At 41.2% G+C, this 103,775-nt stretch overlaps 2 protein-coding genes across 7 annotated transcripts; one reads left to right on the top strand and one right to left on the bottom strand.

Moving 5' to 3' along the window:
• Nucleotides 1-18,395: 18,395 nt before the first annotated feature.
• On the bottom strand, nt 18,396-84,858 carry INO80D (INO80 complex subunit D). Of its 6 annotated transcripts, none has more exons than XM_026492119.4 (11): nt 84,479-84,858; nt 67,097-67,189; nt 66,745-66,991; nt 61,280-62,034; nt 54,708-54,816; nt 45,585-45,809; nt 39,584-39,693; nt 37,900-38,033; nt 33,163-33,380; nt 32,295-32,452; nt 18,396-30,382 (listed from the first exon to the last, which is right to left on the bottom strand). In XM_026492119.4, the coding sequence occupies exons 3-11, from the start codon at nt 66,960-66,962 to the stop codon at nt 29,217-29,219; spliced, it is 3,093 nt and encodes a 1,030-aa protein (XP_026347904.2). In that variant the 5' UTR covers nt 66,963-66,991; nt 67,097-67,189; nt 84,479-84,858; the 3' UTR covers nt 18,396-29,216. The 6 variants fall into 6 exon arrangements, with proteins under 6 accessions (XP_026347904.2, XP_026347905.2, XP_048070433.1 ...); XM_026492120.4 differs by lacking the exon at nt 84,479-84,858 and adding an exon at nt 84,329-84,459; XM_048214476.2 differs by lacking the exon at nt 84,479-84,858 and adding an exon at nt 83,625-84,125.
• LOC125281342 (serine/arginine repetitive matrix protein 1-like) lies at nt 79,728-101,399 on the top strand. The gene is made up of 5 exons (XM_057316069.1): nt 79,728-79,828; nt 83,964-84,267; nt 84,536-84,637; nt 84,725-85,092; nt 99,751-101,399. Exons 1-5 carry the CDS (start codon nt 79,728-79,730, stop codon nt 99,938-99,940), a joined length of 1,065 nt encoding a protein of 354 aa, XP_057172052.1. The 3' UTR covers nt 99,941-101,399.
• Nucleotides 101,400-103,775: the final 2,376 nt, after the last annotated feature.

A 103,775-nucleotide genomic window follows, 5' to 3' on the forward strand; every position in this document is an offset into this window, starting at 1 on the left:
GGAATCCCACACAGTTCGAGAAGCAATATAGCTCAGGGCTCCAGCTCTGGGGTCAAACAAACTTGGGTTCTTGTCATGGTTTCATCACTTCCTACCCACATGAACTTGGGTGCATCAATGGACCTCTCCAAGCCTCTGTTTTCTCACCTGTAAAATGGGACGACCTAATAGTTTGTGTCTGGAAAGAGAAAATGGGGAGGTAGTGAGGTCTGCTCTTTTCTCCTAACAGGACTTATTGAAATACCTGAAATTCTAAACCAAGTCATTTATAATTTTAGTTAAAAGGTAAAAATGATTTTAAAATATTAAAATACTTCAGGAAATAAAAAGAGAAAGAAAAAAAAAAAACCCTGAAGGCTGGAATAAGACATTTCTTTCTAACCAAGACAAGAATATCCAAATGAAATGGGTATTTGTATCCCTCAAACATGTATTTCTCAATTATGTTATGAAGAAAGTGAGAGTAGAAGATAAAATAGGGTGTTAATATTCACATTTCACTTTCAGCCAGAGGAGCTCATCGGGTGTGAGCCAGCCTGGGTCTGCTACTTATTGTGTGCTGGTTAGTCATTTTTCTGTTACATTTCTGCTTTTTATTGCATGTATATTTATTTTCTTTATGAAAATCATAATTTCTACACAGCAAAATATCCATTTTAGTTCTCCCTCAGGTCTCTTAATTCTTTTTTCTGAATATTAAAAAAAATCTTTATCAGAAAAAGTTGATTAGATTTGCTTATTGGATAAAAAAAGTCAATTTTCCAAGTGTAGAATGAATTATAGAATGAAAAGAGTTATTTGTAAAAAACAGAAATATCAAATCTATATTTGGGTAAAATAGCTTCTACTGAAATTTACTGTGAAGAGAGATTTAAAATATGGAATAACATCACAGTAACCGAAAATTTCTCTGGGAAAATATTCTGTTCTGAAAGAATTTTGACAAACAGCATTTCAGAGGTAAGTTTGAATCACATTGTAGGTCAGAAACAGTTAAACATCCGCAATTTTGTATGATCGAATGTAATGAAGGAGGACCCAGGAAAGTGTCATTACTTTTCTTCTTAGTTATAATAAAAATTCTACTCAGATTATACATTCAAAATGGGTGAATTTTACGGCATGTAAGGTATGTCTTAATGTTATGGACTGAATGTTGGTGTTTGCCCAAAATTCTCATGTTGAGCCCCTACCCCTGAATGTGGGCTTTGGGAGGTGATAAGGGTTAGATGAGCCCATGAGGGCAACATGTTCATGAATGGGGTGAGTGCGCTAAGGAGAGGGAAGAGAGACCTTGCTTCCCTCCACTCTCTGCCAGGGGAGGGTTCGAGAGGGTGGGCATCTGCAAGAGAGCCTTCCCCGGCACTCTGACCCTGCGGCCCCCTCATCTGGGCTTCCAGCCTCCAGAACTGTGAGAAATAAATTTCTGTTGTTTGTAAGCCACCCCATCTGTGGTATTCTGTGATAGGATCCCAAACCAACCGAGACATTCAATAAAGCTGTTAAAAAAATCGACTTGAGTCATTCATTCATTACTGTTTTCAAAACCCTAATCCATCATTTATTGGTGGGAGATCTCACAGAGGTTCCACGAAGCTAAATGACTTGCCTGACTCACTCAGAGACAGAGAAAACCAGGCCACAATGAAAAGCCCAGACCTTGTCCTTCTTGGCTCAATCCCCTCGTTTGTGAGACGTGGATATAAAGGGGCCCAGCCTATTGCCAGTGTTTGCAGTACTCCAAGACGGGAGGATAATTAAACCAAGGCCACGGAAGTTTGTAGAAAAAGAACCAGAAACTAAAGTCCACGGTCTCAATTGCTTCTTCCTCCATGGTTAGTTAACCATTACCTCGAGGCCAAACAAGGATCTCTGATGCCTCCCTCCTCAACTGCAACACACCTGCTTTTCCCCAGCCCACCTCCCAGCCCACTGCGCTCGGTCTTAGCAGAGGACAGACAGCCTCAATGTGGAAGTCCAACGCAACCCAAACAGTCCACCCTGGGGGGGCTAAAAAAAGAAAAGAAAGAAAAAGAAAACAAGATTTGGGTAGCAACATTCGGAAAGCCTTTTTCCGTGTTCAGAGCCACAGCGCAGGACTCAAATGCGAGGCTCGAATGCTCGAATACATTCCTGGTAACAGAGAGGGCCATTCAGCCTCCAGGAAACCCACGGGAGGGGCTTCTCAGACTTGAATGTGCACCTGAATCATCCGTGGACCTGAATAAAACGCAGGGTCTTACTTATGGGGTCTGGCGTGAGGTCTGAGATTCTGTACTTCTAAGAAGCTCTCAGGAAATGCTGATGCTGCTCGGACTGGAACCAGGCTTCAAGCAGCAAAGTTCTAGAGCGGCTCCCTTCAGTAGCAATGCCGGCTGCTGCAAAAATGCGAGCCACCTACCTAATTTTAAATTTTCTGGTAGCTACATTTAAAAAGTAAAAAGAAGTAAATAAAATTAATTTTAACAATACGTTTTTATTTAACCCAATAATTCAAAATACTGTTTTGATATGTAACTAAGAGGAAAACGTATTTATGAGATGTTCAACATTCTTTTGTTCGTACTACGCATTCAAATTTGGTATGTACTTTAGACTCCCAGCACATCTCAATTCCAACTGGGCGTGTTTCAAGGGCCCGGTCGCCCTGTGTGACCAGGGGCTGCTGTGTAGGACAACACAGCTCTACCGCCCCCCGCAAGTGGCTCTGGAATGTCTGGGCAGGCACACTACAAGCAGCCCACACCGAGGAAAATTATTCTCATTCTACTCTATTCTCTTCTAGTGAGAGGTCCACCAAGGGGTCTTGCAGACTCAGAAATGGAGACAAGAAATGTCTAGTCTTTTGAGGTCTACTTATCAAAAACAGGATGGGGCAAGGGAGGAAGAAGGGCATTTGCAATGAGGAGCCTTCCAGCAGGGAGCGTAGCCAGCACAGTGGGAAGCTGGGGGAGGCCGATTCTGATGGGTGAGAGGCAGGGCCAGGGAGAGGCCCCAGGGCTCCTTGGCTGCTTGCTCATCCCTGACCCCTCACCATCCATCCTGGACCCCAGACCCTTCGGCCACAGCCGAACTCACCAACCCTGTGGCTTGCATAAATGAAGTCAAAGAGGGAAAGGAAAAAAATATTTGAAGAATAAAGTAAAGATTAAAAAGGAAAAGTGGAAAGTGAGGTGGGGCGCCTGGGGGGCTCAGTCAGTCAAGCGGCCAACTCTTGGTTTTGGCTCAGGTCATGATCTCAGGGTTGTGAGAAGGAGCCCTGTGTCGGGCTCTAAGCTCAGTGGGGAGTCTGCTTGAGATTCTCTCTCCCTCTCCCTCTGCCTCTACCCACCCCCAGTCTCTAGAAGAAATGGATAAATCTTTAAATGGAAAGTGAGGTTAGCAAGACGTAACAGAATTTCAAGAAAAAGAAAAACTCTTCTAAACACTTAACCCCTATTGGCTTTCTCACTCTTAGCTCTCAGGCTACACAGAGAAAGATAAATTTTGGAACTTGGTTTTCCTGCCTTCACCTAGAGACAGGAGGAAGCCTGAAGCCACAGTGTTTAGCCCCATAAAACCAGCACGAGAGGCTCACTCTTGACTCTTCTACAGATTCTGCATATGGAAGTCGCAGAACTGGAGGACCGTTGACTCCCAACTCCCTTCAAAGCAGGAATTATTTCAGAAACAAGGACAGACAGCCTGTCCTTGAAACTTCCACAAAGGGTTTACTGCCTCAACAAGACTTTCTTTTCCATTTTTAAAAAGTCTCACAGCGTCATTTCTAACAAGATGAAATTTACCTTCATTTAAAGTTCATCCACTGATCCAAGTCCTAGTTCCGGAACTACACTAACTACTTGTCATCCTTATTCTTTAAATAATTGAAGACAGCTGTTCTGGCACGCTTGTCCTAGATCTCTTGCTGTTCAAATCTGCCAACACCTTTATGTCAATTCAAGACCGATGCGTATAGAATAATTGTCCAGAAAGAGGATTAGTTAAATAAACTGCGGTGCATCCACACAATGAATTATCATGCAGCCATTCAAAAATGGTAATGGGAGGGGCGCCTGGGTGGCACAGCGGTTAAGTGTCTGCCTTCGGCTCAGGGCGTGATCCCGGCGTTATGGGATCGAGCCCCACATCAGGCTCCTCCGCTATGAGCCTGCTTCTTCCTCTCCCACTCCCCCTGCTTGTGTTCCCTCTCTCGCTGGCTGTCTCTATCTCTGTCAAATAAATAAATAAAATCTTTAAAAAAAAAAAAAAAAACAAAAATGGTAATGGGGATGCAGATTTATCGACGCTGGAAGACTTTCACCATAGGTTAAATAATTGAAAGGCAGGCTAGAAAACCATATGTATAGTAGAATCCTATTTTTTTTAATCTATAAGTATAGTTTTACAGAGAGAAAAATCTAGAAGAATACACACGAAAATGTCACAGAGGTTATTTACGAATGAGGCATTACAGATGTTTTTGTCTTTTTGCTTAACCACATTTTCCAATTCTTCTATGCGAGCATGTGGTACTTGTATTATACTGTTAGGTAATGCTTTATATAAATACATATAAATTATAACCAGTCTTCATAGCAGGTAGGGAGCAATGACAAATCGTTCACTTGTTCCCTCAGTGAACAAACACTTACTATGTGCCAGACACTGTGTTAGGTGCAGTTGTAGGCACAAGACAGAGAAAAATCCCCGCTCTCTGGAACTTACATTCCAATGACGGAGACAGACGTTAAAAAATAAATTAGTGGGGCGCCTGGGTGGCACAGTGGTTAGGCGTCTGCCTTCGGCTCGGGGCGTGATCCTGGTGTTCTGGGATCGAGCCCCACGTCAGGCTCTTCCGCTATGAGCCTGCTTCTTCCTCTCCCACTCCCCCTGCTTGTGTTCCCTCTCTCGCTGGCTGTCTCTATCGCTGTCAAATAAATAAATAAAATCTTAAAAAATAAATAAATAAATAAATAAATAAAAATAAAATAAATAAATAAAAAATAAATTAGTAAAATACATAGCATATTAGTAGTGACAAGTGGTAAGGAGAAAAAATCTAGGCAAGGAGAAAGTAGCAAGTGTTGGGGGAGATGGAGATTTTAGGTAAGATTGTCTGGGAAAGCCTCACAAGAAGGAGCATTTGAGTAAAGACCTGAAGCAGGTCCGGGGATGATGAGCTCTATCCAGGTATCTGCAGAAAAAGTGTTCTGCGTCAAAAGAGATTTGTTACAAAGACCCTAAGGCAGGAGCATGGCCCACATTCCAGAAGTACCAGAGAACCCAACACGGCCAGGGTGGAGGGGGTTGAGGGAGGTTAGGGTGTTGGCCAGACCAGTAGGGCCTTGCATCAGCCTAAGACGGGCAGCCACACAGGTTTCTGAGCAGAGGACTGACATGATCCCACTTGGGGTCTTAAGAGAATCACTCTGGTTGCTATGTTGAGAATAGACTGAAGTGGGACAAGGGCAAAAGCAGGGTGACCAGGCGGCCACTGAAATAATTCAAGCAAGAGTTGACAGTGGCTTGGACCAGTGTGGTAACCAGTGGAGGTGACGAATCAGATGAACCACTATTAGTGGCCAGAGTATATTGTGAGAGCAGAGCCCTCAGGATTTGCCCGTGAACTAGACGTAGGGGATAAGAGAAAGAGGGGAGTAAGGATGGTACAAGGCATTAGGTGGGCATAATCGGACAATGAGGAAGACTGTGGGAGGGTCCGATGGGGTAGACACCAGAAGCTGGGGTTTGAACACTGAATTTGAAAACTCTTGGACAATCAAATGCAGATGTCAAAAACACAGGTATATATGTCTGGAAATCAGAAGAAAGGTGCTGGATAGAGATGTTAAGAAACAAAATCCAGCCGAGTAAATCTTAAAGATCTTACTGGCTTTTTTCAATGATTCATGAATTGGGCAGCATCCAAGCTAGCAGGCAGAAAGGAGCTCCAAGGAGCTGTACAAAATGAAAGATTTTATAGGCAGAGGGAGGCAAGAACGAGGAAGTTATACTAGGCAAAACGGTGAACTGGTTATTGGAAGGTTACTTTCCTTACAGGGAAGAGAAGGGACCTAGCAGACAGATGACCTAACTAGTGCGGATCAGGCAACTCCTGAGCGGTTTACGATCCCATTTCTGGGAGAGCCAAAACTGCAATGAAGTAAAATCTCACTTTGCTGATAAGGGCTTAGCTTAAGCGACTCCATTTGGGACCTGTTGCCTTGTTTGTTTGTTTTTTTACCAGTTATAAATCAGGAGCTATCAAATAGATGGAACTGAAAGCCACGAGATTGGAGAGATCACCAGATTACAAGTGTGAAGAGAAGAGCTGCAAGGTCTGAGCCCTGGGGCAGCCAGTGTTACAGGAGCAGGGAGAAGAAGAGGATCCAGAGAGAGAGACTGAGAAGCACCAGGTGAGGTGGGAAAAAAGCCCAAGAGAATCTAGGGTCCTAAATGTAAGCAGGGAGCAATGTAAAAGAGTTTCAAGATGGAGGACACGGTCAGCTGTGTCTAGAGCGACCGCCTAGCTGTGTACAGTGAGGAGCAAGGGCTGATTCAGCAACACAGAGGTGTAAATGACCTTGAAAGGACGGTTCTGTGGCCCACGGGGGCAGGGGCAGTGGTGAGGGTCTCACAGGAGTAGTACAAGAGAGAATGGGAGAAGAGAAACTGGAGACTGCAAGCACATATGGTTCTTTCAAGATCTGTTCCAAGGGATAGAAGAAAAATGGAATAATAACCAGATATGAGGAAGCAAGAGAGGCTCTTTGTTTTGTTTTTGTTTTTTCTTTTAAGATATGAAGCATACAGCATGTTTGTATATAAGTGGAAATGATCCGGTAGATAAGGAAACAATAGGGAAGAGAAGGAAAAGTTACTGGAGCAATGTCTCTGGGTAAATGAAAGGGGATGCGATCCAAGCCCTCGTGGAGGGAAGGTCCTTGCTGGGAGCACAGACGAAGAAAGAAGGGGAGTAAATGGGAACAGAGACATCTACCAGTGAGTAGAAGTGTCACAGGCACGGGTAGGACTTGTCTTTGATTGCTTTACTTTTCTTAGTGAAATTGGAAGCCAGGCTATCTGCTCAAGGTGAGGATGAGGTCTGAGGTGGGGTTCAAGGACAGAAGAGAAAGTAGGAATTTGTCTTCTTAGGAAAGGGAGAAGAGTAAAGGGAATACTTGTTTGCTAGGCAGCATTAGGGGTACACTTGAATTTAGTGACCATAAATCATGGTTGAGACCTACTATTTATGATTCTGTTTTTAAGAATACTGACTTTCACTACTAAAGTCAGAATACCCTAGACTTTCTGAATTGGAAGCTACTTTAAAATACTATCATTTGACTTCTTTCTTGCATAGAGAAGGAAATAGAAGACCAAGGAAGGGAGGACATTTGCTAAACAAGGTCCCTCAACAGGTTAGTGACAGAACCTATATAATTATTGTGGGGGAGAGAATGAAAACTTAACAGGCGTGTCCCCCAAGTACAGAAGTCGCACCGAGGGCTGGAATGTACAGGGTTTGTCTCCGTATGAAACCGTCTTACGAGAGATGCTCAATATTCAGATGGGTTACCTGAGAGGGAGTGAAGGTGGAGGACGTCCTTAAAGTGTGGTGAAGAGTGGTTCCTACATTAAGGAGTCAGTCTAAGTTACCCTTTCTTCTGATATTCTATACTGCAAAAGGAATCTTCAAGAATATTGTGCACGGGGGCACGTGGGTGGCTCAGTCGCTTAAGCGGCTGTCTTCAGCGCAGGTCATGATCCCAGGATCCTAGCATCGAGCAGAGCATTCAGCTCCGTGCTCAGCAGGAAGTCTGCTTCTCCCTCTCCCTCTTAAAAAGCCTCCTCCTGGGGCACCTGGGTGGCTCAGTTGGTTGAGCAACTGACTTTTGGTTTCAGCTCAGGTCATGATCTCAGGGTCATCGGACAGAGCCCCGCATCCTGCTCCACGCTCAGCACGGAGCCTGTTGGAGATTCTCTCCCTCCTTCTCCCTCTACCCCTCCCCCTACTCGCACACTCTCTAAATAAATACATAAATAAAGTCTTTAAAAAGAAAAAAGCCTCCTCCCCTAGATTCTTCAATTACAGCTCTTGGAGTATCAGAACTAACTGAAGTTCCTTGCTTCCCCTACCCACACCGCGGCACACGCACTTACACTGTCTATAAAACAAGTAGCTGGAGGAAGAGTCAGGAGACCTCAGGAGCTTGGATAATAAACAGAACAGATAATTAGTCCTTGAATAATTGATGAACTTAGGCTTTAAGGCTATTACTCCAACAAACATTCTTAATGGCACTAAAACTAATCCAAACGTCGTCCCAATGCCAACCAGAGAATGGCTTATAAGTTTGCTCCTAAGGAAACACTGTGTAGACAGAATGGGTACATTGCCATTCCAGCAAATGAGAATTGCCACAGCAGAGAAGGTGCCCTTAAAATGCAATCCGGAAAAACATCCGTTTGTGCCATCGCACGGTGGTGCTTTTCAAATTCTTCTACTGCGTATTTGGGAAAGAATTGAGCGACGAAGCAAAGCCAGATATAAGGTGTCCACGACTGTGTCACGCAAGGCTGACAGAGAAAGAAGCAGGCCTGTTAGATGCAGCTTGTTACTTTATATAGACAGCAAAAGAAAAATGAGCAAGCGTGCCAGCACCCCTGCGTCCCTTGTCCTGCAGGGCAGAGCTAAGACGGAAGGGGCAGAGAACCTACAGCACGATGGCCCAACGTCCTTCTGCCGAGGTGCCTGCGTCACAGCCTGCAGCTCAAAAGGTGGGGACAAGGCCTCACACCTCATGCAAAGAAGTAACGAGAAACTCGAGAAACTCGCACGATGACTTCCTGGGAAGACCGGGAGGCAAGCGGGAAATGAGCCCCATAGGATCTCTGCAGTTGGCTCTTGCGTTCTGGGACAATCATGGGACCTACGTGGACACGTGTCCGGATCGCCGGGGGGCCAGGTGGAGCCATTCCCCTGCCATGGTGGGTTTAAAGGGTCTCTTGGGAAAGATTATTAAAAAGATGAATGCAGTTAAAAAGTCAGTAAAAAGAGCCAAAAGGGCTCTGATGAGGACGCTGAGGCACTGATTAGCCAGCAAGGGAAAGAGCTGGCAGTGGCCGGATTGGTTCGCGGAGGTGGGCTCTGCCCGGGGCAAGGAGCTAAGGAAAAACCCATTGGACACAACCCAACAGGAGAGCCCAGAGCATTCTCAGCACAGGGACCCGGAAACACTACTTCAGACCAACAAAACCAAAAGCAGAGGGTTAAAGTTTTCGGAACAAGGAATTTTTCAAGGCTAACAAACAAGGTAACCACATACTTCGAGAATACCATCATGTTATGGTACACGGACATGCACTGGAAGAGTTCCCACCTCGGCGTGACGATCCCTAACTCCTGGACTCAACAGACTTTGTTAGAATTTGGATCTTCCTAATCTTCAAGACCCTACACAGCTGGAATCTGGTGGCATAAGGAGGGAAAAGTATGAATAAAAAAAGAAGAAGAAGAATCCAAAACAGCCCAGCATATCTGTACTTCATAGCAAAGACATTATGTTCAAAACAAAAAATACAAGTTGTTAGAATTTCAGATTTGGAAGGAATCTTGGAGATTGCATAATCTGAAAATGTTCAAACATTTGAAATGTCTAGCTCCGGAACTCACTGGTCACACAAAAGCCCATGAAAAAAGCAAGGGGAGCACGGAGCCTGGACTGTTCATCCCACCGCTTGCAGTCCCAGCCGCCACTGCGAGGGGCCTCGAGGACCTCACAGAGCAAAGTTTAGAAGCCACGCCTCTAGCCGAGTCCCCTGTTCATGGACGGGGACACTGAGGGTGAGTTTATCTTCCCAAGGTTAAATAGTTTAGAGAAGCTCGGACCCCGGAGCACTGCCGCCCAGTACAGTGCTGTTTGTCTGCTGAGCCCAGAAAGTGCTTTCTGGAGATGGAATCTCCTGGCGAAGATGCTGTGAAGATTGCTGAAATGACGACGAAGGATTTAGAATATTACAGAAACTTCTCTGATAAAGCAGCACCAGGATTTGAGAGAATTGACTCCGATTTTGAAAGAAGTTCTACTGCGAGTAGAATGCTATGAAGCAGCATCACATGCTACAGAGAAATCGTGGGCGCAAGAAAGACCCAGTCAATGCAGCAAACTTCTTGTTGTCTTATTTTAAGAATCATCACCCCCACCTTCAGCGAACACCATCCTGGGCACTCAGCAGCCAGCAACACCCAGGCGAGACTCTCCACCGGCAAAAAGATTACGACTCGCTGAGAGCTCAGAAGACGGTTAGCATCTTTTTTAGCAATAAAGTGTATTTTCATTAAGGTCTGTACATTGTTTTCTCAGACATAATGCTATCGCACACTTAGTATATTTCACTATAGTATACACATAACCTTTATATGCACAGGGAAACCAAACAATGCACTTGACTCACTTTATTGCCATGGTCTGGAACCGAACCGGCAGTATCTCCAAGGTACGCCTCTACGTGGTTTTAATGTTTCATTGCGTTTTCTACCAAGGCTTTTATTTAGTCTTAGACCCAAAACACTTTCCAAATGAGAGCATCTCCAATTTGGTAATTTATGTCAACAAGAAAATATGATTAATTAATATAGATCAGATTTACTGCCAACTTTTCAGGAATAAATTTATTTTGTCAAGTAGTCCATTAATTAAACAGAAGTATGATAAGAGAAACAAATGATAATAATACAAATAAATTACAGCCCCAAGTTTCTTATTATTTTCAGAAAGAAATGTTGTAGGTAAGAGCTATGAACGGAAAAAGATGTTATACTTTATTTATTTATTTATTTATTTATTTATTTATTTATTTATTTATTTAAAGCAGGCTCCACGCCCAGTGTGGGGCTTGAACTCACAACCCCGAGACCCGGAGTTGCATGCTCCACTGACTGAGCCAGCCAGGCGCCCCAGAGACGTTACACTTTAAATATCAAAATTCAAATACAGTTTTGGCAATGCTAGTCCATCAGTATATAAAAATCAAACAAAAAAAGATATGCTTTTTAAATGAGTACGACTATGCATATATTTTTTTAAAGATTTTACTTATTCATTTGAGAGAGAGAGTAACCTGTGTGAGAGAGAGAGAGAAAGCATGCATGGTGGGGAGGGGGAGAGGACAGAGGGAGAAGCAGACTCTCCGCTGAGCAGGGAGCCCGATGTGGGACTCGATCCCAGGACCCCGAGATCATGACCTGAGCCGAAGGCAGACGCTTCACCGGCTCAGCCACCCAGGCGCCCCACTCCACACATATTTGGAGGGAGATAGGACATGGACAAGTGAAATGCTGACAACCTAGCATATGCTACGACAAATGACCATTAGAGACAAGATCACCAATCTTAAATATCAAGATATATGTGAAGGTTCCTTGACTCCCCCTACCCAGAGAAATCAGATGTATTATTTAGCTTCCACTGGCATCGTAATGAGCAACACTTTATGGAGGCTCTTCTGTATGCATTAGGCTGCATCCCAAGCCATGAAGATTTTAATAAGAGAGGTCGTTATCCTAACATGGCGCGGTCTTCTTGAGGAGGCCCTGGCCCCAGAACGGTGAGTGTCAGTCAGGGAAGCAGGATCTGCAGCCAGTGAGCGCTCCAGGCAATCATGTCGCCCAGGAACAGGGACCGAGGGGTCCTCTGGAGCAGGAAGTCTTCTTGAGGGCAGGGAGGCTTGAAAGCAGGCAGGAAAGAAGGTGGTACTTAGATAAGCAGAGAGACGGTCTACACAGGGGGTGGGTGTGTGCAGAAGTGTGTGCAGAGAAGTTTGGCCAGAAGAGGGGCTGTGAAGAGAAGTACACTTGCTATTGGTGATCACACAACGAAATCTGGTTCAAGCACATTATAAAAAACATTATGAGGAGCCTTGAAAATCAACGCGTGTTGGGACCTTCCCATGGGGGATGAAGGAGACTGAAGGCGGTTCAGATCTGAAATCATCCATTAGTCCTGGCCGATTTTGGAGGGTCCTGGGAATACCAGTGTGGCAGGAGTGTCCGTAAAGGGCCGGTGGGAGGGAGGAGAGGTTGGAAGCCAGGACACCAGCTAGAAACTACTGTGCTAGTTCAGTCACCAGGTGATGGAAAACTGGTTGAAACTGGGAGAAATCAAGATGACTGGAGCTTCTAGTGTGGGTAACTTGGAGGCTTTATGTTTGCTGAATGACTCAGTGAACAAATGAACGAGGGCAAAAATTCAAGGTGAGAACTGGTTTAAAAGGGAAAGATGAGGGGCGCCTGGGTGGCACAGCGGTTAAGCGTCTGCCTTCGGCTCAGGGCGTGATCCTGGCGTTATGGGATCGAGCCCCACATCAGGCTCCTCCGCTATGAACATGCTTCTTCCTCTCCCACTCCCCCTGCTTGTGTTCCCTCTCTCGCTGGCTGTCTCTATCTCTGTCGAATAAATAAATAAAATCTTTAAAAAAAAAAAAAAGGGAAAGATGAGGGGCGCCTGGGTGGCTCAGTCAGTTGAGCGGCTGCCTTCGGCTCAGGTCATGATCCACAGGGTCCTGGGATCGAGTCCCACATTGGGACTCCCTATTCAATGGGGAGCCTGCTTCTCCCTCTCCCTCTGCTTCTCCCCCTGGCTTGTGCTCTCTCTCCCTCTCGCTCTCTTGCTCTCTCTTTCAAATAAATAAATAATAAAATCTTAAAAAAAAAAAAAAAGAAAGAAAGATGAGCGACTCTGGAAAACAGTATAGAGGTTCCTCAAAAAGTTAAAAATAGAGCTACCCTATGATCCAGTAGTCTCACTACTAGGTATTTACCCAAAGGATACAAAAATACTAATTCAAAGGGATGCACGCACCCAATGTTTATAGCAGCTTTATCTACAATAGTCAAATTATGGAAACAGCCCAAGTGTCCATCGACTGATGAATGGGTAAAGAAGATGTGCCATATATATATATATATATATATAATATCACACAGCCACAAAAAAGAATGAAATCTTTCCATTTGCAAGAACACGGATGGAGCTAGAGGTTAATATGCTAAGTAAAATAAATCTGTCAGAGAAAGACAAATATCATATGACTTCACTCATATGTGGAATTTAAGAAACAAAACAAGCAAGCAAAGGTGAAAAAAAGAGAGAGAGAGAGAGAGAGAGGCAAACCAAGAAACAGACCCTTAACTACAGAGAACCAACTGATGGTTACAAGAAAGGAGGCGGGTGGGGGGATGGGTGAAATAGGTGACGGGGATGAAGGAGGGCACTTGTGATGGGGGGGGTGTATGGAACCACTGAATCACTACATTTACACTTGAAACTAATATTACCCTGTATGTTAACCAACTGAAATTTAAATAAAAACTTTAGAAAAAGGGAAAGATAAGTTTGGATTTAGATAAACTGAATTCATAGTGATGGGCAACTGTGACGGGGGAGGTCCTCAGGAAGCGGTGGGGATGTGAGGCTGAAGTCTGAGAGCGTCAGAGCGATAGACGTCGGCTTGCAGTTCATCTGCGGGGAGTCAGCGCTGGAGCCGTGGGAGTAGAAGGACCCGCAATGGGAGCTCGTGTGCAGAGAAGAACAGGGAAGGCTGAAGAATGGGTTTGAGACAGGTTCAAACTGAGGGAGAAGAAAGAGAGCTGGAATTAACAAAGAACCCCGAGAAGCCATGTGAGAATTAAGTGGAGAAACGGGACAATGGCAGACTGTCAGTGCTGACTGGTTCAGGGAAGTTAGAGAGAAGGACGGCGAAGGTCACCGGTGGCCTCGGCAAGAATGGTTTCAGGAAAGTGACAAAGTGAAAGGTAAATTGCAGTGGAACAAGGAGTAATTGTGGAAAGAGAGAGTATGATGTTTAGCAGTAAAAAGAAATGACAGCCGTTGAAGGGAAAAGAATGCAGAGGCAAGATTTTCGTCTTAAAGAAATAACCACGGTTAAGAGCCTAAGTACTGCGAGCGCCATGTTTGGCCTCTACAGACCGTGAAAGTGATATATGGTTTGGCTCTTTAAGCGCGATTTCAGTTTTTTAGTGTAGCAGCTGACATGCACAGTTTTTGATAAATGATCTTCTACTAATTCTTTTTTTTAAGATTTTATTTATTTGACAGAGAGCACAAGCAGAGGGAGAGGCAGAGGGAGAGAGAAAGGGAGAAGCAGACTCCTCGCTGAGCAGGGAGCCCGACGTGGGGCTCAATCCCAGGACCCTGGGATCATGACCCGAGCCAAAGGCAGACACTTAACCAACTAAGCCTCTCAGGGGCCCCTTCTACTAATTCTTTATACTTTTATTTTCTTAGATACTTTTTAACCCAACACATATTCTACAAGTCCGGATACAATGATAAAATTTGTCCCATTAAATGCTTTTCCATGTAAGATGAAGCATAGGAGAATTTTTTTTCCCAAGGGTTTGGTTTTTTTTTTTAAGATTTTATTTATTTATTTGAGAGAGAGAACAAGACAGAGAGAGAGAGCGCATAAGCAGGGGGGAGAGGCAGAGGGAGAAGCTGACTCCCTGCTGAGCCGGGAGCCCAACGTGGGGCTCGACCTGAGCCTCAATCCCAGGACCCAGAGATCACGATGTGAGCCGAAGGCAGACACTTAACCAACTGAGCCATCCAGGCGCCCCAGAAACATAGGAGAATTTTTTAAAGTTACAAAGCAGAAGGCAAAGCTGTATTTCAGTTAACTGGATTTTAGTAACTGATTACATCCTAGAATAGTTTGGAATGCGACTGAGTAAAAGTAACCCTATCTGTTGGTTATTTATGTCCTCTTGTATTATAAAAATCAGCACTCCCTCATCAGAAACTTCTTGCCTAAGCTCCTTATCTAGCCCCATCCTCCCCCTGATCTTTGTTCATTTGTTCAGTTTCCCCTAGACGCTTATTTCAGGAAGGTGCCTATGTTGTTTGTGTCTTCACTCATTTCCTCTAGTTAGAAAATGGGCATAACTAAAATTTACCAAGTGCTGAGTAAGTGCCAGGGACTATTCTCAGTGCTCTCCACGGGCTGTGTCCAGTCGGCCTCACGATGCATTTTACAGGGAAGGACATCGGAGCAGGGAGAGGTCAAGCGACTTACCTGAGATCACGCACTTCTTAAATAATGGAGCAATGTTAGAACGAAGGAAGTCTTGTCCGAAGTCCACAGCCATAACCAGTCTCGGCACTGCCTCTCTCCAGATGCTCTAAGTCCCCCGAAATCTGCATCCCTTCTATTCACAAACGTCTTGAGATGACTGACTTCATTCAGTAACACGTACTACGAGATTATGGGCAAGCACGCTGTGCTCCGGGCCGGCGTTTCAGGAGCTAACAGTGTAGACACTGGAGCATACATACTGCCTGGACGGGGAGGCAAACGAGAAGTCAAGGGTTCACATGGAGTGTGGGTGTGCATCCGCAGGCTGGGGTCAGGGGGCAGAGGAAGGGCTGATGTTCCTCGATACCATCGCTCCCAGGGCAATGTGAGGGAGGCAAGCCAGCCCGCTAGCCTGTGAACACCGGCTCCCTGCTCCCTGGGTGGGAGACTCTAGGGACTAAAGTGTTTGAGCTCTTTCTGGGCCATAAATAAAATACGGTAATTGCATAGAGATGCTCTCCAAAATCTGTCCTTTGCTTTCCTCCTTGATCATTTACATCTGGCTTCCACGAGGAACTCTATGCCCACAACTTTTCTCTGTCTGCAGCTCTAGCCTCTCTTCTGAGCCCTAACTGCCCTACTGGTTGTCCATGCCCTGCTTCCAACTCTGACTTCCGAGATCTAAAACTCACTGGCTCAGGATGCGCGGGGCTCAGGACAGTCGGTTGACTGTCCAACTCTTTGACTTTGGTGCATGTCATATGATCTCAGGATGGTGAGGTCGGGCTCCGCGCTGGGCGTGAGGCCTACTTGAGATTCTCTCTCGCCCTCTCCCCCTCCCCCACTCTCTCTCTCTCTCTCTCTAAAAAATAAACATATACATAAAAAACTCATGGGCTCCCTCAAAACCCTCGGTCTTAAGCGGTGCCGCCCACTGCCAGCGCTCTTCCAGAAGCCCGGGTGAAGCCTCTTTCGGTTCTACCTCCTCCCTTGCCCTGCCGTCTCATCAGTCTGTTTCCAAGTCTTTGAATTCCCCCTCCTTTATATTTTTACTACCATGACTAGTTTCTACTTCATCAAGTAGCTTAACCATTGCTGGAGCCATCTCCTCCCTCCCCTCTGCCAGGAGTCTTCCCGAATCACAGCCGGCCGCCCGTCTTGTGCGCCTGCCTGTTCGGCCTTCCGTGCTCCCTACACAATCGCCATTGGCTTCTCCACCATTCCTCGCCACTCTCCACCATGCCTTTCACACCCATCAAGTTCAACTGCTCCCTGCTCTCCCACAAACCGCTTACGCTGCTCCTCCATCTGGAACACTCCATTTCTCAACGTCCCAACACTGCCCGTCCTTGAATGGACACAGACACTGTCTTCTACACATTCTTCTCTCCTCTGGTTGGCCATCATCTCTTTCTGACATGAACTCACAAAGTGTTGTATCACTCTTCTAAGCACTTGGCAATTTCTACCTTGTTTGTAGAGTGACGCATCTTCTCTCTTCCACTACACGTCAGTCTCCGGGTGTAGAATCCAGGTGTGATTCATGTTCAGGTGTCCCACTGTCTCTAACACCAATTGCTCAAAAATACAAATAAGTAAGAAAACGAACGGAAGGCCTGAGAGACAGAAGACTGGAAAGACGGAAGAAGAGAAACGGCACTCACATGCCACCAGGGGCTTGACTGAAAGCTGAGGGCTAAGCAGTAGACATCTCTCCCTCACAGGGACTTCAAGGAGGAAAAATAACCGACTACAGTCACAACATGTCAGTTAAAAGAATTTTCCAGGGAGCCAGTTATATGAAAGGAACAAAACAGTATCACCTGAACGTTCAGATCCACACGTTGCAGAAAGGTACAAAGTAATGCAGGTAAGCAGATTTTTAAATAATACAGGCTTTTTTCTTCCCCAAGAATTATTGTTAATGGGGCATCCAGCTGGCTCAGTCAGTAGAACATGCAATTCTTGATCATGAGTTCAAGCCCTATGTTGGGCATGGAACTTACTTTAAAAAATACATGTATAGTATTAATGAAACAGAGGAAAGAGCAAGGAGGTGAAGACATGCCAACGAAGAGTTAAGAAAATAGATTCTCTTCTAAACTCTATTTTTTGCTTTCACTTGGCGACCACAACTCTCAACACCAAGATTTTAAAGATGTGGCCTCAACCCAAACATTTCACTCATAAGTTTGTCTTCTTAAGGCTTCTATTTTTTAAAAATCAAGTGGGGTGCCTGGGGGTCTTAGTTAAGCGATTGACTCTTGATTTCGGCTCAGGTCATGATCTAGGGTGGGGAGATGGAGCCCCATCAGGGGGCTCCATGCTGGGGGTGGAGTCTGCTTGAGATTCTCACTGCCCCCTCTGCCCCTCAAAAAGAAATAAATTATCAAGAACTGAGCCAGCACAATCTCAAAACCTTGTGATTTGTGCAGAGCTTTAGAAAGGGAGCACCCTTAATAGGAATGAACAAGAGTTTCAATCAACCATCATATAGCTCAAGAAATGGACACCTATTTCAAGCATTCTTCATATATTGTCAATTTCAGAAGCAGAGCCAGGGATGGAGGCAGCTGTCACCGCTGGCCATTTTACTAGAACTGCGGGTGGACATCTGCTTCTGGTCTTAGAACGTTAACTTCTTTTGCAGAAGCAAAACCAGTCTAAATGCCCCACAAAAATGAACAGTAAATTTCTAATGAAAGGAATGTGTGATCAGATTACTAATTTTTCTTTATGAATTTTATCCTAGCCTCTATGCGTACCACAAAATCCTTTGGCAACAAGACAGCACAGGAAGTGAAAACTTCAACTCTGCATATTAAAAAAATAAAGTAACAATTCAATTCCAAGGAGATACAAGGAAGACACTTAGCAATGCTTTAAAGGAAAAGAACATTTCTTCGAGGTGTTTTGGTTTTTTTTTTTAACTTTCGATTATACAGCAAGAAGTTCTTATACTTGTGAGGCTATGAAAATGAAAAGCGGCTTCTGATTAAATGAAATAGAAATTGGCTTGTAAAAAGACCTCCAATACGACATGTAACAATTTCAAATGCAACTTCTGGTTGTATCTCAAGGGTCTAGATACCATATTAAGCTTACATACCATTTAATCGATCCATAGCTATTACAAATATTAATCACTGTTGGTCTCACCATAAAGAACCATGAATATATCTCCCTAGAGTTCTTAATAAAATATAAGATCTATTTTTAAAAATTACTATTTAAATAACAAAGGGGGGGAAATGCCTACCCTGGATTTGTAGCTTTGACCTATATCCAGGCAAAGGAAATTATACCCAAAACAAGGCTACTTCACAGCAAGATTTATTAATACATCCAAAAGAAAGAAAGAAAAATCATTTTGTCACACTATATACAGATAATACATACAGTGTTTTATACACATATTACATCAGTTTTTACACAAGAAAAATATACATAAAAATGTAAACTTTTGTATACAAAAACCCTTAAACAAATTAAACAAGGACCAGATAACAAAAGGAGACCAATCCATTATTATTTCATCAAATTTTTAAAACAGTAATACAGTACATTCATTGAGATATATATGGAAAATGTGAGCCATCTCTTCATGTTTAAAGGGAAATTACAAACCAACAGCCCATCACCTCCCAAATGTGGTCCCCCCCAGCGACACCACACTCAATACCATAGACACGCCTTGCCGTCACAACTGGGGGGCTCTTAACCAAACCTGCCCACCTCATCTTGCCTGCTAGTCTGTGCAGAAACGGGTGGCCCCTTAGCTTTTGTGCATATAACGAAGCTTCTTGCCACTATTCACGCAAATACAGACAAGATTCTTGGTTTGTAAGTTCCCTTTAAGCAGCTTTTTCTTTTCTAAGTATTTTTAATGTATGGCCTGTTAACACATACTTGTGTGCCAAGGTGAATGAGAACACTGAAAAAGAAGGGCTTTGAGAACTGCTAGTCCTTGCTACCGTGCAGTTACTTTGTAAGAAGAGATTTTGAAAACTGTGCAACGTGTCTGTCCCTTACTGGATCCAAAGAAGCTACCACCTCACCTTTGACTTCCCACTGCAACTTGGTTTCAATTTACACCTCAGTCCTCCAGTTAGTACCATACAACCGCCAAGAGGCTTTGTTAAAGGCTGCTTCTGATATCAAGTTCCAGCTAAACTACTCTATGAAATCACTCAGACCCCAACCTCTCCGTTCTGGGCTTGGGGCGGGGGGTACTCTATCTTCACTGTTTTTGTTTTTTTTTTTGGTAACGTCTTAGAATTTAGGACTGTCCATCTATGTTCCTCTCTCTGTAAGGTCTTGAATGTAATCTGCCACCAACTCATCACAAAATATTTCATGTTTTTTTCTTCATGGTTTTTCATTCAGTGTGTCAAACTGATGTACTAATGGAAACAGCAAATGCTTGGGGACTAAGAATTAAATCTATGGCAAGTGCATGCAGACTTGGAGTTCCTGAAGAAGAAAAAAAAAAACGTCTGGGAAGACCTTTAACGAAATAAATGCAAAACAAGCTGAAGATAGCTTCATGAGAGCTGCCTTCTCTCAAAGTTGAATTTTCAACAAGGCAGAATAACAATTAGGTGCTATATTTCCCTGCAGCTAGAGAGTAGTTAACTTCCCCCAGGCAAAATGATCTCAATGATCATTATTTATTAATGAAAGGAAGAGGCAGATTGGTGAATTAAGTTGATCTAGAAGATGGTGGTTGACATACACTAATGGAAATGTGAGGATTGCTTTATAACTGAAATAAACAGGCTGGTTTGTGGTACATCTCCATTTCAGAGGGAGGAAAAACGCACAACGCTCCTCAAGTGAATCCCCAGCTCTCTCTTTCTCCCATGGGACAGATGGCATTTTTAAAAATGACAGTCTCCCTTTCAGTTAAAAAAAAAAAAATGTAACAATAAAAAGGAAAAGATAAATAAATAATGTGTGGATGTCTTTAGATGAGACTTTTAAATGTTCTTTAAATAATTTTCGATAATGTATTTTTAAATCATTACATACAACTGCCATTGCAGTGACAATATTCCAGTAGGGGCAGCATTTTGCTAAATGTAAAAGATTGCCATTTAAAACTCATACATATACATGTGTATATACAGTATATCGACACTATTTATATACATATATATCTAGAAAGCAACATTTCATTGCCTTTGAATATCTATATATTCACTCCCACAATATATACGAGACATACTGTGTGAGTATATACGAAAGTATACGTACACATGCTCAGACATGTATATATACACTTTGTCTGTGTGTGCATAAGAGCTTTAAAGGCACAGTAGATAGGGATGCAAGTTTTCTAGAGAGCCGCAGCAAAGTTAAAACAGAATGTTACAAATGTGAAAACAGTCAAAAGGAAATATAGCAAAATTCATTACGTGATAATTCGTTGAAGTGGTGTCATCGTGAGTAAAATGAGTTCGTTCAAGAGGCTTATGTGTGACTTCGTATGCTTTCCATTAAAATGAAAATGGTAAATTTATGATTGAGACACAAAGTAGACCACATTTTTAAATGACAAATTGATGACAAAAAAATGAGAAACCTAACACTTATCAATACTAAAATCATAATTACATTCTTTTCCAATGTGAGTGACACGTCCCCAAATTATCTAGGTAAAACTTTCAAATTAGTCTTGTTTGAATGTTGGTTTCTTTGTTTTTGAGACAAAGATGAATGCCCAATCCTCAAAATTACCATACAAAGTATTACCCAAACTGACATCTTCTGGAAAATTTCAGAGATAAAGATCTTTAAAAGAAACGACTGAGAAGTTAACAAACTATGCTTAAGCCAAATGCTCCTGGCAGAGAGGACATCATAAAGGGGAAAAAAATACAATGAGGTGTGATGAGAGATAGTCTGACTGAGAAGGCAGTGAAGATGAAGAACTGGCGAGTAAGAAGAGTTCTAGCAGGAATTCACTTATAATAACCATAAACAAGACTATAATCCAAAGGACTTCCATCTTGGTATGCACTGATAATGGACTCCAGTCTGTCATCTCCTCTTGCTTACAGAATAATCGAGTTTTCCATAGACGTATAATCTTGCTTAACAAAGGCTGTTTATCTATTACACACACACTGTTTTAGGGAAATATATGTATATAGCTTTATCTATACACACACATATACATACGTGTATATATAGATTTATACAAATGTATAAATAAACATAATACTTTTCAATCTTTCCATTGACAAGGCAAGTTCACATTCAGCAAAGTGCCACCACATCCCATATACACATCTCTGTACAGATATACACAAAAGGGTCTATCTTCACCCTTCAATCAGGGGGAATTTATTCTAGCAAATCCCATTAACCAGTAACTGAAGGGAGAAATGGCACCAGTACAAACTCCCTTCTTTCATTTGCATGCATATGTACAAGAAATATGCAGGTTTTTTTTTTTAATCCATAAAGCAAGAGTGAATGAAACTGGGAGATGCAGAAATACAAGTATAAAAGGAACGACCTGGAGAGCTTTCCTAGGTCTTGGCTACACCTAAGATGAATGCGGCTTCAAAGAGAACTACAAATTCTGGTATATTCTCAGAAGTTGTCTTGACAGATACCAAAGTACGTGATCTTTTTATATTAAAAATAAATGTGATTGGAGCATTTAATAACAACTCTAGTTTTGGCTATGTTAGACCACCAGATACTCCAGTAATGAATGTCGAGCAAAATGACAAAACTCAAAATATAGGAATGTATTTTTTTTAATTCTATATGAATCAGGTAAAAGTCAAGGGTAGCATAATTTTTCCTATAACCAAAATACGGGGGTTGGGGGCACACTAACTTCATAAATAATAGCACAACTGAGTAATATTTTTTTAAATTTTTTGAAATAAATGAAATCATCCCAGCTTTGAAATATGCATGGTGAAATGATCCCACCAACTCTTCCAACAAAGCAGTCCCTTCAAAAAATGGCATTCTTTATAAAAAGCCTATTAATTTTCTTAACTTCACCAAGAAAAGATGATCAATAATGATTTTCTAACTCAAAATACGAAGAAATCTATTATTAACATAAAAAAAAAGTTGTTTCATCTGATCTGGTCCCATCACCCCAGCACATAAACACAGCTCATGTCTGGTTTCTCTCTCTCTCTCTCTCTCTCTCTCTCTCATATTTTTATGCTCAAAAGTGAGAGGCTGGTCTTAGTCATTTTAAAAACATAGCATAATATAAGTTAATCAAAAGGTTAAAATAAAATGCACATGATATCAGAGCTAGCCTTTTAACATAAGATAGCATAATGAAGAATTTGGTGTATTTATACTACAGAGACAATGAGAAAATAACTCTGATAGCCTCATCTAAATAAATCGATTTCTACAATACATTCTGTTACCTTCCTCTATTTTTACCTAAGCACACATTCATCTCTCTCACACACGTGCCCCCAATGTATATTTTTGCATGTGTGTAAAAACACAGACAGAGACATGCACACAAGTAATTTAATTCTATTTTTAAGTCACAGTGGGAATTCCTTAGTGAGGAGGGATAAAAAGTTCCTGAATAAGACACTGAGAACATGTAGATTTATTATTTTCTCTATTTTACTTCCCAACTTACAGAAAAAACTGTAAATTAAAGAATAAATCCATAGGAACAAAAGAGGTCTTAAAAACTTAGTTTACAAATTCCAGCTACAGTAGTTGGGAGTTTTGCTTCATCTATGTATTTCTATTTACCCTGTAACTAAGCTTCTAGCCATCTTAAGTGTAAACCACAGATCATTTACTAAAGAAACACGATTCCCAACAGTTCTATGAGCAGTAATAAACGGTCTAAAGGTGTTCTACATTTTGAGGCCCCAGGATATCCTTTTATTTTATATATCTGCAAGGTAGCAAAGGATAGCTATACACCTTGACACGGCAGAGATCCAGTGTAAAAAGGTGCTTCACTAGTTTGTTTTGTCAAAAAAAAAAAAAAAAAAAAAAGCTCATATATAATTTTTTAAGCTATTAAAACACATAGGCAACATAATTCATTACACTCAATACAGCTTTAGTATAAAACTTATAATTTATGAGGTGATGTTAATAGTATAAATTAATATACCTTTTCTCTTAAAATCTACAATAAGTATTCTGAAAGCTCATTGGGGAAGGAAATTTTTAAATAAAACTTTAAAGCTGTGCGTGATGGGAAAGGATTCTGTTTGCTGAAGCGGAGATGAGAGCCTGAAGAAGAAAGGAAAAAAGTCCTACGCAAGACACGGTGGGCTACGAAACCGAACGTTTTCTCTTTCTTGCGCTCTCTTCAATGATGAGTCACCTTTAGTTTCTTTTAAAACTATTTTCTTATTTTAAAAACTGCCCTAATTTCCACAAGGAATCCCTGAGACATACTCAACACTATACAGTGAAAAGAACAATCACTGTGAAGAGGGACTGATTTCAACCCTTCGGAGCAGATGAAGACAATGTCACAAGCATCCAACTTCCCATCACTTGCACACTCATCTGCTGGAGCCGAAGGGGCCTTAACAACGCGGGGTGGAGTCAGTTCAGGGCCAATCAGTCTATTCCCCAAGCAAAAGCAATGGCGTGGCATTTCGCTGCACTGCACGTTGAACATTTTTCCAAGGGGAACTTTGGGTGCATATAGAGCTTACTTCAGTGGTCCCCAGCTCAAAAAAACAAACAAAAACAAAAACAAAACAAAAAAAACAAATCAAAGAGGCGGCTTCTATTACTCTTAGGCCAGGATCAGGGCAGATCAGATCAGGGGTGTGTGTGCAGACTTGAGGACCTGGGCGGGCGCAGGCTGAGGCCAGCAGGCAGGAGGGAAAAAGGAAAGAGAGCTGGGCTGCCCGACCGAGCTTACTAAGAGTTAGACAGCTTTTCTCTTACAACATTGTTTTTCAGACTTGACTTTGGATACTCCCAAACCCTGCCACTCAAAGTAGTCAAACATTCCCAAGATGCGAGAACCTAGTTTCCGGTAAAGAAAGTCATACCAAATTTGCTCTCTCCCCGAAATGCCACCTGTCCTTTATTGGCTCTGTATCACAGTGCAGAGAGAGGGAAGCAAACAGAAATTAGAGCTGAAGGGAAAGAGAATTTTTGCTATTTAAAAATGAGGCTCTCTAAGTCGGCCCCACAATTTTTGCATTAATGACACTGGTTATTAGGAGACATAATTATTCACTTGTATTTTAGGTTTTCTTTCCTAACTCATTGGTCAGGGGGAAATGCTCCACAGATACCCAAGTATGTTCTTCACTGGTATTTTATTTCAAATCTTTTGGAAGATAGCATTTAACATGTTACTTTCATCTACTACGCATGGATTCTGGTTCCCTCTAGAATAGGATACTGCAAAGCTCATAAGGCTCCGGATATTAAGAAGTCATTGTTTAACCTTTCTACAGAATGCCAGCAAAGATTCCATATTTTCAAGGTATTGCTAGAGGGGAAGAAAAAAAAAAAAATCTATGTTCTATCACATATATATTTCCACCTCCCACCTCACCCCCGAGAAATCTATTTCTCATCGGGAAAAAAATCCTTGGAACAATGTAGGTGTTGGTGGTGAAAGAGATAGATGAAGACTGTTCAGTATGACTGCATTTTCCTCTAAGGAATCCATGAAATCGCCTCATTCCCCTGCAGAGTTCTGCTGACCATGCCGAAGGCCGCTGTATTAGATTAATCTATGTATTCCAGAGTAAAAACAGAATTTAGTAGAATGTTAAAAGGCTAAAAAGAAAGAGGTTGAAGAACCTGAAAACTAGATATCTAAAAATATTGTTTAAATGAATTCCAAACCTATTACCTAATTAGTGTTACGAACATTCTCATGTTTTTGCAATACCAATCCACAGCAACCTACTGCACTAACTTGGAGAAAAGGCGACCGCCTCACACCAGCGTCGCTGATGCCGCTACGGGCGCCGTCAGCACCCCCGGTGCAGGGGCGCAGCAAGGACTGCAGGCAAGTAGCATGAACCGACGGCCTGGGAGTTACCGGCGTATGCTCAGTCTAGGGCCAACAGATGAAAACTGAATGGTACAGGGCCATGTGAGTGGCTCAGCTGGGAGAGCATGTGATTCTTTATCTCAGGGTTGTGAGTTCAAGCCCCACGTTGGGTGTGGAACCTACTTAAAATTAAAAACACACACACAAAAAAACCAAAACCCCGAATGGTACAAGTCAATAGAAATATAAATTCTTTCATGTAAGAAGAACGCTTACAGGTTGGGCATGATCACAGACACAGTTTCCTTCCAAATCAAAGCACTGTCTTTGCCTCCGGGTTGTGATCGTGCACTGAGAACGAGCTCTGATAAGGAAAAGCTTTAGTGTTAGTCACAGAAAGTGAGGATTCTCAGCTTGCAGTGGAGAGATTGGGCTTGTTGAAGACATAAATCTTATAAATAAGTATTTGGCAAAGATAAAGTATTAGCTTTCTTTAGCCTGACGCCACTCGAGACGGTAACTACAATTCTAAGGAAAAGGAAAAACAAAAACAAAAAACCAAAACCACATTTTCCAACTTGATCTCCATACCTACTATTTGCTTCTCATTAAATTCTAATCTTCTCGGGGAGGGACACAGACACGTTGCAGCGCCTGCCAGCATGAAATCGCTCAGGAAGTCATTTATAAAGGAGTTCTAGCTCACATGGTAGGTTACTAGAGAGGGAAAAAAAAAATCCTTCACCGTATAAGCTATGTGACGATAATAACAAAATTTTCCATTGCATAGTCTGTCGTTTGGTGGGTTAAGTGTAATTGCTATTTACTACTGTGAATTGTTTACTAGCTACATAACCTACGCAGATGTGCAAATTACTAAGCCATTTTTACAGAGAAAAAAAAAAACAATGTCTTAAGTACTTTAATTAAAATAATATTAACAATTATGTAGAGAGAGTAAAGGAGAGAAAACACATCTTTTCTTCGATGCTCTAAGATCACAGCCAGTGAGTATCATTCCTTAGAATGGAATTCAGATTCTCCGAGCACAGAATGTATCCATAAACTGCAGCAACTCTGTAAGTAAATCACATTAACATGATCTAACTGGCCTTTATAAATGGTCCCTAAGAACTGCAGAAAGAGTGCACTTCTCTGCCACTATTTCTCATGAGTTTCACCCAAGAATAAAAGCTAGTTTCCACCTAATTAGGACCTTACATAAAATTTGTTTTTGATTCCAGTATTGCCTTACGATAGCATAAGTGCTATTTAAAAGACACGAATTTTCGTATTTCTGGAGTGAAAGACACTGCATTCCTTTCCCTACACATCACCAGCGAAGCTACTCCTAACAGACTAGAACTGCTCCGCGTTAGCTAAAAGAAACACGTGACCGGCTATCTCGGGGCTCACAGATGTTCTTCTCTCTTCCGAAAAGGGACTCACAAGCCGTAGCAAGAGCACAGCAAATTGCAAGTTGGATGTTGGTTCTGAAGGAGATGAAATGAGAGGACAAATTTGTGTTTTTTTTTGCTAATTCCTCAAACCTACACTGGTACTTCCTACAGGCGCCCCTTCTTCAGCTATCCCTGTGGGCATCTAAACAAAAATGAACTGACTCGAAGTTTTTGGTGTGAAGCTGAAACTGGCAACATTCCTGATCATTTCATGCCTCCTTACTAGAAAGCAGGAAAGGGCTTTTCAATGCACATAAAACAGAAAATTGCAAACAAGAAAATGTGCAACTTACTGCAAACTCAGTTTTGATAACTGAAGAATTTTAAGCAGCTACCACGAGGGACAAAGAGCCAGAAAAGTTCAAACCGACTACCCATGACTTTCCCTTTGCTGTCTGAGAAGGGCTGGTAGATAGGATCATCAGCGCGCCGCTCCGCTACAGCCTTGAATTAGTACACGATGAGACGAGATCAAATTGCTGGGAACAGACAGTGATCTAGGGATGGTTAAAATGGGATGTGAAGAATGGAGCAAACTAAGTGATACTTTTGAGCAGAGGTAACTACTCGTAATCATTTCATTACAGTACATTAAAATAAAAAAGCTTACTAACATAGGTTCACAGGTGAGAAATACTCAAATTATCTGTCCTCACCATTCAGAATAGAAATTTATGGTGATACCAAATATAATTTTGCTTTGTGACATAATTTATAATTTAGAAATTTCTCAATCTGCAAAAAAGGCAAAGCTATTAAAAAATAAATCTTCCAATCAATTATCATGATTAAAAAAAAAACTAAATATATTACAAACGTATTTTTGGCCCACAAAAAGAAAACTTCAATAAATACAAAATAGGGCATATAATGATTTCATACAGTCATGTGACATTTCCCCTCCATAATCTCAGGCACACGGTATCTGCATAATGCCTGCTGATCACCATCATTCCTTTAAAAAGCAGAGAAAGAAAAGCTTTCAAAAGAAGGGACTGGTTAGAATTAGCATGGCATAAAGAGAATACATATAGGAAGTAGGAAAATACATCCAATCTTTACCTATTGAAAAGGAATTAAGATCAAATATTCCCTGACAAATGAATTATTATATCACATCATTAATAGATATGTTCTCTCTACTCATCTTTTAAAATATATATATGTAAATTAGACTAGACTCAGGTATAAATAGCCAATGGTATCTCAGGGGACAGTGAAACTTCTCAGCAAAAGCAGAGCATGGATGTCTTTAGAATCTAGTCCCAGCCTTGGGGAGGGGGCAGGGGAGAAGGCAGGTAAAAAGAAACCTCACAGATTTATTTCATAGTCACCAACTTACTAAACTACCCAGTCTGATTTTTAACCCTAAAATCCTGGTACTTAAAAAAAATTTCCCCAAACTTCAACCCAAGTACTTTAATTATTTTAGAAGTACCAAAGGGTGGGTACAATTTATGTCTAATTTCCATATTCTGCTTTGAAAGAAACTTTAAAATGTGCATCCTTCAGATATTACACATCACTTCACAACTGGTACACTGATTCTACAAGTGTCTTCAACATTTTACAAATCTTACCAAAGAATCACTATGTAAACATGAAAAAGTCGAAAGTAAAAGACGGATCAAGGAGTTCAGAGATCCCATCTTTCCAAATCTAACTGACCTATCCTGCTTTTCACATCAAAATATGGTCTTGTTATAATTACATCTTGTGAATGTATTCCGTGAGAGACGGCTGGAGAAACACAACGCGCATCTAAAAAGGCAAAGGAACCAGCAGACCTCAGAACCCCAGCAATCCTGCGGTCACTCCGCGAGAGCTTTCCGTGACAGCCCCGTGGCCCCGACATGAATTCGCCTTTCTCCCTTCTCGGATCACTGAGCAGCGGGGCTGTGCAACTGGCATCATCAGCCCACCACCCTCTCTACGCGGGAACTTCGCTACTTCGGGGGGAAACGACCAACCTGATGAGGGTTCTGAGATGTGGGAAAGAAGTCGGAGCCTTATCCTCGTTAAGAAAAAAAATAATAATAAAACAACAACAACAACGGGACAGCTGCTTCCTGCCCTGCACAAAAACACACACATGGGCGCACACATACACACAGGCGGTCAAAAGACTACTTTTTTTTCTTTTTAATTGAACATGATCACAATTAGGAATGGAATCCTGGCCTCATGTGGTGTCAAGCAGTTGGTGCTAAGTCAGAGCCTCGATCTGCCCTCTACGCACCATCTGCTATCGCTTACACAGGAACTCAATGAACAGGACCATTCTATCTAGAACCACCTCCATAAAGACCTGGTCATAGAATGGAAAGCACTGATCTGAATACTAGGAAATAGTAAAGGGCACTGGTAATCTGAGGTATCTTCCACTTCTAGGACTTGCTGCTAAAAATCAATTCTATCCAGTCACTGTGCTGAGCCACTAAGGAAACCATTGGGGTAGAGTGAACCTGCCAGGAGGGAATGAGCACCAGTGCGAAGGAGCACATGTGAACACTGAAGCAAGGTCCACCGCAGGCTTACTTGTGGAACTGGAAAAGGGAGTTCTCCTTTAGTCCCCATCTGTTATTTTTAAAATCTTCTTTAGGAAAAGGGGGAAAGGGATGATAAACAGGAAACAAAGATAGAAAACACCAGGTTCCCCACCTGCCTGCAACACACAGACACGCTCAGTTAGGGGAGGTAAAGGGAGAAGATGCATTATTGGTACTTGTAGCTGTGGCACCTGTTACTGTGAAGCCTGTAGGAGGGGCTATCGAGCTGTGGCTGGGCTGCAGGTCCTTAGGAATGCCACTGTGAGAACTCAGCTGGTGGCCGAAGGCTGCGCTGAACTGAGGGAGTTGCTGCTTGGGAGAGGTGGAGGCCATGAGTTCAGCAGAAGGCCCCATGCCACTGAAGCTGGTCTGCGGTAACCCCGGAAGCACACTGGAGCTGCTGGGGGTCACGGTGGCGAAGGCAGGCTGTGTGGTCTCTGAGTTCGAAGTGGTGGGTGGCGTGGATAGGGAAGTGGAAAGAAGATGTCCATCTGCGCCGAGAAGGTTGCTAAATGGAGAGGGATCTCCAAGGTTGACAGGGAGATTGCCCCAGTGAGTTCTGGGGTTTACGACTCCTCCAAGTGGCACCTCGAGTTGGGTTGGGAGCAAGTGCTGCGCCATGATGGGCATCTCTGCTGAAAAGGTAGCTGCCATATTATCACCAGAGTAAGATGTCGTGTGGGGAGAGGTGATATGGTCACTATAGGGAGACGGCACGTGCTCACTATCATAATGGCTTCCATGGGGCGAGGAGTGTGAATGATCACTGCTGTATTGCTGTCGTGAGGTGATTAGGTCATCTGCCTTGCTCAGCAGCTGGGCAGGATGTGGCCTCTGGGAGGCATGGCTGCCATCATGTAGTCCATGAAACTGTCCTGGGAAGGCTCTCTCCCCAAGTGCACTCTGGCTGATCAGAGTGGCAGAAGTAAGGCCAACGTTGGCTGGGGCAGAGAACTGCCCCTGGATCTGCCCTGCCAGGGGTGTAGGTGGGTTAGACAAGGTAGCAGAACGGAGCAGGTTCTCATCCAGCTCTAGACTAGAAAAATTATCATGTACTATGCGCCCATTCAACAGCTCGCCTAGGTCCGTGTTAACTTCTCGGCTCAAGGACTGAATTCCTGAAGCTCCCGTACCTGTGGCGAACACCCCTATTCCTCTGTCTGACAACTCCTGGACTGGCACACCATCTGACTGGGCAAGTACCCCAATGGTACTCAGGCACTCAAGAGAAGTTACAGCCTGCAAGGCCCGTTCAAGTTCCTCGGCCTCTTCGGTAGTTGGAAGGAGGTCTCCATTCTTTCCTGAGTAAAAGAAAAGCCATCAAGAATCAGCACAGCTTTTACTGGTCCCATACCACAAAAATCATACATCTGAATTATTTTTTAACAATATTCTATTAGGGGCGCCTGGGTGGCACAGCGGTTAAGCGTCTGCCTTCAGCTCAGGGCATGATCCCGGCATTCCGGGATCGAGCCCCACATCAGGCTCCTCCGCTGTGAGCCTGCTTCTTCCTCTCCCACTCCCCCTGCTTGTGTTCCCTCTCTCGCTGGCTGTCTCTATCTCTGCCAAATAAATAAATAAAATCTTTAAAAAAAAAAAACAATATTCTATTAAAGGCGCGCCTGGGTGGCTCAGGCAGTTGAGCTCTGACTCTTGATTTCCTCTCAGGTCATGATCTCAGGGTCATGAGATTGAGCCCCATGTCAGGCTTCATGCTCAGTGCCTAAGTCTGCTTAAGTTTCTCTCTCCCTCTGCCCCTCCGCCCTGCACGCTCTTTCAAATAAATAAATAAATAAACAAACAAATAAATCTTTAAAAAAAAAATGGGTGCCTGGGTGGCTCAGTTAGTTAAGCATCTGCCTTCAGCTCAGGTCATGATCCCAGGGTTCTGGGATCGAGCCCCATGTCAGACTCCCTGCTCGGAGGGAGTGCTTCTCCCTCTCCCTCACCCATGTATGTCCTCCCTCTCTCTCAAGTAAGTAAGTAAAACTTAAAAAAAAAAAAAAAAAAAAAAAAACCACGGCACTTGTGTGGCTCAGCTGGTTAAGCGTCTGACTCTTGATTTCAGCTCAGGTTATGATCTCAGGGCCATGGGATCAAGCCCCGCGTTGGGCTTCACATGCAGCAGGGAGTCTAAGATTCTCTCTCCCTGTCCCTCTGTCCCTCCCCCCACACCCGTGAGCACCCTCTAATAAATAAATAAATCTTTTAAAACCAAACCAAACCGAAATTCTATTGAAGAGTCCCTGGGGAACAGAGAAGCTTCCAAGGACTGGACTAGAAGGAAAGAGTGAATATTAATCTGTAGCACAGGCCTGTAAGGTCGAGCTGCCCTGGAGCCTGCATCCCATCTTCAGCTGATTCACAGCACTCCCTTAACCCATCTCATCGAAGCATTAAATGCTTAAGGATTCTAAGCAATACCAACTTAAAACGCATGGTGACCGTCTGACTACACGTTATATTTTTACGTAAAGTTATGTTAAAATCATTAAAATAGGAAACATATCAGTTCAGGCTGGAGACAAAAGGCTGTGTAGGTTCCCCCTTGGTTTTTCTGCTCTTGAACTTCTTCCTCCAGCCGGAGGAAGACTAGAATACAGAGACTCATGCTCGCACGTGAGCACCCCACTCCCCTCCACTCACACGTTATCTTGTAAAATGCTTTTTTTGTGTGACCCACTAATCCTGCTCCTCTCGTTCTAACTAATTTTCATAAAATGGAAACCCATGGGATGCTGATTTCACTTCCAATATAAAAGTCCAGGGGCGCCTGGGTGGCTCAGTCGGTTAAGCACCTGCCTTCGGCTCAGGTCATGGTCCCAGGGTCCTGGGATCGAGCTTACGTTGGCCTCTCTGCTCAGCAGGAAGCCTGCTTCTCCCTCTGCCTCCCGCTCTCCCTGGTTGTGCTTTCTCTCCGACAAATAAATAAATAAAATGGTTTTTGTTGAAAAATAAAGTAAAATGACTCATTTCAAAGCAACAAAGTTAAAAACCTAACAATCGAACAATCAATCTACCAAGCGTATAGTATGGTGAGACAAACCACACTGCCCTTGTCTTCTGGAACTGGGAAGATAGTTTTAGCGGTGCTGAATTTTCTATCTGTGAGGAGGGGTACTTCAAACACATCTCAGAAACACTATTTCCCTTTTTAAAAACTCATTAAAACAAAACAAAACAAAAGATCTTGAATCAAAATGTTGACCATACCTTCAAAAAAATCAAAATCTTGTAAGTCATCAGGTAGCCGTGGCAGGACGTCTGAAAAGTCCTCCTGGTTCAATTCCAAGTCATGTGGAATGTCAGTGATCTCATTGGCAATGTCATCCGGCAACTCATCAGCACTCAGCTCTGGCGTGGATGGGCTCCTGGGGAAGACGACATGGTTGGCCCCACCACTCCCCTCTTCCCTTCACACCAGTGTCCCCAAGACAAGTTCATTGAACACGAAGATGGGAAATCCTAACTCAAACTATTCCTACTTTCACAGAAGGAAATGTGAAAGCAAAAGGAAGACCTTGCCATTCACAGTCACATATTTCTGCAGCTTTTAACCAAGTATTAAGAGAAGGCAGTCACTTTGAGATAGTATTTCTACTTCAAATTATAGAATGAATTAGAATTTTGTGCACTGTGTCTCCATACTTTTTAGTAAATTTCAAATCTAGTCAAAATAATTTTTAAAAATGACATAAACAGATAAACAGAGATGCTAAGCTGAAACAGAAGCCTCATTCACCTGGTGAAGATGCTAACCCCTGTCAAAATCAGTAATGTAATAGAATTCTGATGGAATATTTCTGTATATATGGAGTTTCTGTTAAAACAGAAAAATCTGAGAGTAGACAATTAAATTCTCAATTTCGGCATCTGCTTTCAGGGTTATAACCAAAAGTTTTATTTCGGATCTTACTCAATCAAATATTTGGTAAAAATTATACTGGAAAACTACAAAGCCTAGGCTGATCTATCGAATGGCTTCTGAAGCCCAGCTGCAACGCTAGAGAAGAACGTGAAGCTGGAAGTTCTGAGCACCATCAAGCATAGAAAGGACACATAAGCCTCCGCCATCACTGACCGGATCTGAGCGGCCTCCACTGGCAGTGAGACGCTGGTGGGCATGCTGAGGTTCCCTTGGGGTACTGCAGGGGGAATGGGTTTTTGGGGTCGACGAGGTCCACGCCTTCTCTTCTTCTTGTGTTTTTTGGTAAGTGCAGGAGGCTTGGTTTTTTTCCTGGGTTTCCTCTGCTGCTGGTGCTGAACTTTACGGGAGCTATCTCCTCTCAAGAAATTATCCTTCGGAATGAATAAATGGGTATTTTTAAACTGAGATTGTTTGGGAAAAACCTAACAGCTACCTGAAAAAAATGTATCTCTTAACATTCTATGGGATGCCTAAAGCATACTGCATGCCTACAACTACGCATAGCAATAAATAAATGAATAAAGATTTCATTTTTTAATTTAACCCAAATCAATTCAATATACACATAGAGTTCATTCCATACTTAAAGACACCGTGAGACATCGCAGGCCAAGGGGGAGACGCAGGTGGGTAGAAGGGACGGGGGGGAAAAAAGACATTGGGACAGGTGCTGTAGTGTACAAGTATGATGGATGAAATGTAATTGCCCTCTCGAAGAACTTACTCTTCTATGGGAAAAACGTGAATACAGATATACATAAATACAGGACAGAGAAAACAGGATAGTAATGACCTTCTATGGGCATACAAAAGGAAAATGAATTATTTTTAGTTTTGCATGATTAAAAGGAAATGGCACAAACAAGACAAAACAGGTATGACTGGTGCTTGGGGTGTGGCGGATGGAGGATGGAATATGAACGTGAGCTGTAAAGATTAGGGCCAGATCATATACAACTTTAAATACCCTGTTAAGGATTTTCAACTTCATCTTACAGGCAATGGGAAATGATTTTTGATGAAAGGATTAACACAACCTGACAAATGTTTTGGAAGGATTAACTAGGCCAGTAGCAATATAAAGGGACAGACAGAAAAGGCAAGTGGAGGGAGGCATTATTCCCAATCAGAGGGCCACTTCAACAGTCAATACAAGATAAACGACTAAGGGCAATGTGAGTGGGAATGGAAAAGCAAGGCCTGTAGGGACAGAATTCTCAAGATCTGACAGCTCCTTAGATGTGGTGAGGATGAGGAAGAGAGCATGTGAAGACGTCTCTAGCTTTCCAGCGTTGACTGTTAGATGATAGCATTAGTTGGAACAGAGCACACACAGAATAAGGATTCAGAAGAAAAGTTAAGGAATTCAGTCTGGCTCACAATCTGAGGTATGACGATGACCCCAGGAGATAGAAATTGGTATAAGAGATAAAGAATGGGATGGAGATGTGGCCTCAGAAATCACAACACAGAAGTCCTTCCAGTCACTGACACGGGCCAGGCAGGCAAGGTAAAGAGAGAAGACCATGGCAGTGCTCTAAAACTGTTCCAATTAAGTGAGTTCCAATTAACTGTTCTTCCAGAGAAGAGCCAGCCAGGAAGAACAAGAAATTGACAACATAACCAGCTTTCTTCAGCTGCCACCCTTCAATCTGAATACTGTGTTTTGTTAGTTCCAAGATACACATTGTAATCTCTCTGCAACTGAGGTGCGTCTTACAATCATGGCATCTTAAACTGCTGCTGGCGTTGCCTACATAGGTGCAAAGACGGTAACAGTTCTTGGTAGTGTCGCTGTTTGAGTCAGGGCATGTGCGTTGTTGGTTTTACATGAAGAGGAAAAACCGCGTGTGCGAAAGCACAAAGAGAAGTAGTGTATACAACTGTCATTAGTGAAGCAAATACTCATTATTGAAGATCTGACCACAATTCCTTTTTTTTTTTTTTTTTGCAAAGCAACAACCAAATGAGAAAGGAACATAACCACAAAGTAGACGAAACTGTGTTACAGCTGATGTACATAGAAAACCTTGCCTTTCCTGTATCAAGTAATTCGGCGGAAACCAGGAGCGTTAGAAAAGATAAAAATCTATGCCTCATTAAGTCTAAAGAAGCTATTTTGATAAATATAAAACAAATAAGTGGTAAGAAACGCACTGTGCCCCATTTTTAAAAATTTCTTGGTATATAAAACAATCGTGGTTTTTACAATTGATGTCATCTTTGATTTAATTAATTCATTAAGAACTCATAACTAAATACATAAAGAGTACCAACAACAGTTGTTTGAAAACTAATATCTAAAACTAGTTATTAATACAATCAAACAAATTCAAGACAAGAAAGAATAAAATTAAAATATCAATTCAGGAAATCCAAAAGTTTAATACTAGCCAAATACCTGGATCTAAACACAAATACAGCCTCTGAGGTCACAAATGTACAAATTTATAAAACAAACAAACAAAAAAAAGAAAGGCTGTTTCCCAGCGTCTGCAGCTCTTTGGCTCAATACTTGAGATCTATTTTTATTCTATTATATCCCCTGTTTAATTCAACAGTGTTTAAGCAACCACTGGTACCCACCAGGCTGCTAAGCATCCACCCCAGGCTCTCCCTCTAGGACCAGTGTGGACTTTAGGCAGGAGAGTTTGTCTAGCCCACGATATCCATGTCCTACTTGTAAGACACTCCGGTACCGGCTAGGTCTGGTTCTAGGTGTGTCTTACTCTCCTAAGCTTATGCCTTGTAGCCTAACAACGTTGTTGGCAATGTGCCAGGTACTCCACACAGAACTGCCCCTGACTGAGGCCCTGCCATGCTCTAGGTAGTCGCCCACGTAGCTCCTCCGGAGAGCTGGAGCTCCCATGCCCTACAAGGCTCTCCCCATGCCATCTGTTCATTGCTTACACTATCCACTCCCAACTTGCTCACTGTCTCCCTCCTTCTACTTACGTGCCAGGACACTGCATTTACTAACTTACCATCTGTTGTATGGGTTCCTACTCATCGAATAGCATGTTCTGTGTGCCAACCTGGACTTCTTGTAGCTTGAGCTTCTTCTACCAATGGCTGTTCTGTCCAGTGGTTGAACCTAATTCCAAAACTCAACCTTTCCCAGCCACGTGTCTAACTGTTATTCAACCATTACTTACTGAGCATCTTTGTTCTAAGCACCAGGGATACAGCAATGAACAAACAATGTTTCTGCCTTTGTAAAATTTACATTCTAGTAGAGGGATACTGGCAATTAACAAACTAATTAATAAAAAATATAATACTAGGCTGATATCAATGTTAGAAAGAAAAACAAGGTAGAGTATGAGGATAAAAAACGACAGGGTAGAGGGGAGATGGAAGACTTCTTTGCTAAAGTGACATGTGATTGGAAACCTGAATGAAGGAGCGAAGCATGCAGAAATGGAGGAAAAGAGAAAAACAAGTGCCAAGCCCATGAGGTAGGAGCAAGTTTAGAGTGCTGAAGCCACAGCAAGAAGGCTGACGTTGCTGGCACTCCAAAGGTGAAGGGAGGTACACGGTGCCGCTGGAGAGACTGCGAAGACCAGATCAGCAAGTCTCACAGGCCATGATGAGAATCTTGGATTGGATTCTGGATGTGATGAAAGCCACTGGAAGGTTCTGACCAAGAAACTAAAACGATCACATGTATATTCTCCAAGGCCTGCTCCCACGGCCACCTACTGTAGGATTCCAATTATAAGACATTCTGGAAAATCTGAAACTATAGGGGCAGGAAGACTTCAGCGGAGACAGAGGAAGGGGTAGAATGCAGGGGGGCAGCACAAGAGAATGTGGGGGGGTTAATGGCGTATCTTGATTTTGGCGGCGTCTACAGAACTGTGTGTATTGTCAAACTCAGAGAACTGTGGACCAAAAAGAGTGAATTTCAACGCATACAAACTCAAAGGAAGTAGAACACACACACAGCCTGCTCTGGCTGCTATTTGAACAATATGTCTGGGGGTGGGAAGGCATGGAGGAAGGGAGACCAGGTAGGAAGCTATGATAGTAATCCAGGCAAAGGTGAGGACAACTAAGGCTAGAATGGTAGCAGTCAAGCTGGCACAATGTGTTTGAATTCAAGACCGTCTGAAAGCAGAGCCCAGAGATTTGTACGGTTTTTATCATCCAGTGTGAGCCTCTCACTGTGGGACTGATGGGCTACTAATGTTTGCTATACTCAGCTGTGATTTTTAACTTAACAGTCCTTGTTACCCATTTAGCCGGTGGCAACACCAGGATCACAGCCTTATGCTATTAAATCCTGGTCCAATGGCCGTTCAGTTACCCTGACGCACCCCTGAGACTGCAAAATGCTTACAGAGGGAAGGAATGGTCTCACTCAGCTTTTTAATACATACACCTTGCATACTACCTAGCAAACAGCAGAACTCAGCAAGTATCTGGGGAAAAACAGTAAAAATGTACTTAATTACAGAAAAAACTGGCTTTTGGCTGAAATTTCTTCAAATATCTAAGACATTCACAAAATTGTGTATAAAAAAGCAAAAATCTAAAGAAATGGGGAAAAGAAAGCTTGAAAAATCTGTGAAGTATAAGAAAATGTACCTTAAGGAGAAGGGGGGTATAGAATAGGGATAGATAATAAACAAAATAACCAGAGGTAAGTAACTCTAAATACCTTCTAGAACAGTTTTTTTTTTTTTTAAATGAGCCTATGAAATTAATTCAGTGGATCATGACCAGCATATATATATATATATATATATATATATATTATATACATATTTATATAGTAACATATATATTTACATACACAGTTTGTACTAAGTTAAAAAATACTTTCTACTGTGGATTGCTGTCCAAAGTTTCAAAGTCTCTGCTGCAGAAAATAAAATCTGAACTCACCATTTTTTTGGCATGTTCTTCACACAGAGGGGTCTGGTGTGTAATGTCGAACACGGGCACAGAGCACTGCTGTCCGTCTGCAAACTTGGCCGTGCAACTGGAGAAAAGCTGCTGAGAGCGGTTCAAGAGGATATCTGTGGTTTTCAAAGTTAGGAATATAATGCACTGAAACTGAAATTATTTAAGTTTTCAATTTTTATATAAAATCCACTTCTGGGGCGCCTCGGTGGCACAGTTGGTTAAGCACTGAACTCCTGGTTTTGGCTCAGGCTGGGGTCTCAGGGTCATGGGATCAAGCTCCGTGCTCAGTGGAGAGTCTGCTTGAGATTCTCTCTTCCTCTCCCTCACTGCATGCACGCATGCTCTCTCTCAAATAGTCTTTAAGAAAAAAATCTGCTTCTTTCCTTATTTGTGTTAACTAAGTATTAAAATTTTCTTATCTATAAAAGCTGAAGATCCAACCCAGCCACTGATATGGGAAATGATAACTGTTGAATTTATCAGAAGATACTTCTAAAGGAGTCTATTTTGCTAAAGGTTCTCCTAATATGAGTCTCCTCTATGGACACTCTGATTTTTATTATTCGGAAAAAGCAGGGTCGTTTCCTTCTTAACACACTAACTCCTAGAAGTTCCACTATAATGGTAAGAAATACCACTTTCTTTTAAGGAAAACTTTCACATATAATCCTCATCAAGAAGAATAAGAATTTTAAGATATAATTATAAAAACTCATCTATCCAAATATGACTTTTCATTTCCCATTTCCAACACAAAACTTGAACTTACAACTTATGAAAAATTACTTCTAGATCAAAACTTTATCATTAAAACTGAAACATCAGCTTTACTTCATCAACATTTTTGAATGTCCAAACTTTTAGCCCCTAGCTACGTTTCCTCAAGACGTACTTTATACCTATCAAGGAAGTACCTGTTTTTCCTTTACACTTTTATAGTTAAGGCTATTTATAAAACCTTTACTGCATAGAAAGTGCTGCTGAAATAGTTGTGAAAATTTAATGCCAAGAACAGAAAGGAGGGCCAAAAGTCAAAGATAATAAAGAAGAGCAAGTAATTGCTACTATATAAATTTTTTAAATGCTACTCAATTTTAAATGTTTAATAAAAGTGAGAGTAATAAGATTTCATAACCAGCCTGAAGCCCTTTATCACAGGTTTTCCTCAAGTATATTCTGTCTTAAATGATCTTCTTTCCAAGTCAGTGATGTTTATCGTTCTTTCATTTCAAATCAGCACTACACTCAATACAAATAGCAAAAGGCACACTGTAAAACTACCTAACCTTCTTGGAAGACTAAAACCAGTTTCTGAATAATATGATTCGATTTCTCCATCAATGAGTGTTACAGTTGCTTCCTAGAAGCCACGCAGAACCACTGCAAGAACAAGATTTCTTTTAATTAAGTGACGGCCACCAGAAGAATCTGCTACTTTCTATCAATTTTGCAGATTCTGATGTAATTCCTGAATAAAGAATCACAATGATAGAAGCGGGGAAAAAACTATCCAGAAGACATCATGAAAATGAGAAATTATATCAACATTTTAAACATTAAGTAGTTCGGATTTCAAAAGTCATTCATTTGGCTTAAGAATAAATTACTAGCCCCGAATGATTTACTACTTTTCCATGCACACGTAATTCGGTGAAGAGGATACGCTGGAAACAATGTCTGGTGAATGGAAGGGCTTTGTTAGGGCACCGTTCACCCTTCACGCTTCCACTGCAGGCTGCGGGCTCCGCCTCCCTCAACTTGGTCCGGCTTATGCTAAGGAAGCAAAGAGACAAAATTAATTTTTAAAAAATGCTTTAAGGATCCAGAGCAACTTTTCGACACTAGGCTGGCAGGTTGTAACACCAACATTTTACCTTTCTACATTCTTTAAATAAAAGGTCACTATGAGTTACAATGACCAGTTCCAGTATTTCCCCATCTACTGACAAAACAAATAATTTTACTATAATCCATTTTAACTATGCCTGTTTTTTCTTTCTTAAGTGATATTTTGGTTCCTTTTACTTCACAAAGAGGCAGTGAGTAGACAAAACGTGACGAACAGGAGATTAGATTTATCAGACCTAATTGTGAATCTCAGCTCTACCTCTTCCTAGCTGTGTGACCTTGGGCAAGTTAGGTTAGCAAGGAAGCAAGGAAGCCTCAACTTCCTCACCTATAAAGTGGAGATAAGAGTACCTCTGGCCGACAGGTAAGCACCAAGAAATACAACACATCTAAAATACTTATCATATCTAGTAGGTAGTTTAATACCTAGTAAATGGTCAGTGGTTGTTAGTTACTGGTATTATTATCCTCATTAGATTTTGGTCATGTGAAGCTGCTAAACAGTAAATGGGCAAAAACTTGATCAGATAAAGGAAGAACGGGGGGAAATGACATGCAGATGTGGTTGATTTGCTCTCATCTTCCAAAACGAACTCATTTTGGGTATATCTTTTAAACTTTTTAAAATATGTGCAACTCCATCTTTCATTAAATGTTATCTCGACTCTATATATTCAATATTTAAATATTTGATTCTTGTTTTGTTTTTTTTTAAAGATTTTATTTATTTATTTGACAGAGATAGAGACAGCCAGTGAGAGAGGGAACACAAGCAGGGGGAGTGGGAGGGGAAGAAGCAGGCTCCCAGTAGAGGAGCCTGATGTGGGGCTTGATCCCAGAACGCTGGGATCACGCCCTGAGCCGAAGGGACGCTTAACGACTACGCCACCCAGGCGCCCCTTGATTCTTGTTTTTAAATTCATGAGTAGGCAATGTGTTCACATGGTTCCAGAAAAACCAAAGGCAAGAGAGTGTCTCCTTTCTACCTACCCTTGTTCCACTTTGCCAGTTCTAACTCCCTCTGTAGTAAGTATTCATTTTATTAGTTTGTGGATCTTTCCACAGTTAATACAAACATTAAAAAATAAAAATAATTAATATTCAAGTTCTTAGAAGTACAAAAACTGTCCTGTGTCATTTGACTCTCTGAAGCATGACAAACTGGTAGGACTTCACACGCATCTGAGGGTAGAAAAAGAATCTACGTATAATATACTGAATCACACGTCAGGCATCAAAAATAAAGTATCTTTTGAATTGCTTCTAAGGGTTTCAGTAAAATGATTTACACTGATTAGAAGGTCATATAGAACCCAAATTACATATGAATTTACAGAAAATCTGAATACACTTTCTACTCTAACGTTAGAGAACTAGCTGCTGCCACTGAAGCTGCTTTAATTAAGGGTGGGGAAGTGGGCCCTTAACGTAGGTCTGTAAAAAGGATATACGATATCAAAAAATAAGCTGTACTGTTGTGGCAGCTTACCCCAATTCTCTTGGTCTAGATTTAAACAGAAGGCAGCTCTCTATACTGAACGGATTATTCTTGGGGAACACTTCAACAACCTGCTCAGCCACTTACCAACCCTCGTGTCCAACACATTCCCTCGTTTTTCTTTATCCTAGACTTCGAAGGGAACTACCGATTTCATTCTGTAAAATTGCTGATATGTTCCAACTCACCAATCTATCTCTTTTTTTTTTTTTTAAGATTTTATTTATTTATTTGACAGAGATAGAGACAGCCAGCGAGAGAGGGAACACAAGCAGGGGGAGTGGGAGAGGAAGAAGCAGGCTCCCAGCGGAGGAGCCCGATGTGGGGCTCGATCCCATAACGCCGGCATCACGCCCTGAGCCGAAGGCAGACGCTTAACCGCTGTGCCACCCAGGCGCCCCTCGTTTTTTTTTTTTTTTTTTTTTTTTAGATTTTTTATTTATTTATTTGACAGAGAGAGAGACAGCCAGCGAGAGAAGAAACACAGGCAGGGGAAGTGGGAGGGGAAGAAGCAGGCTCCCAGTGGAGGCGCCCGATGCGGGGCTCGATCCCAGGACTGTGGGATCACACCCTAAGCCGAAGGCAAACGCTTAATGACTGAGCCACCCAGGCGCCCCACCAATCTACCTCTTAAACAGAAAAATAAACTCAAAGTCGGAATTTCAATCCCCCCCTGGATAATTAAGGTAAAAATACCTGATGTTAGATGGATTTTTATTATCTGAATAATCCCAACAAAACAAAGGGAGAATTACCAAAACATTTTGATGTTTTTAATGTGAAAACACCTAGTACAAGCTTGCCTTTTGTATGATTAGATCCCCCTTTTACAATAAAGTCTCTACACAAACACTAGTCTCTATAGGATTGTCGGCTACAAGATACTTAGGTTTGAGTTAACATAGTTAAGCTATTTCAGTGGTTTATTCCACATATTCACCAATGTATGTCACAAAGCTATTAGATGAGAAAGAATAATGTTATTCAGTTTAGATCCAACTGTATGTTAAAGGGTACCTATTAAAAGGCAGCCATTGAAGTTTTAACTTCTAAAACATCTAAAAGCAATTTTTTAAATGTCTTTTGCGGAACTAGTCTTTGGAAGCAAAGAAATAGGGGGCATCTATCCAACTGACAGCTGACTTTTATGAGCCTAAAATATAATGTAAGGTAGTAAGCTATCAATCATCAACAAATGATTAGGGCTCATTGTTAAACGATTATCAGTGAGGCACTGGGCAATAAACTTTTTACTAATCATGAGTGACATGAACAAATGACATCAAATAAATTTGAGAACTGAATATTAGAGTTCATCTTGGTATTTGTTTAGTAATAGTTAATTATCACGATTTTTTTTTTTTAAATCACTAATGGTGGTTTGGGAAAATGTTTTGAAAAAAAAAGGGAGGGACTGATTCTGCCAGTTACCAGTTAAAAATCATAGATAGAGTTTTCTACACAAATACTGAATTGTCCCAAACTGAGAGTACAGTCCCTTACTTACATCTTTGACAAGGTCATAATAACGTACTAGATTCAATGTATACAACGCTCTACATATACAGACTGCTTCGTGCTGGACAAAACTAAAGTCTGCTGAAACTGTACACTTGAGAGCATTATCTAATGCAAAGGTTAGCTATCATTACTTTAAAACCTATGTCAAACCAAGTGAATTCTTTCAACAAATAAGAGAACTAAAGTCTCTTCACTTATTTAATTCTATCCATTTGTTCATCAATACTGGAGATTTAAGAACAAAATGTACACTGTTCCTGTCTTCACAAAAATGACTGTCTAGCTTGGGGTGCCTGGGTGGCTCTGTTGGTTAAGCGTCTGCCTTGGGCTCAGGTCATGATCCCGGGGTCCTGGGATCCAACCCTGGGCGGGCTCCCTGCTCAGCAGGAAGTCTGCTTCTCCCTCTCCCTCTGCTCCCCACTGCCCCCCTCAGCTTGTGCTCTCTCTCCCTCAAAATAAATAAAATGTTAAAAATAAAAAAAAAAAGACTGTCTAGCGTGACAGAAATATTAGTATACAATTCCACAATGAAGCAAAGTGCAGAGAACAATAAGCATATACAATCAGGGCACCTAACATAGTGGCACCTGGGAATGTTTCTATGAGAAAAGTCAAGTCTCTAAGTAAGCTAAGACTTAAAGGATGTTCTAGAACAGACACTACCTTTCCCCCTACACAGGGGTGGGGGCTCTTAGAGTGAGGAAATATACTGAAGGCAGAATCATTACACAGGTATATTAGAAACACATACAAAGTTTCAAACAACCCTAAATATGCCAAGCAGCAGAAAACTCTTATGGGCATAGTATTTTTCTGATATTCACAACTGAAATACAGGTTATTTTTTTTATAACAAATAAAACGAAAACCAAAATACGTAAAAGTAAAACAAAATTTCAAAAAATATATAGGTATGTAAAAAATATGATCAGAGGCTATAAAGCAAAGGTTATTTTTTTTTAGTTTGTTTTAAACTTTTTTCCTCAGTGACTCAAGATCACTACAGAAAAATTAGAATATACAGATTACTAATTTTTTAAAACTTTATCAATAATCCCACCCTCTAGAGATAGCCACTGCTAATATTTTGGCATACAAACCCCTAAGAATGTGTGTGTGTATATCTCAAGGTTGTTACCTGAAAAAAATAGTAAGTAGAAAGTGTGAAATAATAAACTCCATAAAAAACTATGCCTTCTGGGGTGCCTGGGTGGCTCAGTCAGTTAAGCCTTTGCCTTCAGCTCAGGTCATGATCTTTGGGTCCTGGGATCCAGCCCTGCACAGCAGGGAGCCTGCTTCTCCCTCTCCCTCTGCCCCTCCTCTCTATTTGTGCTCTCTCTCTCTCTCAAATAAATAAAATCCAAAAGAAAGAAAGAAAGAAAGAAAGAAAGAAAGAAAGAAAGAACGAACTATGCCTTCTAAATTTGAAAATTATTTTCTCAATTAAATATGAAGAGATTTGGGAAAATTTTAATTCAGTTAAGCTAGTATTTTTTTAAAGAAGATTTTATTTATTTATTTGAGAGAGAGAGCGCGGAAGCAGAGGAGGGGCAGAGGTAGAAGGAGAAGCAGACTCCCTGCAGGGAGCCCAATGATCCCAGGATCATGACCAGAGCTGAAGGCAGACACTTAACCAACTGAGCCATCCAGGCGCCCCTTAAGCTAGTATTTTTAAAAGGTACATAACCTAAATAAGTTAACTATGATTTAAGTTTTCACCACCTAAACTAATTTCCAAAATAATAACACCAAAATTTCTTCATTGAAATATCAGGTAACTTCTACCATGTCCAATATACGGATTTTCAGTCAATAAAACAATATGCACACATTATAAACCATGCTTTCAAAACAATTTTTAAGAACATAGGGGAATGGCTATGATGTATTTTTAAGGGAAAAAAACTGGACATATAGCTCTTAAAACAGTTTAGACCCAGTTTCACTTAAATACATACATAAAATAAATAAAGTCCAAGGACTGACATCCATATTACGAAGCCATTAAATTCATGTTTTAAAGAATCAGTATCATGAGAAAATGGTCATAATTCAATGTTACATGGGAAAAAGTCGGAAATAAAATATACATATAGCATGATCTCAATTTTGCTTTTTAATACAAATACATGGCTCCCTGGAGATTTCACACACACACACACACACACACACACACACACAAACACACACGAAGAAAAAAGACTGGAAGGTGACAATCAAATGTTCACAGTGCTCATTCTCTGTTCTGTGCATGGTGATATTATGGAAACTACCCTCCCTTTCCTATATTTCTCAAATTTACAACAAGCAAATACCTGGACTATAATATAAACAGAAAAGATTTTTTTCCTTTAAAGAAATGCAATGTAATAAAGTATTCTGAAGACATACTACGGGATAATGGAAATATTAACAGAATACATGTTGGAAAGAAATTTTTTAAAATATAAGTAAAAAATGTAAAATACTATTTCTGTAGTAAAACAACTGTGAATATTACTTTTAAACAATACACGAAATTTCTAAGCATTGTGGTTTTCTTTTTTAAGGCAGGTGGCATTCTCTAATACTTTACTGAGTAAATTCTAGTCACACTCTGGCAAAGCGACAGCAATGCTTTTACTGACAGCTCGTGGCGATGTTCTCTTGCCACGTGATGTAAAACTTTATCCGAGCCCACAAAAGCAAAATGCAACGCTTCAACCTTCCAGGCTTAAATGCCCGCTGCCCACCGTGCCTCAACGATCCCGTCAGAACCCAGAGAAAACAGGGGCAGGTGGCCGCCCGGGGCTCTCACCTGGTTCGGCTGCACGCGGCTCTCTGCAGCTCCTGCATTAACTGACCAGTACACTCTGGCTCTCGGCTGGCCGCCTGCAGCAAAGCTTTCCTAAACGTGTGCCGGCATTTCTTTTGACGAGATTCTGCCCGCTCCAGGCGGCAGAGGTGCTTATATTTCTGCTGAAAGTAAGTGCAAAGTTGGGTCACCCTGGAGCTCCTACTCTCCGTATCATCGTCATCTGACCTGGAAAGGGCAGGGAGAGAAGGGAGAAACTGATCAAACGTGAGGCTCGGTTTAGAGACGGGAAAGGCAGGTCAGGAAGCTGGTCGGATGCACAGGGTTAAAACTGGTGGCAGGTGAGCACACACTTTATGAAATTAGAGGAGAATTCCAGGAGAGCTGAAAGTAAGTACCATATTTCGACAATACGTAAGGCAGCAGAGACCACCCAGTGCTTTCAGCGGCTTCAGTTCTCAGCACGTCAGAGCTGGACACATGCGCCAGGGTCTTCCAAATTTTAAGTGACTAGGGGTTCTCAGGAAGAAAACAATTTCTTTACCTTTGCTTACTAAAAAGTCTGAGTAAACGACATGGCAGTTATGAGGAAGCACTCAGCATCATTTCATAAAAGATAGGTCATACCAGAAATAGAGCAGTGAATTCCAACAGTGCCTTATCAAAGAGCTGCCCTTTTAGATGCACTGCTTTTAACTACCCTTTTCTTGCTAAGCACTTACAGAATGTTGATTGTAGGGGTCACAATCATTCTACAGTATTATTTATTATTTTTTTTAACAAAGGAGATATCCTGGAGCGCCTGGGTAGCGCAGTCGTTAAAGCGTCTGCCTTTGGCTCAGGGCGTGATCCTGGCGTTCCGGGATCGAGTCCCACATCGGGCTCCTCTGCTGGGAGCCTGCTTCTTCCTCTCCCACTCCCCCTGCTTGTGTTTCCTCTCTCGCTGGCTGTCTCTGTCAAATAAATTAAAAAAAAAAAAAAAAATCTAAAAAAAAAACAAAACAAAGGAGATATCCTTTTTGAAGATTTTTTAAAAATTTATTGGTGGGGCAGAGCGAGGGAGAGAGAACATGAGTGGGGGGCAGGGGCAGAGGGAGAAGGAGAAGCGACTCCCTGCTGAGCTCAATCCCAGGCCTCTAGGATCATGAGCTGAGCCAAAGGCAGACACTTTGAGGGACTTAGCCAGCCAGGAACCCCTACTCTGCAAATATCTAGTCTAAGAAGTAAGTCCTAAGAAACATGTTCTCTTCAGTACAGTAGCTACTAAAAATATGCCAATTGAAGGATCTTACTTCAATCTTTTCATTTATTTAACATTCAACATTTGCTGTTGTCGATTACGTTGAGTATTACAAAGGAGAAAAAAATTTAAGCAGTTTGCAATGCAGTTTAGACAAGATAAACGTATCCCCAAAGTTAATTCAAAAGACGATCGAATCAGTAACTAAAACCGTGGGGCAGGATGACCAATGATTCAAATATCTGACCTTCATTCAGCAAAATCTAGGAGCTTTTTCTAGTTTGAGATCCCGAGACCCAGCCTAGATCTACTGAACCAGAATTTCCATGGAATGGGGCCCAGGAATCTTTATTTTCAATTGTTCCCTGAAGTCCCATAGCAGGATTCCATTCGGGAGTTCTGGTCGAGCCGGCAGGTACTATAAATATCTTCAATGTGAGGCAGAGAGAGAGAGAGGTATAGATATGGCCCAAGAGCTATTAAAGTTCACCAACAAGACTGCTGGATGAGAGAATTTGTAGAGGAGATGCCAGCAGAACTGAAGTGAAGAAAGGCTAGAATTTGAAGAGAAGAAAAAGGGTACCTCACAAGGATAAAGGAATAGAAGCCAGGCTTCAGAGATGGACAGGACAGGGAACAGCAAGTACTAAGTAGCTCACTTTGGCTAAGATGGGGCGTCCACAGGGGAGCACGGTGGGTAAGGCAAACTTTCTAAACCTAAACAGTAGATGAAAGCAGTGTTCTGCTTTTATTCTGCCAGCAGTGAAGAACCTCGTGGAGTCTGAAGAAAACAGACAGCAGTAACAGAGCCGTGCACGGGCAAGATGGCACTGTCGGCAGGCAGAAGTGAGGAAGAGACAGGGAAGAGGGCAGGGAGGAAATTACTATAGAACTCCAGGCAACAGGTAACAAGAACCCACACCAGGGCGGCAGCCGTGGGGCTGCAGACCTCGCCAACTGGGACGGGAGGATGCGAGGGACGATGATCACACGGCCGTTTCCGTCCGTGAAGCCCCGAGAACAGGAACACGAGCAGATCTGGGGCAGGAAATAAATTCCATTTCAGACGTAAGAAATGTAAAGTACAGATGAGGTATCAAAGGCAGCAGTGGGAAAAACCGTTGGAAATGATAAAGAGGAGCACAGCGACGGAAGGAATACAGACTTCAGAGCCAACAACCAGCAACTGTAGGACAGGGGAGGGGCTGTGAGTAAAAAGCCACAGAGATAATACAAAGAACAAGACCTGTAAGGGCCATTATCATAAAAGAATTAACTCAATTTGGTGACTGGATATGAAGGATAAGAAAGTCAATAATGACTCAATGACTTTGAACTTGCGTTAACTAGGAGAATGAAATGGAAGAGAGGAGAAACTGCAAGTTGTAAAGGGAGAGTAAAGCTCACGCAGACAGCCACTTGCCAGAGCTGTTACTTGAGAAGAATCTATTATGGCGGCAGGACAGACCAGATCTGCAGTTCTCAGGCTGACAGAGGCTGGACAGATGCGCCTGGATGTGGACGCGTGCTCCACCATGATGATGCAATTTTCAAAGCTCACACAGAAGTTCCATGCTGATCTTACTGCGGACCAGTAACAAGCCGTTTGCAGACCTGCACAGGTCCACAGACCACCCCCGGCATGGCCCTTAACTAGAAAATCTCCAACGCGCCTCCCACTTCTGCAATACTTGTACTTCATTCACACCTGGTTGTGGAGGAAGAGTCGCGCTGCGGGAGAGAAAGGCCAGTGGCCATGATATACCAGCAGTGACAGTCCTGCCACCTACAGCATTCTCAGTATGCTGCTTTCCTCATCTGTAAAATCAGAGCGCTGGCTCACCTATCTCCCAAGTTGAGAAGAGACGAAAAGAAATGACCTAACCGAAATCACTATGTAAGCACAGGTTAAATTATTATTAGATACAGAAACCTATAACCATTAACTAAAATTAAATCACTTATTAAATACACACATGTAAAAAACTCCTGGCCTAAACAGTTTTATTACCATGAGCTCTAGCAATGTCAAAAAAAAAAAAATAATTTGAATCACATACAAAATATTCCAGATGTCAGAAAAGAGGGGAATATTCTTTAAAAAAAAAAAAAAGATTTTATTTATTTATTAGAGAGAGAGCACATAAGCAGGGGGCAGGGCAGAGGGAGAGAGAATCTCCAGCTGACTCCACACTGAGCATGGAGCCCAATGCAGGGTTCGATCCCATGACTCCAAGATCATGACCTGAGCCAAAATCAAGAGTCTGACAATTAACCAACTAAGCCACCCAGGTACCCCAAGGGAATATTCTTTTAATAAAGCTAACCTAAACTTGACACCAAAAACTTATTAAGAAGGACAATATGACAAAAGGAGAATTACAGGAAAATCTTATTAATGATCTTAGAGGCAAAAACATTAGTAAGTTGAATCTAGCGGCATATAAAAAAAAAGAAATATTCAATCTGGGTTAAGTAATGTAGGAATGCAACAATTATTTTTCAATCCGATCTTACTAGACCTCTCTTCTGCAACAAAACCAATTTATTCTTCTTTTCCTTTCATCCTCAAACTTTCTACTTCCTTGCTTCCTCCCGTTATTGTCCTCATTTTCTTCTTTCCTCTTTCTTTTCCCAGTCCTCACTTCATGTATGGAAATTCTCCTTCATTTTCCTAACTTCAACATCACTTAAATACTGAAGACACAAGCTTGTTCTCTAGCCCATACCTCACAATTATATTTCGGACACAAGATATTCATTCTGCGTGCTCATCCACATCTGACTAACCCAGAAATGCTGCAATTAGGACAAGAGTACTGGGGAGGGGAGAGGTGCAGAGAGAGCAGCACTCTGAGGATCTACAGAGGGTTCCTTTCAGTTCTTCACTTGAGTACTGGTCCCGAGGCCAGGGGAACGACGTGAGAAGCGAAGGCCAGACAAGTCCCAGCAGCTCACACAGGGCAGGCATAGTTTGTGTTCCCACCATCCAAGGGGAAAAAACCTGCAACCTGCAGAGCACTCGGTAGACCACTCAGGAGCGGACTGCCTCCGTAGTGGGGGTAAAATGAGCCCTCCGCTAAAGGCTGTCGTGGCCCCATTTCACAACGTTTAAAAAGCAAGCCTCGAAAGCCGTTTCTAAGTAACATAACTGTGTCCCCAAACAAAGCTCTTAAAGGAAGACAAAATACCAGAATCAAATAAGTAAAATTAACAATGTCTGGCATCTAATCAAACTTCTAGAGATGAAAAATACAATGTCTAATATGAAAAATAGACTGAATGGGATTGATGGCTGGTTAGATGCCACGAAAGAGAAGATTCATGAACCTGAAGACAGCAACAGCAGCTTTCCAACATGAAACACGGAGAGGAAACAACAGACTGGAAAAAAAGTGAATGGGACGTCAATAAGCCGAGGGATAATTCCAAGCAGCCTAAACGAAGTGCAACGAAGTCTCTCAAATAGAAGGGGGAAGAAAAGTAACTGAAGAAAACTAGGGCAAAATTTTTCTACATTTCATGAAAATTATAAACTTACAGATCCAAAAAGGTCAATGAACCCCAAGCACAAGAAACATAAAGAAAATGAACTACACAAGTGGTTTAAAACTACTGATAAAGAGAAAAATCTTAACAGAGAAAAAAAGATATATAATGTTCCTTGGACCAAAGATGTGAAGGACAGCTGGCTTCTCACTGGAAATAATGCAAGACATGTGAGCAACACCCTTAAGTACTGAAAGAAAAACTGTCAACCTAGGATTTTATGCCAGCAAAAGTATCTTTCAAAAATGAAGGCATACATCTTTGAAACATGGATGGACCTAGCGGGTATTATAGGAAGGGAAATATGTCAGAGAAGACAAGTACCGTATGATTTCACTTATATATGGAATCTAAAAAAACAAAACAAAAAAAGCAGAACAGACCCATAAATACAGAGGGCAAACTGATGGATGCCAGAGGAGAGGGCGGTAGGGAGATGGGCAAAATGGGGTGAAGGGGAGAGGGAGGTGCAGACTTCCAGTTATGCAGTAAGTCATGGGAATAAAAGGTACAGCACAGGGAATATAGTCGATGGTATCAGGGTTGTACGGTGACAGATGGGAGTTACACTTGTGGTGAACAGAGCATTAACATGTAGACTTGTCAAATCACTGTGTTATACACCTGAAACTAATGCAACATTGTGTGTCGATTATACTTCAATTAAAAATAAAAGGCATAGGGGCGCCTGGGTGGCTCAGTCAGTTAAGCGTCCAACCCTTGATTTCGGCTCAGGTCATAATCTCAAGGTTGTGAGATCACGTTCCACGTCAGGGTCCACTCCAGGCTCCCTCTCCCTCTACACCTTCCCCCCAGCCAAAAAGGCATAGTCAATTATACCCCAATAAAATTTTTAAAAATGAAGGCAAAATAAAGACTTTTTCAGGCATAAAAGCTAAAAGAATTCATCCCCGGAAGAGCAGCACTACAAGAAACATTAAAGTGAACCATTCACACAGAAAGAAAATGACATCAGATGGAAATATGGCCAATTCAAAAAAGAAAGAACCCTAGAAATCGTAAATATGTGGGTAAATACAAAAGAGTATTTTTCTTTTAAATCTCCTTCAAAGATAACTAACTGCTTAAATACAATAGCAATGCATTATGGGGATTATAACATAGTAGAGGGAAACGTACAGCATTAAGTGTCCATGTTAGAAAACAAGGAAGATCCCAGTTTAAGCTATCACCTTAAAAACTTGAAAAAGAGAAACAAATGCAACCAAAACAAAGAACATAACAGAAGGAAATAACAGAGATAAGAACAGAAAACAATGAAATAAAGCTGAAAGAGAATCAATGAAACTAAAAGCTGGTTCTTTAAAAAGACCATGAAAAAGAATAGGAAATGAACAGACATACACATACATGCCAAGGGTTCCAATGCAAGATCAACAGCGTTTTCAATAGTATTGGTTGAATAGAAGATCCACACGGAAAAAATGATCCTTAGCACTGCACCTCACATTATGTACAAGTTATACAAAAATAAATTTCCACAGAGACTGTCAGTAAAACAATAAAGCTTCTAGAACATAGTATTAGAGAATAGCTTCGCGACTTTGAAGCTGTGGGGTAAGCAATGATTTTTTAAATGGGTCACAAATACATTACCCATAAAGAAAAAGACCAATAAATGTACTCATTAAAATTAAGAACTGGGGGCCCCCGGGTGGCTCAGTTGGTTAAGCGTCTGACTCCTGGTCTTAGTTCAGGTCATGATCTCATGGGTCATGGGATGGAGCCCTGCATCAGGCTCAGCACGGAGTCTGCTCCAAGGATCTCTCCCTCTGTCCCTGCCCCCGCTCATTCACTTGCCCGTGTGCTCTCTCTCTAAAAATAAAAAAATCTGGGTTCCTGAGTGGCTCAGTCGGTTAAATGCCTGCCTTCAGCTCAGGTCATGATCCCAGAGGCCTAGGATGGAGTCCTGTGTCGGGCTCCCTGCTCAGCGGGGAACCTGCTTCTCCCTTTGCCTGCCACTCCCCCTGCTCATGCTTGTGCACGCCCTCTCTCCCCCCTCTCAAATAAATACATAAAATCTTTTAATTAATAAATAAAATAAAAATAAATGAGTCTTTTAAAAAGTTAAGAACTATTCTGTATCAAAGACACAATTAGGAATATGAAAAGGTAAGCAGTTACTAGAAGTGATTACTGTTAACAATACATTTAAGATACCAACTTACTTCTGCTCTTGAGATGAAAGGAAGAGCCTGTGAGATCGCCTTTAGCACACGCGTCTACAGCTGAACTAAGTAACCAAGAATCTTTCCCAAACCAAGGCCAGGGGTGCCTGGGTGGTTTAGTCGGTAGAATATGTGACTTACAATCTCTGCATCGTGAACTCAAGTCCCTTGCTGGGCAAAAAAGCTTACTTAAAACAAAACAAAACAAAACACTTTCTCCCTGAAATTTCTTCAAGCACAATCCCAGTTTAGCAAGAAAACTCTTGAAAAGCAGGTTTGGGGAGAAGCCAGGTAGGCAGGTAGCAGAGAATGGTGATCAGACTACTATCAGTTTTTCTTCCAAGAACTCGATGAACTCCCAGAGGAATTTTATTTTATTTTACTATTTTTTTAAAGATTTTATTTATTTCTCTGAGAGAGACAGAGCATGAGCAGGGTGAGGGGCAGAGGGAGAGGGAGAAACAGACTCCCGCACAAGAGTTCAATGAGAATACGCTGAACGAGTAGCCACTCAGTGAATGAATCAAGGGGAAAGACTGAAGTGACGGCTGGACAAGGAAGGACAGCTGTGTAAAAAGAAGACAAGTATCCTGAAGAAGAAGAACCACCAGGAAAGTGTATCGTGGTAAGGCAAAGAGCAAACCAGTTAGCAGAGGTGACCAAGAGAAAGTAAAAATGCTACAGGGACGAAGGAAAATGCAATGGTCACAAGTCTGAAACAATAAACGAAACCTTCTGAAAAGTCTGCAAGAATAGAGGACAGAAACAGAATGTACATTGCCCCTCATCAAGAGCAAATCCACCCCATACTAATGCTCGGGTCATCCTGAAAATTCCAACAGGAATCTTCACTACCTTTATCATTCATTTCCTAGGTACCAAGTATTGTGCTAAGCATACGTTATGATACCTCATTACAGCAATGTGCAAAATGAACTCAAAATATCCCAAATCAAGTTAAGCTGACATGAACATTCACCTGAGGAAGCATGACTGATAGTATCCGTAACTGTCAAAGTGTTAAGTTCAACTGTACTTTATCTGAAAAAAAGAATATGCTAATGCTAAGGAAGCAGTCTTGAATGATACATGAAATGGAACCTTGAAGAGAGAAGAAAACTACAGCATTCTCTAATCCTTCCAGGCCCAAATAAGCTCCCCAGGAAGTTTTACTCAGTGGACATTTGTACTACTTAATGATTATTTCTCACTTTAAACTGGCCTTCTGGTTTATACATTGGTCTCTAGAGAATCAGTTCCCTGAGTCTCATCACCTCTGGGTGGACTAACAAATCCTATTTTAAGCCTATAAACCAAAAAACCAGGCTCTAGAGAATACATGTCCATACAACGATACTATGAGAATTTAGGAGTTGGCCTGGGGCAGAGAGCTGGTCTCCCCTCTATCTGGCCAAACACCCATTCAAACCACAATACTTAAAAATAAATAAATAAATTAGCTGAGTCTGAGAGCCATCTCTTGGCTCCACAGACAGGGCTCTATCTCAGAATGGCCCCACTGGACTACCTGAATCCCTGAGGCAGTCCCAAAACAGAGAGCGCCTTCTCACTGTCACAGAAAAGGCTGTGCATTCATCAGTCTACAGCTTTCTGATAAGGCAGATACCAGGAACCCTTAATGAGATTATCCTGAAAACCATTTTAGCACATTAGAAATACTCAGCACTTAAGAAAGACGAAAGAATGGATCAATCCTGCAGAAGACAGAGCTGAAGTACACCGTTCCCAACTACCGTAGGCATCAGGCCAGAGAAGATCCAGAGAAGTGGTAGCGGGACTCCAAGCAGCCCTGGGACTACAGGCCGATTCCTGAGCCTGCCCGGGCCTTGGTCTCCTCTTCTGTAAAATGAGAGCATGCAACTAGGTAATCTCGAAGGTCCCTTTTCATTCCAAGTTCTATTCCAATTGGTTCCTTCAGTGACACATGGGAAAGGTACAGAAACAAATTTCCCAAGAAAACCGAAAAGCAGCTTGCCTCAAATAGAGTACATTTCTTCCCGAGTGGAATCTATTTTACCTGTTACAATAAAACTAGATACAATGAGATAAAAGAACATTAGCATATAGAGCAAAACATCAGGCCACTGAAGGGGTAATTGAGGAATAAACACAAAAAGGAAGACTTACGCGTGTCTTTCGTATCTGAGGGTTTCTCGGATGGACCAGGCCACCTGGTAGGGCGAGGCCTGCTCTGCGTCCTCCAGTTCCTCCCCGCTCTCCTCCGACCAGTCCAACCCTGGCACACACGACAGGATAGTGTTAAGTTAGGAAAAAACGTATTTTTTTTTTAATTTAGAAGAAGAAAAGCTACCCGAAATGCATAACCCAAAACCTGTAGCACATACTATCACAGTGTGGATAAATGCCTCCCTGTTCTGATGAAAGTATTAATAATGAACATATGGTATATACTCAGGTTTAAAATAATGACACTGTAACCCAAAAAAGCTATATTCCAAGGAGAAACTTGTCAGACACTTCACAAACAGAGCAGAAGCATAAGCAGAGAATTCAAGTCCTTCCCCCCACCAAAAAGGTAGAATTTCTGAAGTAGCAAAACATCATACACTAAACATCATACATAATGTCAGGAAAACATAAAACAAGGCTAAAGATTTCAGGTAAGAAAGAAATCAAAATGTACTGGTGGATTCACTCTGTACTTCCCCAAGGAAGGGCCGCAGGATAAATTGTCAAAGGCAAACACTTCATCCCCTTGCCCAACACCTCCGGAGGAAAAGGACTCCATCCACCACGCAGGGCCATGCCTGGGCTCCTGCCCTCTGCAGGAAGAGGGAAGGGTAAAAGAGCAATATTCTATTCCCAATGTGGCTCGGGCTTTCTGTTCACTCTTTTAAACAAGAACTGCCACATTTGGCGGCATTTTGCAAAACAAGTTTAGAGAGGAAAAGAGAGAAATACAGGATGAACAATGCTTACTTGTTAAATGTTACTAATTTTAATGATTGGATAATTATTAGCTCCAACATAAAGGTTTTACCTTTTTAGAAGTTTTGTATCTTGAAAGGTTCTCAATAAATACTGATGTTGCACAGTCTAACATGTATAACTTTACTATACTCATTCTGCTATGAGATTTGAATGAGATACCTTGATAACAAGTATTTGGTCTTCCTTCTTGAGACCCTCAAACATCAAAAGACCATCTTCATTAGACAGTTATGTTAGAAAGGACCTCACTAGTTGCTTCTACAATTTAAACGAGTTTACATGTGCCAAATAGGGAAATCAAGAAAAGGTTAATCGAAATGCAAATTGTAATGTTTAAAATTAAGTAACACATTGCCACTGTCATAAAGAAACCTCAAATCTAGTTCCAAGATGACTATCCAAATGTTAGGTCACCTTAAAAAGTAAGTTACTTAAAAAAAAAAAAAAAGTTATTTTCCCTTAACCAAAATAATTAGTGATTAAAAAAAGTAAAAAACAAGTAATCACAATAACATTAGCTTCAGGATCCGATACTGAAAGGCAAGGTCTTTTTTTTTTTTATTTAAAGATTTTATTTATTTATTTGACAGAGATAGAGACAGCCAGCTAGAGAGGGAACACAAGCAGGGGGAGTGGGAGAGGAAGAAGCAGGCTCCTAGCGGAGGAGCCTGATGTGGGGCTCGATCGCAGAACACTGGGATCACGCCCTGAGCCGAAGGCAGACGCTAACGACTGAGCCACCCAGGCACCCCTGAAAGGCAAGGTCACAAAGTGACACTTAAGGTAACCTTTAAAATTAGGATAGGAAATATCTTTTATTATTTTTGTATAATTAATAATAATTTCTACTAAGTCACCCGTATTTTCTCTGAAAAAGTCAAGATCTAAGTTGTAAAAACTAAGATGGAAGTGTTTCTCTTGTGAAATTAACTGTCCAATAAAGCAAACCTTTGGTCTTGGCTTCGTTATCACTGGTTTTAATATAACTAACTGAGATAACCAGCCCAGACAAGACTGTAAAAGCTGATTACAAGACGGCATTTTTCTTCAAGTATTCTTTGCTGACATGAATGCAGACTGTACTTGGTCTTAACAGTGCACTACAGTTTCTGGCTTCTCCAAAGTAACCTTCGTTTTGAAGACCTAGGACCCTAACATGCTTGAATTTTAAAAAAATCTAAAAATTTTAAAAAAATAAAAATAGAAGGGGGGGCGTGTGGGTGGCTCAGTTGGTTAAGCGTCTGCCTTTGACTCAGGTCATGATCCCGGGGTCCTGGGATCGAGCCCTGCGTGGGGCACCCTGCTCAGCAAGGAGCCTGCTTCTCCCTCTCCCTCTGACATTCCCCCCTGCTCGTGCTCTCGCTCTCTTTCAAATAGGTAAATTTAAAAATCTTAAAAAAAAAAGATAATACTTTTTCTGTAAGTTTTCGTTCTGTTCGAAATGACAAAAAACAGCCCCCAACACAACATACGGTTTGTTTGAAAAGCTAAAAAATTACCAGCATTCACAAATACACAAAAGCATAAATATTTAGTAGATGACACGGGTACATTGTGGAATAAGAGGCAAACATTTGGGAAAAAATACAGTTAGATTTTGCCTCAAAACTAATACCTATGAATTCCAAATAAAGGACTACAATGTAAATAATCAAACAATAAAAGGACTAAAAGAAAATATGGTGAATATATTATATACTCTTGGACCCCAAAGAAGTAAGAAACAAAATAAAGCAAAACAAAACAAAAAGTCTGATTCAAAAGGAAAAAATTCTAAAAAAAAACAGAACACACGATTTTAACTCCTAAATTCCAAAATAATTATCATACATATTTAAAAGCAAATAACAAATGAGAGGGAGGAGAGGCTTTGCAACAAACATGAAATATGTATAAAAATATCTTACCAAATCAATTAAAAAAAAAAAGCCCTTCAATAGAAGTGAGTGAAAAAACTCAAAACATAAAATAAGAGCTACAAATGTCCAAGAAGCATATGAACAAACATTCAGAGCTACATTACTAATTCAAAACAGCAGTTCTCACTTGAAGAACAGTCCACAGATTCCCAGGGGTCCCTGAAACCCTCTTAGGGAGTTCCTTAGGTCAACACTATCTTCAAAATAAGAAGACATTATTTGCTTTTTTCACTGTGTTGGCATTTGCACTGATGGTAAAAAATTTAAAAAATTAAAAAAATAATAAAAAGCCACGGCGGGTAAACGTGCTGGCACCTCGGCATGAATCAGGGCAGGGGCACCAAATTAACAGTCATTCTATGTTTCACACCATGACGTGCAGTTAAATGAAAAATAAATTAAAATAAAATAAATAAAATAAAATAATAACAGTTAAGAATATCCCCAGGCACCTGGGCATCTGTCTTGGGCTCGGGTCATGATCCCAGGGTCCTAGGATCGAGACCCCCGCTTCGGTGGGGAACCTACTCCTCCCTCTGCCTGCCGCTCCCCCTGCTCGTGCACGCACTCTGTCTTCCTCCGACAAATAAATAAATAAAATCTTAAAAAAAAAAAAAAGAATATCCGTGACAAAGCTCAGTCTATTAAAGACTGTTTATTAAATCTTAGCCCTTGACTACACGTCTGTACGCCAGTCTTTGTGCCTCCACGTGAAGTCAGAAAGCCCCTGCGCTGCACACGCAAGACGTGCGATGGTTGTCTTGAGGAAAAGCACTTGCAGCACTGGTCTAACTGTGACCTGAACTAGCTGCTTCTCTCCCCCATTCAACACCATTTTTATTCGAAAGAGTGACTGACAAACTATGCTTATTAAGACTTGGGTATCTGACAGTCACTTTTTCTAAAATGAACACAGGGAAACTGTCACTTCAAGGCAAACAACGGACAGTACTTGTTGCCAACAATGAAATTCAGATTTCCACCTGAAAGCTCGATTTTTTTTTTTAAACCTGAAGTCATCACTAAGTCTGTGACAACTTTCTAACAGACTTTTCTGATGAGATTGGTGGTAATATTAACGAATGGAATTTTGTTTTGTTTTTAAGCAGGCTGCACACCTACCCTGGAGCCCAATGCAAGGCTTGAACTCACGACCCTGAGATCAAGACCTCAGATGAAATCAAGAGTCGGATGGCTAACTGAGCCACTCAGGTGTCCCACAAATGTGATCTTTAAATTTTGTATAATGAAATATGTCCACATTTGGAACGTATGTTTAACTAGGTAAACCAAAACTTTCCAAGCGACCCATATATGATGTTACAAAATCACACATGGGTAAAAAGACCCATTCAAAGTGCAAAGTAGATCAACGGATTTTTAATGTAATCGTTTGCAGAATTCCTTGTTATGGTTTCAGGTTTCACATTGAAACTGATCTTTAAGAAACTACCATTCATCAAATTTGGGTGTAGAATCAAATAAGAATATCCACAATTATTTTTAAAAAGCTAGTAAAATATTCTTTCCTTTTCCAACTACAAACATGTAAGCCGTGTTTTCACATATTAATCAAAATCACATATCATGACAAATTGAATGCAAAAGCAGAAAGAATCTAGCTGTCTTCCAGCAAACCACACATTAAGATTAAAAAACAAGGTAAAATAATGATGCTTTTCTCATTATATTTCTTTTCTTTTGCAAAAACATAGCTATTTCATAAAAAGAACATGTTAACATGTGGTGTTATCTTTAAAAATGCATTTTATTAACATTTTTAAAATTTCTCAGTTTTAACTTCTAATTCAGTAAATATCAAATGTAACTCACATACACAAAGGCTCTATCTATGGTGTCCTCAATCATTCTGAGGTGTAAAGGGATTCTAAGGCCAAAAAATTTGAGAAACACGGATCTAAGGCATGCAATTAAAGCAAATTTTCTATTAAATTTGCAGAGGCACAATAATAACCACTATCCAGTACTGCAAAGACGTAGAGAAACTGTCATTCTCATACCCTGCTGAAAGAAGGGTAATGCGACAAAATAGTTCTGAAGGACAATTTGACAACATGTATCAAAATGCTTTTAAAAAAAATGTAAAAGCTTGGAATCAGCAATTCTGCTTCTAGGAATCTATTTGAAGGAAATATTAAAGCTGTGACAGTAATTATTTTACTATGAGTCTGTACAGCTACAACACTTTTTAATAATATAAACTGGAAACAACCTAAATTAGAGAAAGAATTCAGCTGTGACAAATCACACTGTGTATGAAAAATTACTACCTTCATAGTACATTATGAAAAATTTGAAAACAGGTTATAAAACTCTATGTATAGCAGGAACCCAATTTTATAGATCTGAAATATACCAAGGCATTAACAAATGGGTATTAATAAGGTTGGGTGTTTTATTTTTTTTTCCTATTCCCTTTCTTTAAGTTTCATTAGTTGTTTTAATTACCAAAAGTCATACATGATTTAATAACAGGTGAAACAATAGAAAACTCTACTGTAAGAAGAGGTGCCATTCCCATCTCTATAAAAACACATCCTGTCCAATTCTGTCCTCCCCTTAATAGTCAGTGTGAACAGCCTCCTAGTGTATAACCATTCACACTTTACCTATGCTCACACCCAACAGGCAAACATCTATCTGTCCAGATGCTTGATCAATAGATATACTGATATCCCTTGTTTATTTATTTTTACAAAAATGGGGTAATGCAATACCTCTGGATTTTTTCTACTTGCTAATATAACATTGGCACATCCAGTTATAAAGATTGTTCGAGGATTTTTAATACTGCAAGCAATGCTGCAATAAACATCCTTGAACACATACATATCCTTACATTCTGGTATTTCTTTCACCCATAGGAACAGAGTCCCAAAAGTTTGAGTTTGCTGGCTCCAAACACACTCTTAATTAGTAAATATTGTCACATTATTCACCAGCAATATAGAAGCCTCATCAACACTGGATATAATTTTTGCCCATCTGATAGTAATTATTATTTTAATTTGCATTTCCACACCTGCTATGGGGATTGAGGTTTTCACTGGTTTACTGACCATCTACATTTCTTCTTCCTCTATTCCCATCCTTTTCCTATTTTTCTGTTACTATCATGTCATGCAAGCGGTTTTTCCTAAAGTTAGAATCACTGCTCACGCCATATTTAAGAATATATTCCAAATGAATTAAAGGTTTAAATAATCAAACACAGATCAAACTATCAGTAAGAAAATATAAAATACCTGTACAAACTTGGGATCAGAGATTTTCTTGAGCAAGAAAATTCAGAAGCAATAAAGGAAAGACATTTCACTACATTCAAGTTTTACCTGTATTTTTTCACTTTAAAATCATGAACAGGTATTGCTTTGAGAATTTTTTTACAAGGTTTTGTTTGTTTGTTTTTTTCAACTGTCAGCAGATATTAACAATGCTATCATTATTCCAAAGTCCTATGATAAGACATGTCGAAAACTTCATCAGACACAGGTGCTGAGCTCACGGGGGAAGAGGACCCAACACAACTGCCTTTTAATACTGTTGCCGCAGCCACTAACTAGAAACTGTGACTTTGATTCTAAATTTCCCAACTCCTACTTCCGTATCCCATCCACCAAGGATTATCCCCTCCACTAGCCTACTTCCTTTACGATGGCCTCCCTAAACAGTCTCTCACTGGACCCCTGCGTCCCAGGGCCCCTCCACCCCCATCACACAGGCTGGAGTTCCGAACACAGAGCCTCCTGTGAAAGGGCACGCGGAGTTACCTGACGGGTGTGACATCTGCGCAACGGGAGAACTCACCTAAATGGGGAAACAGATCAGTGTCCAACTGATGCTTCTGGGTGCACAGTTTCACCAGTCTCTGCAGGCGACTTATACAGGACAAGTGTGGAGAGAAGGCTGTGGCTTTCATGAGGACCCGGTCAGTCCGGGGCGGGTCCGCAGCGGGAGCCCTACTGGATGGCAGGAGGGGCAGCGGCCTCTTGTGGGACAACTGCCTTGTTTGTGCTATCGTGTGCGTGGTGGGGGCCACTCCCTGCACTGGTAGGCTGGTGTTCGGAGGTGGAGGTGACTTGCAGACTAAACCCTGCGGTGGCGGTGGCGGTGGCGCCGGAGGTTTCAGAGTGGACAGAGGTGACAGGTGGGAGTGCTGCTGCGGGGGCTGCTGCTGAGAAGGCGCAGGAGGGGGGCTAAAGTGCTCTTGCCGAACTTTTAAAATCTCGGTCTCTCTCTGGCGCTGCCGATTCTGGGCCAACTTGCTCTGCAACTTCTTTCTCACAGTTGCCCCTTTCTTTAGGTCGTCATCTTCCTCGTTGAAAGCGAATGGGTCTTCCAACTCGGTTTCCAGGTAGTGGAGAGGGACCCTAGCCCCGGGTGGAGAGAGGGACATTCCATCCAGTCCATTGGGCATCTTCAAGGCCAACGGGGGCACCGTCAGGCTAAACGCCATGGTATCCATCTGGTGCCTGACCTTTACCTCATCTATAGGATCATTCTTTTTCTTCCTCTCTTTTTTCGGGATAAAGCCAAGTACCTGCAAGTGGCTGTTGCAGTACCTTTAAAAACACACACAGGGAAATGTTTATGACACACACTAAGAAAAGCAGAATATAAAACTACACAGTATAAAATGTGAATCCTACGTAATATATTAAAAATGCATGACTATAGGAACTCTCGGCATTCATGAATTTAATATAAACAACTTCACTACTCTCAAGCAATCCTCAAAGTCTGCAATTTTCCAAAGCAAACAGGTGAGTTGTGTGTACGCAGCAGCTGCCAGACAGAGGCGAGTCATTCAAACACTGAGTGGCCCTGGATAACCATCCAGCTATGGCTTCTCACTCTGCTTTGTTATTTTGTATTCACAGCACACAAAATAACTCATCAAGTCTAAAGGGTCTCGTAAAACTCTGCTATGGAGAGGGGGGAATTAATAGATATAGATATAGACAGATACAAATATATACATTCCAATGTCATTCAAGTATTTGTAGATTCACGAAGATCTTATGACATAACCCCTAAAAACATCAAGTGCCTACAGTGTTCTACACACACACACACACACACACACACACACACAGAGAGAGAGAGAGAGAGAGAAACCGAGAATACAGAAGGGAAGGAGAAAGTAAAATAATAAAACTAGTTAAAGGGATTATAGATGATTCCTCAACAGCCAGAGAAGGACATGTTTCCACCTGCAGGAGGTACTAAGATAATGCCCTTTATACAGATGAGGAAGCTAAACTTGATAAAAATGAAGTAACTTGCCCCAAACCCCCCATCTGGAAACTGACAGAGCTGAGCCTCAAATGAAGACTCAAAGCTCAGGAAGACACTCAACAGTCTTCAGCAATGAGGTTACTTCTGTAACATAAATGGTATTTTAAAAATACTTTAAAAAGCTCAGAAACCTTCCACCTAGTAAGTAAGTAGAATGCATGCTGTTCCCCTAAACCACACTGAACACCTATGGAGGCTCTGAACCGGTAGAAAAGCAGTGTTTCCCAGACTGGTATTCCTCCTGCAGCTGAGAAGGTTAACAGGTATGCCATAAAGAGAGTATTCCATGCTTAAATAAATTTGGAAAACGCTGGCTTCAACAGAATTCGACAATGATTGTTGTTTGTGCTGAACAACTTCTCAAAGCACTTTGTGTGATACCGTGCATTAGGCTGCAGGTGGCAAGGTACCCGTCTGGCAGTGTTTCCCAAACTTACTTGAAAATGGCATCCATTTTTATTGTAGTGCACCTGTGATATCGCCACAGACCACAGTTTGTGGGAAAATGGCAATAACGTAATTAATGTCAATCCTCAAAACTCATTGGGCTGTAGCGGACACATTTTTAAATAACTGTTAAAAATACAGATTCACCAAATAATCAAGAGACATGGTTTTGTTAGTTTGTCTTGGAAATAAATCTCTCAGAGACACACCTCAATTTTAATAGGACTATTTAAGAAAAATCTTCCTGGACAATTAAGAGAGTCTGCACCGTGTGTGTGTGCACATGCTTGCACATACACACCTAACAGGTTTGGGCTAGGTCTTACACATACCTTACACAGAACAGATTTCTAAAGCTATGGCCAGCAAGGAAAAAAGTTGCAGGGATAACAACATGATTTTTGTCATCGTTTTCAAGCCATTTTTAAATTAACAAAAGGGTTAGTAGGGGAGAATGAGGTGGGTTTTTTTTTCAATTTGGAAATGACATTTTTCTTTTTTTTTTTTTTAAAGATTTTTTTTTATTTATTTATTCGACAGAGATAGAGACAGTCAGCGAGAGAGGGAACACAAGCAGGGGGAGTGGGAGAGGAAGAAGCAGGCTCATAGCGGAGGAGCCTGATGTGGGGCTCGATCCAGTAACGCCGGGATCACGCCCAGAGCCGAAGGCAGACGCTTAACCGCTGTGCCACCCAGGCGCCCCTGGAAATGACATTTTTCTGCAGGTTACACATGGGCAGCCCGAACGGGTAACTGAGGCTGCTCCGCGGCACCCCCCCGTAACAGGGCAGAGGCCCATCTGCAGGTACAGCCCTCCTTCAACCTCAGCCTCGACTCCTGCTCCAGCTACTGTCGGCACTAGCACAGCACAGAGCCTGTAAGACACTTCCTCTTCTAGAAGGGAAAAATTTTCATAGCTAGAATTACAACAGCTTATTTAGCTATGATCAGCGTTTAAAAGAAGTATGCAAATATGAACTGAATTAACTATACAGGGGAGTGACTTCTAATGGGTTCTTCTGAAGGGACAAAAATGTTGTAAATTAGACTCTGATGATAGTTGTACAATCCTGTGAATATACTAAAAAATACTGAATTGTATGCTTCAAATGAGTGAATTGTATCAGATGGGAATTATACCTTAAGTAAGTTGTTTAGGAAAACGGTAAACATATAGGAAACAAAAAAACTTCTTGACAAATATACACTACTAAAAATATATAAAATTCTAGCAAATTTAAAGTATTATGTAAAATAACCAATATAACCACTTATCTCTGAGAAACAAAGGCAACAGAAGTAAGCCTTAGCCTCCCACTGTACATTAGAAAATGAACTTTACTTTTTAATTATACCAGTACTCCTACTGAAGATAACACCATTCTATTTCAAAGAGGTAGAATCCATAAGTTAGCATTTTTAATACATACCAGAAGACAGACACCATATGCTAAGAAGCTTCCTTTAGCTGACCACCAATCAGATAATTTTATCAAGTAAAAGCCTTTGGGAATTTGTTTTCTAAAATAATACATAAAACCATCTCAAATTCCTAAGTGTCCAAAGAATAACTGCATTAACAATAATGAATGCTTATTTTCAAAAGATTATCAATCTTTTCTACATTATATCATATACTGTAGTTATTAACTATCAATATTTATATACACATTAGGCCTTATATCATTTCAACCTGGACTTCTTGAGGCAACGTAAGAGTATTACCTCTTACTGATGTCCACTTTAATCTATCTGCAAACAACCCTACAAATAATAAAAATATTCATACCATTTGCATTGGTTTGAACCAATTCCGAAAAAAATTTATGTAACTTAGTACTTAAGTGTAGTTTCTCTTGACATAGCCTCACAAAAGTTCTTCCCCTTCTTTTCTTGTTCTAAAAAGAGGAAATTACTTAGAATATCAAGGTGAAGACCTATGATTCAGAGAATTAATATTCTGGAGAAATTCAGAGCAACTCTTGTTTTACTTCTCACTGCTATTAAGATAGTGTTTGCTTCTGCTGAAATTAAAAAAAAAAAAATCCAAGGGACAACTGCAAATGTGGTAAACGGAATTTAAGACAAAATTATAGGAGTGCCTGGCTGGCTCAGCCAGAGGAGCCTGTGACTGATCTCAGGGTCATAAGTGTGAGCCCCATGTTGGGTACAGAGATTACTTAAATAAATAAATAAACTTAAAAAAAAAGGACAAAATTATACATGTGTTTATAGTGGAGCTTGGAGAAAAAAAATGAATCCAAGTTCATTAATTCTTCAAGTTAAAAAAGGCCAGGGGTAAGAAATGGGCATGTTAAATCAGCTAGAAGCAGCTGGACAGATATGTTTAGCCAGGTACAGTGGTCCCTTTCTCAACTGAGATTAAAATTTTATTCCTTGCCTCACTGAACAGCTGCTTCTAACTTTCAGGTATTGTAATGTGAGGCTTTAAGTGCTCATTAGAAATTCCAAGGGAGTATTCCCAAATCACCACATGATGCTATACTCATTTTGGTGGGAGCTCTATTAACACAAATTATTTATTTCACTGTAATAGTGTAAAAATTGCTCACTATGACACATACAAAACATGACCTCTTTTCAACCAATTTATGCAGGTGACATCTGCTTACATAGAGGAATAAGAATGAAGGCTGTATATACATAATTTAAAGTTAAAAGTAAAATGTTCACATTTTCTACCTAAAGTAACAATATTTGAAACTTTTGGGAAAGTAATTATGCATCTCTCTGTAATATCCTACAATGACTCACATGGTTTCTGGAGAACTGAAGAAAAAGAAATTATATATGAAATAGTCTGAATTTTCCTGAGAATATGAAAGATGAATAACCATCCTAAGACTCTCTAAAAACACCTCCGTGTTTTTTAATTCAGCTAAGTAAAAATTCATAATCCTAGTGATAAAGCCTCTTACTATGAACATATCGTTTCTCAATTATGTTAAACATACTTTATATGGAACTCTTTTAACCAAAAGAGGCAAGATTACAGAACAATGCCAAACACTGCTCAGAAGTCTGATGGAAAGTAAATCTTCTCAATTCAAGTAATCATTCTTTTGAGTAATTCTTTTTCAGTAAGTACATATCCTTTGCTACCTTTCAAGCAGATTAAAAAATTCCAAAATCATCACCATTAATTACAATACCTGAGTAGTTCCTATAATTTGTTGTTTAAGCACATCTCTATCACAATCAGGAACTACTGTGTAAGACTGCATGCCAATCAAACACAAGCAATGATTCTGAGGAAAATATTATTTTAAAGTCTATTAAATAAAAAACAAAACACACTCGAACATACTTTTCAAATAATTCCCCAGGTTTACTACTCCATTTTCTAAAAACTGCCATCTCCGTCTTTAGAAACATTCCAAGGTTTACTTAGATTATCCCAGAACTCAATGTTTAAATTCACCACATTTAAAAAAAGAAAACAAAAAAAAGGAAAATTCCAAGCGTACAAATGATATCAAAGATGGATTCCCATGATCAGCTCTTACCTACGATCCTCTGATTTGGGGATGGGGTTGGTGCAGCGTTGGCTGTTATACTTGGCCACATATTCACATTGCTTGAAGGGGGCAGTCTTGTCCTCCAGAACGTGTCTGATACAGAAAGCGTACCCGTTGAGTCGCCGCTGCTTGCACAGTTTGGGGCTATATGAGCACAAGGGCTTATTGTCAACCTCAGAGAAGTGTATATGTTTCCCTTCATACATCACGTGACTCTATTCCTTGTGAACATCAGCTAAAAGACCACCACAAAAAAAGAAACCCAAATGATAAATCAGAGAGTATAAGGCAGATTTAAGTTGAGAATTTCACTGAGGGACTTCTGGCCCCACAGCCATACCTGATTTTAAATCTTCTGCACCATAGCAATGTTAAGAGAACCCCAAGGATACCACAGTTTGGAATGCTGCAGAATCAAGATGAAGCAGATTGTCTACAAAAATATCAAAAGGCCTAGTTAACAAATAGAAATGCGAAAAGCTTGCTCACCTGGGAAGTGAACTACTAGGATATCACCCTTCTTCGTGGGATGGATTCTTCTTTGTAATCCATCATCCCAATGTTAAAATAGTAAGAGACATTATAAAATACCAAGTTACCTCAGCCCTCCAAACGGAACGAAGTAACTTTTACTCTGGGAATGTTTGTAAGTACCTCGAAGCAGCAGGGCTCTTCCACCAAACCAATGTCGTAAGGCGGCAGGTCTTTTTATTTCATTACTGGTGGCTGAACGCTACATCTATTTTCAGAACGCAAATCTCTTCACAATATCAATGGAATGAACCTATAGACCTAAAACGTCCCTCAGAAATTTGACATTTTTTGATACATTGGCAAAATATTTGGCCATTTTCAACAACTGTTTCTATGAAATACGAAGGGGGGGCAAGTTCCTGTTGTAGAAGTCATTTTCCCTGTACTATTTCCCCACATTTATCCCATCCAAACTGTAAACTTCTTGAGCCCAAAGAACAGTCACCTAACTACACTTCCACCATCCAGTGCACAGCCATACACTACATGTTGCGCTCAATTACATTAAATAGTTTAACAATCAGGACTGAAGAAATGTTTGCAGTTTTTCGGGGCGCCTGGGTGGCACAGTCGTTGGGTGTCTGCCTTCAGCTCAGGGCGTGATCCCAGCGTTCTGGGATCGAGCCCCACATCGGGCTCCTCCGCTGGGAGCCTGCTTCTTCCTCTCCCACTCCCCCTGCTTGTGTTCCCTCTCTTGCTGGCTGTCTCTGTCAAATTAATAAATAAAATCTTAAAAAAAAAAAAAAAAAGAGAAGAAATGTTTACAGTTTTAGTAACAAATGGAAGTAAGCAGCCACATAACATTCACTACCTCTCTGCACACAGAAGGGCCAGCAGTAACATTTACATATTATAACACCAGACGGTCTACAGTGAAAACTGATTTGTTAAGTCAGGACTATGAAGGGCCCATGTGGTTTAACCTACTTTCCCCAGAATCTACAAGTCATCCAGATGGGCTGATGAATAGCTTGGTTACTAGCTACAGAAAAACTCAAGACGACACTCTTCTTTACAAAACTGAATATGAAATTCCTTACACCCATAAATGTCAAGACACATATATGCTTAAAGGAGTCAGAAGACACATTTGCCAAATCTGCCACTTAGTGTTACCTTGAATAAATAATACCTCGGTTTTCTCACCTGTAAAACAGGGATAACAACAGTAGCTATGTTATCATCAGGTTGCTCCAAGGATCAAGTGATACAAAGCATGCGACACGCCAACTACCTTGCCTAGTGCATACTAAGTAAGCACTGAGCAAATGAAGTTATTAAAAAATATCAATGCTTCTTACTACTTACATTCTACCTGTTGGTGATAAAGGTAGAGAATCTGTACTGTCCTTGAGTATTTCACTGTAGCAGAAAAAACAACTGAAGTATTAGCTTAGTTAATAAAAATCACATTCATTACTGAGTAAACCTAATTAGATATCAACGTAAATCACAAGAGCTTTCGGGGCACCTGGGTGGCTCAGCTGGTTAAGCGTCTGCCTTCAGCTCAGGTCATGATCCCAGGGTCCAGGAATCAAGTCCTGCACTGGGCTCCTTGCTCAGCAAGGAGCGATCCCTCTCTCTGACAAATAAAAAGATAAAATCGAAGGGAAAAAAAAAAAAAAACACCAAAAATAACAGCTTTCCCTTTTTACTTTATTAGGATACAAAGAGAAAAAGTTGTATTAAAAATTTAACTGCCCGGGGGCGCCTGGGTGGCACAGCAGTTAAGCATCTGCCTTCTGCTCAGGGCGTGATCCCGGCGTTATGGGACCGAGCCCCACATCAGGCTCCTCTGCTATGAGCCTGCTTCTTCCTCTCCCACTCCCCCTGCATGTGTCCCTCTCTCGCTGGCTGTCTCTATCTCTGTCGAATAAATAAAATCTTTAAAAAAAAAAAATTTAACTGCCCTAACGGTCTAGATGTTCAAGGACAGGAAATATTTCGAAGCAAACCCATGCTTTCTTTTTTCCTTTTCTTTGTGGAGATGGAGAGAGGGGTAGAGGAGGAGGGAGAGAGAGAATCTTAGGGGGACTCCATGCCCAGCACAGAGCCTGATGTGGAACTCGATCTCACAACCCTGAGATCATGAGCTGAGCCAAAATCAAGAGTAGGACACTTAACCGACTAAGGCACACAGACGCTCCACGCGGTTTCATTTTTATACTCTCTCTGGCTTGCTCATCTACCTGGTCAACCATAAATATTTTGTAAATTAGTGCAAGTAAACTTGTATGAACTTTGGGAAAAAAATACACTGGATAAAAGTGAAAAAAGTGGCAAATACATCTATCTGTACGAGGGTACTTTATAAGTCATAGAAAGACGACTGGGGGCAGGGATAGAGGGATATGAAGGACAACCTTCACTTTTAAGACATATTCTAGATCTACAATCACATGCCATGTATCTAGAGCAATGATTTCCCCTTTCTTTCCAGTTTTTATACATTTTTTTCTCCTATTTGAATTGGCCAGAACTGCTGGAATGTTAATAATAATGGGGACCACTGTTATTCCTGTTAAATGAGAATTGCTTACAGTCAATGGTAGGAATAATGCAAACTTTTACCATAAGACTTATTTCCTGTTATGTTAAGGAAGTATCAAGGTATTCCTGTTTTATTAAGTTCTTTAAAAAAAAAACCCTAAAAATCAATGGTTAATTCTACCAAATTCTTTTTCAGCTTCTTGAGAGAAAATCATTATTCTTTTGTACTGTTAAAAACACAGCATTTAGTATTTCCCAATACTGATGCATTTAGCATTTCCTGATTTCCTGATACTTCATCCTGAGAACTTGGTCATCATCCACTATTCTTTGCTAAATCACATTTGCTACTTTTTAGGATTTTTGTAATTTGAAAATGGTCTAGAGCTTAGGTTCTTTTTATTTTTTTTCAGAATGTTATCAAATAATATTTCAAAAAATAACTTAGAAAATCTTACCCTTTATCTGTGTTCTGGAACAAGTTAAAAAGCACTGCAATTATAATGTTCCTTAGAAGGTTGCCTGGGCCTCATAGTGCTTTTTTGTGCACATCAGGTTTCAAATTTAACGCACACAAATTAGCAATATGATCACTTACTTTTAATCTTCTAAATATCTGTGATTCATTCTCATATTGTGTGTGTTCATACACAAGTGACATTTGTGTTTTCTCCCTTTGTTCATGATTAGGCTCAATAGGAATTCATCTTTTAATATTGTTACCAACATCTTTAAATAAATAAATAAATAAATAAGCCCAGATCTCTAGGATTAGTACTTCCATGTATGTTTTCTAAATTCATCAATTTCTGCTTTTATATTTGCTAATACCTTTTTCTGCTTTCTTTCCATTTTTTGTGGGGGGGGGTTAGTAACTTCTTGGGCTGAACTATTTTACTGTCTCGTTCTTTTCTTGCTTAGTAATTTATCTATATTTATGAATTTTCCTCTGAGTACTACTTCAGTCATATCCCATAGGTACTAACACAGACTTCTGATTATCAGAGCTGATTTAGATTTGAGTTTTCAATTCTTCCTTTGGCCCGAGGGTTATTTAACTTTCGCAGATGGCAAAGTTTTATACTTTCTTTTGCTTTAGTTCTAGTTAAGAATAAAGAGCATAATCTGCATATATCTCAGCTTTTTGGATTTGACTGATATTTTCTCTGGGGTCTAACAGGTATGCTTGAAAAAGAACACTGATTGTTTCCAGGGTGTGTTGTTCCTTATTTCATGTATCATGCTATTAAATTAACCCCTTGCTTCAAAGTCTTCTGATCATGGGTCAGCGAACTGGCTTTCAGGACAAATGTGGCCCACTACGTGCTTTTGTAAACAGTACTATTGGAACACTGCCCTGTTCATTCATTTACATGTTATCTATGGCTGCTTTCACACTGTAACCGTAGAGCTGAGTAGTTGCAAAAGAGATTGTATGGTCACAACACCTAAAAAATTCACTAAATAAATAATAAATTCACTAAAATATTACTTGCTGGTCCCTTTTCAGATGCCTCTCTTAATGGATTTAACTTTTTTGCTCCAATATGTCATTTTCTTCTAACAAATGGGTTTATCCAATTTATGATTTTATATTTGTTTATATGACAAATAGTTTGTCATAATTTTATCTTTTTTAAATCCTTTTAGCTTTTAGTTTTTTATTATATATTTCACTATATAGTCTCTTTTCTTGGAAGATTTATAGTCTATGTCCTTTAAATAACATCTCTTTACTCCACACTAAGAAAATTAGTACATAGTGGGCCCTTGAACAATGCAGGATTTAGGTGCACCAACACTCTACATAGTCAAAAATCCAAGTATAACTTTTGACCTTACTTAGCTACTAAGAGCCTACTGTTGACCAGAAGCTTTACTGATAATATAAACAGTTGATTAATACATATTTCATGTGTATACATCTTATATACTATATTCTTATAATAAAGTAAGCTAAAGAAAATCATAAGGAAAATACATTTACAGTTCTGTGTTTAAAGAAAAAAAATCCAGTTTGGACCTGCACAGTTGAAACCATGTTGTTGAAGGGTCAGCTGTACTTAGCATTATTGTGACTGATCTCATGTTTTAAGAAAAATTTTCATTTTTGTAACCATCTGTCCAAATCCCGACTCTGAATTTTTCCCTTTTATTTCTACATTGCCACAATATTAGTATTAGTATTAATATCAGTTCTACATTTAAATTTATTTAATGCTAATCACTAATCCTTTTAAATCAGTTTTCAACTCATCTCCATTCAATAGTTTATAATATCCTCTCTTCTCCAGCCCTGCCCCCCCCCCCCCCCCCCCCCCCCGCAGGACCAACTTAATGAGAACTAAGCCATGGTTTTTCTGCTTGGAAATCTGTGTCAGTTGATATTAAACTATACCTTGCCTGGACGTAAAATTCTTGGGTCATATTTTTTTATCTAGTGACTGTGTATTTTTTCCCACATGTTACAGAATGGAAAAGCCTATAAGGCAAGCCAGCCTCTTTTATTTTATAGGGGGCTCAATTTTTTTTTTCTATTTTGACCCAACAATAGTCTTTATATTTAAAGACTAGAAGCCATTCTAAAATTTCAAGTCTTCTATTGTGGGAAAACTCTCACTGTCTTAACAAATTCTTTCTGCTTCAATGATTCTATATGTCAGGGTATCGATTATTGGTATGCTAAGTTCACTGTGTTTCATATCTATTATTCTCTAGTCTTAATTTTTACTTTTTTACATTTTGGATTCCTCACATCTCTCAAGCTTACCTCCATGATTCCCAGCTCTATAGAGCGTATATCTGCTGCTTTGAAAGTGACCTTCATTTTTATAATGACTACATTCTTTTATTTTGTAACCTGGTTCCATCAGTTCACTCTTATCTCTCTTCCTGTAGTCTTATCATTGATTTCTTGAGCTTTTGTGTCTCATCTTTAGACTCCTGCCTCAGAGGAGCTATATCTCACCCCCAACTTCACACGCCACCTCCCACCATAGGGAACTCTGTTCATAATTTTCACTTGCTGTGCTGTTTCTGAAAATGATTATCACCAACACTCCTCCCTTAAAGCTTGACTCAATGCTGAACTCGTCTCCCCAACTCCCAGAGGCCCACATGCCATATTTTCAGGGGATGATAATGAAAGCTTTATTTCTCTTCAGTCGACCAAGATCTGCAGCTATAAGGCTGCTTGCTGCCAGTTTCTCCTCCACTCTAAACTTGCAAAAAATAGTATGACTGCACAGTCTGTAATTCAGCCCCACCTCTTGCCACTCAAGGAGCCCAATGTACATACCAACTTTGCCATTCCACACAGGCGGCTTACTGGTTTTGTTCCCATGGTGGGTCAGCCACTAGGGAGAAGGCTGTGCCCTCACTTTGCCGGAGTTCATGCTCTCCTGTCATTCTTCTGCCTTGGTTCAATTTTCACTGCACTCACCCGCCCTAATTCACATATTCTGGTTATAAGATTTCGTTAGTTATCAAAGAATGAGCTGCTTTTCTGTTTCTCATGCTCCTTATTATTTCTAGTTGGTTTAGAGAGAACAAAGATCTCAGTACTCCACCATCATTAGCCAGAAATATATTTTAAAATTCTGTATAGTAAAATATAGCAAAATAAAACCAAAATCATAAAACAAACGTATTGTCTAAGTTTTTACAATAAACACATTACATTTGTCATCTATTTTTTAAAGAATCAATATGCTATTTAAGAAGTTAATAAACTTGACTCAATTCATTTCACTATGTGAAATCCACATGAGTCTACCTTTAAGGGCAAGTGTTTATTAAACACTTCCAAAAAGCCCATCATTTTCTCAAAAGCTGTGAAAACTATAATAGCAAAAGACACAATTTCTAACCAATATAACACTGTGTGTTAACTGGAATTGAAATAAAAACTTAAATTAAAAAACGAAAGACACAATTTGCACCTTTAGAAGATACAGTCTATGAGGCGAGATGCGTTCCAAAGGACGCACACGCCTGGAGGCGCTCATCCCCAGCACCAAGCACCCAGGCTCCTCCAGGTCCTGGGATCCGGAGGCTGCACCCTCTGCCCAGAGCAATGGACATCTGTCCTCTTTGTACGTCCCCCACCTCTGGCCAGCCTGAGGCCAGCACTTCAGGACCCAGCTTCGTCGTAGCCACACGCAGATTCCCGAAGGCTGAGTTAGTTACAGGCTCCGTATGTTGCCCTGTTTTGGCAATCATCACATTCTACTGTAATTGCCTAGTCTTCTGTTGTCTTCCCACCTAAAAAAGTTCCCAGAGGCACGAACAATTTTCTGTTCATCACTATATCCCAGGGCCTAGCACGGTGCCCAGAGGTTAATGGTGCTCAGTAAATACAACCACTTACATAAATAGCTTCTGTGACAGTAACTCTTAATTCCTGGGGTTCTACCTAAAACAAAGGTTACTAGATTCACCCAGGGATCATGAAATAATTTTTTTTTAAATCACTAAATTGGGACTTAGGATGGTCTATACAATAATTTCTAATAGCCACAGTCATACAGCAAGAGAAAGTATAATTTAGAAACTTGAAAGTTTTTCAATATTCCAGTACATCTCATGAACATAAAACAGACGTCATAGAATGGGGCGCCCAATGTCTACTCGGCAAATAATGTTTACAAAATATGTAAGAATGCAGGGGTGCCTGGGTGGCTGAGTCGGGTAAGCAACTGCTGTCAGCTCAGGCCCTGATCCCAGGGCCTCCGTCAGGCTTCCTGCTCAGAGGGGAATCTGCTCATCCTTCTGCCCCTCCCCCCTGCTCAGGTGCGTGCGCTCTCCGTCTCTGTCTCTCTGTCTGTCTGTCTCTCTGTCTCTCTCTCTCTCGCACACGCCCTCTCTCATAAAAAAAATTTTAAAACTCTTTAAATATATATATGTATATATTTAAGAATGCATTAAAATCTGCCTATTCAACTTCTAACTTGAAGAATTCATTAATCTACCCAACTGCCCTCCTTCAGTATTTGCCACAAGTGTCAAAACTCTCACTAATCACCTCTATGACATTATAAAAAGGGGTTTAATTTCAGCATCTTATAAACAACTTCTACTCAACCTTAATTTTTTTCTATCTACCTGTGATTCATTTTTTCTTTGCATTTCTTTGATTTTTAATATTTTCAAATCCTACTAAAAGCCAACTCCGTATCATTCTTTCCATCTTCCTTTAGAACAATCAACACTTCATTTTCAAATCCCTCTTTTAAATGCTCAATTTAGGGGCGCTTGGGTGGCTCAGTCAGTTTAGTGACCGACTCTTCTTATTTCGGCTCAGGCCATGATCTCAGGGTTGTGAGATCGAGCCCCACAGTGGGCTCTGTGCTGGGCGTGGAGTCTTGCTCAAGACTCTCTCTCTCCTTTTCCCTCTGCCCTCCCCCTGCTTGTGTTCTCAAAAAAAAAAAAATGCTCAATTTAATCTTCATACTTAATATTTCCAGTCTTCTAATGTATTCAGACTCACTCTGTACACCACAAAAAGTAACAAATGTTAGAGGAAAACGGCCCTCTGCTTCAAAATCGAACTTCCAACTAAATGAGTATTATTTAATATCAAAATCACTTCATCTATAAACTGGAAACAACTATTCATCTGGTCTTCTCTACATTAATGGATTTTTCTTTTTAATTAAAGAAATCATAACAAAAGCACAAAGGCAGACTTCAGAAAAAAACCTTCCTTTTTTCCCATTTTTTATATGTACCCTCCTACGACTGAAGTTCTTTACCCCAACTCCAAAGGTAAAGTTCACATAGTCTTCACTCCTCAGCATTTGTTGTAAGATAAAGAGAGGAGGGGCGCCTGGGTGGCTCAGTCGGTTAAGCGTCTGCCTTCGGCTCAGGTCACGATCCCAGGGTCCTGGGATGGAGCCCCATCTTGGGCTACCGACTCGGTGGGGAGTCAGCTTCTCCCTTTCCCTCTGCCCCTCTCCCTGCTCGTGCTTGCAGGCTTGTGCATGCTCTCTCTCAAATAAATTTAAAAAAATTAAAAAAAAAAAAGATACATTGGGATGCCGGTGTGGCTCAGTTGGTTAAGTCACTCCCTTAGGCTCCGGTCATGATCCCAGCATCCTGGGATGCAGCCCTGAATCGGGCTCTCCCTGCCCCTGCTCTTGTGCTCTCGCTTGCGCGCTCTCTCTCAAATAAATAAAATCTTTTAATAAATAAATAAAAAGATATAAAGAGAGGAAACATGATCTTAAGTCAAATTCTTACAGCATCACATGGTCTAATCCAGGAAGAAGAAAAGCTATACCCTAACCTGTACTTTTAACACATGATCAGTATTCAAAAAAGAAGAAAAAAATCCTAAGCACATTCCATTTATTAACAGCAACTGTAGATATTACCTTCAGCTGTGGAAATAACGTGTTTGCAATGTAAGTGGATCTATGCTCCCTTAAAGAAGAGAATGCAAATAATTAAGCACTTCAGAGCAGCAGCAGAACATACACTCTTATTTATTACCAAAAGGCAAACTAACCATTACTGAGAATAGTCTCACAGAATGAATATTTCCACAGCAAACGTATCCATATACTGGAATTCAAGAGCAGGAAATAATGGTTAGGTGTAAAATCTTAAAAACGCCTTCCTAGGGATGCCTGGGTGGTTCAGTCAGTTATACGTCTGCCTTTGGCTCAGGTCATGATCCCGGGGTTCTGGGATTGAGCCCCGAGTTGGGCTTGAGCCCAGAGTTGGGCTCCCTGCTCAGCGGGAAGCCTGCATCTCCCTCTACCCCTGCTTGTGCCCTCTTTTTTTCAAAGAATGAATAAAAAAAATTTTTTTAAAGATTTTATTTATTTGACAGAGACAGAGACAGCCAGCAAGAGAGGGAACACAAGCAGGGGGAGTGGGAGAGGAAGCAGCAGGCTCCCAGCGGAGCAGGGAGCCCAATGCGGGGCTCGATCCCAGGTCCCCGGGATCACTCCCTGAGCCGAAGACAGACACTTAAAGACTGAGCCACCCAGGCGCCCCATCAAATGAATGAATAAAATGTTAAAAAACAAAACAAAACAACTTCCTTGATATTCTATGCTGAGTTTAATTGGAAAATAAAATCATTCCTTTCCAGTTTCTTCTTTGGAAACACAGGGGAATAAGACATTAGCAGGGAGAAAAGGAAGACAAACTTTTAACAAAAGCAACCTCAGTCTCCCCACAGCAACACATGAACTGATCTGACCAAAATATGAACATTATTCTCTTTGGGACCGCCACTACCACATCCATGTGGTAACTGCATGTCATTACTGCTCTTTTGAGTCTCATGTTTCAGAAGCATGTTCCTTTCACTGCCACAGCATTTCCCCCTAATTGCTATCTGTAATTTTATATTCTACCCCCTTTTAAGAGCTAGACCAACAACATAGCTCACAATTTTTTTAAATCCACCACCTAAAGTCCCAGAATGTTAGCTTTCTAATGTATTTAATACAATAAAAAAAATTTACTTATCCCAGAGTTGTATTCCAGGTCTTAAAAAACTTTTTCTCCCCATTTTAAGCTTTTTTGGAAGTAAGTTTTAATCCAACTTCATGGAGCTCAAAAAGGTAACGAGATACTAAACAGTAGAGTGTACTCATTAAAAAACAAAAACAAAAAACTAACATCCCACATATCAATGTGAAAAGTAGTAAAATTAGACTCAGAAGTGATGAAAATCTGCCCATTGATGTGATCTGAAGAGAAAGATGAGGGAGAAAAATTGTCTATCACCTCAAAACAAAAAATACTCAGCACGACTGAAGTTCAAAATAAAATACTTTAAAATAAACCAAGGAAGTGCTTACTGAGTACCTATTATGTGCTGAACACTGTGCTCAAACAGCACCGTACAGGTAAGTCTGCATAACGAATTTACATTAAACATGGCCTTTACACTAGTTGAGCTCCTTAGCTGATTCATTAGAAAGTAAGGGTCGTCTAAGAGCAGTTGAGAGCATTCTTCGGCTCTAGTGGGTATCAGAGATGGTGCTCCAATCCGGTTCGGCTGATTACTAGGTGTGTGACCTTGGGCAAATTATTTAGGTTCCAGTTTTTGCATATGTAAAGAGAGGACTATAACAGCATGTACCTCATTGAGTTGTTTAGGAGAATTAAATTAGCTATTTCATGAACCGTACTTAGCATGGTACCCAGCACCTAGTAATCACTTAATCTTTACTATTAGAAGCAGTAAGTAGTAGTTTATTGATACTATCATTTTAATCTAGAATCCGCAGCGCTGAAATGCACTCTCCAGCTGCTAGGGCTTTTCTGAATGGTACAGGGTAATTCCCCAATAAGTCAGGCCCTCCCACCTTCTTGGGGCTAGAGTAACAGAATCCACTAAGAATTGTTTCCTATAATCTATATTAAGAATCCAAAGTTAAGAATATTTTTTACGTTCTATAGAGCATCTATATACTGATATTCTTGTGATGAAAAATACCAATGAGCAATGCTTGATTTGGTTTCAGCATTTATGAGCTCCGCTTAACAATCCTTTACAACAAATGCTGAGTTCCTATGCATGCCACAGTCATTCTCCACCCTTAGAGAAATCCTACATTGCAGGACCAGAAGAAAAATTAAGTTATAGCTATAGTCTTCAAAGTTCTTTTGTTCTAAGAATCTGAAACTAATGGTCTCTTTGTTGCTAAATTTCACAGACACGTTTCCATCCTTATCTTACTTAACCTCTCTGCAGCATTTGACACTGTTGACCACTTTCTCTTTCTTGAAAATCTTTCTGGCAGCTCAGTGGCTTCCTCTTTCTTGCTCCCACCCTTCAATGTCAATGTTCCCCAAGATTTTCTTCTTCTTAGTTTGTAGGGATGCAAGATGAAATGCCTAAACGCGCCACAGGGGTGGGCCAGGGATAGACTGGCAAACTATAGGGGGCTCCCTCAAAACAGTTCCAGCAAGTTGTCGTGATTTTTAAAAAAAAGGAAAAGAAGAAAAAAATGCAGACCCAAGGTTTCTAAATCTTAGCACTTTCCAAAAGGTGGAAATCCAGGTTTACCCCCAAAATGTCAGGAGCCCATTCAACTGTTAAAATAAAGATGCCTGACCTTGAGCAAGTCAATCTATTTCCTCATCTATGAAATGGCAGTGATAAAGTCACAAACATACAAACAGTGAATCAAACAAAACATTTCTACAGCCTTTCATTTTATCTTCCACTCTACATCTGTCCCAAGACTACAAGTTATGATCCCAAGTTTCAAGCCACATGCAGGAACCGTAAACATGCATAAATGCATTCTTCTGGGGAAGAACCCAGAGTTCAACAGATTCCCCCAGAAGATTAAGAACCAGCCTAAGCCCAATGTGTCTGCTTCTACAGCCTCAGCTGTCACCCGGTGCGGATGATCCCCCGATCTCCGCCTGGCCAGTCTACGCAGACCACTTTACCTCGGTGAGCAGCCTCTCCACTGACCTCTCTCCATCTCCACTGTCAATGCCATGGCCTCAGTTCAAACCTTCCATCTCTTCTTTGCAGCTGCCTCACTGGCCTGTTCCAGTCTTGCCCCCCTTCACTCCACCCTGTACAACTCAGATCCTCTAAAACTCAAATAATTTACTTGGCCAAAGGCCTTCGGGATCTGCGTGGGAACGTAAAAGGAATCCAAACTCCGGAGCCCACCACAGAAACTCCTTAGGACCGGGACGGGCAGACCTCTCCCCCTCCCACTATTTATTCCTATTCCTACTACTCCTACAATTTGCAACACAGAATACTCTTTTGTCCTCAGGCATTTATTCATAGGAGCAGGTCCCAGCTCTCGGAATGCCTTTCTAACTCCTCCCATTCGCTTAGGGCAGAAACCCTTAAAGTCTAGAAATCCTGGAAAGTCCTTCTCTTTAAGGCTTACCCCTAGGCCAGAATAAATAGGTTTTCTTCCTCTGGGCTAATCTATCCCTTATCATTCAATGCGATGAATGTCAGCCTCCCCCCTCCCCAGACTAAAAACTCCTCAAGGGCAGAGAATGTGTCTTTGTATCACAAGGCCACAGTGACCAAGAGGAAGTTAATCTGGTAAGTGAATGAAATGTCAGTGGTTCTAGCCACTCCCATCATGCCTCAGGTTAACATCCCACCCTCCCAAGGTAAGCCCACCAAAGTCACAGGCTGGGGCTTCCTCAAAGCTACCCAGCACACACCCCAAGCAGGCAGAGAACTGCAACAGTGTCTAAGAAGCAACTATAAGTAAGCCCACTTTCTTCCCCTGCTGGTGCACTTACCAACCCTTTACATCTGCCAACTCACAGAATTCAACAGCTAGACCACCATCGAGCTGCTGAGACTTCTAGAAATATACTGCCAACTTTTTACTGGCACAAAAACAGTTATTTGCCCCATGAGGGTAATTATACTATTCTGTATGTACTCAAATACTTACTAGTATTAGTAGTATCTGCGGAGACAAGAACTTATGCACATTGAAAAAAATCTCATATCCAGAACGGTAAAAATCTTCAGAGGAAAATTTTATATAGAAGTCATGTACCAGGCACCATTCTATAAACTATATGCAATTCCTCATTTAAGGGCCACAGCAACCCTATGGAAAAGGGATTATTATCACCCCTTTTCACAGATGAAGAAACTGAGACTTAATGAGATTAAGCAAGTCGTCCCAGTCACATGAGATTCGAGGCCAGCTTGACGTCAGAGCGCCAAGTGCTTAGCCAACACTAAACTACACGACGCTGTTAAATGGAAGATCCTAAGATTATGTTGCGTGTACACGCAATCACACACATGGAGAGAAAACACAACAAAAAATGTTAACAGTGGTTAGTTACCTCCTGAGTGTGAAAATAGGTCTGAGTGGGATGAATATGAGCATATTCTTTTATAAGAATATATATATATATATAACTTTTAGTCAGAAAAAAAAACCCAAACAAGCCAATAAGAGAGATGGTATTTAAATGGTTTTAATAAAAAAAGGTTAAGGTGGGTTAGGGGAATAGTTAATGAGGACCTGCTAAGAGCCAAGCACATGGGCAATTTCATCTAATCCTTACATCAGAAAATGTTATATTTCCATTTTACAGATAAAGAAACCAATGATTATGTAACCCACCCCTCGGAAGGGTTGGGATCAGAACCCAAAGCCCAGTTCAAATGGGTCTGACTGCAGGATACGACTCTACAAATAAAATGTAACTGAGAAGCTGTTTAAGAACAAACCACCTTCTGGGAAAGAATCAGAACCAAGAAGACCGGCATATTAAGTGAAGGTGGGAAAAGATGGAGGCCTGAGGTTTTAACTTGAAGCTTTAGTCGGTACTCTCTGCAAGTGTCTCCAAAGAGCCAGAAGTATTATCTGTAAAATCAGCCATGCCAGTGAGGACTCGGCCAGACCCGTACCTGAGGAGTGGGAAGGAGATTCCACTGCTGTTTTGCAAGGCAGGATGGCATTAGCATAAGTTACCAGGACTTAAATGGGACTCCATTGTATAAGCCGCAGAGTATCTGCTTTAGGGACAATTGGCTGCCTCCAACCCAGTCTCACCTATTCACCTATTGTTCACAAGTTACCAGGTGTGTGTAGGGAGAAATGGGGTGTTACGTGGCTGACAATATTGCTAACTGTATTCAGATATAAATGACCTCTCATTATTCATAACTACTGTTCCAAACCTGGAGAGTGAGAGCTGTGAACCCTTGGGGAACATCCCAGGTAAGAATGAATGGGTCAGCACTTTTTTTTTTTGAAATGACATGTTTAATTTTGAGTGCTCTGACTTCGAAATTTTAAAATCCATATAAACTAAAATTTCATTTCTCTAAAGTAGTATTTCATTTCTCTAAAATGATTTGCTGAGGAAAATAGCTGGGGTGGGGGTATACAAATTTCCTTACATAATCTTTCAGAGGAAATAAAATGTGATTACTTCAGACTTAGAAATTAAAATAAACATCTGCTTTTGAAACTAAGTATTTAATAGTGAAAAATACATTACCTTAGCAATTTAAAATTCAGTATTTACCCTGAAAGTCTTATTAGTTTCAAATAAAATGTAACTTTGAAAAATATCAAATCCTCCATTCCCTCAGGGATAAAGTAGCCCATGAGGTGATTAGATTAGGAAATTTATGTAGGTTTGGGACAGGATGGGAAAAAGTAGAAAACTTTTAGGATTTGTATATATAAGGCTTTTGAAAGTTTAGATATGTGAAGTTGACAATATACCTTAAAGATATCAAATTATAGGGCAAACATTTTTAAATCCTAAAATGTTCTAGGGAAAGAGACTCACTGATTTCTTCCAACATGCTCTAAAAATAAGGGTGAGCTATAATAGAAGTAACAATTCTGGGTACACAAGTCTATGAAAATGTCTGAGTCAATACGCAATTTCAACTCATCAATAAAGTTAAACAACCATTAAATGTAATTTGCATTTTTGTATGAAATCCATACAACCTCAAATACCAAGTTTTCCTTAAGTAAAATGCTAACTGGCTGGATATCTATCATTGTGGAGAAACAGAAGGTGTTTTATTTTAGGCAGACAAAAGGAAAAGAAAGCCACACTTAGTAAGAATCACAGAAGGAGTCTCACTTCCACGCCTGACAGAAGTCAGACCAAGTCATGGGTTATCTATTGCTCTGCAAGTGGCAGCTTTTCACTAGGTAACAGTGCTCTGGGGGGTGTGTGGTCAGAATGTGGAACACCTCGGCCAGTGAACTACAGCCTGATACCAGGCAGGACACACACACATACACAGCACATTATGCCCTAGGTCCACTAAAAAAAGAAGGGGGGGGGAACAAGTGAAAGAGGGAAAATAACCTCCAAACTTGCCCACACCAGGGGCTGGTCGTGGGGGCAGGGGACATTAACATTTCCACTTCCATACTAAAGAACAACCAGAAGGAGGTTAAGTGTAACCACAGGAAACATCCCATCCCTGAAAACCAGGAAATCTAGATTTGGAAATTTTAAGTTTTTGACTTTTTTTTTTTTTTTTTTGCAACTTTTAAAGCTCATGGCACCAAAATAAAGCTAAAATTAAATCCGTTTAAACACAGAAAAAAAAAAAAATTACCAAAACCACACTGTGTCAGCTATGTTCAGTTCCCTGAGGGCTCTTCCACTGACCCTTCCGAGTTGTGGCAATAACAAGTTTTCTTAAAATCCCCATTTTTCTATCTCTAGGGTCGAACATAAGAATATCACATAAATCCAAATAGTTATTGTCAGAATAAATGAACTATTCATCCTTCAACTGTAGACCTTGTTCCAGGAGCTGCCCTGCCCACCTCTCCCTTTTCCTCCTCCTAATTTTTAATGCTTCCAAGCGTTCTGACGACCGGGGTCTCCCCCTTGGGTTCTGTTCATGTGTCTGATTTACCAGACACTGACCAAATAGGGCAGGAAACTCCTCCGTCTGGGGGCTGCTCCAGAAATCCAGCCCCCTCTAATGACAGTCTCCTCGCCGCTCCCTACGTCTTTGCCTCTGCGGGGACCGTCCAGAAAACGGGGCTTGAGACCCAAAGGAGTCCGAGAGGAAAGGAGGGGGGTTGCTTAATCCGAAATGAACACCCCCGGGTTCTGGAGTAAGGGCTAAAAAGGCGATGAGGAGAGCCTGCCCAGTAGAAATCCCACCTGAATTTACCTCCCCCTTTCCCACAGCAAAAGCCCAGTCACTAACTAATAAGCTAAGAAAAATCCCTGGAAAACTTTTCCAAACGAGCAGAGAAGGCCCTCTCCCCAGCCTGTGGGGGCTCCTGGGGAACCGGCTGGAGTTTGCAGCCCAGGAAGGGCTCGCCGGGGAGTGGGGTGGGGCGCGGGCGAGGGGTACAGGGGCGGAGTACCTTCAATGGACAGGAACTGGCAAAGAGTTGCAAAATAGCCGAGTGCTCTCCCCCCACGCCCTCGGGGGTCGCGGGCGCTAGGACCAGGGCTCCCCGAAACGAGGGCAACCCCCAATTCGGGCCTAAAAGGAAACTTTCCGGGCCGCGGCTGCACCTGACTCCTCACCGCCCCTCCACCCCACCCCACGCCCGCCAGGCCGCCCGCCCCGCCCCGGCCTGGCCGCCCGGAGCGCAGAGGGGGATAAATAAATTCAACTATTACCGGAATCGAGGGGGGTGGGGGGCGTCTGCGAGAGACCAAGGGGAAGGGGCGGGCGGGTGCCCATTCCCCACTCCTAGGCCCCGACGCCCCCGTCCCGGCAACCCGGGCCTGCCGCCCCGCGGGGGAGCCTCCCGGCCGGCGCACAATTCGGCCCCGCAGCGCCGCCGTCGCGCCCGGAGGCCCCGGGGGAGCCGGAGGGGCGCGGGGAGGCCCGGGGTGCCGGGGCAGGGCGCGGCCGCTGTGGGGCCCGCCGGCCCGAGGCCTAGCCGGCTCCCCCCTCCCCGAGCCCCGGCCCACACCCCCCACCCCGGCCCGCGCAGGCCGCGCCGCTCGCCCGGCTCGGGCCCCGACTGGCCCCCCGTCCGCCCGCCGCCGCCGCCCGTGGGCGCCCCCAGGCCCCGCGGCCCCCAGCCCCCGCCACCCCGGCGCCGGCCCCTCTCACCCTTTCATTCTCTGCCCGGGGCCTGACGCGGGCCGGCGAAGCCCCGGCCTCACGTAAGCGCGCTCGCCGCCCGCCCTGCCTGCGCGGCCCTGCCCGCCGCCCTACGGGAGCCCGGGGATGTGGGCCGGGCCTGGGGCCGCCTCTGCTTACCTTTCAGCTGCTTTTTTTTTTTCTCCTTCCCCCCTTTTCCCTCGGCCGGGCTGACAGATCAGAGTGAGAGGCGCTGGCAATGGACTAGGAAGCTCGGCTGCCGCTGCTACTGCTCCCCCCTGGGCTCCGGCGAGAGCCTTTCCCTGTCAAGCAAGAGGGGTGAGGATCATATTTTTATTTTGGAAACTAAAAAGTGCTCCCAGGGTCGGTGATTATTAAGGGGAAATCCCTGAATATACTCTCCAGCCAAGAAGGCAGGGCTGCCGGGGCTGCACAAGAAGAGGCAGCAGCCTCCTACAGCACCACTACAGGCACTGCGAGGACATAACACCAGAGAGCCGCTCCTCTGCCCTCCGAAACGACAACTTTCCTACCATCTTGGAGGCAGAGGAAAGGGGGGCCGGGGGGAAAAGTGCACCCGCTCCCGATAAAGTACAAATTTCTACTTCTCGTCTCTGGAAAAAAGTCCACACCGGCCGTCTACACCGGCGCCTGGGCGAAAAAGCAGGGAAGAAACTGGGGGTGCTTGAGAAACGTTTTCATTTGCACCACGGGGAAAAAATGTTTCTGCATCTTCTGATGGAAAGAAATCTTTACAAGACACAGGTTTTCCGGTGATTATTGTTTTCTATTTTCTATTTAATTTTTTTCCGTGTCGGTGGCAGTGGTATTTTAATTTTTTTCAGGCTAATCATGATTTTTCTCCATTGCAGATCCAAGTTCTGTGTCTGGTGGTCAGTTTATAAATTTGTACTTCAGGAGACTTCATAGCCACTGGATCTCCATTTGTCTATTTATATGTTTTTACGTGAATATTTACAGGTTGCCTTATATATAAAAATGTGTATTCTGTATTCCCCTCAAAACTGAGATTGCTAAAGGACAATTGTAAAGGGATGTCTTTTGTCTCCTTTTCTCAAAGCAATGTAAATAAAACCTATTGCCTGTCCAGAAAGAAATGATACAGCTGTTTATTTTGCACAGTGCAAGTAAAGGCAGAGATCACGGAGAGGTTAAATACAACTTAAGTGTAACTGACCAGATCTCTGGAAAGAATTCTAATTCTGTTATGGTCTCCCCGGGAAGAAAGGTTGCTGTAAAACTGGAAATCGATTTGAAAGACAGCTTTAGATTTTCTTTAAAACTGCTTATTAAGAAACTTTGCTTATTATACCCAGATATTTTATTTTCTAATTAGGTTCTTTAGCTCTTTGGTGCCTTGCACGTGTCGCTGCCCCACTTTCTGTGTCACAGAATGGAAAAATGTGTGTTTTTGTTAGAGTTGCTATGCTGTTAGTTCATAACTTCCAATGTGCGGCCAGCCTCTATCAATTACTTTTATTATATCGCAGTGGATGTCACGGATCTACTTTTTTTAATGAGCAAAGCTTACTAGGTAAGTGGGATCGAAGTTACACAAAGCTGAGGTAGTGAGAGAAGGGTGCCGCCCCCTTGCAGCAATTCCCACACAACTCTGAATGGAGGAAAATATATTCCAGAGATAGTTTTCTGTTTTTGCAAAGAAAGAGGAGAATACCAGAAAATGACCAGAGGATCTTTTTGTGTGTTCTACAGGGAATGATGAATTCGAATCTTGGACTAAAAGTTTGTTGTTGTTGTTGTTGTAGTTTTTTACGTATGTTGACTAATTTAGTGGGAGTGGATTTGTAATATTAGTGCCTTGAATCAGCAGAATATTTAATTTATTTCATTTAAAATGTATTGCAAAGCACTTAGAAATAACTGATGACTCCACTTAAAAAAATCTTTCTTTTTTTGAGCTTCCAAATTTAGAAATTCCCATAATGTTAAAGTGAGTTCAGATAATGCATATATCAGATACTTATTATTTTCATGTTGACCCCCATCTTTATCATCTAAATTTGAATACAGTACCTGAGTAGTCTGAGTTTTCTTTTGTGGGCTTTTCTTTTTCTCTTTAGTAGAAAAATCGAAAGTCGGGGCGCCTGGGTGGCTCAGTCGGTTAAGTGTCCGCCTTCAGCTCAGGTCATGATCCCGGGGTCCTGGGATCAAGCCCCACATCAGTCTCCCTGCTCGGCGGGGAGCCTCCTTCTCCCTCTCACCCTCCCTCTGCCGCTCCCCCTGCTTGTGCTCTCTCGCTTGCCCTGTCACTCTCAAATAAATAAAATTTAAAAAAAAAAAAAAAAGAAAAACTTAAGGTAATTAAAACAATATTAACTGATTCTTACAACTTGGAAACCTCAACTGTGAAGTTGTGTTCTATTTATAATTTTTTTAAAAACATTTGGAGATCAAACACATTGGTCATAACAAGGAAATTACTTCCCTTAACGTGGAACCCTAGTGGACTTGAAAAACGTGTTTCGAACTTGTTCTTATATATGATGTGACTTTATAGGTATGCTTTGCGTTTTTCAGGAAATTAAGATGTGCTCACTTTAAGCTGACTGCACCCTTTTTTGCAATCCCTCTTGTTCCCACAAACCTATTTACATGGTAGAGATATGGGATATGATGCATAAACTTAGCATTTCAATGTCTATCTCTTTATAAAACTTGACTTGTACGTGGCTATAACCCATGATGTTTATTCACCAGCAGAGCTAAATAACCCAGATTTGGGGAATTACAGCCTAACCAAGAAAGAAATCTCACTACGTTTGCAATATTGGTGAATTTGATCAGTCAGTATTCCAGTTGATACTTGAACTCATATTAGGTGCTGTGTCTCCATAATTCCTAGAAGCTGCAGGTGAGAACCAAACTACTGACATATTGGGACGCCTGGGTGGCTCAGTCAGTTAAGTGCCTGCCTTTGGCTCAGGTCATGATCTCAGGGTCCTGGATTCGAGCTGGCTTCAGACTTCCTGCTCAGCGGGGAGTCTTCTTCTCCCTCTCCCTCTGCCCCTCCCCCAGCTCATGCTTGCACTCCTGCAGGCATTCTTTCTCTTTTTCTCAAATAGATAAGTAAAATCTTAAAACAACAACAAACTGCTGACATAATTAATCTTAAATAACCCTATTTTTGCCCCAAAAAATTCTCCATACTCAAATTTGGCTAATACTCCTGAGCCCCTACAGCATTTTGGTAACCTTGCTGGACACTTCATGTAGGTGCTCTCATTTAATACCCCCCAAAGCTCCGAACGGTTATTTTTCCTTCCTTTCTCTCCTCCTCCTCTTTCTCCTTTCTTCATTTAAATATGGTTGGGATAGCTGTCCATACTTTCAAGGGGTGTAGACCTTCTTGGCCTTAAAACTTTCTGAAAAGATTTAAAATTCTCCTTATGCTCTACAATATCCGAGGTGCCTACCACAGCTCTATGTTGTGTATCTGGAAATGCTAGATTCCTGCTGTGTGCTCTCTGCCAAAACCAAATTTTGAGTAGCCAGCAATTGGAGCCCTCTTCAATAGTGACAACCAGGGGCCTGTCTCACCTTCGTGAGGTCTAGTAACTAAGTCTGTTATTTTGAAGAATGCAAGTTGTCCGTGAAATAGCACTGTGATTACGAGAGAAAAAAATTTGCAGGATATGTTGTAAAGTACTAGCATAACTAGAAATGCTACCTATGGTTGTCGAGTGATGCTTTTTTATAAAGATCTAGTTAATGGATGACAGTGACCTGCAGCCACGAATGCCAGAGTTCTACTGAAGTGATGCTTGAAGCAGTCACGTCTTATTCCGTTACTGTGCCTTTTTTTTCACAAGCAGTTTGGTCTTTAGTGGAAATAGGAAATGCTCGACTTAATATTTTTGCTATATTAGAATCTTTAATTGATCTGTATTTTGTATTAATTATTTTGACTTCGTAAAAATTAATCACCTTATTATGAACACTTCCAGTGAAGTTATTAAGAAAATACCACCTATATCCCTAAAAGGTCTCATTCATAGATTGTGTGGATTTAAAATGAAAGATTTATGTATGTTTAATATATTAGGTGTCTTTAAGCAATAAACCCATGCTTTTTTGGCAAATGTTTGCAGACAGAATCGAGTGTTTAAAAAGACACAGCAGACATAGTTATACAAATTATACATGGGGTTTTGGGGGGCGATGGGGTATGGCTATAAACCTTCTCTAATCATACAGATGTTTTTCCTAACATTTCCAAAGACAGACTCTAACGTCATATCAGGAGGCCCTAGCCAGTGTAAATACCCCCAAGGACGTGGAAAGGTAGAAGTAGGCTGTACACACAGTTTTCAAAACCACACTGTTATGATAGCCATAGACACAATTTTTTTTCACTTTAAGCATTTCTGTTTTGGAAACATTTGTTGGTAATGTTTCTATCTAAAACAAAGATTTGGTTCTATTGTGGTTAGCGTGCCCTGCAAGAAAATGTTTCTGAGACAAGCATATTTGGCAGACATCCACATCATGGTTTTAGGTTATTTGAGTATGAAATTTCTGTAATATAGATTCAGCTGTAGTCAAAACACGATCAGGTCATCTCCAAGTTCTAACACCCAACCCAGGGGCACCGAGACCTGGGAATTCCTACCTGTTGCCAAGCCAGAAACCACGGAAGTCAAAAGATACCCTCCAGGAACCCGTTGGTCACTGGCAGCAGCAGGGACAAGATGTGTCCCTAGTGCCATCTAACTGCCGTATCATGCTTTCAGCAGAAGAATGTCACCTCCTAGCCCAGGCTGTGGGGATTCTGGGGACGTTCTGTGGACTACCAACCGACAATAAGGAAAAACAACTCTCTAACCAAAGTTGTGGTTTAATGATTAGTAAAAAGAAACACCCAAAAGCAGTATTAATGATTGGATTTGAGTAGAATTATAAGTGATTGTAACCTTTTCTATAATTCATAATGAAACACTGTCCCCAAAGTGGTGGTGAGCCAAAACATTGTAGGAAGAAGAGAAATCCATAGAGCCCTCAGAATAACAGGGAAAGGTCAACACAAAGATTGCAGTGTTCATTTCTGCTGCATTCCTGGTGAAGCGAGCTTTTACAGACCCACTGGGAACTTAACCACTACTTCCATGGGAAAATAAATTCCAGGTTCCAAACAGCTGATCGACAGTGGTGTTCTGGAACATGTTCATTAGTAAGTTGGGACTTCCTGTACTGTAACATCTTTGCCATGTATTTGTTATAGACTGCCAGAGTTCAGTAGTGAGGGTGGAAAAAAGGGGGAAATGCTCTCATTCATTTAAAGTAAGGAGTTACTATTTTTTTAAAGATTTTTTATTTTTAAGATTTTATTTATTTGAGATAGAGTGAGAGATTACAAGCAGGGGGAAGGGTAGAGGGAGAAGCAGACTCCTCAGTGAGCAGGGAGCCCGATGCGGGACTCGATCCCAGGGTCCTGGGATTCTGACCTGAGCCAAAGGCAGCTGCTTAACTGACTGAGCCACCCAGGCACCCAAGATTTATTTATTTTAGAGAGAGGGCACGCGGGGGGCGGGGAGGGGGCATCGAGGCAGAGAATCTGGAGCAGACTCCTGCTGAGTGCAGAGCCACATCTCACGACCCATGAGATCAAACCCTCAGCCGAAATAAGAGTCAGTCACTTCCCCCAGTTGCACCACCCAAGGCGCCCCAGTAAGGAGTTTCTATTAACACAACTCAAATAGCTTGATTCAAATTCAGGTGAGGAAGATTATCAAATTATAAAAGGGTAAGGTCAGTTGTACAGCAGGAGGGAAAACCTCAGTAACCAGAAATTGTACTTTTTACCTTAACTGTATACACTGGTGTTTTTGTTTTATGCATGTCTGGGTGCTATATGAGCTTACAAGTAGGTATTTGCATTTTGTTTTATTGAGGAAAACCAGAAAGAGAAAGAAATGAGGGGATAGAAGTCAATAAGAGTCTACTAAAAATGATCCGACCTCATCCTTCTATTAGGCTAATACTGTTTTTTGCCCCACACAGCAAGTCACGGCCATTCTTGTCTTGATGCCCCTGTTGCCACTCTGCTTTGATGTCTTGCTCAAAATCTTGTCCCTGAAGCTTTCTGGTGCCAACCTGAGTCTGCAGTGACCTTATTCTTACTTTAATGCTCTGAGTTGTTTTCTAGTTTTGGGGGGGTTGTTTGTTTGTTTCCACACGTGTTCCTCTTGTGCAAAAGAGCATGAGGTGGTTAGGATCTCAATCTCCAGGCAAGGCCATCTGGTTTAGGAACCTGGCTTTACCACTTTGCTTGGTAGTGTGATGCTGGGCAAGCTATTTAACCTCTCAGTTTCTTCATTTGTCAAAATGAGAGTAGTAATAGTACCTGCCTTACTGTATCGTTGTAAGGATTAAGTGGCACAGTGTATGTAAGGCCCAAGGCAGGGGCTCCGGCATGTAGTAAGTGCCATGTAAAGGTCAGCTGCCCTTTTTGGTTGCTTGCCAATAAACACCTTACAGGCAGCATGGCTCAAGGTCAGGGAATACAGTTTTGTTTTTGTTTTGTTTTGAAACACTACCAAGACAGTGGGCTTAGCAGCACTAGTCACAAGTTGACCTCAACACAGAAAAAGATGAAAGAAGACTAAGATTCTGGCATACCAAATATCTATGTTCAAACAGATACAGTCCATTGATTTTTTTTTTCCAGGTAGTTTTTTTTTTTTTTTTAAGATCTTATATATATATATTTTTTTTAAGATTTTATTTATTTATTCGACAGAGATAGAGACAGCCAGCGGGAGAGGGAACACAAGCAGGGGGAGTGGGAGAGGAAGAAGCAGGCTCATAGCGGAGGAGCCTGATGTGGGGCTCGATCCCATCACGCCGGGATCACGCCCTGAGCCGAAGGCAGACGCTTAACCGCTGTGCCACCCAGGCGCCCCTTAAGATCTCATTTTTAAGTAATCTCTGCTTGAATGGAGCTCGAATGTACATACCCCGATAGTTGATGGTCTACAATAAAGAATTTTAGGTTTGGCTGAGATTTTGGTGTCCTTCAGACTCAATCAAGGTGTTAAATATAAAATGGGGTACAGGAAGAGTACCCACAGAATGCACAACAGGAGAATACTGTGACCAGTTAAACCCTCTTTTGTTAGCCATTCTAAAGAATGAGAAACGCGTTTAAGTTTGAATATGAGGTATGAAGAAAGATGGTTCTCACAAGGAAGCATAAGAAAGATTATGAAATATCTTTTTTTTTTTTGAGATTTATTTATTTTATTCGAGAGAGAGTGTGAGGTTGGGGGGCAGGGGCACAGGGAGAGAGAATCTTCAGCGAACTCCGTGCTGAGCCCGGAGCCCAGTGCAGGGCTCGATCTCATGACCCATGAGACTACGACCTGAGCCGAAACCAAGAGTCGGACACCCAACCGACTGCACCACCCAGACGCCCCAGATTATGAAATACCTTCAAAAAGTTCCATCCCGCAAAGGAAATAGCGAATGTTTGACACGTATAACATTTCCAACTAACTCTTTTATCAGACAAGCATTCGTTAATTGTTTTAAAATGCAAATACAGTGTTAGGTTTCAGTGTGGGGTTCAGAAAACCATTTGTGAATCCCATAGCTAATATTTATTTACTGGCTATACAAATGGGCAAGTTCCCTAGACTCTCAAGCCTCAGTGCCCTCATTCTTAAGACCACTGCTTGAATATGATGATTTATGGGACTATATGTAGTGTACTACCTGACACTTAACAGCCACTCCATAACTGAACATTTCTAGATCTTTTTTCTCTGAATTCATGGAAGATGACTGGAATCAAAGTCGGGCTTTCATTAGAAAACTGAAAAGGGGCCATGCTCTAGAATAGATTTCCAAAGTATTGAAAAACAAATAGCATATTAATTAAAACCCTATTTACATATTTACCATTTTCTTGGAAGATTTTTGTGAGATTTCTCTTTGATTGAAATTATCGGTACCTTTGATTAAATGAACGTTTAATTTTTTAAAATGTGCTCCATGGGGCGCCTGGGTGGCACAGCGGTTAAGCGTCTGCCTTTGGCTCGGGGCGTGATCCCGGCGTTCTGGGATCGAGTCCCACATCAGGCTCCTCTGCTGTGAGCCTGCTTCTTCCTCTCCCACTCCCCCTGCTTGTGTTCCCTCTCTAGCTGGCTGTCTCTATCCTGTCAAATAAATAAATAAATAAAATCTTAAAAAAAAAATAAAATAAAATAAAATGTGCTCCAACTATATATTTTCTCTGTAAGAACAGACTCAGCCAACACAAAGCCCCAAGCATGTATTTACTCTGCTATGTGCCAGACTGCCAGGCACTTCCCTAGCACTTGGCTCTAGCAGAAAATGATCACAGGGCTCTTCTTGTACCGGGTACTAGGTGATACCCTGCCCGGACAACTGACCTCAGCTCTGTGGCATATTGTGTTTGAAACAGGGAACTTAAGAAATCAACTCAGCAGCTAATGACCTACTAAAAAGAATAGAATGCTATAGAATAGAAAATAACCAGAGTCGTTGTGGTCGAGGTTTATTTCATGAAACAGCTCTCTTCAGTTACAAACACATGTATGTATCTTTACGGTGGATTGGGACAAAATGTTGACGAGCATCTGCTGTGGACTACGAGGCTGAAATCTGTAGGGTCCTGCGGTGGGTAGTAGTGAACCAGGCAGGCCCCGTCCTCTCGTTGGCTTTACAGCCGAGGTTTAGCGTAAAGGTCTGAACTGGCCTGGCTGAAGGCTGTAGGGAGGGGTGGAGCCCAAGAGGAACGTGACAGCACCGGGCTTAGAAATATTAAGTTTCTTATTTTTTTCTCAACTGCTGGCCAAGCTAAACGTGTTGAGGGCAAATCTGCTGGCTGAGGAGAACACGTGACGCTGGATAGGTTATCTCATGAAAATGCAAGTTGTCTGTGCGAGTTTCCCTCGTCGTACCTCAAAGACGTGAAGAGGCCATTGTGTGGTCAAAGAATGAAAGAAAACCTGGAAACACTAGGACTTCTGTGCTTGGAAAATAAACACGGTTGTGTTTAAAGTCAATTAAGGAAGTAGATCAGCTGAACATTAAATTGTTTACCTGTAAGTCAAAGATACTAAAATCTCAGGCGAGGTATTTAAGACTAAAAGGAAGTATTTTTCACACAGCAAGTTCTGACCCTGTAAAACTTAATTCAAAAGATGGAATCTGTGGGGCATCGGGCTGGCTCGGTCTGTAGAGCGTGTGACTCTTTTTTTTTTTTTAAAGATTTTATTTATTTATTCGACAGAGACAGCCAGCAAGAGAGGGAACACTAGCAAGGGGAGCGGGAGAGGAAGAAGCAGGCTCTTAGTGGAGGAGCCCGATGTGGGGTTCAAACCCAGAACGCTGGGATCACGCCCTGAGCTGAAGGCAGATGCTTAACCACTGCGCTACCCAGGCACCCCTAGCGTGTGACTCTTGATCTTGGGATTGTGAGTTCAAGCCCTACCTTGGATGTACAGATTACTTAGAAATAAAATCTTTATAAGAAAAAAAAAAGATGGAATTTATTCCAAAGATTAACTTGTAATAGTTGAAAATAGGAGACTGAGCCCGAATTGGTTAGCCTTCCTTCAGTGAGTGAAGTATTGAGTGCTTGCTGGGCATGGCGTTCAGGCTCTGTGGGGCAGTGAAGTATAGGACCCAGTTGGGTACAGGGAGCTTACAGTCTGGCTGCAAAGGTAAGTAAGGTCAGGGAAACTCTGCAGAACAAGCAAGGGCTGGTAGTGGAGAACTGAAGGGGCGGAGCAAGGACTTCAGCTGCTTGGGGCTGTTGCCCAGGCTGGCCTGGGTCGCTGAGTGACCCTGGGCCGTTCTCAGAAGTCAGAGCCTCTTTCACTCCTTCTGAAAACCTGTGAGAGTGCTTGTGTAGATTCAAGAAGATATGTGGAAATCTCTAGCACAGTCCTGGCACACAGAAGATCCTAGATCAGTGTTTGTTGAATGTAAATGGAGTAGGTTTTTACTTATCTGGGGCAGAGGAAGTGGCATGAGGTAAAGCAGGAGTATGTCTTCTCTGTAGTACAAGGTGTGTGCTGGAAAGTAGTGGAAAATAAAGAAGTAGGGTAGGGCCCAGTTAAGAGAACTTTGAGAGCCAAGCTGAAAAGTTCGAACAGATAGAACAGGCAACAAAAAAACATTATTTGTACTTAAGCAAAAAGGATCTTCTGCTATTTAATTATTCAAGGAATACCTATGAATCACTTACAGCGTGCTAGGCATTGCAGTTAGGATATTGGGGAAACAGTAACCCCTGCCCTCAAGTGGCTTCTGTCTGGCAAGAGAGAAAAGAATTATCGTTTTAGGGATGTTTTATTTTATACAGATCCCACTTTAAAAAATACGAGTTCTGAGGCACCTGGGTGGCTCCAGCCCTATGCTGGGCTCCACGCTGGGCATGGAGCCTACTTTAAAAAAAAAAAAAAAAAAGTATATAAATTGTGTGTGTGTGTGTGTGTGTGTGTGTGTGTGTACACATATATATCCCATGAAAGCTAGGGTTTTTTTCCTTTTTTAAAAAATTTATTAATTAATTTATTTTTTAATTAGATTCCACACCCAACATGGGGCTTGAACTCATGACCTTGAGATCAAGGGTCAAATGCTTTACCAACTGAGCCAGCCAGGTGCCCCTCCTTTTCTCTTTTTAAAATCTATTTTGTTCACTAAGCATCTAGAGCAGTGGCTGCCACAAAATATGCACCCTATTTATTAAATTAATGAATATTTGAGATTTTGAATCCTTAACCAGTTCAATGTCGTTGAGACGATTGTATAATTAAGATATGGCTATTTGGGGCACCTGGGTGGCTCAGTCAGTTAAGCATCTGCCTTCAGCTCAGGTCATGATCTTGGGGTCCTGGAATCAAGCCCCGCATCGGGCTCTCCACTCAGCGGTGAGTCTGCTTCTCCCTCTTCCTCTATGATCTCTCTCGCTTTCACTCTCTTTCAAATAAATAAAATCTTAAAAAAAAATAAAAAGATATGGGTATTCTATAGGTTAAATGAGAAGGGTTCTGAGGAAGCAAATGTGGACTTTCTGTCAATCTCACTAAGAGTCCAAGGTGGTTAGTAAAATAATATCTGTACAATTCTAACTATGCCAGTCCCTTCAGCATTATATTCCAATTGTCCATATTATACTCTAGCTAAAAAATCTGGGAGTGGTGCTAAGTATGCTACTTTTTTCTATTGGCTTATTTCTGTTGTACATTCTTTATTGCTAAAACCACTTAAAGTGTATGCGCACTCTATTTTTAAGTGACTAATGAAAACTCTACAGGTTAAAAGTAAAAAATACAATATAAGAGAATCACCTGAAGTAAAAACAAACATACAAGAGGAGAAAATATGGTTTTCATTGTAGCCTTTTGTGTGGAAACTCTGTGGTGTATTTGAGGAAATATCTTTAAGTGTTCCCTTCCCCCATTTTGTAGGACATGATCAATTATACCATCTGCTCCTCTAAGGTAACTTGGCAGCTGTTAATTGACTAACATTATTCTCTGAGTTTTGCTGTAGCCATAGATGGTTCTAGAACATAAAAACAAAAGATTTGCAAGAATAGCTATCATGGGGAGGGGAGAGGGGTGAGGGGAATGGGTGAAATAGGTGATGGGGATTAAGGAGGGCACTTGTGATGAGCACTGGTTGATGTATGGAAGTGTTGAATCACTACATTGTACACGTGGAACTAATATAATACTGTATGTTAACTAACTGGAATTAAAATAAAAACTTTAAAAATAAATGGGGGAAAAGAATAAATATTGACCAACTGGGAAGAACAAAATAAATATTTACACAGTCATAAATCATTTTCATTTTCCCAGAGGTTTTATGATGTTCTATCTGAATGTTTTAATGTATTAAAGTATAAAACAGAAGCAATTAAGTAATTTAATACCAACAGAATTTATACTTCAAATGGCGAAAGAATGGATCATCTCAGTTTGTGGTAAGATACCCAGATGCTTCCTGTTACTCTGTCCAGAACGATGTTAACATTAACCTCAGAGGAGGCCGTTAAGCCAGGCTTGAGCTAGAAATGGTAAGCATTGTGTTTCTGTCTGTGGAGGAAGGAGGGAAGAATTATGTTACTGAAAATGTATGAGCAGGAAAGTCAGAGTACGTTGTACAGTAATCACTGATGGGGGATAAATTATCATTCAATCCCTACAGTATATGTCCATCTTTCTGAAATAAAGCTAACAAAAAATTTTAGGGAAAGAGAGACTCATGATACCGTTCTTAGAAAGCTCATGTGAATACTCCCTGCAGGCCATTTGTCCGGTTTTTTTTTTTCTTCTATTGGAAGAGGGTTTCTGTCTTTCCTGAATCAAGCTGTTTAAATGGTGTGTTACTGAATTCTTCTTTGCTTCCCTCTCTGTATCCTGACTTGAGTTCAGAAAATTTCTGAAATGTTCATTCTTTTCAACTTACAAAAGGGGATTTTGTGTATTTGTTGTTTATGCCAACTCCTTCATTTGAAGTAAAAGAAAAGGCAAACAGCAAAGCAGCAACCACAAAAAGCCTCCACAATGTACTAAATTGTCCAGATTTTCATTTTTGGATTGTATCCATTAATAGTATTTGGTTGAGGGGCGCCTGAGTGGTTCAGTTGGTTAAGCGTCCAACTCTTGATTTCGGCTCAGGTCATGATCTCAGGGTGGTGAGGTGGAGCCCCACATCGGGCTCTGTGCTGGGCATGGAGCCTGCTTAAGATTCTCTCTCCCTCTTCCCCTGCCCCTCCCCCCCAACTCCTGTGCGTGCACCCTCTCTCTCTCAAAAAAAAAAAAAAAAAAAATATATATATATATATATAGTATTTGCTTTCCTTACTCTGTAACATTGCATCAAAATCATTACAATACTGAAGCATACTAAGTCTTCCAAAACACACCAATTTTCCAAAATTAAGCTATCTTAAAAGAAAATAGAATGTGCTTTTCATGTTACCTAACAATTAGAAACACCAAGTTCTAGACAAGTGAATTACTTACAGTTACACAGACTAGCCCAATTCTAGAGGGAAATAGCTCCAGGTGTTTTGTTGTATTTTTTGTTGCTGTTGACTAAACTACAGACTTTTTTCACATCTCGTCAGCTTACCATTAATCTCCTTTTTCCACTCCAGACACTCAGTCTTTCCTTCTCTCTCATGACCTCAGCCTCTTTGAAGAGTCCTGGTCAGTCATTTTGTAGAATGTCTCCCAATTTGGGTTTCTCTTGTGTTTTCTCCTGATTAGATGAGGTAATGTAGTTCTGGCAAGAAAATCTCAGACGCAGCGTGTGCTTTTCAGAGCGTCCTGTGGGGGGCAGGCTGTGCAGTTTTCTTCCGCCGCTGGAGTGACTCGCCGCAGACCCAGCACCGTAACACCACCCGTTTATTATCTCTCGGTTTCTAGAGGTGAGCAGTCCACGCAAAGTGGGCTGGACCCCGCTCAGGGTCTCACAAGGGTGAAATCAAGGTGTTGGCCGGGCTGCGTTCGCATTTGGAACTTGTCGTCCTCTTGCCAGCTCACTCAGGCTGTTGGCGGAATTCAGTTCTTGGTTACAGGACCGAACTGTTTTCTGGCTATCTGGCAGCCAGGAATCCCTCTCCTTTCCTGGAGGCCCCTCTCCGGTTCGAATTGATGGCACCTCCTTCTACAAGGGCAGCAGGAAAACCTCCCAGACAGTCCCTCTCACCCCTCGAGCCCCTCTGACTTCTAGGCCCGGGTGGAAAAGGCCCTTAGGGGACCCGCATCCACAACTGGGCTCCTTGCTCAGCGGGGAGCCTGCTTCTCCCTCTGCCTGCCGCTCCCCCTGCTTGTGCTCTCCCTCCCTCTCTATCAAATAAATAAATATTTAAGGAAAGAAGGAAAGAAAGAAAGAAAGAAAGAAAGAAAGAAAGAAAGAAAGAAAGAGAAAGAAAGAAAGAAAGAAAGAGAAAGAAAGAAAGAAAGAAAGAAAGAAAGAAAGAAAGAAAGAAAGAAAGAAAGAAAGAAAGAAAGAAAGAAAGAAAGAAAGAAAAAGGTACGGAGGACAGAGGGAGTGAGCAGTCATCTTAGAATCTGCTTGCTACCCTAGTGATTATTAATCTTGATTACTTGTTAAGCCGGTGTCTTCTGGGTTTCTCGGCTGCAGAGTTACTGTATTTCCACTTGTAATTACAAAGTATCTTGGGAGACATACTTTGAGCTGTGCAAATAGTCTGCTTCTCCTCAAACTTTCCCATATTAATTTTTTAAACGATTTTATTTATTTGAGAAAGAGAGAGCGAGCATGAGTGGTGGGGAAGGGCACAGGGAGAAGGACCAGCAGACTCCACACTGAGGAGGGAGGCGGACTGGGGCTCCATCCCAGGACCCCGAGGTCATGACCTGAGCTAAAGGCAGACGCTTTACTGACTGAGCCACCCATGCGCCCCTTTCCCATATTAATTTTAACATTCTTCAATGGAATTGCCCATTCTCCTCCGTGCATACATACATATATGTATTGATGTATTTATTTATTTCATTATGGACTCATGAGAATACATATTTTATTTGGGGAGTTATAATCCATCATGATTTTTGGTCAATTTGTTCCAGCATTAGCCATTGGTAGCCTTTTGAGGTTAGTGTCCATGTACCCTTTTGACATACCCCCAATCCTTTTTGAGCACTTCTTCACTTTCTGATACCAACAGATGCGCTGGATTCATCTTATCTTTTTTCCTACCCCTAACCTAGAATAAATCACTTTTCCAAGGGTAACTCCTGTTGTAATCCAAGAGAATTAGAAATAAAGTTCCTTTTGTATTGACTTCAAATTACTGTCTCCATAAGTTAGTTGCAGATTAATGAATGTGTCAATGGAAACTTGCTGTCCTAACAAAGTGCCACAAATTTAGTGACTTAACACAGCTTATTATTTTACAGTTCTGCAGGTCAAAAGTCCAAAATGGATTTTACTGGGCTGAAATTAAGCTATCAGCAGGGTTGCATTCCTCTGGAGGTTCCAGGGGATAAGCTGTTCCCTTGCCTTTTCCAGCTTCTAGAAGCTACTACCTATATACCTTGACTCATGATCCCCTCCCACATCCCACAGCACAGTGTCTTCTAATCTCCTCTGACTCTTGTCCTCCTGCCTTGCTCTTATTAGGATCCTTCTCATTACATTGTCCCCACCAAGATAATCCAGAATAATCTCCCCAGCTCAAAATCCTTAACTTAATCATAAATCTGTTTGCCATGTAAGGTAACATATTCACGTGTTCAGGGAATTAAGACACAGACATATTTGGGGGCTATTCAGTCTACTACATGAATATATTTAGACTAATATATATGGACTAGTGGGACAACCAGTCCACATTAATCAGGCAAAAAGGGAAATTATTATTGTTTTTTTTTTAGGGAGAGACAGAGGAAAAGAGAGAATCTCAAGCAAGCTTCATGCTCAGGATGGAGCCTGACACCCCAACACCCAGACACCCAGCACAGGGCTCGATCTCACAACCCCAAGACCATGACCGAAGCTGAAATCAAGAGTCAGAGGATTAACCAACTGAGCCACCCAAGAGCCCCAAGGGAAATATCTTTTTAATAACAGATCCCTTTTTACTTTTTCCTCATAGCTCAGTAAGTCACCTTTTTAAAAATTGCAGTATGTGTGCAAATTTGTCTAAATCCTTCATGAAAGTAAATGTCAGTAATCTTCCATTGGTAGGACATTGGTTTTGATTTGTCCTCCAGCAGGAGTGAAGAACTCCTGCTGATCCATCTGTCCTGCTGATCCATCTGTCTGTCCTCCTCCTTCCTTTGTCACCAAGAGCACAGAATTTTACAGGATCATACCCAGTTGTAAAAGCAGTGATTATAATTTCCCATGATGCATTACTCTGTGAACCAAAGAGCTTGGTTTATATAAACTGTATGCACTTCGCTGGTTGGGAATTACATTGCTGGAGCTAAATGAAAAAAATTAAATGTTCTCTTCATACTCCCAGCTCTATCTGTGAATTTACTTTTTATTCATTTATTTATTGAGCAAATGTTTGAATACCTGACTGTGCAAGATACTGTAATCGGTACTGGCAGTGACTAGTACTGGGCATGAAATAAATCAGGATTCAAACTAGGGGATATTGCTTTTTTTGGATATTGCTTTTAGCAGCTGAACCTCAGGGAGTAATTCAAGTATCTAATACTTATATACTTATTTTCTGTCTGGAAGCTTAGTTCTAAAGCCAAGTTTTTCCCATTCTTATTACTTTGAACTGACTAGAAATAAAATTTTTGATGTAAAGTATTATGTGGAAGAAGCCATAATGCTTTTTATTCTAGTACTAAACTATAGATTGGTTGCATACAAAATCACAGGTTTCTAGGTACACATTTTATTTTTAAGGACTCTCCACACCCAATGTGGGGCTTGAACTCACAACTCCAAGATCAAGAGTTGGATGCTCTACCACCTGAGCCAGCCAGGCACCTGTGGGTATACATTTCCAATCTCTCTTTTTAAAGGAGGAAAGAACAACTAACACTTACTAAGCACTTATTCATGCTTAGTGCTTTACACATATCATTTAGTTAACTCTATGAGGCAGGTGTTATTATCATTATCCCCATTTCAACTGGGAATAGTAATAGAGAGGACATAGCCGGTAAGTAGGAGAGCCAGGATTTAAATTTGGGGAATCGATTCCAGAACTTTCTCCCTTAACACACGAATCAGTGTGAACATTATCCCATGTGTTGCCACTCAGTAAATAGTGTTGGATATAATGATTGCCCCAAATCCTTCTCATAACTTGATCATTTTTCCCAAATTTGGAATATAGTTAAAAAATTATAATCTCAGGGGCGCCTGGGTGGCTCAGTCGTTGGGCGTCTGCCTTCAGCTCAGGGCGTGATCCCGAAGTCCTGGGATCGAGCCCCACATCAGGCTCCTCCGCTGGGAGCCTGCTTCTTCCTCTCCCACTCCCCCTGCCTGTGTTCCCTCTCTCGCTGGCTGTCTCTCTCTCTCAAATAAATAAATGAATAAAATCTTTTTTAAAAAATTATAATCTCAATGGATTGTGATACATACAGTGAACAGAAATTTTAGGAACAGGCTCAATGCAGGAAAGACTTCGTAAATCAAAGCCCTGTTGGGTGCACATATATTAACTAGAACCTGGGACTTAGCCGACTTAAGTTCATCGTTGAGTTCATTCTCTTTGATAGCATGACTCAGAATATAGCTCCCAGCACAGTTACTCAGAGTAAAGTAGAACTATACACCAGTATCTGTTTTGCCACTGGCGATTACTTTCCCATAACTGAGGAGGACTGCTGTCGATTTAGGTATTTGTTATGATTTGAATGTTTGTGTCCTTTCAAAATTCATATGTTGACATCCTCTTGCTCAGTGTGATGATTTTAGGAGGTAGGACCTCCGTGAGGTGCTTCAGGCATGAGGATGGGGCTTCGTGAGTGGGATAAGTGCTTTTAGGAAAGAGACCGCAGGAGCTCCCTACTCCCTTCTCTCTTGTGAGGCACAGCAAGAGATGGCCGCGTGCAACCTGGGAAGGGCCTTCGCCAGAACCTGACCATGCTGGCACCCTGATGGTGCATTTCCAGGCTCTGGAACCGTCAAAAATGAATTCATTTACAAGCTACCCAGTCTGTAGTATTTTGTTACAGCAACCCAAATGGACTAGAACAGCATGATTTTTCCAGTTGTTGGAAAAACCCTGAAAGGAAACTCTTCAGTAAATAAATTTTGGCTGTCTAGTGATAGATTCTTAAAAATATATTCTATTTACACCTAATCAGAAGGAATGTTTTTCATGTTTACTTTATTTCTACATTTGAGTACATACATGTGTCATTCATAGAAACGTGTAGTTTTTCTATTCCGGGACACCCAAGACAAAAATATTTTCATGTTGAAGTTTGTAGATATTTCCCAACCAAGTTTAAAAAACATATAAATCCAGAGGCACCTGACTGGCTCAGTCAGTAGAGCATGTGACTCTTGATTTTACGGTCATGATTTCAAGCCCCATTTGGACATAGAGATTTCTTAAAAAAATACTTTTTTTCAAACATATATATATACATATATATATGTAATATATATATATTCTAACACACATATATATATGTTAGAAAGGGGGAAAATGGATTCAATTTATATCCACATTTGTGCAAGTCTTTGAAATATGGGTATACTCAACAAGAAGGGACATTATTCAAGATAATTGAAAGTTTTGGAATAAAATAGAAGATGAAATTTATGAAATATGACTTATTATAGTCCAATAAAATACACAATCTAAAATATAATTTGAAAGTTTTTGTAAGCATATATGACTACATTTCTACTAAATGACTAGTAGGATGACTAATTTCTACTAAATTGCTAATCACTTGGAAGTGATTCACAGATAGCAGTGTCTATCAATAACTTTAAAGAAATGGAAGATAGTATCTGAAAGGACCAATAAATTATACAGCATAAGAGTTACTAATCAATAAATGGATTATTTCTCTACATTTCTGTATTTTCCAAGTTAATAGAGAGGCAGTTACTCAGCATTTGACAAACTAGATTACTTCAGACTCTGCTCTGGGTGATTTGCTTATTAGTTTACCCAGGATCAAATTTTAAGACCTTAAACCATGTTATGAACATAGTTCTAAAGAAGACATAGATATTCATTATTTAGGGGAAGAACAAAGTGCTAAAAATTATCTTTTTTTTTTTGAGAGAGGACATTAGTCTTAGCTTTGGGAAACTGATGAGCAGCCTTGAAAATTTTGTCCATTAATTTATTCATAAAATATTTATATTGAGGCTACCTGCTGAAAGTATACTAAGACTTATACAGATTGTCACACACAATAAGTGGTTGAGAAATTATTGTCTCAACCGGAGTTTCTGATGCATGTGTATGTATTTAGTGACCAAAAAGATACCAGATCTCAATTCCCTATCGGGCCCCATAGTTCTTTCCCTGGTTCCTAAATGGGTATCCCTCTATTACAAGTGCACTTAATGATACATATGAACAACGTATACATTCATAGTTGTGTCTCTAAACCTATAGGTGGGAGAAAAGTAGGTAGTACTGAATATCCTCATTTTACAAATTAAAAAAAAAAACAAACAAAAAACCAAAGACCTAGTCATTTAATTCAGTCACTGAACTACCATGATCCAGGCCCTAGTCTAGGGCTCTTTGCCTTGCAGTTTACCTGTCTGCACTCTTAATCAAATATCAGAAAGGATGTGAGGAAAGGACCACTGAGTTAATTACTCCCTCAGGTAAAGGACTAAAACAACTTTCTAGTACCTTCGCTACTAAAATTCTAAATATAGTGAGAGGATGGCTTGTTGCCTCTGATAAAATGCTGCCTCCCCAAAACAAATGATAAATTTGGAAAAGAAA

This window comes from Ursus arctos, unplaced genomic scaffold (assembly GCF_023065955.2).
Source record: "Ursus arctos isolate Adak ecotype North America unplaced genomic scaffold, UrsArc2.0 scaffold_1, whole genome shotgun sequence".
Taxonomy (NCBI): domain Eukaryota; kingdom Metazoa; phylum Chordata; class Mammalia; order Carnivora; family Ursidae; genus Ursus; species Ursus arctos.

Bases quoted from the DNA above. Each gene is read 5' to 3' on its own strand.
- INO80D (XM_026492119.4), bottom strand. From the start codon at position 66,962: ATGTATGAAGGGAAACATATACACTTCTCTGAGGTTGACAATAAGCCC. The intron at 62,035-66,744 runs GTAAGAGCTGAT...GTGTTTTTAAAG, and splicing joins CCCAAATCAGAGGATCGTAG to GTACTGCAACAGCCACTTGC. The intron at 45,810-54,707 runs GTAAGTCTTCCT...TGCCCTTTCCAG, and splicing joins CTCAGATACGAAAGACACGC to GTCAGATGACGATGATACGG.
- LOC125281342 (XM_057316069.1), top strand. From the start codon at position 79,728: ATGAATGTCAGCCTCCCCCCTCCCCAGACTAAAAACTCCTCAAGGGCA. The intron at 79,829-83,963 runs GTAAGTGAATGA...CCCCACTCCTAG, and splicing joins ACCAAGAGGAAGTTAATCTG to GCCCCGACGCCCCCGTCCCG. The intron at 84,268-84,535 runs GTGGGCGCCCCC...CCGGGCTGACAG, and splicing joins TCCGCCCGCCGCCGCCGCCC to ATCAGAGTGAGAGGCGCTGG.